Raw genomic sequence first — 144179 nt, forward strand, 5'->3', positions numbered from 1 at the left:
AAGGTCACAGCCACTTTGTGGTGTCCCACTTCCTTTGGCTCATGTTTCCCACAGATGGGAAATATATCTCATTTGAAAGAACTCTGGTCACAAGATACCAAAATTAATGACAAGAAGGTAATGATGCAGATTTACTGAAATGTCAGTTGCTGATGGTCCCAACTTTGAGGTTTCCAAGCCACTCATGGTTTTGCAGTAGGACTTTCCTCTGTTACACTTTCTCATTCCTCCTTGTCCTGAAGTTTGATAGCTACCATAGCATCTGCAGAATCTTGGTGAGGGAAGGGACCCTCAGATCACCTTCCCACCTCCCTTGGACTCAGAGGTTCTGTCCAGAGTCACCCTGACCCATCCTCAGGTAGCTGACATTTGATGAAAGAAGCCGACTATTCCTAATAAGATAGCATTGCTTGCCGGTAGTTAAATAAAGGAATCAAGTCTCCAAAAATGATAACTCCACGATGTTTTACCACACGAGCATTGTGCCTCCTTTCAAAGGTTTGCCAGAAGGATCTCTTTCAAGTAGCCTTTTTGAGGTTTGGTAACTAACACTATCAGTTCTCTTGATTTGCCTCCCTAAGTGTCATGAGTTCTTCTTTATCTTATTTGAGGGGCATGAGGCACCACACTCCGTGCTGATCACAAAGCAGTTCTCAGAAGTGGTGTAAGGTTGAAATTATGTTTAAAGAAAAGCCTGTCATTTCGATGTGTTAAAACAGGGGCGTGCTGGTCACCTAGTTACAATCTGGTGAGTACTCTTCTTCCTTCTTGCAATGCAGTTCTTATCAACAAGTATGGACCTAGCCTTTAATTCTAAGTGTGTGGCCTTTTTCTCTATAATAATTTGATGTGGTTTCAATAGGATCTGCAATAACACAGACACTGAGAAGGCAGAAGTAGTCAGCAAGAGAGGTGTGAGTGAGCAACAGTTAGACTTTGATCCCTTATTTTTCAATCCTCTTTATGATGTCTCCTCCTTAACTCCCTTCTGTGATGCACAGATGCCTAGGCTTTGTTGTTTTGGAAACAGACCATTAACTGAATTTGTCAATCTGCCTGTCTAGTCTTTAAGAGCCCTTTCCTGCTCTAAATATCTCTTACGTGACTGGTTGTCCCTAGACTAGATTAACTTACCTTGATTCACGTTCAGGAACTGGAAAGGAAGTACCTTACCTCTTCAACTAATCTTTAAACCATTTTGGACCCCGTTCTATATCAGTTCAGAACTGCACCAAATTAACCTTGGTAATCAGTTAATCCTGTTAATCAGTTGTAATCCCACTTTGTAGCTGAATACTGACAGAGCTGCCTTGTTGCCTAACTGCAGGGGTCGCCATTCAAACAAAATAAATGTGGGGCTCCCTGGCTTTGTGCAACGTGACGGTCCTAGACACAACCAGGAACTATAACCAGATGGAATCACAGTATCTGTAGGAAAGACAAATTCCTAATTGCCTTTTTAATAGATACCTAAGAGAGATTTCAAAATCATTAAATCCATGAAGGAAAAGAAAAGCGCTGGGGAACCCTCACAGGTACCTGTACAGCGCCACCAAGTGCAAAAGATGACATATTCAAAGACTTTTTTTGTGGGAAGATGGAACTGTTATCAAAGAGTAATGAGGCCCCAGCTGTTGGGGACATGAGTGCCTGAGTAAACCTCTACCTTATGAGGTCCCCATGAGCTACCATATATTCCTCCTCTCTGGGTGACAAGAAGTCTTCTGTAGGTTGTCTGGAAATAAGATGAAGTCCGTGAGCTGTGATCCCTACATCCCCATGGTTTAGAAGAGCACAGCCTAGCAGCAATGGGTTTGGGTCCACACCCAAAGAAGTGCAGCCCTGCAGTGTCCCACGCGAAATGGGACAAGGGGCTTCACCAGGAAAGTCTGTTCACTTCCACTGCCTGAACCTCACTTTCAGAGTCACAGGATGTATATAAAAATGAGCTAATTCTCCCCAGAGTACATATTTAAATATGTAAAATCATAACAACTCTGTGTGCATTAACAAAATAGAGAAACAAGAAACAGAAAAGCAAGACCAAAAAAAAAAAAAAACACCAACACTTGGCAGGCAACTGACATATTACACACTTCTAAAATTCAAAATGTAAAGTTCAGAGATCTTAGAATCTAAAGAATGAGTATCTTTTTGTGGGGAGGCAACAACAAGCAAACAATTAAAAAAAACATATACTTGATTGAAACTATGAAGATTTATTGGTTGGACTCATATATGAAGAATTTGTATTCAAATATTTTGCTTGAATAGCTTTTGTATATTAAGCTAAAAATAGGATGACAATATAAATGTATACATATATAGTTAAATATTACATGAATTAAGCTGCTTTAAACAAATACTTTTTTTTAACATCAGAGATTTAAGCTCAAAAAGAGAAATTTTACTTTTGCTAGTAAGAAAAAAATAAGGCCAAGGAAAAGATAGGAAGCTTGCACCTGAGTCTGAGAGGGGAAAAAAGTGACAGTTTTAAATCTGTCGTAAATAGCAAAAGTTCCAGCGCTAGAAAGACAGGGGTTGAAAAACAGCAACAACAAAAATTGATCTGTTGGTTTTTAAAATAATATTTATTGAAAAAATTGAGTAATTTTTAAAATTAAACACCTGTTACATTTCAAAGGAAAACCACAACTATATTATATAATGAAACGAGAAATTAAATGTGATTTTGTGTTTTTTCTCTATAAGGATAAGCGACTTAAAAACTGAAGTGAAAATATGCAATTACCTTATGTAAATGTACACAATATTTCTATTGAACTATCTCATTTGGATACTTTCTGCTTATTTTCTGATATTTTAAAGTAGTTTCTGGAAGATTGAATTCATAAAATTTTGAGTAATGGATATTTTTATTTATCAGAGACTCCTGACACTGGTGTTATCTATGAGTAAATTAAAGACATTTGTGTTTTTGATGAATGATATATTCAAAATATATGAATTTTTAGATCATGAGTCAAAGGAGAGACTTGCAGTCTAAACCTCAAAGCTCTGAGTTTACATGTAATGTAACTCGCACACGAAGTCTTTGATCTTCCTGCAGAAAATTAAATACTTTGAACTGGCCTGGTGCTGGATGAAAGTGGTACTAACTGGGAGAATCACTGGGGGTCACAATATGCAAATAAAATATTCCATGATACATCAGGTTGCTAAGGGAATGAGAAAATGTTTGATGATATATATAAGGACATGCTTTTGGCTTAGGAAAGGGAGCAGGATATATTTAAAGAGTTTTAAGATGAGGGCAAAATTTAGGAGAGCTGAAATTTAATTTCATTTAATTACTAGAAATTAAAGAGGAGTGGAAGAATCCATTTGCTCTGCATCCACTTGGATAAATGAAATTTTACTTTTAATTGTGCAGTAAGTCATAATGGACCACACAGGAAAATTCTTTCCATCCTCTCAGAGGGGACTGGACTAGCTCTTGGACTCTTCCAAAACTGAATATTAGAACCAAGAAAGGGGTAGTGACCCAAAGCCTCCACTTCGGAGAATGCAGAACTGGAAGCGATGAGGATGCCAAAACCTCAGGCTCAAAACCAACTGAAAAGAGTGAAAGAACCCATCTGTAACAAGCACCTACAGAGCCAGAGAATGAAGGATGAAGAAGGAACCTAGGACTGAGTAGCTGGATGCACATAATTTCTGGGATCCCTTTTCAAAAGAAAAGCAGCTACACAGAGATTATTGAGCTTTATTTGGTACATTATTATCTGTATTGTTATTGGGGTGGGTATCTTGGAACTCCTAGTTGAATAAGGGAAACAAGGAATTATTCTTGCTTGTGTAAGAGAAAAAGTGCTGCAATTCCTCAAATTAAGTAGGAACAATGTAATCTTAGAATAGAATTAGAAATGCCAGTGTAAACTTTAAAAGAAAACTTTTGCAGCTTTGATACTGAAATAACCTAGGAACAATGGTATCCATTCTTGCTCTCTGTATTTTTCACTAAAGGAAACTAAGGCTCCTTCAAGAAACATCTCAGTCTATGCTTGGCCTGGAAATAGAGCTTGGATCATGTGCCAAAAAGCAAGAAAGCTTTCAAAGATGAATAAAATCACACCAAAAAGACACAGGAACCTACCTAGAAAGCTACCAGTGACACTACCACTGGCCAAAGTTGTGACATTAAAAATTATAATAAATCTTCAAGTCAACTGAAATGCATTATTCTATTAAAAAGTATCGATATCCATTTTGTTCAACGATGAACAAAAAATTAAAAAAAATTACATAAAGTATTTGAAAAGAGATGAAGGGACTAGAATTTATTACTGCTGAGCCTTGTTATTTATTCGGCGTCCTTGGCTCATTTACTGTGTCTATAAAGAGTACAGAAATTAGCTAATGCTAAATATATGAGTTAGGAGGCAGTTTCTGACACAAAGTGGGACTGTCAGTAGAAAGACTCCATAAAGTGTGATTACAGATCAGACAAACAGCACAGGAAGTATCCAAAATTCATTTGTATCAGTTTTTAAATGATGCAAAGAACAGGAAAGAATGCATCGTGTGCAAATGTCATTACATGTAAGTGGAAAAGGCAAACATCTCTGTAAGGCACAATACAAGGTCAATTCAACAGAAGGGGCAGGAACAGAAGAGTTCAAGAGGTGACAGCAGGGCTGTCAGCCAAGCCTGCTCGTGCATGTTGAAACAAAGCCACAGAAGGCCCAGGACAGGACAAATCTTCAGACAAAAATAAATGCAGACAAAAGAGAAAAGGCTAAAGTTGCTAATCAAGAAACTAGAAGACTCCCCTGCAGAAACCAGCAAAACCCAAAAATGACGGGAATCTAGCCTCTGATGAAGCAAGTGAAAGAAAAGGCAAGTCCACTTAGTGTATCAGCCAAGTCTCACCAGTGATCCTCATTCATCTCTTCTTGTTAATCTCAAGGTATTTGTATCCATATGTTTATAAATGCAAATTTTTGGTGGCCCAAAATTATGGTGGACATTTTAAAGGGAGAAGTCTCACCTCTCATTCTATTTTTTTCATTTTTACATATTTAAGTAGGTGGGTCTTTTGTTGTTGTTGTTGTTGTTGTTGTTTTAGTGCAAATGTTTTTTTAAAAAGCTAACAGCGAAAAAAAATATGACAATGCATATATGTATGTTCATGCATAACTGAAAAATTGTGCTCTACACTAGAATTTGACACAACATTGTAAAATGACTATTACTCAATAAAAAAAGGTTAAAAAAAACGTGACTAGGGTCCTTTTTGTCAACTTAGCATTCCATAGGCTGTAGAAGTAGTTTTAATAGCCTATACTATGAAATGTAACTAAATAGCAATTTGAAGTCATAATCATGTATTCAACATGACAAATATTTTAAATGACTTACTGTTTTAACCCATTTTTTAAAATAGAATTGTTCTCAAAAATGCCTACTTTCTATCCTCAGCTCTTCCATTAGAACTGTGACACCTTTGGTAGTGGTAGTACAGTTTCCCTTACTACTTTAATACTGTTTTGTGGAAAACTGGAAATTTTTGAGCGTGTGGTATATATATGTATTAAATTATAAGTTGGAGGAAATTAAGCCTAATAGCTTATAAATATTCAAAAATATTGGTATTTGAGATCCTCTACTTAAGAACAATTTGCCTACAGATTTTAAGATGGAAAGTCATTGGAAAAATTCTTATAGATTAAAACTCATGAATTTAAAAATTTTCAATATTAAGAATTATTTACTAATAGTTTCATAATATCTGTGGTCTGATCATGGAACAAAAATTTCAATTATGAAAAAAGTTAAATGGAAAGGCATCTTTGTGTTTTATGATGTTATGAGTTTATAAGTGTTTAGAGTCAAAGACACATTTACATAGTTTAAAATCCCAAACACCAAATGCATCATCCTGCATAGCAGTTATAGATTCCTATAGGTAGATGAGAGAATTAGATATTATATATACTATGACTCCAGGAAGATGTGCTGGCTGATAACTTTGATCAGAGTTGTGGAATACTAACATAATAACTGTAAGTAGAGTTTTGCATGTATCCTTAGGTCTTGGGAAGGATCCAGGTCCTCCAACTGTCTCTAATAGTAAATAACCTCCATTAATTAGGAAGGGAATTATCTTCCTTAATAAGTATTCATCTTTTAATCCCCAGAAGATTTAGAGTAAGTATAGAAAACTTGAAAAAAAATAATTTATTAATATTAGAGTCAAGTAGGGAATGATAAGATCTACCTAGGAAAATATTCATAATTGTAGCATTTCACCAAGTTTCATTACAATCATCTGTTTACACATATCACCACTAGACTGTGAGTTCCTTGGGGACAAAGATGATATCTTTTATCTAAATGTTCTCAACACACTGGCCCAGAGTCAGTGCTCAGTGTATTTTTATGAATGAATAAATGAAGTCCTTAATGTTGTAGAGAGATTTGGTTCTTTCAGTATCTTTTTCCAAAGAGATCAGAGAAAAATATGTCTCATTCCAGTTCTACTTAGCTGGCCCCATTTTGAAGGCTCCTTCCTGTAGTCATTTCAGAATGAAGTAGAAATAGAGGGAAAGATTTCTCCGATGTTTTTGATGTTTCATCCAGGGCATGTTTACAGATGGGAAGGATCAAACTTCAGGGATGCTCCAGAGATGCAGCCTTGACATTCTTTGTAAAAGTATGTTCTGTGCAAGGATCTGCCTGCCAGCAACTATATTGGAATGCCACATGGTTGAGGCATGGAGACAGTTTTCCTGTCAGACCCTGACTAAACATTTGTTATCAGGAGTGATGGGTCATAAATTTCAAACAACTTCCTCCTGACATCCCTTCAAATGTTTGAAAGCCATACCCCTTTTATCCAGACATTTCGGCTTTCTTCCCTTGTTCCTCAAATGACACTGTCTCCAGATCCTTTCTTCCACCAGGTTTTCTCTCTTAGTCTGTCCATGTTTCTCCTACATTTTGTCTTGAAGATCCAGAAATGAACACTGCATGCTACATGTAGGTTATGGCCTGACCAAAGCAGACAGTACGGGGTCCCTGCTGCCCTTCTCTTGGGCACTGCACATCCACTGTAGCCCAGATGTCATCATCTGCTTGGCGGCCTTACCATGTTCTTCTCTCACCATACTTGCAGCCAACTCAAGTCCCAGTGTTTTGTTTTGGTTGTTTTTAATACAATATGTTTAAAATATGATGCTCCAATTCTGTACTTACGCATTTTGAACTAAATTGCTAATTTGAACATAAGGATTTAACTTGTATCTCTATTAAACTGATAAGTTTGGCTCATTATTACAACTTATTTTGACAGTTTGGAATGCTGATTCTACCATTAAATGTTTTGCATTCAAAGCTTTTGCCATCTCTACTTTTGATAAGCCTACTGCTATCTCTTCATTCAAGTTACTGATAAAAGTGCTGAATAAGACTGGTTGGGGGAAGAGCCCATAGCATGTGACTAGTGCTCAAAAAACATTTTACAAATTTAATCATGAGTATGACAGACATAAATGAATTAAATCATAAAATTTGACACAGGGAAAATGAGCCACACTCAGGCAAACTTGTGTCCTTTCAATTATCCTCATAAATGAGTGTAACATGCTTTTCCAAGGACTAGTTTTCTTGCCTCTCTAGAGTCTCCTGGAGAGTCTTATTATTCCCATTCATTCTTTTCATCTCCTATTCATTCTTGTGCAACACAAGTTTCAATGGTACTAACAAACAATATTTGTAGTACACTCTATGATATATTTAATGCTACATAAGAAACCTAGGGATCAAAACTGAGGGATCTAAAATGTTTTAAATATCGCTAAAACATTTTTCATAAATTGATTTTGTCCAGACATATATTTTAAGACAAATTTGCTCCCAAATAGACAGAACACTTAGGTCTGGGAAACAAGAGTAGAGGTAGAAGTGCCCATTGACACCTGAGCTCTGGTGCATTTAAGATTTTAGAATCCAAGTGAATAATGCTCCGACAGGGCTACAACAGTTCTATGAAAATTAAAAGTTGAGACTGATACCTGGCTACTTCGAGACCTAGATGCTACTGAACAGAGACAAATAGGGTGAAGGGGCCTGGTCATTGTTAGGAGAAGTTGTTTGGAGTCACTGATTTTGGCTATCAGGGGCATGTAAGGTTGTCGCTATGTAACGCTGACAGGGAGAAGTATGGGTGGAATCTAAGTTATACATCTGCTCAGCTGTTTTATCAATGAAGACCACTACATTGCTCTGTTGGAAGGACCAATCAAGATGCTGTCTGAGAGCAAATGGAAGATGAAGTAGGAGTGGAAGAGGGAAGTCATACATATCACCCAAACTTGTGAAAAGTTACGGATTTGACTACTGTAACCTTTAATTGTGTTTACTTCTTTGTTTTGCCATGTATTTCAAGGAATCTTTTCTCTTTTTCTTTTCTATTGCATTGTTGTGTATGGAATATGTTGGTGGTTTGCTTTATAAATTAGTCCATAGCTACATTATAGAAAGACGAGATTATATCATCACTAGAGGAAGAATGAATATCAATAAGAGATCTTTGATTTGCAGCTGAATGCAGCAGCTCTTGACACCTTGGGACACTTCCTTTTGGGAAAATGAGTACATTCTCTACTCTAGATGGTATTGGTAATGGTAGTCATTGTATTATACTAAGCAGGAAGATTTATTTTGACATGTAAATATTTGTTTTATCATGAAGGATGAGTGGTGCATATAGATATTAGAAAACTAAAGTGGTAGACAGCAGTGAATGCTTGCTATTTTGTTGGCTGCCTGACATCCAAATCTTCTGTCCATTTCAAAATCATTCACCAATAACTCATTGTTGGTAGGGGGCAGAGTTCTGCCAAACCCTGGTAAGGTAAACGGGACCATTTCCTACTCGACAGCTAGGAGTGAGCACATGACCCAAACTTGTCCAAACACACTCCCAACAGGAACTTTGAATCTAAGGAGTGATGCAGTGATGCAGGGAACAAAGATTATTTTCTGGGTAAGTGCCCAGGGGGTGGAGAGTTTCCAGTAGTCTCAGTACTGCTGTAAGGGGTCTTAGAGGCATAATCTTAATCAGACTATTCCTTTCTTTCTTTTTCTTCTTCTTCTTTTTTTTCTCTAGAGGGGAGATAATTAGGTTTGTTTTTTTACTTATTTTTAGAGAAGGTACTGGGGATTGAACCCAGGACCTCATGCATGTGAAGCATGTGCTCTACCACTGAACTATATACCCTCCCCACCAGAGTATTTCTGAGCTCAGTTTCCTCTGCTTAGATTTCCTTGATTTCTTATCATTTCCCAGACCTGGTTCCCATATTTCTTAGATTTAGTAGGCTAGCTGTAAATTTCTTTTTTGTTTAAACATGCCAGAATCAGTTTTTATTGTTTGCAGCAAGACCTTAGAACAGTACAATACACAAAGTACACATCACAGGGCTTTGCAGATGCACATTAAATGGTGATTTCTTTTCCTCCTTCGTTTCCTCCTTGTTCCCTTCCCAGTTGTATGATAAGCATTTTAGGGGTCTGTTTCTCTTCACTAACTCCCTCCAGAAAGGTGCTTACTCTGTTGCCTTGTACAAAGCAAGCAGTCAATACTGCTTCTTGCCCAAATTACACACTTAGTATATTTGAATTCCTCACTAATTCCTCAAAGTTTCTAAACAGCATGAGTGAAAATACAAAAATGCCCTGGCAAGCAGATTGAAAACAGAAGTGGTGTTACAGTTCTGGCTCGCTTCTTTGGTTACATTTATAATGCTTAGGAGGTAGGAAGTGATAAATGTTTGTTTTGTTCTGTTTGCTTTTGTGTTTTACCTCACAAACAATATGGGAATTCCTTCCTGAAATTTTGCTTGAAGCCATACGTTTCTAAGAACGACTCTGATAAAAAATGACTTTCCTCTGCACAAAAGAGGGGGAATATTTTTTAACTGTTGTCAATTTTTTTTTCCTTTGGTGATACATTTAAAAATAATTTCCTTTCCTTCCTTGAAGACTGTAACAATGAGAAGCCATCTTCAAGGCTGCCACTCACAGAATGGTTTAAGAAGTCCTTCTTCGTGGAGGACATCTGAGCTGAAACTCAAACGACCAGACAGAACGGGCCATGCCAAGCCCCAGGGCAGAGGGTGCAGGCAGAGGAAGGGTGTGCCCCTGGCACCCCTGTGCTGTGCTCCACCTTACTCTTTGCCTTCCTCACTCAGCCTTTTTTCTTGTCAGATGAGGGAAACTGACAAACAATTTGGAGTAAAAACATCCTCATTAGAGATATGCTACATCCCATTGGGGCAATCTTTAACGTTATTAAACAGAATACTCAGTGTCTCAGGTTGAAGCACTTGCATATGGGTTCCTCCAGCCAGGCCCAGAGAGATCGCTGAAGGGAACTGATTAGGTTCTTGACTTTGAAATGCTCATCAAAATGATATCCTCTTAAACGGAAGGTATCCATCCTAACCACACATTTCTATGCCCACAATTCAATTTCTCCCATGTAAATTTCTGGCTGTTTAAGTATTGCCATTCTGTCTCTCCTTCTAATTATAAAGCCTTCAGACTAAGCTTAGACCGCCTAGCTACTTAATGAAGAAGAGTTTTAATTATTAAAAGGGACATTTATGTGTCTCTTGGGGGTAAATTTTATTATCATTGCACTAGAAACTAAAATGCCATTCTGTTTCACTACCAGACATCCTCAAGTCTTTATTACCTTTGTTTATAAGTGTCACCAGCAAAGCCCATTAACAATTCCTAGGAAATAAAGATAGAATCTGGGTAATAAAAATAAAATCCAACCTTTTCCTCTCCCTTTGTGCTTAGTTTACTTTCACTTGCACACAGGGTGCTGTGTGCAGAGACCCTGCACCTGCACCTCAGACCAGTTCCTAGTGCAGAACCGCTGCTCCTGACGCCTCTGTTCAAGGACGCCGCTGTGGTGGCAGCGGGCCAAGTGTAGAGAGGCTGAGCAAAGCCCCCCTATCCCGGCCCCCTCCCCGGCCCCCGCGCCCCCCTCCCGCCACTGCGACGTAGAGGCGGGAGCAACACGCCTGCGCCCATCCCGCGAGAGCTCCGCCTCCTCCCAGCTGACGAGAACCCCACCCTATCCCGCGAGAGCTCCACCCTCTCGAGAACACTGTAAAGTGACCCTGTCCACCGTCGGCCCGGAGAGCGCGTTTTCTAGAACGTCCTAGGGCGTCTCCAGTCTCTGGCCGAAGAAGAAAGCTTTTCTTTTCTTCAGAACCAAACTCGTTCCATTAGCTCCAGCGACACTGGACAGGAGGACCCTTGTTGGGGCTCAACTCTGAAAGGTCAGAAACCTAAGTACTAATAAATATTAACCGATGGAACGGCGATTTAAATAACAGTTCATCTAGCGCTAAGGCAAGAACACAAGTTTTCCAGCCTCCAGAGGAGCTTGCCAGCCCTGTATTCTTTCAGCCTACCCGGCATCTTGTATCACTGGGAACACTGGTTGAGGACATGGCCCTACTGCTGTTTGAAACTTTGGACAGTCGAAGCTGAAGAAACTTAAATAAAAAGAGTAGCCAGCGTTTCTGCTTGCTGGAATAGAGACACAGCTTATCTCTGAGCCGTCTCTGGGTCTGTGGATCTGCCTGCCGAGGACATTGCTGCTAAATTCTCTGTGTGGTGACACAGTGTTTTCAAGCCCAGACCATGCCTCTGAGACTTTGTGGGTTTTAGCGGGTGTCCAGGGTTATGAATTTAGAGTATCCTGCGGACAGACCTCTTGCGTGACCTTGGGAAGCCGCAAATGGTCTTCCTCAAGTAATTTGTGGTAGTTAAGTTTTGTTTTTGCATGGGACACACTGAGCTGGTGAAAACGGAAGGAAGGACATCCTGACAGAATCTTGACATCATACTAGAGGAAAAACTGTCAAAGAGAACAGGACTGGGTTTGCTGCAGCTCCACCTGGACTAGACAGGTTGTGTTCTGTAAGTTATGTGAGTGAAGATGGACGCTGGCATGTCTTTCATTGCATTATCACGTTTTAGCCTCATTGTTCTGTTGGGATGGCAAGGCAAGATCACACTCCTGTGATTGAGGACTAGACTTTCTTGTGAAGGAGACATGTCTTCTTCAGCCATCATTGAGCAAGAGGAGATACTCTTACGACCTTAGACTTGAAGAAAGGTAAATATTTTTCTTTTTCAACTTGTCTTAAGTGATCTGGGATCTTAGACACAGTTATATGCAGAGCATTCCTAGGGTTAGAATAGCCTGACCCTTACTGTGTTCAGGCTGGCTGGGGGCACCGTATAAAAACCGTGAAGGCAAGTTGAGACTAAATTATAAGGATAGCCACATCTAGTAACGTTTATGAGATACCCAGCCACTGGGTACCTTGCATCAGAGAAACTACCATAGTTTTGTTAAAAGCTGCAGTCTGAGCTTAGCTGTATCATGGAGTATTAGGAAGGGTCTGTCTCGTAGGTCAGTTGGGTGTTGGCAAAGGCCATCGTCCGTGGAATGTAGCTGCTCCTGCATCATGGTGGTCTTACAACATGGATCAGGAGAAAAAAAAAGGCAAAGTGTGCCTTGACCAGGAGTTTGGGCCCAAAGATCCACATGCAAGATCTGTTGTGGAGTACATATTAGTGCTACTTTCAGAAGCAACCAAGGGCAGTTTGACATGGGGAAGTTCATGTTGGGAAGGTAAATTTTCAACAGAAACAGAACTCCAAAGTTTTTTTTTAAAGACATTTGTATGGCAGGCAGCTGCAGAATTCATTTATAAGAATTTTTTTCCTCTCAAAATGGAATTTGAAACTTTTCAACTTTATCTGGAGCAATGCTAAGTGGTTAAAAAAAAACTTATTACTGGCATGAAAGAGTAAATTTTGAGTAAAATTCACAATTTTACTTTGCATTCTTTGGATGAAGTCTGCATCCATGTAATTATTTGTTTGTCATACCTCTTACTGAGAATATTACTCATATGAATGAAATAATAAAGAAACAATTATTTGAATACATACTTCGCACAAGTAGAATATTTATAGCATCCCAGAAAAGTTTAAGTCTCAGATTCTCCTTAAGTAGAATATACTATAAAAAACTGAAAAGCAAGGATGGATATTCAGGCAAGGGCGATTGAAATTCCTTATGAAAATAAACAGAAGAAAAAGAATTTATACTGATATGAGTAGAATATTTGTGGGCCAGTTTTTTTTTAATCACAATTTCTTTCTTGTAACTTTAGAAATAAGCCATTTAACCAAGAGCATTACAATGGATACTATTTTAGATACAGAAAATATACAGAGAATTTGGATTATGAGATTAAGTTTACAGATTAAAAAGAAATAGAATGTATGAATGGTGTAAGCTTAAATAAATGGAAAGGAATAAATGAAAACTAAATTGTATAATTAATAATAATAGTAAAAAATCTCTTTTAGCTGAAATAATAAGTGAAAAATGACAGGGAGAAAATACGTTTAGTAAGAATATATAGAGAAGAATAAAAATCTTGTTAGAAAATTGTCTCTTCTATCTATGGCAAAAGTAGTTTATTTACTTATTTATTTTAAAATTATTATTGAAGTACAGTCAGTTATAATGTGTCAGTTTCTGATGTACAGCACAATATTCCAGTCACACATATACATACATATATTCATTTTCATATTCATTTTCATTAAAGGTTATTATAAGATATTGAATATCTTCCCTGTGCTATACAGAAGAAATTTTTAAAATCTGTTTTTGTGTATAGTGGCTAACATTTACAAATCTCAAACTCTCAAATTTATCCCTTCCCACCTCCTTTCCCCGGGAACCATAAGATTGTTTACTATATCTGCTAGTCTGTTTCTGTTTTGTAGATGAGTTCATAGTGTCCTTCCCCACCCCCCCTTTTTTAGATTCCACGTATGCATGATATCATATGGTATTTTTCTTTCTCTTTCTGGCTTACTTCACTTAGAATGAAGAAATCTAGGTCCATCCATGATGTTGCACATGACATTATTTTATTCTTTTTTATGGATGAGTAGTATTCCATTAGTATAAATATATCACAACTTCTTTATCCAGTCATCTGTTGATGGACATTTAGATTGCTTCCATGTCTGGGCTATTGTATACAGTGCTGCTATGAACATTGGGGTGCATGTATCTTTTTGAATTAGCATTGTCTCTGGATATATACCCAGAAGTGGAATTGCTGGATCATACGGTCTTTTTTTCAGTCTTTTGAGGAATCTCCATACTGTTTTCCATAATGGCTGCACTAAACTACAGTCCCACTGGCAGTGTAGGAGTGTTCCCTTTTTTCTATACCCTCTCCAACATTTATCGTTTATGGACTTTTGAATGATGGCCATTCTGACTGGTGTGAAGTGATACTTCATTGTAGTTTTGATTTGCGTTTCTCTGATAATTAGTGATATTGAGCATTTTTTCATGTGCCTCTTGGCCATTTATATGTCTTCACTGGAGAATTGCGTGTTTAGATCTTCTGCCCAGTTTTGGATTGGGCTGTTTGTTTTTTTTCTTATTAAGTTGTATGAGCTGTTTATATATTCTGGAAATAAAGTCTTTGTCAGTCACATCATTTGCAAATATTTTCTCCCATTCTGTAGGTTGTTGTTTTGTTTCACCTATGCTTTCCTTTGCTATGCAAAGCCTTGTAAATTTAATTAGGTCCCGTTTGTTTATTTTTGCTCTTATTTCTGTTAACTGGGTAACTGCCCTAGGAGAACATTGCTAAGATTTCTGTCAGAGAATGTTTTGCCTATGTTTTCTTCTAGGAGATTTATCATGTCTTGCTTATATTTAAGTCTTTAAGCCATTTTGAGTTTATTTTTGGGTATGGTGTGAGGGAGTGTTCTAACTTCATTGATTTACATGCAGCTATCCAGTTTTCCCACACCACTTGCTGAAGAGACTGTTTTTTCTCCTTGTATATTCTTGTCTCCTTTGTCAAAGATTAATTGACCATAGGTCTGTCAGTTTATTTCTGGGCTCTCTGTTCTGGTCCATTGATCCATATGTCTTTTTATGCCAATACCACACTGTTTTATTACTGTAGCTCTATAGTATTGTTTGAAGTCTGGGAGGGTTATTACTCTAGCTTCATTCTTTTTCTTCAATATTGCTTTGGCAATCTGGATCTTTTATGATTCCATATAAATTTTAAGATTGTTCTAGTTCTGTGAAATATGTCCTGGGTAATTTGATAGGGATTGCATTAAATCTGAAGGTTGCCTTGGGCAGTATGACCATTTTAACAATATTGATTCTTCCAGTCCAAGAGTGTGGGATATCTTTCCATTTCTTTAAGTCATCTTTAATTTCCTCAATCAGTGTTTTGTAGTTCTGCATGTATAATTCTTTCACCTCCTTTGTCAGATTTATTCCTAAGTATTTTATTGTTTTAAAAAATAAAAGAGATTGTTTCTTTACTTTCTTTTCCTGCTAATTCTTTGTTAGTGTAAAGAAATGCAACTGATTTTTGTATGTTAATCTTGTATCCTGCTACCTTGCTGAATTCATTTATCAGTTCTAGTAGCTTTTGTGTAGAGCTTTTAGGGTTTTTTACATATAGTATCATGTCATCCACATATATTGATAATTTTGCCTCTTCCCTTCCAGTCTGTATCCTTTTTGTTTCTTTTTCTTACCTGATTGCTGTGGCTAGGACTTCCAAGACTATATTGAATAGAAGTGGTGAGAGTGGACATCCTTGTCTTGTTCTAGATTTTTGTGGGGAGGCTTTCAGTTTTTCACCATTGAGTACTATGCTGGCTGTAGGTTTGTCATAAATAGCTTTTATTATGTTGAGATATGTTCCCTCTATACCCACTTTGGTAAGAGTTTTTGTCATAAATGGTTGTTGAATTTTATCAAATGCTTTTTCTGCATATATTGAGATGATCATGTGGCTTTGGCCTTTCTTTTGTTGATGTGGTGTATCACATTGATTCATTTGTATATGTTGAACCATCCTTGTGTCCCTGGGATGAATCCAACTTGATCATGGCGTATGTTTTTTATGTGCTATTAGATTCTGTTTGCTAATATTTTGTTGAGAATTTTTGCATCTATGTTCATTAGTGATATTGGCCTGTAATTTTCTTTTTTGGTAGTGTCTTTGTATGGTTTTGGTATCAGGGTGATGGTGGCTTCATAGAATGAGTTTGGGAGTATTCCCTCCTTTTCAGTCTTTTGGAAGGGTTTGAGACTGGTATGAGTTCTTCTTTGTATGTTTGGTAGAATTCCCCAGTAAAGCCATCTGGTTCTGGACTTCTGTTTGCAGGGAGGTTTTGTTTTTTGTTTTTTGTTTTTTTTTAATTGCTTGTTCTATTTCATGTCTAGTGATCAGTGTGTTTTTCGTCTTGATTCAGTCTTGGTGTTCTGTATGTTTCCAGAAACTTGTCCATTTCTTATAGGTTGTCCAATTTATTTCCCTATAGTTGTTCATAGTATTCTCTTATGGTTTCTTTGAATATCTGTGGTATTGGTTTTAATTTCTCCATTTTCCTTTCTTATTTTGTTTATTTGTATTCTCTCTTTGTTTCTTCTTTTTTTTAACATTTTTTATTGATTTATAACCATTTTACAATGTTGTGTCAAATTCCAGTGTTCAGCACAATTTTTCAGTCATTCATGGACATATACACACTCATTGTCACATTTTTTTCTCTGTGAGTTATCATAACATTTTGTGTCTATTTCCCTGTGCTCTCTTTTTTCTTCTTGGTAAGCCTGGCCAGAGGTTTGTTAATTGTGTTTACTCTTTCAAAAAACCAGCTCTTGGTTTTGTTTTTTTTTCTATTTTTTAAATCTCTTATTTTATTTCAAAAGTAGTTTATATCAGATCAACTCTCTTCCCTTGACAAGAACAATTTAAAAAAAGTAAAATTTGTTTAAAAAAACCACATCATTTGGACACATCAGAGAACAACTAACAACCTGTTGGAGTAACAGGATAAAACCCTGGAAATAAGGGCAATACATTGATGTACTACATGATGTTCTTTATTAATTATCCTCTGAAGCCATTTTCTAATAAGTATGTAGCACAGGTGTGAAGATAAGTAGAAAGAAAAGTCTTAGAACTTTTGGTAGGCTCACAAAGTTGGTAGTCAAAATTTGGAGTTCAGTATGATCAAAGTAGCTAAGATGTGAGGGGTCAAGATCCTGGAGTAAAGGGAATTGCAGATAAATAAGCTTAATATTCTGTAATTCTTTTCCCCATATAGATATTTGATATGCTGCACAGAGTGAGAATATATGCCCCAAAGCAGAAAATGGAAAGCCAAGTTTCTAACTAGGATTTTAGGCAGTTTCATAGTGTTTGAGAAATAGAAAAACTGGATTCAGATATTTCCAAAGAGCTGTTGGATTTTAATCATGTTATCTCTGATTGGATCAAAGTGATCTGTATCTCCTGTGTCTCCAGAAAAACAAAAAACAAGACAAACAGCAACAATGACAATAAAAACCCAGCAACCTCTCTAAAGAAAGATGTCATCCAGAGCCCTTATAATTCATCATACAGAATGCCTAGCATTCAATAAAAAAATTATGAGATATCCCACAAGACAGGACAAAATGGCCAAAAACAAAAGCAAAAATATTAAAAACAGACCTTAGGGTAATTTATGTATTGGAGTTATTAGACATATGCTTTTACATAGTTGTGATGAATGGATTTAATAAAATAAAAAGAATTTTGCCAAAGGACTGAAATCTATAAACATGGTCCATAGAAATTCAAGAGTTGATATACACAACCATCAAAAGATTTCATCCAATGAGTTTAACAGCAGATTAGACAGAGCAGAGTATTACTGAACTGCTAAGTAGAAAGTATGATATAAAAAAGATGAAAAGTACAAAAGAAAATGAAGTATATATGGCAAATGGCAAGAGAAGTTCTTGTGTATGTGTAATTGGAGCCCAGAAGGAGGAGAGGGAGGGAATCGGGGATAAGCAATAGTTGAAGAGATATTATCTGAGAATTTTCCAAAACTGATGCAAGACAGCAACCCAAAGATTCAAGAATTTCTAAAAACCCAAGCATACCTAGACACTGCTTAAAATTAAAGTTAGAGAAAACTGTAAAAGCATCAAGAGCATAAAACACATCACCTCTAAGGAGAAACAATCAAAATGATGAAAGCTGGATGACAATGGAATGATATTTTTAACATACTGTGAGAAAGAACTGCCAACTCAGAATTCTATAAGCAGTGAAAATATCCTTCAGGAATGAACGTTTGACATTTTTTCAAGCAAAATCTGATAGTATTTGTTGCCAGTAAACTCACATTAAAACTGACTAATGTAGAGATATCTTCAAATACTAATTTACATAAATGAACAGACTTAGCTGATGAATTCCAAAAAGGTAGTTAACTTTTTGGGGATGGTTTATGAAAGTGCAGCTTTGTTCATAATTTATTAGGTTACTTTTTAAAAACTTGTCTCCCTTTTTAAAGGAATGAGAACAAATACATCTGTTGGAAGAGTATTCACATTAACTAATGAATAACAATGTGGGCCAGTTTTTTAAAATTTGTAGAATTTGACAAACAATCATATCAGGAAATGATGGGCAAATTTAGGAGGACTCAGCAAAACATAATGTACTAAAATGGCAACTGGGTGAGTAAAAAGCCAAAAGATTATCAGTTAAAAATACATTTATTCTATTTTATAAATATTTTGTTTATGGCTGTAATTGAGAACTGAAGTATGTATAATTTGTGGTGGTTATTAAATATAGTGCTTTACATCTTTTGTCTTAAATTTTCTTAAAATCCCTAAAACCATAATGTGATATTTCATATTTATGACTCTTCCTTTAGGATTCAGCTCCCAAATAATTTCTGGAAAGCATAAAGAATATTTGCACAATGAAAGAGACAATCTCCTTTATTGCTAACGTTTTATGACCTGCCAGTTTCAGTCCTGGAGTTGTTTCCAGTGAACTCAGTTTGCTTCCATAACTTGCTCTGTCACCTAAAACCCAAATCCTTGGACCTGGGTTGGAGATAAGGCACTGAAAATCTGAGGAAAGTTTTTTCTCACGTTTCAGTTTTAGGAAGAATGCAAAAAAAGCCTAGTTCCAAATATTTCTACTTCTGAAAATCATATAGGGCAATAACGGAAGTGCAAAAACACCCTACATCTTACCATCATGGTTTTAAACTATAAAGAGAAATGTCACTACGGAGTCTGCAGATATTAAAATGATAAAAAGGGAACGCTACAAAAAGCTCTATGCACATGAATTTAACAATTAGATGAAATGAATGAATTCTTTGAGATTCAAAAACTGCCAAAACTCACCCAATATAAAACAGGTATCTTGAACCTTTCCTTAACTATTAAAGATACTGAATTTGAAGTTTGAAACCTTCAGAAAATGGAGTCTGAATTCTCAGATCATTTTGCTGGCAAATTCCAATGAATATTTAAAGGAATAGAATGAATACTACATAGTCTCTTCCAGAAAATCAAGGAGAGTATACCCTCCAATGCATTTTATGAGATCATCCTCATTACCCTGAAATCAACATCAAACTTAGTACCCAAAAAAGAAAAAGAAGAAGAAGAAAACTACAGACCAGTATCCCACGTGAATATAGATACAGAAATTCTCCAAAAAATATTAGCAAGTTGAATGCATTAACACACGAAAAGGATAATACATCACAACCAATGAGGCCTGGGGATGCAAGCATGGTTCAATATTTGGAAACCAATCAGTGTAATCCACAATATTAACAGCTAAAGGGAAAAAAAATGATTGTATCAATTTATACAGAAAAAAATATTTTACAAAATTCAACTCATTAAAAACCTGAATATGAATGTTTATAAAAAATTCTTCATAATGGCAAATACTGGAAATGACTCAACTGTCTTTCATTGATAAGCAGATAAACAACTTTTGGTACATCTGTATAATGGAATACTACTCAGCAATAAAAAGGAACCAACTGTTAAACATGCAGCAACTTAGATGAGTATCAGAGGTGTTATGCTGCATGAAAGAATTCAGTCTCAAAAGTTTACATATATTCCGATGATATGATAGTCTCTAAGTGACAAAACTATGGTGATAGAGAAAAGACTAGAAGTTAAAGGTAGGGGGATATGATTATAAAAAGAGAACACAGATTTTTAGGGTGATGGAACTGTTCTGTATATTGATTGTGGTGGTGGTTACACAAATATGTGTTAACATTTGTGGAATATAGAATTTTACACATTGGAATTTTACATATCCCCCAAGTTCAGTTTTATTGTGTAGCGATCTTTAAAATAATAATTGAAAAACGTGTTACAGCTACACATTCAGCAAGGAAATTGAATCTCCAAGAAACAGAGAAATCCTACAAACTCTGTATTATATGGAAGTTTGGTCAAAAGCAGTTGAGATCAGCAAAATCTTCATAGGAATCCTTGATGAATTATTGAGTTTATAGGGAAGAATGTGTAGTGTGAAGAGGGCCAGTTGCGGAAATTGCCATCAATATTCACTTTCAAAAGGGGAAAGCACTACCTTGAGTGAGTAGGACTGAGAATAAACAGGAATAATTACTGAGGGAGGTGGAGAATATGCTATGGAACAGGCAGAGATGGGGGGCAAAGGTGGCAGGTCTTGGAAGGCACCAGTTTCTAAAAAGGAAGACAGGAGTTTGTTTCTCTGGGTAACTGTAAACAGTGAAGGAATATCGCTTCTACCCACATTTCCTTGGCCAAAGCCAGTCACATGAGCCTAACTTCCAGGGGAAGTACAAATCCAACATGGGCATAAATGATCACCATATTTCTCCCTCTCTGCTAATTAAAGTCAGGCTAGTTTCCTTCCTGCATGTCAGACATAGCCAGCTCCTCTCTGTGGGTAACATCCCCAGATCCCACTGGTCATGGTATCAGACTCCAGTATCTCTGGGTGGTGTAGGACTGTCTTCATTGGGGGATGGTTCACAAGGGTCTCTATATCAAGTCCAAGTGTAGCTCTTCTTAGTCTGTAAACCTGTGAACTGATGATAGGGTATCTGCCTCCTACTCCAGAGTCCATTAGTGGATTCAAGACAGGGTAACGCAGAAGCACTCCAAGTAAGAATGGGAAAGGAAGGGAGATGCTCTGCAGATAGTGGCCCAAAGCTGTACATACTCTATGAGCGATGTAGATAGACTCTTTTTCTACTTTGCTCTTTCTATAGAGTGGAAAAGGGTTTAAATGGAGTATGGTTCCCTTCATAAAATGTTACCCATGAAAATTTATTAATAATACATTCCTAATGCATTAAGGAAAAATTAATCAAGGTTTCTGGAGGTCATAAGGCAAAGTGTAGCAAAGGCTTTACAGATATTCATTCCCCAATATTTAATATTTTTACTTTTAATAATTTATCCTGAGTAAATAATCAGAGGACGCAGATATGTACACACAAAAGAATATTTGTTGTGGATTTATGATACTAAAAATTGAAAGCAACTGAAATACCCACAAGATAAAAATAGAATTGTTACACATTTATGAATTAGGATATTTAATGACATGCAGACAAGCTCGTAATATAAAGTCATGGGGAAAGGTGAGTTAAAAATTGTCCTTGTAAAATGAAATTTGTATATGTGTGCGTGCTTGTGTGTATATATACACACACAGAGGAAAAAAATGTAAGGAAATATTGCCACTCTGCAACTAGTAGTCATTTCTTTACGGCTGGTGGGATTACAGATAATCTTAACTTTTTCTGTATATACTTCTGTTTATTAATATCTGCTCCCCTGTACGCCCAGCTCTTTATCTCCATTGTTTGCTTTGGTTTACTCTTTAGAACTCATCTAACATAATGTATATTTTACTTACTTGCTTAGGTTTTTTCTACATCTTCTCCTCTAGTCTGTGTGCTTCATGGGGGCAGGAAGTTTTGGCAGGTTTTTTCTTGCTGAATCCTCCATTAATATTTGCTCATTGAACAGTGAGTGTCCCAGGACAGAGACTCTTGGGGCAATCTTTTTTTGGTTTGTTTGTTTCCCTAATTCCCTTTATCTCCTCTGGACCTTTCCTTATTTTCAAATACTAATCCAGGATTTCTGTGAGAGATCAGGAATAATTTTCTATCAGAAGCTTCATTTTGGTCAGTGATTATGATTTTCCTTCACTCAGAGACACAGAAAATGATTTTCACGGTGTTGACCGTGGTGGTCAGCACAAGGTGAAGCAGGGATTTGGATCAGTGTGTGACTAGAGCATCTTTGTTTGCAAGGAAGCTTTAGAAATTATTAAAGTGATTCTGAGAAAAAGTGTTTACTTTCATACCTACTTATATAATAATAAGGACACATGTACACTTGAGCTGGGGCTGAACAGGAAAGTCACCTGGAATCATGAGGCACATTGTTTGTCTCTTACCATCGTCTCTCTGCACTTGTGCTCAGTTTTCCTCTCCAGGCTTGCTTACCAGCTTCCGCTGCTTACTCATAATTTCTGTTTCCTCTTCAGTTTGCAGGGGCCTTAGTCTGCCTCAGGGCTTCCTTTCAGTCTGCTCCCATCCCCCACTTCTGATTCATTCAGCCTCAGATTCTCAAAACTGTTCCAGCTCTGGTTTTCAACAGGGGACAGTGCATGGATTGCTCTGGGCAGTGCCCACCCCATGTCCAGTTTCCTTCCTTTAGGGTTTGGAAAGGGTCCCATCAACCAAAATATGTCCCCTGGAATATAGAAGGTGAACGGAATCCCTCCTCCGCTGTCATCTCCATACAAATGGTTTCTATTCAGGTTACTGTTCTTTTAACTCTTACAACTCCACTTTTAACCTTGCAAGGTGCTCTAGGACACTGACACTGATTTATAACCCCCATCTTTGATTGCCTTATCTAGCACCAAGTGTTAAACATGCAGCCTTAATGCTTGACATTTACTTTGGGTTTTGGAAACTCTGGCCCAAAGTTTTCAGTAGCTTGGCCTTCAGCTTCCTTCCAAGCTCAAGGAACAGAGAGTAACCTGTGTTTTGAGGAGTGTATTCAGTGCATTTTTATTTTGTACTGTGACTGGTTCAGGACTCCAGTTACAGAATTTGTGTATTATGGTGATGATGCTCAGAAAAAGCCACCCCAAGATGTGCCACTCTGGAATGCAGATTATTTTGAGCTGAAAACAAGCAAGGCCCAAAAGATTCGGGAAGAACCTTTGAACTTGCTCCTGACTGCCTGAAAGAATGTAAGATAGGAGACCTGTCCCAGGAAGGAGCTATGACCATAGGTAACTATAGTAAAGTATAGGTGTGGTGGACAAGGAGGAACTTAGCAGGGCCCATTTGATCCAAGTCCTCTCTGTGTCCTATTGTCTTTGGATGGCCCAGCAAACATTTATTTACCAAACACTAAATCTTTTTATCTTCCTGTGAATTATTGTACTTTGCCTTGAAGCCTCAGACCCTTACCTCCTTCTCCTTACTCTAGAGTATATATATATATTTGTATATACACACACACATATACCTCACCTTGCCTTGCTGCCTTTGGAATTCTTCATACTTACGTGGATTCTCTGTGCACATGTAGTAAATTTGATTTTCTCATGGCAGTCTGCCTTACGTCACTTTAATTGCCAGCCAAAAGTACTAAGAGGGAAAAGGAGAAATTTCCCCACCTCTGATGATTATTTCTAGAAAGAAAATTTCTACTAAAAGTACTTTAATTTGAATGTAAAACTTTTTTTTTTTTTTTAGATATTAGGGCTTCCTTTGAAAATAATTTCTGAGTTCAGTTAAAAAGTATGCCAGTACTTTCCAGAGTCAGGAAATATTAAGAGATGTTGTTCCAGAGAATATTCTGGAATATTAATATTCTCATCACATAGATGAACCATGGCTGGAGTGTTGTCTTCTGCTGACATAAAGAAACAGATCTACATAAATATGTGGATAAGAGAAGAGCCCCACACATTTGCTATCTGAATGTTGGTCACATGTCATTTTGATTCTGAACATCATCCGTGACTGGCAGATAAAATTAGTTCCTTTTTTCCCCATGCTTTTATGATACTGTGTTTGATTCCTAATGTTCTGAAAAGTGCTAATTTGTGTTTTTCACAGGGCAAACTAAAATAGATTTCCTTTAAGAAAACAACAGGCTGAACCCAACTGTAAAAATTGTTTACTTTGTAAATCAAATTTGTTGCCAGACTCTGCCTCTGTGGTCAGAGACCGAAACAATGTACTAACTGCAACAGTTAGTTCCTCATTCTCCTGGCGGTGTTCATTTTTATGCCTGCTTATAACCACAATTTCCCTCAAATGCAAACACACAGAGACAAATAATTTGACGTTTAATTATCAAATATTTTACCTTATGTTAAAAAACATAAATTTTTTTCTTAAAAAATAAAAAAACCTAAACTATAAGCTGCATGATTCTATAAGTCATTTGTATTTCCACTTGATGAGGGAAATAAAATGAAGCATGGGAATGATCTAGAACGGGGGAAGATTAGCTGTTGGCAATGCTGACGTGGTGACACCAAAACAGCCCCTCCCCCATACCTGTCAGTCTGAGTCTCTTGGCTGGGGAAAATTTCCTTGGTCCACTGGAGCCTTAGGCTCCTGTCCAGTCTTCACAACTGCTGCATCCACACATTCGTGTCCATGTTCACCACTGCTTTCTACTCTGCCTCCTTCATGGAACAGCCGTGCCCACCACTGCTGATCTATGAAAAAATCCCAGGTGTTTGCCTGCTTGTTTGTTTTTATCTTTCCTAGACTACAGGCTGCATGAAGTCAGGAGAGGTGTCCATCACATTCATCTTTGTACATCCAGCCCTAGAGTAGTAAATATTTGTTGGCTAATGAAAGAACTAACGTCAGCTAGCAGCAAGCCGTTGTGTACGTCTTGTCTCTTTCATTATAATCAGTGCCATATGCACATGTATTAATCTTAGTTCAACCAACTAACAGTGAGAGTCTGAGGACAATCTGTCACCGTGTCTATTGTTCTCTGCCCCATTGTTAGTGTTGTTTGACTGATCTCGTGGTTTAAACAGGTGTTCGTTTCTGTACCTTGTTTCTTCCACTGCTCCCCTCGCTCTTCTATCTGCAGCCATACAGGCCTTTCAGTTCCTCAAACGTACTGGGCATTTCCTTGCCTCTGGCCCTTCCGCACCCATTCTCCTCTGTTAGGAATGTTCTCCTTCCTGCTGGGCTGACACTAGCTGTTTTTTCAGCATCCAGCATAAATACCATTTCTTCAGGGTTATTTTCCCCAAATCCCCTGATATAAATAATCTCCCCATTTTTCTTCCTCCTCACACTTTGTTTTTGAATTCTGCATAACACTGATCATTTTGTAATGATTTGCTTATCTAATGGTTTTGTTTCATCAGTTTAATGTCTGTCTCCTCCATTGGGTTGTAGGTTCCACAAGAATAGGGTTGAAAATGTAATGCCCAGTATGTAGCTGGTGCTCAATAAATGTGTGTTGAAAGAATGAATAGATGACTAAATGGATGGAGTATCCTGTTTTGCTCTGACAGCTCCATGTATGTTAAATGGTTGAACTTCTCTGAGAGAGAAAGGGAAAATATATTTTTTCAGATGGCACTGTATATACAATAAAAATCAAGCAATGAATAGGTTAGAACAAAATTTAAAGTACCAATATCAAAAGACGTGGTGTTTTATTTCAGGTTACTTCACTTGCTGTTAATCACCACTTAATTGAAAATTGTGTTTTTCTGTTTTCAGGAAAAAAGCTTAAACTGATGCTTTATGGTTTATGAGCCTCCATAGTATTCTCTGTCTCCACAGTGCTTTTGGCTTTAGTATCAAAAAGTCCTTATACATAACTTTCCTTCAACTTTAATTTAACTTTATGTAAATTAGGAAGGTAACATATATTTTAAATATGTTACCTTACCCTTACTTCTAAATAAGATTTGAGGCCACTTTCGTTTTATTAGGGCACTTCCCAGACATCAGACAAAGAAATTAATATGTAGATTAAAAGAATGGTCAGAATTTTTTAAAAAGAAAAATGTATTACCACAGAAATCTAACATTGTATCATTAATGTAATATAATACATAAATATAATTTAACATAAATTTAGCAATATATATTTTTTGTTTCCTGGTAGACAAGACCAAAAAGGAAACATAATAGATTCTAGAGTTTCCTTTAGATATTATAAAAGAAACATATGTGTTCAGTCAGAAAAAAACAGAAGAAAACAAGACAGTATTCCTAACATTGTATTCCAGGCAGGAATTATGAACCAAGAAGAATTCCTTGCATGGACCCATACAGAGGGGCAATTGATAACACAGCGGGCAGTACCTTTAAAATATTATTTTGTAGAAGATGCAAAAAGGTCTAAGAATGACCATTTTTTTAAATCAACATTTGACAGATACTGAGATGTTAATAAACTTTTGTAAATGCTTTTAAATGAAAAGATAATATACGTTTGTTGCTTTTTGATGAACTAGTCTAAAAGAAAGACAAAATTTATTAAGAGACAAGGAGAAGTCAGTATGTCCTTCTCAAATATCACTTATGATACTAGAACCTTAAAATGAAGCAGAAAAAGTTACTCCCTTTTATGCCTCCTACCCAGGTTTCTATCCTGAGTTCTGGGGTTAGGTATGGCACTATTCTGAATGTGGTTTTGGTTAGAATTATGTTCTGAGAATGATTTGCAAAACATACCATTACCTACAGGATAAAATGACCTGTTATGTGGAGTTTCCTTCTTATTGTCTATGTGGATTTGAAAATGTCCCAAAGTATTTTAATACAGTTTATCCTAAGCTGAATCTTCTGACTGTAATTAGATAATAAGATTAACTGTTAACTGTCCTCATAGGTTTTTATACAACTATTCCAAAAATGAAGGAAAATTCTTGTCTTCTGTAATGAACATTTCATAGAAGATGGTTTTTTGTTTGTTTGTTTTGCTTTCTATCATTCATTTGCCATTTTGGTAACAGAAGTTTGTGGAGTGAATCTGAACATTACATTTCTTGATTGGCTCAGAGGTAGCCCAGCCACCCAATCAGGATCAAGGGAGTGCAATGGCATTTACTGATTTCTAGGAAGGAGTCTTCTTCCCAGATGGACAAGAAGCCTCATGGGATGAAGGTCCAATAGCCACTTCCCCTATCTTGCTACTGTGAAAATCCAAGACAAGAGGCCGCACATTGTAGGGCTGGATAGAGAAATGCCTTGGTGATAGCTTTTAAGCCCTGAATCCAGCCAAGTCTGGAGAAATATCCTATTTGTTTAGGTCAATTTGGGTCCAGTTTTCTGCTGTATGTAGCCAAGAACACCCAACTAAAACATCTTCTTATTCAGAAAGTTGAAATATTTTAGATTTAACTAAGATCTAAATAATATCATTTGTATGTACAAACACATTGAAAGGGCTAAAATATATTCAAGTTTGAAAGCATTAGAATTAAAACTCTATCGGAATACTGCTGTCCATTTTCATTCTGCCAGAATGTTGTGATACTTGCTGGAAAAGAATTCGAAAACTGATTTCTACACCAAGATCATACACATGGAAAGAAAACCAGTTAAAACTGTTAATGAATGCCAACATGATGCTGACACTAATTTGACTACTTCATGAGACTGGAAGGAAGGAAAATAAAGCAGCATTCTTTGGTCAGATTGTCAAGTTTTTTCCCCTTGCAAAAGATTGAAAAACCCAGACCTGATGCCTATACTACACTTTCAAAGGAAGAGAATATACTGAAGAATTTGTAACTTGGAATGATAACAGAATTACCTTCTGTATAGGAGGTTGATTCTACAGAGTCCATTCCGAGGAAGCCATACCGGAGATATTGATGAGAGTAAAGAACTGACAAGGAGTAAGACTTTTCACTCAGGATAGTTTCTAAAGGATTCTGTATACAAAGGATTGTCTTTTGAGTCTCCATTCCTTGTGGGTGACTGAAGAGGCACCATCATCCAGCTATAAATGTTTGTTGAAATACATTATTGACCAGGAAAAGTTCTTGGAGCTGTAGAATGAGGAGAAATTGTTACATGCCTGTAAAGCTGAGTGAAATAGCTTAGTTGCTCAGGATTAGAATTTGTGCTTTCAGGATGCTCTTGGGAAAGCCATAGCAGGGCTTAACTGTGTCCCTAAATCTACACTTATTATTGATCCTATTGGCTATATCCATGACCCTTCATTGTAGTTCTTTATAAGGAAAGTATAGATTAAATATTTGAATTTAATACATTGCAGTTTAACTATAAACTCGGTAGCTATATCCATGATTTATAAATTACATACATAGCTATTTATGCTGTTGTTTTGTTTTCTCTCAGATTAATGAAACTTCCCCTTGAAAACTTGTCTCTAATAATGATTTAATTAAGATACAAAATGCACATGTTGTTTCTCGAATAGTAGAGAAGCTCAAATGCCAGTTAGAATTCTTTTTATTTTTTTATTGCAAAGATTTGGGGATTGAACTCTGACTTAGCATTTGATGTTCCTTCTGATGAAATGGAGCAAATTTTAGGCTCTCCTTGATTCTACACTCAAACAATGCCACCAGGCTCTATTTCTAGGCTCTACTCCGTGGCTCACAACAGATTCAGATTTATATTACTTTACTTTAAAATGAGACAGAGAGAGAATTGCTTCCTGTACCTTCCTCATAATTCTAGGAACTCAAAGGCACTCTCTCTCTGGCCCATATTGGGTCACTGTGCCCATCCCATCCTTCAGACAATCACTGTCGCTTGGGTGTGGTTAGGGGTGGGGGTATGGGAGCAAAATTAGCAGCTTAGCTTAGGCCCCTTTCCTGAAGTAAAGTGGTGTGACTTTCCCCCACACACGTGGAGTGGGGATGGGATCGTTCACTCAAAGCAGAATTGGGATACAGTTATCACTGTATTTTGGGATGGATGCTCTGGTCAAAAGAACAAATACCCACGCTAAGTTAGAGCATGGTGTTCCCGTGGCAGGGCTGGCCAGAGTTTGAGGTCAATGAACTGGAAAGCCTCTTCATAAATCCCTTCTTCTAACCTAGGTCTTCAAGAATGAAGGGAATAAATACTCGTTGAGATATTAAGTACTGTTGTATCATGTTCAGGAAATAAATGATGCAAGGAACTTCTCTTACTAGCCCAAATATTCTTTGGAGGGCAGTTATTCTGGAAACGGTCATCCAGTGTTTCTTTGGTGAGAACTTTCCTGTGTAAACCTTCCTCCAACGGTTTAACATGTTTTTTTTTCACATATCATGTAACAATGGTCTTTTGCAACCCAGTCTGTAACTTGCGGACAACCACAAAGCATCTTGATTTAGAAATATATACACCACATATTTATATTGACAACACTAATCATTTAGGATTATATTTTATGAGGAAACTAAAGGTCTCATATTTCAGCCATTTTGTCAAGTCTCTGTCTCAAGCAGTTCACTGATGGGGGAGAGAGATTTATTTTTCAGTATCAAGTGTATGATGTAAAGTATTTGCTTCACAGACAAAACTTACCTGCCTTTCCCCCCGTTTTTAATTCTTGGATCCCAGATACCAAGGACAAAGTGAATAACACAGTTAAATTAGCTGATTCTTCAGAAAGCCAAAAAAAAAGAGTTCTATTTTAGAAGAATAATTGAATTCTTAATCCGTGTGTGTCTGAAGAAATGTCGTATACATGGTTGTAGCTGTGAAACTATTCTAAGAATATAGAGGTTTTCCCTATGGTTTTGACTGCGTTTGTCCTGAAAAGTTTCAATTTTATTGCAGAAAGGTTTGGGTCTTTTGAAAATAGCAAGAAAATCAATTATCGGGGTTTCAATTTTCTCTGAACAATTTTCGTCATTTCAGCATGCCCAAGAGGGAAGTGGCCTATAATTTTGTTATGCTGAAGAATTTGGCAAGCTGGCTAAAGTTCTTACTAAAAGTAAAGAAATCCCTTTGGTGGCATATGCAGGAAGTTATGTCTGAATCATTTGGAACCATTGTAGAGAAGCTTTTGTTCCTGAAGAGATCCGTGGGGGATTTTCTTGGGAAGAAAAGGTATCTGAATATTCTTAAGCCTTGGACAGATTTATCAAACTCGTTGTTTCACTTAAACCTTTGCCAAATGTGACTCATCTTCCATCAAACAGACCTCTCCCCAGGCATCTTCATCTTCAAAAAAATCAACACCCAAAATCATCTTATGTTTCTTTCACTGATGCGAGGGTGAAATCTGTGTCAAAAGAAGAATATTTGTATTGATTTTTGTAATCTTGGAGGATATAATATAAGAGTGAGGCTGTAATTTAGATTCATACTCCAAAAAAGGTTTTTTGAAAGGTTTTTATTTGTTTTGGTGACAGAGGTGTGGAGGGGAGGGAAGCTGGGTGGTAAAATGAAATGGCCTGAAAACATGAGTCAAAGTAAAACACGAGAATAAATCAAAGTGAAATCATTAAACACTGGTGAATATAAAAAAGAAATTAAATCAGGCTACAGAGGAAAATACATGAATTCAGATCCAGGAGAGTCATACGCTTCATGGGAAGTTCTATTAGTTTGTCTCCCAACAGAGGTCGGTGAAGTAATAATCTCTAAAAGGTGGGGCCATTAGTTCTGCAGGCATTTAGAACTGGTCTGAACAAAGCACCTGCATGCTTTATTTAGGTGGAGAGTAACACTGTAGACAGGAGCTGAAAAAGCAAATATAAATACTCTTCTGACGCCCTGTGACTTCCAGCTAATCGTGTACAGGCAGTTAGAAAATCCTGCTGCCTCTTTCCTGCCAATTTGGGTGTAAATTCTCCTTGGCCAGAAAACTGATCGTTAGGTTAAAAGTCTCTTTTTTTGTTGGCTCCTCGGGCTCTTCACATATCACCTGGCATTCTGCTGGATAAATAGTTATAATTTTAAACACAATGTGTAAGATCAGAGATTTACAGATGCTATCATACATATCACTACAACCTCCTCTTTTACATAAGAGACAATGATGCCCAGACGGCAAGCTGGTGAGGTGGATTTCAAACTCTGGGCTACCTCTTCAGATGGATAAAGAGAGCCTAGGTTTAGATGCAAATAAACTTAGGTGTGAATTCTGGCTTAAATTCCTGTTTCTGTCCCAAAGCCTTCAACCAACTTGTTCCATAATCTCCTTTATCCTTGCAGTGGAATTTATTTTAAGTTCTAATTTGAAACTGTCCAGGAGCTTGTACAACTCACTCTGTCACTGTCCAAGTGAGACCACCCAGAGCCTGGTTCCTCCTCCCAGAAGGAACTGATGCTTTTTTGGTGGATGCAAATGTATCAGTCTGTGACCTAACTGTGCATAAAATAGAACTTTAAAATTTTTTCTGTAACCAAATTTGCTTTCTATCACAAATGCTAATTTCCGTCTGTAATGAAAAATTTAATTTTGCTAATTCAGAATAAGCCTCATCAAATCAGGATTTAAAAAAAATTACTTCAGAGTAAACTCATTCAATTTAGACTTCTTCCCTTAAATGTCAATTTTGTTCAAGTGCATCTAACTTTAGGGAGGTGTTGTGGATTATGTCACCCCAAGTTGTGTGCTTGTCTCCATCTGAGAAATGAAGTAGCAAGGCATAAAGCGTTAGAATACTAGCTAGTAATTAACAAAGTTAATTACAAATAGTTTTACTATCTTACAGAATGTAAGCCAGCTTGCTGGAAATATTGTGTATTTTCAGTTAAGTGCCAAAATTGTATAGCATTACCTCCAAGAAAGACCCTGAAACTGTGCCAGCAGAAGGCACCATGAATTTGGCAGTGACTGCTACAGCCTTGAGGCAAGGTGGGTCTTTGCCACTAGATCAAAAGAGAGACTGAACTAAGCTGTGGGTTTTTGGTGCTTTCCTTATGATTAAAGCTGTTATAAAATCAGAATTTTGCTTAGAAGCTTCTCCATACCAATCAAAAGAAACAGTATATTTGACATTAAGAATTTGCCCATTTATTCTAAGATGACTTTAAGATGGGCAATTTTGGAAATACCTAGAGTTCATCTAAAGTGGCCACTGTGGTTCAAATCACCATTGGTGGAACAGTGCCATTTTGTGAGACTTGTACAAGAATTTGAGTAACGATGATACTACATGTAAGAAGCAGGTGTCTGACTTTGCAAAAGTGCAAGCTTGGACTGAGATTACCTCTGGAGAAATGATCGTGGTCAGTCTAACGTGTTCATTCTATAGCTTGTATCTTGAGCTCCTCGCCAGTGGTTGGTAATCTCTGACAACAGACTTGATAATTTGTGGGCTTCAGAAGATAGAATTTGTGAATATTTGTTTCCCAATTTAAACTCCCAGAGTTGTAAACATAGAAAAGAGGAAAAACAAGCCTTTTAAGATTTTTGGATGGATGACCCAAAGTAAATTTCATCTAGTGGGGAACCTTAGCTTGTGAGATTTGTTGAGTTATAGCTGGCATGAAATAAAATGCACATAGTTAAAGCATAACATTTGGTAAGTTTGATATGTATATACATTCATAAACGAATCCACAATCAAGATAATGAAAATATCCATCACTTCCAGAAGATTCCTCATGCCCTTTGGTAATACCTCCTTTCTGCTTTTTGGTTTCTCTCCACCCCTGTGTCTACAGGCAACCTTTGATCTGTTTCTTCTCACTATAGATTAGTTGATGTTTTCTAGAATGTAATATAAATGGAATATATGTATTCTTTTCTCTCTGGATTCTTTCTCTCAACATAAATATTGTGAGATTCAACCATGTTGTTGTGTGTGTCAAGAGTTCTTTTGTTTTTAATCGCTGATGTGTATTCTGTTACATGGGTATATACCACCAGTTGTCTATCCACTCACCTGTACGTCGACATTGGAGTGATTTTCAGATTTTGGCTGTTACAAATACAGCAACTGTGCACGTTCATATTCAAATCTTTGTGTGGATAAATGATTTGTTTTTCATTGAGTAAGTATCTAGGTGTGGAATAGCTGCATTGTATGGTATGTATATATTTAACTTTTTAAAGAAACTACTAAACTGTTTTCCAAAGTGTTTGTATCACTTTATATTTTCATCATCAGTGTATGAGAGTTCTGATCCTCTGTATACTCACCATCCCTTGTATGGCCAATGTTTTTAATTTTAGCCACTTTAATAGGTGTGTGGTAATACCTCATTGTTGTTTTAATTTGCATTTCCCTAATGACTAATGGCATTGAACAGCTTTTGTGTTTACTTATCATCTATGTATTTTTTTTCTTTTTTTTGGTGACATGTCTGTTGAATCAAGTCTTTCTGCCCATTTTTAAATTGGGTTGTTATGTGAGTTCTTTGTATAACCTAAATGCAAGCCCTTTATCAGATATATTATTTGCAAACATTTTTTTTTTCTCAGTCTGTGGCTTCTCATTCTCTTAGTGTCTTTCAAAAAGCAGAATTTCTTAAGTTTAAAACAAAATATTGTACTTTTGTGGTTATATCTAAGACATTCTTGCCTAACCTGAGGTTACAGATATTTTGCCCTATACTTTCTTCTAGAAGTGCGCAGGTGTTAAGATTTACATTTAGGCCTGTAATCCCATTTGAGTTAATTTTTGTGCATGTTGAGATATATGTGTCAAAATTCATATTTTTGCATATGGATTTACAATTATTTCAGGATATTTGTTGAAAAGACTATACTTTCTCCCTTGTTATCTGTGTTGAGAATCAGTTTCCCTTATATTTGCAAGTATATTTCTGGACTTTAATTCTTTTCCATTAATTTGTTTGTCTATCTATACACCATTAATGTAGTTGTCAATCTTTGTGCCAAACACATACCATCTTGATTAACTACAGCTTTATACTAGGTCTTAAAATATGGTTGTGAAAGCCCTCCAACTTTGTGCTATTTTTTCTACTTTATTTTGGCTTTTTTAGTTCCATTATACTTCCTTTAAACTTTGTATTTGAAATTTAAAATCAACTTGTCAATTTCCACACAAAAAAAATGCCTCCTGGGATTTTGATTGGAGTTGCATTGAATCTATAGATCAACTTGAGAAGAATTGGCAACTTAACAATATTGAGTCTTCCAACCCAAGAACATATTATCTTTTCATGTATTTAGAAGTTCTACTATTTCTCTCTCTCAGCAGTGTAGTTTTCATTGTGTTAGTCTTTCACACCTTTTGCTAGATTTATCCTTATTTCACATTTTTATGCTATTATAAAATTTCTAATTACTTGTCAGTAGTATATAGAACTTCAGTTGATTTTGTGTATTGATCTTGTGTCTTGAACCTTGCTAAACTCATTTACTTGTTCTAGTAGTTTTTTAATCAGTTCCATAGGGTTTTCTACATAGATAATCATGTTATCTGCAAATACAGTCTAATTTCTTCCTTTCTAATCTGAGTGTCTTTTACTTATTTATTTTTCCTTTTTACCTTTTGCACTGGCTAGAGCCTCTGGTAAAGTGGTGGCTAAAAGTGGTGAGGGTGGACATCCTTGTCTTGTTTCTAATCTTAGGGGAAAAGTATTCATTTTTCATTATTAAGAATGATGTTAGCTGTAGGTTTTTCACTGATGAACGTTTTCCCTTTCTCTGGATGAGAAAATTTTTTATCAGGAATGGAAGTTGGGTTTTTGTTAAATGCTTTTTCTGCACTTATTTAGATTATCATGTGTTTTTTCTTTTTAGTTTGTTGATAAGGTGAATTAAATTAATTCATTTTTTAAATGTTAAACCATTGTTGCATTAATGGGATAAACCCTCTCTCTTGGTTATGATGGCTTTAAAATACATTTCTGGATTCAATTTGCTAAAATATTTGTTCAAATGAGATATCACTTCACACCAGTCAGGATGGCCATTACTTAAAGTCTGCAAATAATAAATGGTGGAGAGGGTGTGGAGAAAAAGGGACTCTCCTACATTGTTGGTGGGAATGTAAATTGGTGAAGCCACTATGGAAGGCAGTATGGAGTTTCCTTAAAAAAGTAAAAATAGACTTACCCTATGATCCAGCAATCCCTCTTCTGGTGTACATCTGGAGAAAACTATAATTCGAGAAGACACATGCACCCCAATGTTCACAGCAGCACTATTTACAATAGCCAAGACATGTAAACAACCTAAATGTCCATCAACTGATGACTGGATAAAGAAGATGTGGTATATTTATACAATAGAATATTACTCAGCTATAAAAAAGAATGAAATAATGCCATTTACAACAGCATGGATGGACCTAGAGATTATCATATTAAGTGAAGTAAATCAGACAGAGAAAGACAAATATCATATGATATCACTTATATGTGGAATCTAAAAAAAATGATACAAATCTCATTTACAAACCAAAATAGACTTATGGATATAGAAAACAAACATTGTTTACCAAAAAGGAAAGGGCAAGGGAGGGATAAATTAGGAGTTTGGGATTAACAGATATACATTACTGTATATAAAATAGGTAAACAACAAGGACCTACTGTATAGCATGGGGAACTGTATTCAATTTCTTGTAATAACACATAGTGGAAAAGAACCTGAAATATATATATATATATAACTGAATTGCCTTGCTGTACACCTGAAACTAATATTATAAATCAACAACACTTCAATTAAAAAAAAAAAGAATGACATTGTCAGGTATTGTTGAGGACATAGAGAAATGGGAACCCTTATACAATACTGAAGGAAATGTAAAATGGTACAGTCTGTTTGGAATACAATATTCACTTGTATATAAGCCAGGAATTCCACCCCTGGGCATTTGCCCCAAAAATGACTTGAATGTGAATGTTCATAGTGTTGTTATTCCTGAAATCCACAACCTAGAAATAATCCAATGTCCATCAACTCGTGAATGGATAATTGACATGTAGTAAATTCATACAAAGGAATATAATACAACAATAGAAAGGAATGAATTACAAATATATCCAACATGGATGAATCTCAAAAACATTATGCTAAGTGAAAGAAGCCAGAAACAAGAGACTGTATATTATCTGTTTCCATTTATACAAAGTTTGTATTAAAGACAAAGCTGTAGAGACAAACAGGTCAGTGTTTCTCTGGAACCAGGGGTTTAGGAGTAGAGATTGACAGCAAACAGGCAAGGGGGAAATTTTGAGGTGATAGAAATGTTCTGAAATTGGATGGTGGTGATGGTATGAAAGTGTGCATTTACTAAATGTAGACTTGTATATTTCAAAGGAGTAAACAGTATGGTATTTATATCTCAAAGATGTTTTCTAAAAAAATTTTTTTTCTTCAGTTGTTTTACATCTATGTCATGAGAAGTGTTGATCTGTAGTATTCTTGTATTCTTGGTCTCATTTTGGTATAGGGTAATGCTTGTGTCATTGAATGGCTTGGGAAGTACTCCTTCAATTTGCTGCAATGTTTTGTATATAATTGGTATAATTTCTTTCTTAGACTTTTGGTAGATTTTACCAGTAATAATACCTGGGCCTGAAGTTTCCTCTGTGGGAAAGTTTTTAGCTCCAAATTCAGTTTCTTTGAGAGACATAGGACTATTCAGGTTGTCTATTCTTGAAGTTTGTGAGTTTCAAGGATTTTTTATATTTCATCTAAGTTGTCAAATTTATTGGCATAAAGTTTTTAATAATATTCCTTTATTATCCTTTTAATACCTGTTGAATTTAGACTGTTATCACTTCTCATTGTGGATATTAATCATTTGTGACTGCTTCCTTTTTTTAACTGATTAGTCTGACTAATTTTGCCAATCTTTTTTATTTTCTCGAAGAACCAGCTTTTGGCTTTATCGATTTTCTCTGTTGGTTTTCTTTCTATTTCGTTGCTTTCTGATCTGATCTTTATTATTTTCTTTCTCTGTTACCTGGATTTTAGTTTCTAATGCTATAAATTTCCTCTAAATACTTTTTAGAGTCATTCCACAAATTAGGAAATAGTTTCTTTTTACTTTTATTCAGTTTAAAATGCTTTGAAATTTCCCTATTAATTTATTATTTGATTCATGGGTTATTTAGAAATATGTCATTTAGTTTTGACATATTTTAAGCTTTTCTAGTGATCTTGCTGTCATTAATTTCTAATAACTCTATTATGGTCAGAGGTCATCCTTTGTATGAGTTAATTTTTTTTAATTTATTGAGACTTTTTATAACACAGAATGTGGCCTATCTTGGTAAATGTTTCATGCACTCTTAAAAAGAATGCATACTTTGCTTTTGTTAGGTGGAATGTTCTCTAAGTATCAATTAAGTTGGTTGATTATATTAATTCATATATGTCTTTATAGATTTTCTATTTGTTCTGTTGACTCTTGTAAGTGGAATATTTAAATCACCTGTTGTGGATTTGTCTACTTCTCCTGTAGTTCTAGCAGTTTTTGCTTCATGTATTTTGTTGTTGAGTACATAAATTTAGATATTTTGATGCCTTCTTGATGAATTAGCCCTTTTATCATTATGAGATAACCTTTAAAAAGTTTCTGATAATATTTTTTGCTTTGAAATTCATTGTGTCCGATACTAATATAGTCACTCCAACTTTCTTTTAATTAGGGTTAGCACAGCACAGCCTTTTCTATCCTTTTACTTCATATATAAATATAAATACACGCACACACATGCACTAGTATATACATAGGCCTTGCATCTAAAAAAAATCTGACTTGACAGTCTGCTTTTTCATTGGGATGTTTTAGCAGTTTACATTTAAGTGATTATTGATATAGTTAGGTGATATAGTTAAGTGATTCTTGATATACAGTTGTTTATCATTTTGCCATTTGTTTTCTATTTGTTCCATCTTTTTTTTTTTCCTCATGTGTTTCCACCTGAAGAACTTCCTTTAATATTTCTTAGACAGCAGGTCTGTTGGTGATGAATTTTTTCAGCCTTTGTATATCTGGGAGAGTCTTTATTTCGCCTTCATTCTTAAAATACATGTTGCTTGGTATAGAATTTAGGTTGGCAGGGTTTTTCAAGTTTAAGATATTGCATCTCTGTCTTCTCACTTGCATTGTTTCTTACAAGAAATCTACTGTCATCCTTATCTGTGTCTTCTGTGCTTAATATGATGCTTTTCCTCTGGCTAGTGAGAACAGGCGCTATTTCCAGTCCTGGATGAGCACCAACCACTGTTAGTGCTAACCCTTTTGGGTAATACTTTCCCAGTAGCAATTTCCAGTACTCTGTCCTGTGAACTCTAGCCTCCTTATTGTCCCCAGACTCTTTCTTAATTCTGTCTCCTCAACTCAGAGAGTCAGCCAAGCTCCTCCTTTCCTGTGCTGTGGCCAGAAACTCTCTCAAGGCTGTAAGCTGAGGCAATCAGGATTCACTTTACTTGTTTCCCATTTCTCAGTGATCAGTGTTCTTCATTGCCTGATACCCCGTATCTGGAAATCTCTTGTTTCATGTATTTTGTCCCTTTGTTTTGGTTGTTTCAGACAAGAGGGAGACACTAGCCCCTGTTGCTCCATCTTGGCCATAAGCAGAAGTCCTTGGAGCTGGTTTTTGTCATGGACTTACACTTACTGGAACTCTGTCTGTTGATCATTCAATGTCATTTCCCCTCCCCCCTTATTGACAAATGTTTATGAGAAGACAGAGTAATATGAAGTTGAGGTTAGATAGAGAACACAATATCATCAAGAAGTTTTAGTAAAACAAGTCTGATCAGAAAGTTCAATACATAAATAAGTAAAACATTTTCTCAGGGAAAAAAATTAAATTCAGTGTTGAAAACTTCAGGGAAATCGTATCTTAGACTCAGCGTATGATTCGTCTCTCCATCATAGGCCTAGAATCTCAAGCAAAAGAGACATACAGAGCTTGAGGATTGCACACAGAAGTTGTCTGGATCAGGGATCCTGGTTCATGGTAAGGAGGTCCAACCTGAATCTTAGTAGGTTCTCCAAACTGTGGAGAGCCTCCTCTTCAAATAAAGAAACATGTTATGATATAAACAAATGAGCATTGTAAACTTACAGAAGCAAAAGAAAATTTCAATTCTGAAATGACATCTCGTTAGGGGAAATGACTACATAGTTTTTATTGTTGATTATCTGGTTTGGGGAGATCACAAGTGGGAAGAATCTGTGAATTGTTGAGTTTGTAAACTGAGGGGTAGATGCAAGTGACATGAAGTTCTGAATGAAGAAGGAAATGTGTTGCGAATTCCGATATTGTAAAGTTGAAATTGGATGTAGTTCTTTCAGTTCTCAATTTTGTGTGATTGATGGGAGGTGCCTGTTCTGGTTCTAGCCTGTTAAATATGGTAAGCCTCATGTAATGTTGGCTATTGTTATATGTTCAGACAGTGAAGACTAGCTCAGCAAACTATAACCTGCAGTGCACTTTTCTGTAGCGTGCCCCAAGTGCTCCCCAGGGTGCCATTCTGAGCTGAGTTGACTATGTGTTATAGCATGGTAGTTTTCATTTCTGTGACTTCTCTTTATGTTGTTTATTTTGCACTTGGAAAATAGATTAGATGACAGAATTTGAGAAAAGTGAAGCAAAGAAACTTCAGGCTGGATATTAAAATGCAAGTTTTACATTGATTAGAGGTATCTTCAAAGAAAGAGTGTGGAACCAGTTAGTAAGTGGTTGGTGGCAGTCGTTTGTGAAGTATACTTCAAGCATAACTGCAACTGGGGAAGATCGACCAGAAATTAAACAAATGGGACTGGCAAAAACATGTTCCAGACATGTACTGTGGGGGAGATTTGAGAACTGGAGAGTGAGCACAACTTATAACGGTGGTGAATACTTCTCCATAGAGACCGTGTTATAATGATGTCAGCCACAGCGGATGTAATTAACACCTATTTCCACATGGACAACTCTTCTGCTAAACATGGTATACTTATTTGATTCAATCACACTTTTGACCTTCAAACTCCCTGTTTAAGACAGAATAGGTTGGGTTATACTAGAAATAAACAACCCCACGTTCTCTGCAACTGAACACAATAAAAATGTATTTCTTGTCAATGCAGTCTGCTGTGGGCCCTGGCAGCTCTCCAGGGCAACTGCTATCCGTGTGGTAGCTCAGTAATTGAGGTCCTGGGAACTGTACCCTCTAGAACACATGGCCTCCTCAGTTAAAGTTCAGGGAAGGAGAGACTGCTTTAGCCTGGAAGTGCTGATGCCCCTCCTGTGCATATTTTAGTGGACAGAATTAGTCACATGGCTTTGCCCAGTTGCAAGGGGACTGAAAAGTATAGTCCTCTGAGAAGGCAAGGGACGGCAAACTGGGTATTAGAGAGCGCCAGCTTCTCACTTTCTTGCCTCCAGAGCTGTTACAGATACTGCCTCGAGCCCAGCTCAGCCCTCATCTTGGTTTCACTAACACTCACTAATCTCTCGGGCTTCAGGTTAAATAATTATTTCCTTCACATTTACCTCTCCCATTAGACTGTAAACTCTGCATTACTTGTTTTATCTTGTCTCCCCAGCCCCTAACTCACACAGTACCTAGTATTTAGTTAGTCAGATATTTGTAAATAAATACTTTGGATAATAACAGGCATCTGGAAGTTTTTTCTTCATGTTGTCAGTAATTTCTGTTTTATTGGTTATAGAAACACTCAAAAGTTATAGACAGCCTGATTTCATAAGTGGCAGACAGGAAGCTGGAGACATTTACAAACCTGTAGGGTATAGATGATGTAGATTGTCAACAAATATTCTAGTTTCTGACATTGGGGTAGTGTCTCATTTATTCATGACAAGTCATTCCTGTGGACAATGTTGTTAATTTTTAGAGAAACATGATTTAAAACATTTTTTCTCTGACTGTAAATGTTTTATATATATATATATATATGTGTGTATATATACACATACACACACATATTCATATATACATACACACGTAAATGTTTTATACACACACACACACACACACAAAATAGAAAAACTGGAAATTACAAAAAATAAAAAGAACTCTTAATTCCAGTGTTCAAAAACCACTGTGTTATCATTTCAGCATATTTGTATTCAGACTTTTATGAACACACATCTTTACAAGGTTTAGATCAGACAGTAAAATGGATTTTTATTATGAATTTCCTAACATTTTGTCACAGCATTTCTACTTTTCATTAGTCTATTAATACATAGTTTCCAAAGACCACATCATTTTCCTTTCATATCTAAATCATGATTTATTGAATGATCCCCTTAAAAGTGGACATTTAGATTATTTCCGAAAGCTTTTCTCTACATGGAAAGCTGCAACAAATATTGTAATGCATAAACATTACTTCATATTTTGGACTTCTTTCTTAGGATAGAGTCATAGAAGGAAAACATATAAATTAAAAGCAGGAGCATTTATACAGTTATAGGTATGCCTTTAAAAATCAATAGTTTTAAGCAAACACAGGAAACATCCAATCTGCTTAATATTTTCCTATGTGCTCTAGGGGGTTTAAAATGCTTACTCTTTTTATATAGCATTAAAAATATTTGAAGGTAATTTTTTATGATCAACACTCATTGGATGGGACATAATAACGTGTCCAGCATTTCTACCACTGCCTTTTATAGCAGGCTCTTAACATTGAAGAGAGGTACATCTGAAGTCATCTGGAATCCTTCAAGTTACAAAACTCCTTTAACATATAGTTTTTCCCCACAGATTTCCACACTTACATTGGCTAAAGCACTTGCTAAAATAGTTTCTTCAATCTTTTTCTTCCTCCCATAGTGAGTAAGTATGACAGAATCATTTGCAAAATAGTTATTAATCACTGCTGAATATTCCACTCTTTGACATATTCAAAGCTTAATTTTTCTCACTAATAATTATCACTTCATAGCTGTCTTTACTTTCTCTTCAATTTTTCCAACATTTGCAGATGGCTTCCTTGAGTGAGTCCATGTTTGACAAAAAAAAAAAAAAAAACTCACAAGGTTTTATTGCTTAATGTGAATTTTTGTCAATGAGAAGGGAACCAAAAGGCCTGAAGAAGGTACAGTTATTGGACAGTCCAGAAGCTCAGGCACCAGCTGAGTGGCTACTTGAGGTGCTATCCTTGAACATGTACTAATTCAAGATGACAATCTACTGTATATGTCAGGAACTTTCAGGAATCACCTGTGAATGAATAACCATGAACATTAAATCCATATATTCCAAGGATCCCCTGTGATCTTTCAAAACCCATTAATAAGCAGGACAGTTATAATTATCCCTTTCTTCTAAAAGAGAAAGCTAAAGCCAACGAGGACATAACTGTCTTGGTCATACAGTCCGTAAGTGAGGCTGCTGGGGTAGGTCTCAGATTCAGGAATAGAACACTTTAGAAACTGAATTTTCGTTATATACATGAGCAAATACAAAGGAGCTGAGGAAGACATTATTCCTGAGAATCAATGAGATGTAGGTGGGAACAAGAGTAGACAAGAGAATAGGAAATCAAATCATCCTACAGGGTAATCCTTAGAGAATAATGACTGCACAAGAGATGACCTCAATTCACTCAAGAAGGGAAGAGAAAGTGAACTGATATTTTTGCCATACGCTGGCTGAAGACATGTGGGAAAAACAGCAAGCTGATAGGAGCTGAAGGTGCATTGCAGGAGCTGGCAGGACAATTTCTTTTCCCATCATTTTTCACCCCAGCCCCCACCTCCATCCCACAAAGGATCTGTCACAGTAGACATTCAAAATAAGTATGTCTCAGTTAAAAATAGAATGCTGTACTATACAGCTGAGTAGAAAAGGAAAGAGTTTTCTGGTAGAATCTAGTTTTTATCACTTGGGGGATTGTGTAATTATAAATAGTGTACTAAATAGGAGTTAAAGATATTTATTCTCTGGACTGTAATACACATTAACCTGTTCAAATACGGGTATAATTAATTGGACAAACTTCTCTGTGTTTCTAATTCAAGGCTTCTATTCAAATGCATTATTTCTGAATAATATATGCAATGACAAAAATTCTGCTTGGTTAAGCTTGACTGACTTTTTCTGGGTCCAAAACTAATTGTGCTGCTAGAACTAAAATAAATTCTCTTATTGCTAACATAAACCATATCTCCCACTTGGCAGAGCCCCATGAATAGGCTGTGTAAAATCTGAAAGTTTGTAGGGCTGCTGTGGGAGTCAGAAGACTTTAGTTAACCCCACCTCTAAGATGTAGGACCTCTGCACTTCAATTTCTCCATCTGTGAAAGATGGACACAATGATATTTACCTTTCCTACCTCCCAGGATGATGTGAGGATAAAATAAGGAAAAGCTGATGTCTGTAAAACGCTATAGTGATGTCAGAGATGGTCAATGTTGATTTGATCATTGCTGACTCCAGAAGAGCCCTCTTTCTCCACAGACCACTTATGAGGTGGGAATGGAGTTGGTCCACATTGGCCATTTAAAGTGTGTGAAAAATTAGATTCTGGAATATGGGAAAAGGACAAGCTTTTTTCCCTAAGAACTGTTCCAAACTGAAGCAAAGTTCCTAGCAGGATTTTGTATTTTGCTTTGGTTGATTCTTCTATAATTTGATGTGAAAAGTAGAAGATGGTAAAGTGGGTGGGCTAAGGAATAAAAAAAAAGTGACTGTTGTAAATGTGGCTGGGCCTCAAATACATTTCATGGTCTATCCCAGCTCACATGTATCTCTTCCTATTCGTTCACTCACTCTTTCACTCATTTATTCAATGAATATTTATGAATAATACCCTATATGCCAATTGTAGTCTTCTTCATTTAAGCACATTGCTGAGCGATATGAAGATGACTGCTTAAATTGCATGTCTCCAATGAGACTGTGAGTTCCTTAAGGGTAGGAGATATGCCTTATACTTTTATTCTGTCTTCTATTGTTCACAAAGTGCTAGGAAAATTTAAGAAGTCATTGAATAGTAACTGAATTTTTCTTACAACCACATAATGTTTTTATGGTTTGATAATTTTTGAAAAGCACCACCTTGCAGGGCAGGTTTCTTAGAGGGTGGCCTCTGAGATGGAGACTAACATCTCCATGCTGGGAGTTGATCAGGCAGTGCTGATGGAGACAATGCCTATGGAAGGAAGAGGCAGGAAGCAGACAGAGCAGAAGGAGAAGATGGGCTGTGATGCAGCCTGAATGAAGTCCTCATGCTCTGAAGCTAGGATGGCCTTTCAGAGTTGTTCTGAGTTGGAGTGAGAGAGCCAGGTCTTTTTCCCAGTCATTGGAGGCAGGCTGCCTGGGGAAAGGGACATGACCTTGGGCAAAGTGACCAGGAATTCTGAAAGAGGGTTGTCATTGGTGGGCTCTGCTGGCAGCATTCTGAGTAACTGAGGGAATAAGTTCTTCAGTCCTGAAGAACAATCTGGGCAGCACATCACACATCACACTGTCCATTGTTCATTGTAATGTTGGTGCAAGAGGATCCTAGAAACTGTATCTGAGGAGGGAAAAAAAGTGAATTTTAATATCGACACTTTATGTACCTCACATTCTTCATAGAAAAGATCATTTTTACATTACTCACTAGTGTAGGTGTATAATAAAGTTCCCCCAAACGTATTTCAATGAAACATTTGTTTTTTAGTGGTGATGAAACTTGTGTTAGTATGTATTAGTCAGGATGATTTTGTTTCATGTGATTGAACCCAACACAAATTAGTTCTGGAACAGGAAAATGAATTGTCTCATGTAATCAAACTTCAGGAAAGGCAAAGTTGCAATTAGACCTGAGGGACTCAGATAGTAGTAAATCACTTTTTTGTCTCTGCTTCTCTCTTCATGTTCTTTACTCTTCCAGATTAGCCCCTTCCACACAGCCAGAAGTAAAGCTAATGGCAGTTTCCAGGCTCATAGTTTCATCACTAGAGAAAAATTAAATTTTTATCTTTCTATTTTTATGTTAAAGACTCCCTGGGTAAGGTTTTTATTGAGTCAGGTGTATCCATGGACCAATCGGCTGCAGCCAGGTGGATAAGTTATGATGATTAGTCCAGCTGAATCTAACTGGGTCATCAAGTAAGATCTGGGAAGTTCTTATGTGGACAAATTGCTGGAATGGAAAAAGGGCACTTTGTGGAAGGGTAGGACAAGTAATGAGTGGATAGAACAAAGGATATCAGGTAGTAGATTTCTTTTATTCCCTATTTCAATCTTACTAGACTAATTTTTGTAAATTGAAGTATAGTCAGTTTACAATGGTGTGTCAATTTCTGGTGTACAGCATAATGCTTCAGCCACACATATAGATAAATATATTCCTTTTCATATTCTTTTTCATTAAAGGTTATTACAAGATATTGAATATAGTTCCCTGTGCTATACAGTATAAACTTGTTGTTTATCTATTTTATATATAGTAGAGTGTATCTGTAAATCTCGAACTTCCAATTTATCCCTTCCCACCCCCTTTCTCCCTGGAAACCATAAGTGTGTTTTCTATGTCTGAGTTTACCAGACTAATTTTGTATTCGTTTTTGGCTTTGGCATATGGAGAATGTGTTTTATCATGGAAAGAGACCACATAGCTATCAGCAATTTGTTCATAAATATTAGGTTCTCTTCATTTTGCACTGAGATTAATCACCTGCCAACATGTACATGATTTTCTTGGTTCATAGAAATTGTTGATTAATCATATTAACAAGGGAATTTCTGAAGGGCCAGAAATGAAGACATAATGATTATATATTTCTTTTTAAGAGGATATTTATTTATATTAACAAATGTCACTTTACAAAAGGCATTTCAAACTTTATCAAATAAACCTGTTCTGCATGATTTATAATATAATTTTGTTGGTTATACATCTTTATTATTTGATAAGACTTACTTGAAAATATAAAAACTTTAAAAGTAGTGCTCTTCAGATCCAGCAAAAAAATCCATGCCTTGAAACAAAAATTTTAGAAAGGGTCAGCTTAGCTTATAACTCTTCTAGTGATGAAGTTGCTCGTTCAGTATCTGCCTACTCCACCCCAGGTGTTCAGTTTAAGTCAGTTGTGCTAATTCCACTCCCTGGTAAAACCAGTCCCAACGGTTGGCTCAGAGAAGGGAGTGTGACACGATATATGAGGGAAGGAATACTTTTAAGAAGTTTTCTTTTCCCTTTAAGAAAAAAAAATGCCACAGAAAGAGACAGTCATTCTTTTGGACATTGTTGGGTCCATACGTCATGTAAGTTCTGCTAATGTCACCTGTCACCAGTCCAAGGTGAGGCCAACACTGAGGATAGCCCAATAAAGAGATGAAAGGAACCCAAAGCCCTTGTTGACATGATTAAATCAGAGAATTAACCAATCTTGGAGTCTTCTCTACCATTGTCTTAGGGTGGATAATACATCTCTATGGTTTTAACCTGTGTCAGGATTTCCATTGCCCAAGGCTGGGAATTTCTTAATAGATATAATTGCAAAGTATGAGAGAGGAGCTTATCACTAAACAATTGTAGTACTGTCTGATAAATACAAATAAATAGAGGTATCTGTCATGTATAGGGGTGCCATAGTGTAGGGAGTCATACAAGAAGGTCTCTCAGAGAGGAAGATACTTGAGGTAGATTTTGAAGGACACTTCAACAAGGGATGAAGATGAAAAGGGCCTTCCAGGCAGAGGGAATCACACATGCAAAAGCACAGAGTAATGGAATGGGTGTTCAGCTTAAAATCACTCAAGTTAGAGCAAATAAAGAAAAAGTTTGTGTATATTTCATACGAACTACATACAGCTGATAGCTGGGTGTGATGGGTGCTGAGTTGGGGAATGAAAAAGCTGCCAAGAACAGATGCACCGTCTCTTTCCATCTGTATTTGGGAGTCATATGGTCTCTTAGTATTGCTTTGTTCTGAGCAGGTGTTCCACTTTCCTGTTGACTTCTGCAAGCTTGTTTCTCTGGTCTTCAGTATGAGTATTTGGCCCCAAAAGGACATCTTAGGTTCAATTCGAGATAATTTCAGTTTAAGCACCACCATGATCTGACTATGATGTCCCTGTTTCTTGGCTGTAATTTTCCTGGCCAGCCAGTGTGCTAGCCTTCAGAGAACTATCTGGCCATGGTCCAATCTGCTGTGTCAGTGAGAGACAGGGTCATTCTGGTATAAACATGACTGTCTAAATTAACCATTTCAATTGGTCTAGTCAACAGGTTCAAATCTATATTTAAAAATACTCTTCCTGAAGCATGAAGCATGGATGGTAGGGAGTAAAATGGGAAGGAGTGAGACCAGATAGGAAGCTATTGCAGTCTAGGTAAGAAATAATGTCTGAACTAAGACAATAGGAAGGGATAGAGAGAAGAGTGATACAATAAAGATGAAATTAGTTCGTTCACTTCTTGACTCATTCACTTATTCAACAAGGATTGATTGAGCACCTACCATGTACCACTATTCTAGATACAAAAAACAAAGTAGACAAAAATTCCTATTCTCATGAAGCTTATAAAGTAGGGACAGAAGTCAAGAAATAGTTGGAATATGTGTGTATTGTGTGAGATGGTGATTAAGTGCTATTCAGTTACAACAGTTACCTATCAAATCACCTCAAAACTTACCATTTTTATGATGCTCCTGGATTCTGTGGGACTGGAATTCAGAAGGGATACCAGTAATGTGGTTTTTCTTTGCTCCATAATGTCTACTGTCTCAGCTAGAAGGGGCCTCAGCTGGAAGGACTCAACAGCTAAGGGCAATTCAATAGCTGGAGAATGGAAGCACATGGAGGCGTCTTCACTCACATTGGAGGCTGTTACTGGCTGTCCACTGGGAACCTCAGCAGGTGCTAATGGTGGAAGCACTTACTCATGGCCCTTCCATGTGGCCTGGCTTCCTTATAGCATGACAGCCTCAGGAGACTTGGCTTCTACTGCAGCTCAGGGCTCCCGAGGTGAACGTCCCAAGAGAACCAGGAGGAGGCTGCATGGTCTTTTCTGACTCAGTCTCCAAAGTCCTGCAGCAGATTCAAGGAGGAGACCTAGATGCCACCTTTTGATGGGATGAGTATCTAAGACTTTCTAGACACATATGAAAATCACCATGAGTGCTCTGGAGAAAAACTGAGTAACATTAAAGGAATTGGGAATGCCAGGGGGAACAGCAGGAGGTGGCTTTCCATTTTAACTAGTGCAGTCCTTGAAGAAGCAAGTTCTGACAAAGACCTACTGGAGATTTGAGAAGGAAAACTCATTTTAATCAGAGGGACAGCAGGGCAAACTTATTGAATGTATTGACCAATTAGATTTGTGAGGGCTGGTGATGAATAAGATTTCTGGCTTGAATGTTTGGATGAATGTTCTGTTAACCAGGGATGGGAACACAGAGGGTTGAGGAGACAGAAGACTGAATGCAGTTTTGGACATGCTGTTTTTTTTGTTGTTGTTTTTGTTGTTCTTTATTTCAGCTGTTTTACATACATATATATATATATATATATATATTTAAATTGAAGTATAGTCAGTTTACAATGTGTTGACTTCTGGTGTACAGCACAATAGTGCTGTCATACATATATGTAAATATATTTATTTTCATATTCTTTTTCATTGACATGCTGTGTTTAAATGCTTATCAGAAGTCAGTGTGTGTATATTTGTGTTAGTTCAGTAGCTGGCAGAGCTTGGGAAGGAGGTTGGGCCTGGGGATGTGGATTTTGGAATCCTTGGTATTTACATTGTATCAGAACTCTAAAGGGTTGATGGAATTGGCTAGCGAGGTGAGGGAAGAAGGCTGGCCAACACCAATGTTAAGGTAAGAGCAAAAGGCCTATGTCAGACATTGAACTGGACAGGCTTGAGAGGCAAGAGGAGAAACAGGAGAGGTGAATGATTTAAGGGTCTAAGAAACATAGAGAAAGGCTGGACAACCTTGCAATCTCTTTCTGATTGATGCACAAAATCCTACCATTCAAAATTGATTCCTTTAATTTAAATGCTGTACTCTCTGTAGGTTTTCCTTTTTAAGATATAAATGTCCCCAGCAGGGCAGAAAATTGAACCACTGGTACCTGAGTGAATGGAAAGCAGGATGAGAGCACTTTGAAAAGGGAAGACACTCTTCCTGAATTCAAAGACCCCCTTTTTGTCAATTTCCAATTTTTGTTTGCGCATAGTGAGCAATGGTGCCTGGGCAGAGTGTTGGAGAAGTGCCTCAGCTTGTCTTTAATTTTGAGGGTTATATAATAGGTCACATGAGGTATTTTTATGTGTCAATAAATTGAACAACAGTGGCAGAGGGCAATTTCTTTAGGCATGTGACACTATGGTCTTTTCAGGAGTTGCTCAGGAGGGAAAAATGCAAATATGGACTTAAAGACCTTCAGCTACATCTAGTGGCCAACTAGTGAAAGGAACAAATATTTTATTGTAATAATATCATGGTTCTTTAGCTACATTACTTTTACAGTCAGTTAAGAATTATTTCTTGGTTGGTTACATATTATGCTGTATGGTTTCCTCTGTATAAGTTTTTTTTTGTTTTTTTTAACTAATCTATTAGTTTGTCATCTGGCTAAATATCTGATTCCCCATACTGGAGGAATGTGGTGGTGTAAAACAAAGAGACTGTGTGTTGGGAAGTTGAGGAAAGAGAAATAAATGGGCATAGACTTGTGCCTCTTCCCTCCTTGACAGCTCTTCAGGACCAATTTCCAATATTTAAGGCCTGCTAGGTTCCTCTACTTTAGCATTGTGTATAGGATTGTCTCTTTGAGAAAGTAAACAATGATTATGATGATTGTGGTTCAGGAAGGGTTGTGAAGGAAAGAGCTCAAATATTTGAGTGTCTTATTTATGAGGTTGGAAAAATAAAATTAATCTGTAAGAAATAGAACCGAATCTGAAATATAGACCTGATCAAATTATTTTCAGTAAGATATATGTGTGTATTTTAAACCATTGCATCAGCAAAGAATGTTACATAGTCTCCCGTATCCTTGCAAATACATGTACTAGAAATATTTTGTGGGTGGTAATTTTTTTGGCATTTGCTTACAGATAGGGAAATCTCAGTAGCCAACACTTATAGGCATTTTGACAATGAAGGGGAACGTTTACAAACATGATTTCAGTCCTAGGAGAGTTGACCCAACTGGGTCAGGTCGGTGGCACACCCCCAGGCTCACAGTTAGCTTGAAAAAAGAATGGCAAGACATGATATAAAGGTTTTAAAGGAGTTTTATTATATTTTACTCCAGCTTGCCAAAGGAGGAAAATGATAGGCATGAGTTTGTTTCCTTCGTGAGAACTTGAATACAGGATGTATTAATTAAACATACACTTTCGTTTTATTGATGGAGAAACTTGAGCCAATGTGCTTAAATTACCCAGCTATTTGGTTGCAGAGCGAAGGCTACAACTCACGGTTTTCACTCCTGATCTACTATTCTTTTTACTCCAACTCTTAATGAAAGGGTTCTCCGTTTCAGCAGAAGATCAAAGCAAGAGAAAGTGGGCTTACACCTACATCAAGAAAGTTTAGATAGATTGAGGAAGATTATTTAAGTGTAAAGTAACTAAATACTGTTTTTTTTTATTCTAAGATGTTCATTTTTTCACATACTAATATTCTGAAATCAGCCTGAATCTTATAATCAATGCTAAATCATAGTTGCTTCCAGACAGTGTTTCAGGTTGTGATGTGGTCGTCTTTACATGGGAGACATAAGCTACTGACATTTCATTTAATAGATTATAGAATTGACAAATCAAAGCTGTTGGCTTAATTTCTGAAAGAAAATATTTGCTATCCAGCAATATGTAATTCAAAGAAGAAAAAAAATCAAAATTGCAATTTAAATCACTGGTGTTCTTTGATTTGACTTGAAGAGCTAAAGCAGTGAAGGTGTTAAGAAGGGGTCAGGTAGATTCAGCACTGATGCTACTCTTGCACCCTCAGGGGCCACCCTTAAGAATCTGTAGAATGGGTTTGAAAAAGCGCAGACCCAAATCTTGTGAATGCCAAAAGGAAGCGGTATCTAATTACATGGATATATACATGTCATAGTTATATTAGTATACTTTATAATTTGTATGTGTTAGTGTAGTGGGTTTTTCCCTTGAAGCACTCTTATTAAATTGTCTGGTCATCTTACAACAATTGATTTAGAACAACAGTGTTATGTATTAGAAAGAACATTGTCTTGGGAACTAGATCTGTAAAGCCACTCAGTCTCCTACTGGCTGTTTTGCCCTTGAGCAATTTACTTCCTCTCTGTGTATCAGTTTCCTTATCTGTAATTGAAATAATGACATGTACCTTGCAAGAATATTGTGAGGATTAAATAAGATTATGTATTTGAAGTGCTTACCACAATGCCTGCCATGTCGCAGGTGCTTAGCAAAACCAGCCCAGCCACAGGAAACTGGAATCAACAAAATGATTTTTTTAAGTAATGCTGGCTGACAGGTACATTTATCTGATTTGGTCCCAGGTAGACTAAACAGTGTTTCTCACCATTTTAAAATCCATGCCCCATTAGTTTAGATTAAAAAAAGAAGTCTTCTACATTATGTTCTACTGAGCTTACAATGCATTTAAGCACTTTCCCTAAGTATATAATAATATGGAGTATTTTTTTTTCAAGGTACTGCCCTCTTCTGCCCTCTCTCCATTCTGATCTGCCTTCTAGTTGGGTAGCCTCACCCAGCTAAGCATCATTGCTCTAAAACGTGGTGTCAGACTAAGGGGCCTAAGAAAGTTTACATATTTTGCTAAACACATTGGGTAAAGAGAAGAAATATGGAACAAGCCGTCATCCTGCTTGTCCTCCTTCAAAGAATCATCCCAAATAAATGTAATGGGGCAATATTTACAAGATGACCTATGGATTTTTATGCACAATTTAAGTACTATGAGTTTGTCAGCATGGAGATATTAACTGTCAGGAAGGCAAGGACAATTTTTTCCTTGGTTGGTTACCAGAAGTTTAAAAAAAAAAGCTCTATGGCCAAGCTGCTTAAAAGAAACAAGGCGAAATTTTATACCAGTCCCTTGGGAGACACAAAGAGGAAAGACTTCAATAGGCTTGATCACATTTCCTTCACTCTGGCCTGCTATCTCCTACAAGTGTTCACAAAATAATATTACAAGCTGGAGCTGGCTGTCCTCTGACAACTTTTTCTGATTTATACTAGTTTGACTTTCACTCAAGCCTAAAGCTTGGTCCCTACCCTACATTCAGAATGGATTGGTAGGATTCTTGCAGCACTATTAACTTTTCAGAAGCCACTCGCCTATTTGCATATCTCCTGCAAGGACAGCCACACCTACCTGGTCTTGCTACAGGCTGCTCTGGAGCCAGAATTCCTTGTCTGCTTTGTCCAGCAACCCAAAATGTAATCAAGGGACTGGAGAGAAGAAAGGGAAGGATTTCAAGGCAGAGCACAATGGTGATGCCATGGGAAAATTCCAGGAATCCTGTGAGCCACTATCCTCACCCCACGTTGTGCCCTGCCTCACTAATCTTTCAGATTAGTTCAGCTAATGAAAATCCACTACTGTAAAGCAAGTAATGATACTCATCGTTTGTCTTTTGTCTGCTCTAGTTCATTCTGTATGTCTTGGTTGAGCCAAGCAGAATTCTCGAAACTCCACCAACCTGCTCCTGGGGCTGATAACTTGAGAGCTCATCTTGGGGAAAGGAGCAACTGATAAAGATCAGCCACTAGAAAAGTCATTATCTGTTCTCTTTCCCAATGACCATGGATTCAGTTCCTCAAAACAGTAGACCACTATTTCTCTTAGCTTTTCTCTTATTACATTCATAAATAGCAATATACTATAGAAATTCACACCAACAGCTCAGAATATTTTCAGTTCATTATTTAGCTTTACTTAAGAATTTAAGTCTTCCTGAGAGGGGAAAAAATTCTTTATTTCATGTGTCATTCTTTTGATAAATAAAGGTGGGTCTTATTTACTGTAAAGCAAACTAAAACTATGAACAGTACACTATTTAATAAAAAAAGTCCTTATATTTCTTTTTCCAATTTAAATTATATGTATGGCTACCAGGAAAAAAAAATCATTTTTCCCTGTGCTGGATGAAAATAGGTCAAGTAATTTAAGCCAGTCCATTGCAATTAAAATTCTGACATTCCCATTGTTCCTTCTATTCTGAGGGGAAAAGACAAACAGAACACATGATAATAGGGGTTCACTGGCTAAGTTACTGGATGTACTACCTATCGGTCTCTTGCTTCAACCTGCCTGGGAGCTCTGATTCTGATGATGTAAGTGGTATAAGCACCAAAATGATGAACACCATCTCTGAGGCTGTGTATACCAACTCTTTTGTGCTACCAAAACAATAGTTGGAGAGGAGAAAATTGCCAATGGCTCGGGTCCTAAATTCCTGAAATTCTAAATTTATTTTTGGGGGGAGACAATGTTATCTGCCAAGTTCATTTTAAAGTAAATTTTACTGAATCAATTAGACAACAATGCTCAATCTCATTAAACATCCTGTGGCCCTTTTCACAAGATTAGGACCTGTGGCTTGGTCACATTCCAATGTAGATAATTGGATTCTGCATTCCTGGAGACTTCCCTCCACCTTTCCAACCCCTTCCCATCAAATACATTGTGATTTGCACTGATCCCAAATCAACAGTTCTGTTGTGAGAGTGAAGAGTAACAGGCTAAAGCATTGCTCATTATCCTTTTATAAAGAAAATTCCTTAGCCAATGCCTGTTTTGAAGTATGAGGCAAATTTCAAGTATGTGCATTTAATCATAAGTTAAGGTCTTTGGCAAGTAAAATAGTCCTATTTTCATAAAGGGTGTTTATTTTGGAATCTTCTTTGATAGCAAATTTGTTTCTCAAATATATGCTGCTTGCTTCAAGAAAGAAAATGAAGTCTTCAGAAATGATAAAAAACAAACAATAAAACAAACATAAAAAGCCTCTTGAGCAAACAGCTTTCCTTTGACCTTCTAAATAAATTCCACAAGGGGGCGAAAACACCTAATGGTCCAGGCCTGCAAAGTTTATATTTCAAAGCCGGCCACCCATAGTAGATTAGTGGATTAATATTTTGCTGTAAAGGATCTGGCCTTTAATGTTGACATCAATTTATAGTTATCCCAGTTTACAGTAGTAAAAGTCACGGAGACCATAAACTTCACAATAGATGTCAGCCTTCTGGTACTAGTGCTCTAGCCTAGCACCCCATAAACAGTGGTGATTAGGTAACTGTTCTTCAAAGACCCATCCATAGCTGTAATGTCTTTATCAGCTCCAGCGAAGATACTGCCAGCAGGATTTTAGCAGCCACAATGGAGGTACACATTTTTTTTTATTAATGTGTTCTTATTTTTCTGATACGTTTCTATGATATTTTGCTCTTGCTTATCAATGATCTCTTCTTGAAAATCAAGCGTGGAGTGTCTGTTTGTAGGCAAAGCTTAAAGAACAGAAGCTCTCTTGTACCATATTAGAACTTTTTGAAAAACAGCCAAGGTACAGAGGTCAAATTTCCCCACATGCTATAAGCAACTTAGTAGGAAGCAAGACCACAAAAGGTTTTGCAAATGTCTGCCAGTAGCCTGGTGATCTAGGTCACTGTACAGGTTTCATTAATCAGGTTGTTCAAACAAGGAGTTATTTTTCTCTGCTTAAGAGACCTGCAGATATCACATAGAATCTGCTCAATTCTTGATCATGGAAAGAATTTTAATGAAATAGAGATCATTTAAATGAAGGAGACAGGGGAGTTTGTATTTGTACTGAAGAGAAATTGTGCTTTTAACCCAGCTCCTGTTTGAGTCCTCTGTTCTAGCAGAGATAGGCTCAGGATCTAATAATAGTTCCTTGGGCTCTGCATCTCCACATACGTGTTCCGCCGTTAGGGCAGCAGGAGGAATTTAGTGACAGAGCAGGTGTTGTGGCTTATTCCCTGGCAGAATAAATGGTGAAGGGTGGTGGCAAAGCAATTCTTTTGCTTCTTTATGCAAAAAAACCCAATGCCTCCAATAGCCTTCTTCTTTTATTTTTTTTCCTGGCACAAGTGAAAAAGAACTAGAATTGCTTTATTAATATGTATGCAAACATATTTTTTCACTTGAGCCTCTGGGAAAAAAAAAAAGAAAAAGGAAAAAGGAAAACTTAATGTGAAAATGCTTAGCCAGGAAGATTTACTGCTGATTGCAGATTTAGTATTGACATGTCTTAGCTGAAGAAAACTTCAGCTTTAACTATTAATGTGGGAAATATGGATCTGCTTTTAAAATGGGGTGAAGAATTTTGAATGATGGTGTATTTTCAGATAAATTTACCTAGAATATAATTTTTAATAAGAAAGTGTCAATTATAGAGGTAGGAAAAAACCCAGTGGAGTGTGCATCTTAATTTTAATGACCTGCCTTGGAAATAGAATTATAGAATGTAGGTGATCTGAATTATACTGAAATCAGCCTTGATGCCAGACTCACTGTAATTTAACACTTCTGTATGCCCTCCTCTCCTGATTTTTTTATTATGAAATATGGGATTTAAGATTAGAATCTTAAGAGTCTAAATGAAATGCTCTTTTAAAGGATTATTTGTGAGATTTTCTTCAACCTACATTTCTGTACTCCTCCAGTATGTTACATACAAAAGGCTATTTTTTCATGGATATAGGTATGTTGCTCTTATAAGATAAGCTAGGAAAACATGACAGGGAAAGCAAAATTTCTTCTTCCAACTGGGATCATTTGAGATTTTAACAACATTACTTTTTCTTTTGCTTGATTATATAAGGCAAAACTTGACACCTACTTAACTGTGGTTGCCTTCTTGATAATGCATTTGAGTGAAATTAGAAAAGGATCTTAACGTTTATGTCCTTTGCACCCAATACCTGTAACAGGAAAAGCTCAGAATTCTGGAAAACCGGGCATGCTTGAGAGGGAGTATTTTGTGAAGATTGTAATTTGACCTTTGAATCAACCTTGCTGAGTAAAATTTAAGTAGTATAGGAGAACAAAATAGAAAGCCTTACAGTGGGATTCTACCCCATTTTCCTCTTAGAACTATAAACTAGGCAGAAGATTTTTCAGAGATTAAGCTATTAAATGTGTGCTTCTCCTTAGTACTTTTGCTGAGAAATAAAAGTCGTCACTAGAGATAAAGGTAGATTTATATTTAATGCCATCTTCATCAATCTTCCAGTATATTATTCCAATCTACCTCCATTTAAAAATCAGGTATAACCAGAAACACTTGATTTTTCCCCTCCCACCTTATGAAAAAATATAACATTTAATATTACAAACCTTTCTAACTCTGGAGTACACTTGAATATGATGGCAACTAAGAAAAAAATGCTCTTTGACAAGTTTGCAGCTTTTGATTAAACCACACCAAGAGGCATGTTACAGTGATAACAATGAAGCATTATGCCAATTATGTTAAATCCTACTCTCCGCTTTAAGCTCATCATGACCTGTTTTAGTGTCCTGTAATTTATCCCTTGGAATGCTTACTCTCATTAATAAAGTGTTCAACTTCAAGAGAAAAAAAGAAAGCCACCAAAGGGAATAACCACCCCCAAATGACTTCTAGAAAACAAGTATTTCTTAACTTTTTATTGACATTGGCAAATTAAAATAGAATAAATTAACAAGTATTTTTTCAAAAAAATGTTTTGTACAAAAATACTGTCAAAATTTCCTAAAAAGCTTTCAACACAGTAGTATCTTTTCATGTACTGAATATAACTATTAGCACAGTGTCAAAAATGTTGAAGACAGAAACAAAATAAAAATTTGTGAAATGTTTGCCACTGACGACATTCCACACCCTATTATTGTCTGTACATATGGGGGAGGGGGGCAGCCACCTTGAAAGTGAACAGTATGACTTTTCCTGATCCAGAACAGTTTGGCCCACATCTGTTTTAATCTTCCAGTTAGCATATTTTAAAAATTAGTCTGTACTCAAATGCATAGTTAAAAAAATGAAGCGGAGATGGCAGAGTTTGTGCAGTAATATCTGCCCTTCAAAGTTCATGCAACCAACTAATGCAATTTTTCCTTTCCCTCGTAAATCTGAATGCAGTTCAGTCATTTGAAACCATCTACAAAATCCACAAGATTAAGCAGTTTGCCAAGATTAATATCTAACAGTTGAGCACTGGAGAAAGTGAGGAAATAAGGAGTAAAAACAAACAACAAAAAGGACCAAGTTAGCTAGATATTTCAACTACATAAGGGAGGTGAATGTCAAGGCTACAAAAACGAAACAAAAACAGAAAAAAAAAGTGGCAGCAATTTTTTAAACCAATTTGTACAAGTTTATAGTTTACTTTGTTTCCAAGTTCTCAAACCTTTCACGATCTGAAAAGTGAGATACTGTGTCTAAGGGAATGTTTTTTTTAATTCACACCGAAGAAGTTGGGGGATTTGATTTCTTTCGCCAGGGTTTCGATCGAGTCAACAGCTTACTCTGCTGGGCTGCTGTTTGCACACGAAGTCCGTCATAAAATCAAACTCGTTTTGCCCCAGCCAGAGTTCGGGCAGCTCCTTGATGCGGTCCAAACCCATTTCTATCACTAAGGACATAAGCACTTCCTCGTCGATGAAATCAGTGTCTATGACATTGGGCGGCAGCATTGCAGCAGGGACGTGGGCCACGGAGGCGGGCATGTTGCTGCTGCTGCTGCCGCCGCCGCTGCCGCCACCGCTATTGCTGCTGCCCGCGCCGCCGCCCGAGGTGCCGCTGGAGCCGCCAGGGGTGCTGCTGCCGCCAGAGCCGCCGGGGGTGCTGCTGCCGCCGCTGTGCTTGGGGTTGCAATCTCGGAAGTGCTGGTTTGTCCCGTTCATCTGGTGGCCTGCAGCAGGGTGCAAATCCGGCATGTAGTGGTTGTGGGGGTAGGGGTGATGGTTGAAATACTGGTTGTTGAGCTTCTGCAGCTGCATGCTGGCCGGCAGGGAGCCCCCCTGGCTGGCCACCGGGGGTCCCATGAACTGGGAGTTGTTAAATCTGGCCGCGGGGGCCAGCGCGCTTGGGGGGTGCCCTCCGTTCACAGTCCCGGGCCCCATCGCGTGCCTGATGCCGCTCGTGGCGTTCATGTTGCCCGCGCCGTAGTGTATGTGATCGCCCATGAGGGCGTTGAAGGCGTGTTGGGGCTGCTGCTGCTGGTGATGATGGGGGCTCGGGAACTGCCCCATACCCATGCGGTGGGCAGGGTGGTGGTGCAGCCCGTTGGTGCCGTCGGGGAAGCGCCCGTGGTTCATGGCCATCATATGGTCTGCCATTTCCAGTCCTGAAAGTGAAAAAGGGCAGACGGTAAGACCCGCGCCACACATGACTCCCACCGCGACGCACCCCACTTTTTCTCGCCTCTGTCCCCCAGGGGCGCCGGACGCACTTCGGCTGCGAATCATCACCCCGAGGATCCCACTAGGAGCCTGTGCACTCGAGCTCGCCACCAAGGCGGACCTGCCACCTACAACAGAGCCGCGCGCTGCACAAACAGCCCTTTCCCCTGCGATCGGGCGGTGGGACCTAAGCCCACACCCCCGTCTGCTCCCCGAAGTCGCCTAATAAAGGAAGTGCCCCATAGCTCTGCCGCGAACTTCAGGCATTAAACCAGCCCTCCTCATCCTGTTGTTGCACATCCTGTTGTTATTCCCCAGCTCCGCCTCAAGCTCTTCCTCCGGGCAAACCCAGCCCTCGGAGGACTGGGCTGGCAGAAGCCCCAGCCAGTTTCGCCCGCCGCGCTTACCTTCCGTCCTTGCAATTTCTGCTCCGAAGACTGAGGGCGGGATCGTCGGGTCCAGGACCAGCTCAGCAGCACATAGAGGGGGCCTTCCTCGCGTGCAGGGCGCTCGCTGTCGCGATGTCGGCGCCGAGGTCTTGCAGCAGCCGCTGGGGCAGAATCGGAGCCGTTCCCTTTTATTTCCCCTCTGCTGCCCTCACAGCTCGGCAAGACCGCCCGGCAGCTGCCAACAATGAGCTGTGTTTCTTCGGGCTTTGGCCACAGTTAATATAAGGGATTTCAGGAAGGGCGGAGCCAGAGCCTCCTGGGCGAGCAGCGAGAAAACGCGGATTCCGGAACAGTAGGCATACCGGACCGGGTCGGGCAACCGCGTCCCCGCGGCCGGAGGCACGTGCGCAGACGTTTCAGGCCCAGGCGCCGCCCGGCTGCCCCCGGATTCTGGTTTCCTCCTGGCCCACAAACCCGGGGCCAGTTCGGCCGCCCCCTTTGCAGGGAGAAAACCCTCCCTGGACTCTCAGCCCGAAGGTAGCGCCTGCCCGGAGAGAAGCGAGGAAAATTCACCGCCCCCCTCTGGCCGGGTTCTTCACCCCCAGCTCACCTAGCGATCTGGGCTTTCTACGGAAAAGGGGCTTCACTCAGCGCCGCCTCCCTCCGTGGTGCCCTTCTACCTTTGCGGCTCTGCAAAGGGCTACCCAGGTTGCAAAGAATGACTGTGTTTACCCGAGTGGGTTTGTAAGCCCAGGGCAAATAATGCCCCCTCCTCTGCGCGCGCTTTCCAGGGCTGTGCCTTTGTGTTTTTATAGGGGCAGTAGGTAAACCTGATCTAGATAGTCTGCATGTAGTTGCATTATTTTCCACTCCTTTCAAGGACAGGAGCTGGGGGCGGGGAGAGGCAGCGGCTGCAGGTGGACTTAGCGCGCTCGCGGGCTCGGCCGCCTCCGCTCCAGCGCCTAGGAATCCGGTCCGCGTTTTCGGGCCCACTCGCCGCTCCCGGGGTACGTGTGCTTCTGCTAAGTTTGCGTTTGCAGCTCTTGGTAGCTTTGGCATCCGAGCTGAGGCGTCTCTGCTCTGTAAACAAACTCAGCGATCCTCGTCCCCAGATCCACCTTTTTGCACATACACAGTTTCTTGCTTCTGCTGTTGCCCTTGATCCGAGAGGTGGGAGTGTGTGCAAACTTGCATAGCCTCCCTCCGGGCTCTGCCTGACGGTTTCGGGTTGATTTAGAAGCGAACGGGTTTGTAATTAAGAAATTCGAGGGCTGAGTAAGGCTGCTGTTGCTGGAAAAGGAAAACAAATAGATAACATGGTAATCGCTTTGTAAATAAAGTCGTTCTGGAGGTGGGCACGTAGCTGCACGTCCTGTATGGAACCGTGCGCAAACACTGCTGGGACTCTTCCTTTTCAGTGAAATTGTTCAGTGGGGTAATAGGCGATAATAATAACCTTGCTTCCCTGAACGCGGCACAACTAGCCTGGTCGTCTTTTTGGCTCATTGACTTGCAAATAAAAGCTCTAAGACCGGTCTGGGCTACTACCAAGTCTCTTGCTTTCTCAAATGGGGAAGCAGAGTTGTTTCCCCAGCACCATGATGGGGCTGCTCTGAGCTTTTATGTTGCTCTTTATGTGGTAAAAGCGAGTTTAGCGCTCCGAATAAGGACTTCTGTTCACAGTTGTTTCTTCAAAACTAGATAGCCATTCCTCTTCCTGCTGCAAAGAGCGAGTCCCTCCGCGCGCCCCCCCCCCGCCCCCACCTTTTTTCTCTCCCTTCTTGCTCACACTTTTTTTAGGCCCTATTTCTTGAGGGCTGGAAATTCTGATACATTTCCCCTTTCAGGAGTTTGCAAATCCTGATTATTTAAATTTATTACTCCTCAGTCTTCCTCCAGCTATGTATGTATGTATATAATATTAAATATATGTATTTACATTGTTACTATCTTTCTCTCTTCCTCTCTTTCCTTTTCCAAGCTCTCCAGCATTTATAACCGTGCATGCAATAATTTTAAACGTCAAAAACATTACTTTTTGGAGACTTGTGTACAGAATACATTGCATTTTTGGTTGCAACAATCTCCTAATCTGGTTGCAACAATCGCCTAATCTGATCACCCACCACTTTTACCTGTAGATCATGGACTTGCAGTTATAGAATCAGAGCCTTGGAAGAGACCTAAAGGTGCCACTTCCTATCAAAAACTAGACTTGAAAATATTGGTCAACTCCAGACTCAAAATTGCTAGATAGATTGTTTACTTCCCTCCCTTATACTGCAGTGTCTTGCGACACAAGGACCAGCTCTTGAATGTCTAATCTAAATTCCTCTTGCAACCATTAAGGAAAGGTGCAGCTCCATCCTGCTCCAGTGGTTCCACATACTATTGGGAAATCCCTTGAAAGGTCACTTCCCCATCCCCCACCCCTTAGAGGGGGTCAGAAAATTCATTCTGGGATCAGCTGGTTAGAACATGGTATGCTTTGTTCATTTATTCATTCATCCAGTGAATATTTACCAAGTGTCAGGCACTTTTCTTAGCTCCTAGAGATACAACCAAGACAGGAACTCATGGTCAAAAGGTGGAGCAGGACAAACAAGCTTTAGACACACTAGGATAAGTGTCACAACAACATTAAACACAAGGACTTCTGGCAGCATATAGGAGAGACACCTAAGCTAGTCTTTGGGACTTGGGAAGGCTTCCTAGTGGAGGTGGTGGTAAGTTGAGGCCTGAGGATGAGGAGAAGTTAGGCCGTCTTAGGAGGGGGCAGAGGTGAGAGAAACAAGGTTGGACTGGTAAACAGGCTGAATCCCATGGGTTTTGGTTCCCCAAGCTGAGAAATTTGGATTATGTCCTGAAGATAATGAGAAGTGGACAAATGCTTGCGAACCAGTGAGATGGTCAAATTTTCATTTTAAAGAGATCAGGACAATACCATGGAGAATGGATTGAGAAAGTAAGACTAGAAACAGGGAGTTCAGTTGAGGAGCTGTTACAGTCATCCAGAGGTACACAAATAATCAGTGTGATCACGGGTTTGTCCTGGGAAGCTGGGCAAGGCAGTGTTCCCTCTGTGGTCCTAATGGTGCTAGATGGCTGTGTTAGTTTCCTAAGGCTGCCACAACAGAGTACCACAAACTTTGCTTACACCACACTTAAACAACAGAAAATGATTGTCTCACAGTTCTGGAGGCTAGAAGTCCAAGATCAAGGTGTGGCAAGTTTGGTTCTGAGGACTGTGAGGGAAAATCCTGTCCATGACTCTTTTCTAGATCTGGTGGTTTGCTGGCCATCTTTGGTGTTTCCTGGCTTGTACATGCATCACCTCAATCTCTATCTTAATCCTTACATTGTGTTTTTCCCTGTGTGTGTGTCTCTGTGTCCAAATTTCCCTCTTTCTGTAAGGATACCAGTCTTATTGGACTAGGGCTTGTGCTACTGACCTTATTTTAACTTGCTTATCTCTGTAAAGACACTTTCTCTAAATAAAGTCAAATTCTGAGGTACTGGGGGTTAGTATTCCAATATTTTTGGAGGGACACAATTCAACCCATAATAGTGGTGGAGAAACTGAATAACACAAGACTCTTGCCTTGTTGGAAGTAAGGCAATGCCTGGAACTCTCTTCCCAGATCTCTTGCTGGCCCACACTTTCATTTCTTCATGTTTATGCTCAGACACCACCTCAATTAGGCTTTCCTGACTGTCTTACCAACTAGCAATATTCCCTCTTTGTCTTCTTGCACTGTTTTATTTTTCCTCTTAGTGTTTTTCCCCACCTGACATGTTACATATTGGAGTTTTACTGTCTTCCCCCTAGTGTGGCAGCTCCTGGAGAGCAGGGACCTTGCTTGTTTGTTTATTCAGTGTCTAAAACAAGTCTTTACTGATTAAAGAGTGAATGAACGAACGGAATAGAGCAGAAGTACCAAGGGATCCCAAATAAAGGGCTTATAAGGGGGTGGTCAGGAAAGATTTTCTGGAGAAGGTTACTTTCAAAAATGGCGGCAGAAAACTCTAGTGGGAAGGTTCACAACAGTTTACCACTATCCACATTGTGGCCTGTCATGGACTTGAGCAAACTGATCTGTTTGGGAGGATGGCTCCCCCGGGGTCATTGGCTGCTGAGTATGGAGGAAGTCCCCATTGGTGTGAACGTTTGATTGAAACAGGGCTTTTAGAAGTAAGCCTCAGGCTTCAGCTGAACTGTGAGTTGAGGAAAGGCTAACTGAAGGACCTAGCTTCAGAAATATTCAAAAGAGTTCATAGCTGTGTGGTGGGGTGAGGGTGAGGCTGGAGAGCAGCATGGGGTCGAATACTGTTTTTTTTTATACTTTACCTAAATGAGCTCACCTAATTGTCACTTTAACAACTAGGGATTACTTTCATCATTTCAGAGAGGAGGATTTTGAATCTCAGAGATTTAAAAACAAACAAACCCCCAAACCCATGACCATCTTCTCAGAGGGTTTAGGGAAAAGGGGAGAGAATCAGTCAAAGGCAGACTCTGGACCTTTCTCCTCTTCTCCTCCTCCCGAGATCTTGCCTCTAGGTCTTAGCTGGTGAGAAAAACACTGCTGCTACTTTGTTCCACCGTCCATCCCACCACCATGAAGAGTCAGGAGCCTCTATTTGAGAATGAGGTGTGATGGCAATCCCTATTTCTGCCTTTCTCCTTCTCTCTCCTATTCTGATGGAAAATTCTGATATTTTACTGGTCTGTGGTATAATTTGGGGTAGGAACTGTCAGTGGATCCAGATCCAGAAACTGTTGGTGGACTTCAGTGTCAGGGTGAGCACACATGGTTAAAAAAAGAGATGGAAGCCCTATATGCAACCTTACATTATCTGCAAGTTGAATAAATAATGTCTTATGTGTATGTGTATATGTCAAAATAATATATTCATATAATTTTTAAACCTGTGGATTTTATTCTAATTAATAAAGTATAAATTCACTTAAAATCATCACCAAACTCAGAATATTTTTTTCTGTCTTTAAATATTTTCACATTTGACAGGAATACAGTTATTACCATGGGGGGAGGCAGTGAAATGTTTTTATTAAAAAGGGGTCTTTAAACTTGTTGAAGTTGATACCATCTCATCTGAGAAGATGGTTAAAATAAAGATTCAGGACATCATCTCTGATTCGGCGGATTGAGAGCAGGGCCTGAGGCTCTAAATGATTTTTTTTAAAAACTTCCAGTTAGTTCTGATGTTTAATCAGGCTTGCAAAGGACCAATCTTGTCTACAGGTGAATGACAGCTGAGGTTGTTCTAAAAGGGATCATGGGTATAGAGTAAGCCTGGTTTATGCTCATAAAGTCCTATTCCCCTGGATTGCTCTCATCCCCACCCCTCCCACCCGCAATGATCGGAATCTTGCCCATCTTTGAAGGTCCAGCTCAAATGAGATCTCCTCTTTTAAGCCTTCCCTGATCCCCCAGATGGAAAGAATTCTGGCTCCTTTGGTGCTCCCAGGGCATTTTGCTCGGATCTTCTTCTGTGACTTATTCTGGCTTGAGTTATGGGCATTTTCTGCCCTCCTGTAGCCTTCTCTATAGTAGTAGAGGTTCCTCGGTGAGCCCCAGGGGCTGTGCCCTGCCGTGCAGAGTGTGGCCTGTATTAGTCTGCCAGGGATGCCTTAACAAAATTCCACAGATGGGGTGGCTCAGACAATAGAGTTTATTTTCTCACAATTCAGAGGCTGGAAGTCCAATATCAAGGTATTGGCAGGGGTAGTCTCTTCTGAGGCCTCTCTTCTTGGCTTGCAGGTGGCCGATTTCTTGCTGTGTTTTCACACCGTCTCTTCTCTGTTTCCTCTGTGCTGAAATTCTGGGTGTCTCTTTGTGTGTCACCCAGTCAGACTGGATTAGGAGTCACTCAGATGGCCTCATTTTTATTTAATCATCTCTTTAAAGACCTTATAACCACATACAGTTACCTTCTGAGATGCTGGGGGTTAGGAATTCAACATATGAATTTTGGGGGATGCAGTTCAGCCTGTAACACCTCATATATAGATTCTTTTCAAGTAATTGACATTTTATTAGTCTACAACTTTAACAATAAACTAGACAACACTCACATTGGTTATAAAGTTGAGATATGTTGGAAGGCAGAAGAGAAATGGAGTGACCTTAACTATAGAAATATGCCATGAAAAACGGGACTATATTCAATAGAAAAAAAAACTTCAAAGTCCCCATGAGGACAATAACAAATGACATGGGTATTGGATGGGAAATTATTGTCTAGATATAACAAATCAGCTCCCTGCCACACCCCCCTCCCTAAAAAATTGTGAGTCAAACTAAGCTATTGGTTGAAGACGAGGCAGCAATGGAATGGCTGTTATTAAAAAGGAAGCAACTTGGAGTGTGTTAGGAGTGAGAATATCAAATGATAGAGCTGGAAGTAATCCTTTTGCTACACTTGGCTCTGCTCAGACATTGTGGTTGCTTTGTAACTTTACATTTTAATAAAGAGTTACAGAAACTAAAGAAGGTTCATTAAAAAAAAGGAAATCTATTTTAAAAGGATGGGAAATGGGACTTATAATGGCTGTTTAATCTGGAGAAGAAAAAGCTGACAGGTGACTTAATCCATATGTTTTGGTGTACGCATAGGGAAACTAATATGGTGGATCCTTTCCAGATGTTTTTCTTTTCCACTGAGACAAAGAAAAAAGGAAAGCATTTTTTAAAAGAGAGCTTTAGATCAGTGGTTTTCAAATTGTGCTCTCCAGACCTTGAGTGTTCTCAGCTTCACTTTTACGTGCTTTATATATTCAGAATTTCTTGTTCAAATTTGTTTTAAAACATTGTTCTGATGTTAAACAGTTATGAAAACTAAAGCTTTGGATAATACAAAAATCACAGAATTCTAATTTGGGGTGAGACTTTAAAAAGAATCTTATACAAACTCCCTTATTTTCTAGATGAGAAATCTGAGGTCCTGAGAGGTTAAGTGACTTGCTCATAAAGGACTTCCTAAACATCAGGGTTTTAAAACACCAGAGCAGATTATCAGGGGGAACCAAGTCTTTATGAAGACTTCAGTGAAATAGGATAGAGACGTGTTGAATGGTTTAGATCACTGGCATCCTGTGTTATAGGTGAGAGGGTTGTAACAGGCAGTAACAGAATCTGTATCAATTTCTACTTTTTAAAAAGTGAGAAGCAAAATAATTTGAAAGTATGTTTGCAGTTCAAAATGGAAGATTGAGGGTCTCTAAAGTGTGCTGAGCCTGCTAAGCCAGTGATAGACATTGAACATCTGACCAACATGCACTTAACTCAGTTACTCTCTTGCTACATAGCCCTGTCAGGGGGGTGGTTTTTACTGTTTTGCTACTTGAAGTTGTTTTAATTCTCATTCACATATGAATTTTTTTAAGATAGAAGACAAATGGTCCTGAATAAAATAAATCAATGAAAAATGTCATTGTGATAATTATTTTGCAAGTGACTTAAGATGGTGTTCACACCATGCTGGGGTTACCTTCATATAATGAAAATTCTTATATAGCACAAATATGTAACTCTAGGACTCAAAACTCAGGGCTAGAAAGAGAAAGTATAGTGATGACTATACCTAAATTGGCCTTCAATTTATTGGAAATAAAAGTTCAGCTGCCACATTTAATAATAGTGGAGTTATGCTTACAAATAATAACCTGAAACTATTTCTTTTATCTCATTAGTTATAAACAACACAAAAATTAGTTTTTAAAACCTAGTTGGTTTTTAAGTATAAAATGATAGAACTAAGAGGATCAAGGAATGAAAGTATTTTGTTAATTTCTGATATTTCAATTTAATTTAAATATACATTTAATACAAAATCCAAAGAGAATATATTGTCAATTTTGTATTTGTCAACAGGTTATGCTTTACTGTAATAATTGATTCAGAAGAAATCATAGAAGTCCACTACATAAGAAAAAATATGTTTTTATATTTTTCTGTAGTAAATATTATTGAAGATCAGGTTAAAATAAACTCCACAAAAGAAACTTCAATAATATATTTATCTAAAATATAATATTTTATGTGAACTCTCTTCTTTCTGTGCGCCTTACAAAAGTTTAAAAATGACTTAAAAATGCTTAAGTGGTTCATGAAATAATAGCAAAGAGGATTCACAGGATAGAAATATTGAAAAATTCTGGTTTGAATCAGTATTTCTGAAGAGTAATATATGGACCTCTTTCTAAAGATGAACATCTCTTAGGCCTCAAATGCTTACTTACATTATTTTTATTATATTTCTTAACTATGGAAAAATAGAAAACACTGTGTGACATACTTAACATTTATAGCTCCTATACAACTAGGAACACATTATAAATACTAGAACACATTTGCATGCTAAATAAAAAATAAAACTAGAGGACCAATAAGAATCAAAATTAACAGCATTTAGATGGCAGATTTTGACAAGATTAAGTCATCCTTTGCAGTGTGAATCTAGAAACAAAAATTACAGCATACTTTTTTTTTTCCCTATCAAGTTTGGCCAGCTGGTGCTATGACTTGCCATGCAGTGAAATTCTGTATTTGAACCACTGCAAAACCTTGTATACAGTGCACCATGACTTCACTGAGTTTTCATATGATGTGAAGATATCACTTACATATTAAAGCCACATCTATTCTTTTCTTATTAGTATTTAACATTTAAAGGAGTATGGTTTGGCACCTCCACGATTATAATCACACATCCAAATATTGAAAGATGGTTATTTGGATGATCCACAATATGCTCGTAATAATTTACTGAAAATTACCAACAAAATGAAAACATGAAATTAAAGAGTACCTGAAGAGAACAAGAGACCCTTCCCCTCTAATTCTTTAAGGACTATGAAGGGTCCATGAACTCCAGTTGAAAAAAACTGATATTGGTGGTGTCCAGTATTTATCATTATAAATACTTTGGATCATATAATTACTTATTATAATAAATAATTTGGATTGACGGTCAGGGGAGGGAATGGAGAGTCTAAGCTACTGGGAAGTATGAATGTTAACAAGTTCCTTTTAAAAATATAGGTTTCTTTCTAATATCAAATAAATATATGATTCCAAAGTTGTGGGTTCAGTCTTCTTTCACTTGGTGGTTCATCATTTTCTTACATTCATTCACATGCCTGTGTAGTAACTAGATGAGAATGATTTGTATTAGTGTTTGAATTATTTGTATTTTAAATGATATTTTCTGGAACGCTTGTAGGTGCTTCAGTTCTTTTAAGTATTTTAAACAATCTTGTTTATACCATCAGTTTGTAGGGAGCAAGGGATTTCTAAACTAATTTGATGTGCAGCCTAGCTTCTGAAATCAGTATGTAGGGGCATCAAAGAAGCACCCTCAGGATGACTTTGAGATAAGATTATCTTCTGGGAGTGAAATAAAGGAGCATAAACATGTACAGGATAAGATCAACATTCTTAGCAGGAAAGCCCCAGCTTCTTAGGCCTCCTGAGTACCTTGAGAATTAGTAGCCACAAGAATTCCAGACACTAGAAGGGCATACCTCCTGTGGTAAATTAATAATCTGCTCTTCATCAGTCTCTTGTGGTCTAATGAATGTGGGAGCCAGTTCAGCTCTGGATGGATGGACTAGCCCAGCTGAAGACCAGGCTTTGGTCTGTGGTGTCTTCACCAAAGGAAAGACATAAGTACAATGGCTGATCCTTCAGCCCCTCTCCTCTCCTGTTATCTCTAAGCTACAACTACAGTGGGTCTGTTGAAATAATTTGAAATTCAGAATCATCAGAATCCTACTTACTGGTGTCTTATAATACCTTGCCATCCTGTGAAGCTTTACTGCGGTTTTGCTCCAGATGGATTAGGCCCTCCATTATGGCCCTTGTTATACATGATGCCTTGTGATTTTCCTTCACAGTCTTTCTTGCAATATGTATTTACACATTTATTTTGTGACTATGTAATTACTGTCCTCATGATGGCAGGGACCACACTTCTATCTTATCCCAGTGTCACAGTGTCATATGCCCAATGCAAAATACCCAACTCAGAGGTGGTGATCATAAAGCTAAAAATTCTAATTCCTCTAACCCTTACAGTTAAGCAATTGAGATATAATTTAAAACTTTCTCTTAAAAAAATTAAAATCTTTTCCAATATTCTAGTTTGCTTCTCTGTGGATTCTCTAAAAAATTTCTCCATAAATACTATGCTAAATAATTTAGAAAGAGTGTTTTTGTAATTATTGTTTATATTTTCAAAACTTCTTCAGTCCTTCTTGCATTTACCACCTTCTCAAGATTCCAAGTTCTCCCCAGTAATGTATGTTCTTCTCTGAGCCACTGGCCTGTATTTTTTAGTTTGATGGATCCTTCATAGTGTGTTATCAGGAGGAAGAGAATTCTAAGAAAGAATCGGTTCTTTGCCTGGGGGTAGGAGCTCCTCATCCCTCTTTCTTTCTACGTTTAAGAGGACAATACAGAAGTAGATCCAGCAGAAGGTGAACCCACATGCAATGTGTTTATGTGTTCCCATATTACCTGGTGCAGTGGTGGAGCATAAGCTTGCTTTTTATGGAATCGTAATTTAGACATAAGTTCCAGAGCATGATAATACCAACGAGTAGTCCTTTCTATGGTCTTTGTTGCTTCACAGGGAAATCTCCTTACAAAGGAAATAGGAGAAGCTAATGCAGATATAAAGAAAAAAGTCCAGAGTTCATGAGACTAGATGACTCTGTTATCTGAGATCTCAGGTGATTAGATAAAAGATGCAAGATTGGAACCCACAAAGTGAAACTCATCCAGCTAGCTCTGACAGAGCACAGTTTTCCTACATGTCACCTCCTTTCTGTCACTGCCACCATCACAAACATTTCCAGGCTGGGGATCATAACTTATTTTTCTTTGTGCCCTAATACCTGGTACTGTGTGAATTCATAACATGGTTTGCATGATACCCCAGCTTATTCCCTTTTCACTTTACTTGGCTGATAGAAGGATATTAATTCAGGGGGAAGAGATTTTAATAAGTAAAATTATTCTCAGGAAATAAAACAGGCTCAAAAATAGATCAGAAACTCTTATCTATTCAAATATAGACTTAAAATTAAATGGAGAACAGAAACTATGTTCTGATATATATTAATTTGGTAAACAACAAACTTCATTGATTGGCTTTACAAAACTCTTAAGAGTTTTGTGTGGTTTCTTTTTAAATGTTTGTTTATTTATTTTTTTGGTAGGAGGTGGCTCTCACAGTTACTAAGTATGCTTAGGTACTACAAGAGTTCACTGAGGTTTGATACCCTGATCTGCTGCTCTTTGATCATCAACATTAGTGGTTCTCTTTTGGAGACCCCCTACCTCCTTTACCACCAAGAGTGTACAACTGAATCATGATGGTAGTGATTCAACATGTTGTAGCTGTGCTTCTAAAAGTGAAAGGGCCTGGGCAGCTAAAGCAAGAAAGTTTTCAGTTTTCTTTAAATTCATGAAGTTACCAAGATCATCAAAATCTTAAAGTGTTCATCGATGGGCAAATGGATAAAAAAACAAGGAAATTTTGCCATTTGTGACACATGGATAGACCTTGAGGGCATTATGCTAAATGAAATAAGTCAGATGGAGAAAGACAAATACTGTATGATTCGCACTATGTGGAATCTAAAAACAAAGAAAGAAACCAAAAACCCTCCAACTCACTGAACAGATTGGTGGTTGAGGGGGTGTTGGGGGGGTAGGAGTGGGGAAGGAGTGCTGGAAGTGAAAATGGATGAAGATGATCAAAAGGTACAAACTTCCAATTTTAAAATAAAATAAATCCTGGGGATGTAATATATAGCATGGTGACTCTAGTTACTAATACTGTATTTGGAAGTTTCTAAAAGAGTAGATCTTGGAAGTTCTCATTATAAGAAAAAAAATTGTAAATGTGTGGTGATGGATGTTAACTAGATCTATTGTAGTGATCATTTCACAATATATACAAATATCGAATCATTATGTTGTACACCTGAAACTAATATAATGATATATTTCAATTATTTCTCAATTAAAAAAATCTTTAAGGAGTTTATCTTGTTGTTGGTACACAAACTGTGACTATAAAATATGCAAAAATGTGCCTGATTCTTGACACACCTTGAATGCTGGTAATGGAATTTTTGAAATAAACTCATAAGAATCGTGAAATAATAATAAGTTACAGATGGGAGGGCCCATAAAACCATCCAGTCCAAACTATTTCATTTGGAGATTACAGAAATTCAGACTAAAGGAGGTGAAATGACTTGCCCAAGGACACAAAAGGAATCAAGAGCAAGCCAGAAAGAGTTGCACAAGATTGTCTGAACTGTTCTGCGGAGTTCATGCCCTGTTGCCTATGCCTTGCCAATAAACCTGAAGGGATCAACTGTGTACCAGCTGGCACTACAGAAAGCTACAGGTAGCTGAAGGCTTCCCTCACAGTACAGCCCAAAGACTGCTACCATGAGACTGCTAGCATTCTTCTTAGCTCTCTGGAAGCTCTAGAAAGGCAAGCCCCTATCGGAACTCGAGCCGGGGTGTACACGTAGGTTGTGCTGATGGCCAGGAGTTTCCTCTGAAGCAGATGAAAGATAAAGGCCCCCTGTTCAGACAAAAGGTGCAGAACCAGTTCTCTGATAATATCTTGTGTTCTGCTTTTAGATTATTTCATGAGAACTACTTAACGATAGGCAGAACATTGGTTTGAAGAGTACCAGAGGCAAATGTGGTAGAAATTAGGGTCCATAACTGGGATTCTGGAACACCTGGAAGCAACATCACAGTTCTGGCTTGGGTGGGAAGACTGCTCAGTGGGCAAATAGAATCTGAAAAAGGTAAGTGCCTAATACGGATTTTACTGACAAGTTAATTATGTTCCTTTATCAGTGTCAGAGAGACCACTTGATCACCTTTCTTCCCAAACACCCTTGTTTATTACAAATTTCTTTTAATTCTCAGAACATAAAGGTGAGGTAAGGCTTCACTGGAATTTTGAAGTGTAAATAGACATGATGTTTGTCCTCTGAAAGTGAGAGGAACTAGAAAGGAGCACACACAATGATTGAGATTAGCTATCTAGAGAAATAACTTGTAAGACTGTCTACACCCGTTTGGGGAGAACAGGGATCACCTGTATCTAACCAAGATGACCGGGCTGTGAGTCTCAGGGAGGCACTCTTAAGTCAAAGAAACCACTTTGAAAAAGCCACAAAACACAAATGATTAGAATCAACTGTGAAAGCCTGTCTAATGAATTGTCTGAAGGAAGAGGTGTTAACTGAAGGCAGATGATCAGCACTGCATCTAGATGAAGTGGGATCTAAAGAGTAAGACTTTGCTGCGTTTATCTGCCCTGGACACAAAAGACACAGGTTTTGGTTCCATGAGAAGTGACCTCTGCTCTGTGTGGGGGGGGGGTGCTTACTGGCTTTACTGTGGCCTTTGTCAGCACTCTTCCATGATCATTCTTCTTGCCCTGATTCCGTGTCTACCAAGGAATTTCTGATAAATAATTCATCTTGTAAGAACCAGAAGAAAGTATAGGGAATATTGTTAAGATTTTTCAGTAGGAAAAAAACTTCTTAAGCAATATACAAGAAAAGCATAAATTGTAGAGGAAAAGGCTGCTTCTGAATGACGAATGAGATCGTAATGTTAAAAGACAAATAGCAGACTAGAACAATATATTTGTAACATAGAGGATAGGCAAAGGATTATTCCCAAAAATATGTAAAACATGTAAAATATATTTTAAAATGCTATCAATTTAATTAAAAAAAAGGCAAAACCATCCAATAGGAAAGTAGACAAAAAATGAACAAGCAATTCACAGTAAGTCACAGGGAATCAAATGATTAATGAATATATGAGGTGGTGCTCAAGTTCAACAGTAATCAGGGAAATTCAAAATAAAATACCAGTGGAATTTAATTTCACTTTCATAAGGTGGGAGAGATTAAAAAGTCTGATACTAATTTGTTGCTCAGTATAGGGAGAAGCAAACCAATATTGCTGCTAGGGAGTAAACTGGTACAATCATATCAGAAGGCCCGTACCCTAAAAGTCAGCAGTTCTCCCTCCAGGTGTATACTTTGGAGAATCTCTTGTATGTGTGTACAAGAAGGGAATGGATAAAATACACTACAGCCATGCTATAGAACACTATACAGCAGTTGAAAGAAATAAGCTAGCTAGGTCTATGTAGATTTACATAAATGCCTCTCAAAGCTTTTTCTTTCAGCTTTATTGAGATATAATTGAGAAATAAAATTGTAAGATATTAAAAAAAAAAAGAGTCCAGATAGGGTGATAAATGCAAGAAGACACTCTATTTGGTGGGCAGGAGTATTTCAGCCACTGGAAAAGCATGTTCCTTTCCCATTAACAATTAATAAATCTAGGGATGAATATATATTATATCCTAACTTTGGTTAGGTCATATCAGAGTCCACTAAGCACTTAAAAAATAGTGTTTCTGTGCCTGAAAGCTAAGAATCAGGCTGCAGTAGGGTGACTCCCACCTGGGTATCGCCACCTGATGACTAAGCGGAGCCCATCTAGGGCGTGGGGAGACAGTTCATTCTCTGTGAAGACCACATCTTTTGACTGGGATGCCCTTGATGTTAGTTTATCTCAAGACTAGTAGATTTCATCAGACATAGCTGCGACATCAGCCACAGTACGAGTGGTGTCCAGACTCCTACAAGTCAGCCAGGTAGTGAGATAAACATTCCAGTGCCTTTCGGTACTTCTGAAGCCTGTGGGCCTCAGGCTGCTCAGACTACTTAAAATGCTTAGTAGGTTTTGCTTTTGACTTAAATTATTTCAAATAATATAGGTAACAGTAAGTACCTCAAGTTGATCAGGAACTCTGATTAGCAGTTACATATTATTATATTTAACTTATTCAGTTGCCTAGGGATCCCTCTTGCCTCCTCCCCCTCCAAAAAAAAAAAAGGCTTTAAAGGAGAAAAACAATAAAAGAAGTCTTTGGTGATGGCTTTTGGCTGTCATCAACTGCCACACTGAATTCTCCTCCTTAGGCAGCATTGTGTCTAATGTTTTAGAAATAGAAAAAGACTGTGCCCTTGGGGAAAATAAAAGAAAAAAAGAAAGACAGGAGAGAGACTACACTTGCTGAGTGCCTGCCGTGTGCCATATAAGATGGCATTTGCTTCCATATACATCATTTTATTTAATTTCAACATCAACGCTGCTAAAAAGATATTATCATTTGAGGCCTAGAGAGTAAAGTGATGTGACCCAAGTCACTCTGCTGCCAAGTGACAGAGCTGGGGTTTCGGATGAAGTCTGCCTGACTCCACAGTTGAAAGGCTTTCTATTATTGTCTGTAATCTTTAAAAGACAGTGAGGTGGAACATGACTCCAGAACAAGTTAAGTTTTGCAAAGCAAAGGTTGTGTTTATTGTTTCTCCAAATCCAGAAAAACAACTTCAAAATACTTTGACCTTTCATCCCTACTTTCTCCACTTTGAGCAAAGGGCATTATTCTAGATGGAGAGGAAGAAAATATTCATTCCCCTTCCTCCTTCTACTCCTCACGTCCCAATTTTGAATGAGATAACAGCTTTCAAAAGATACAATAAGATAGAAGAAAGTAATGCAAGAATAAAACAGCAAAAGATAAACATCAAAGGAATAAGAACAATAGATAATGTGGGGGGTGGCAAGTTTTCTCAGAGCTTCCTGGTAGCCAAGGCAAAGGGAGAAATATGTTGTGTAACATGGTTTCATTGTCAAATAAAAAAAGGACTACCTGTTCATTAGGAAAGATAATTTTTTTTTTGTAATTACTCTCAGCTATGATAGGAATTTATCATGTGAGTTATCCTAAAAGGGATATTAAATGACATAAGAACAAACACCAGAGAATAGTTTTATTAAAAAAAATGAAACTAAGATGATTTTTTTGTCCACTAGTGTGTCTTTGACAGACAGCTCTGGCAAAGAGGTGAACTTCTATGTTCTAGCTGTGTATTCAACAGCCACAGTAACTTTTGATAGGATGATCATAGGAAGTCTTCCTCTGAGAAATCTTCGACAGCCTCCTTCCATAATATCACTTAGAATATTTCTCCCATAAGTTTTTTACTGTCAGTCTCTTAATTTCTATCCTGCCACATTTTAAACTTAAACTCCTGTGAAGAAGGACCATGTCTGCTCCTTGTCCTTTATAAAACACACACACATACACAGAGTACACGGCATACAAAGGATCTTTCCTTTCATGGGGACCAGATTTTCATGTTTTATACTTTAAAAAAATCTACTATCAACATCTACTTGGGAAACATAGCAATCATGCAGGACATCTGAGTTTTATTCATTAAACCGTATCTCTTACATCTGACCTATGACCCTCTGATGTGTTTGTTTCTCTCTCCTTGATAAAGCTCCTATTTATACTTCCAGATTGAACCATTCATGAGTATTTCTCCCTCTCTCTGCTTTGTTTCTTGTTGCACATGTCAGAAATAAAAACTGTCTACAGAGTATAGTGGATCATTTTGGACTTGAATAATCCAGTTCTTCTTTCCTATCTTTATTAGAAGGATAACCACTTTTAGCTATTTTTCCAACTTTCTCTTATTTGTAACTGTTCTTCAGTTACATTTCTATGCATTCTTCTTCGAGGACAGATTCTGCATCCATAGATTTTGTGTGCCTTTGACATTATATAGGTGTATAACTCTTTCTTTCTTTTGCATGTAGAGTAAGCTTTACTGAAGTTTGAGGAAGACCAAGGGGGAGATTATAGGGTACAATGAATTTGCAGCTGATTTCTATTAAATTTTATATGATTGTAATGAAAGCAACTGATGCAAATACATTCTAGAGGAGTAAAATCATAGAAAAATTAATTTTTCCATTGTAGAAAAATAACCTTCATGGAAAAATAAAGATTTTTTTTAAAAATGACACAAAAATTGCCAGCTTTCCTAAAGTTAGCACTTTAGGATTTTATTTTTTTTTCTCACAGTACTTTTCAGAAGGACTTTCCAAGGACTCCAGAGGGGGTTGGGATGACGGTACAAGGCTGTCTCTGGCAGCACTGCTCGCAGAGCTGTGTACCTTGACCTTACATGTGACTGGAATTGCTCTGTGGGTTGCTTCTAACTCCATAGCTAGCTGCCTTTATAAATGCCAGTAAGATGAATCCAAAGCCAGGTTACCACGTCTTGGTGATCTTGGGTATGGGAAAGCATCTCAGTTATTTGTTCACAGGCTGTGAAGAAACCATTTGGGCAAAACACACTACCTTCAAAGTTGACACTTTGCTTTCAGCACTAAGGTCCTTTCCTTCTCTCTAAGTACTCTCTCATTTCCCCACCCCCTTGCCTAAGAGCTTTTATTTAAAGCTGTTGGGTTTTCCCTTTCTACATATCTATCCAGAACAATTCTTTTTTAGCAGTACACCCTCTTATAGGAAGGGGAACACGACACTGATGGTAGAGTTGTAATCCTAGTGGGCACAATTTCTTTTGCATCATTTCCTCAAGATCCCCTAGCTTTGGTGGGCTGCTTTTTCTGGCTTATAGCTCTCAAACTCCCCATCTCCCTTTGTGGCCTGGTGTTAGCCTGGAGTTTGAGATTTCTGGCAAAGGGTGGTTTGCAATATGTACTCTTCTCAAAGCCCAGCTGCCAGAGGGTGGAGACCAAGCTGTGAAGACCCCTCTCTGCTGGTGTTCTTGCCTGGCTTGCAGTGTTGTCTTCCACCAAGTGGGGACTAGGAGAAAGAAACTATTTTTCAAGATGCTTATGCATATCAAATGCGACTTCCCAGAGTCTCCTTCTAAGCTTGTTCTGCATTTCAAAGAGGGTTTATTTATCCCATTAGTTAAGCCATCACGTTTAAGGCAAAGAGGCTTTTTACAGGTGTGGGGCTCTTTAGAAAGGACTTCCTATACATTCCCCTTTGTTGAGCTGACAAGGCGGTCCCAATACGGGTTGCTATGCCAATTCAAAAGATGCTTTGAGTCTAAGGAGAAAAGCAAACACTTCAGGAAGAGACATTTTCTCAGAATATTGTAGATCTGGTGTAAGTGAGTGAAACTAAAGTTTTTCTTCCTGTAGCAGATCCATCTTGTCAATCACGGTTATAACTATTACCATTTAGTGACACTAAGCTTATTTGGTGCCATTGTGATAAATTTCCAATTAGCCCTCTGCTTCCAAGTCTCCCATTTCTCCCGTCCATCCTACACACTATAGCCAAAGTGATCTTTCTAACATAAAAATTACATCATGTTACTCCTTAATCTCCACTTAAAATTCCTCACAGACCAGCAGAAGGCAATGCTAACTTTTTAGTATGGTTGTGAAATCCTTCAGGCCCTGGCCCCTGCCATCCTGCCCAAGTGTACTCTCCCACAATCAATATGTTTTCTTAGAGCAATATGTTTTCTTAGAGCAATGGGGAACCAGCATGCATAAGCACTAGTTATTGAGTACCAAGTATGAAGCTAAATGCTTTGCATGCACTTTGATCCTCTTAATGACTCCAAAACTCAGATGTCCCTATTTTCCAGAGGAAACGGAGGCTTAGAGGGGTTAAGTAACTTGTGGGAGTCACCAGCTTCTAAATGGTGGAGGGTAGTCCCTCCCAGGCAACCTGACGTCAGTCTATCGCTGTGTGTGTTACTATGTGTGTACAATACTGTTCCTCCTGCTGACTGCCTAGTTCTGGCTGTTCCCATTTCCTGGAAAGGCCTATCCCATTTGTTCAACTGGCTGGTTTCTTCTCCACCGTAACATCTCATCTCAGTTGCTAACTCCTCTGGAAGCCTTCCTGGCTCCCTGAGGCAGAGTTGGGAAGTGATGCCTCTATAGTCATAGCACCAAATTAGTGTGCACAGACACTTATTCAGTTGTATTGGGTTTATTTATATCTCTGTTTCCCTGACTAGATTGTGAGTTTTTTGAAGGCAAGGAATTTTGTCTTTGTATCTGCAGTGTCTGCTTCAGTGCCTAATATATGACTAGTTGGTGATCAATAAATTCTTGTCAAACAGAATGAGTGTATAGGTGATGGGGGAGTATGATGTATACTAGATTTGTTTATTCTCAATCACTCTTTGAAACTCTGTTCTGTGATGCACAAGTTCCCTGTCAAAAGGTTTCTACATCACTCAGAGTTCTTGAAGATTTTAATGGACTCCTTGAGGTATTTTCAATATTTCAAAAATGCTAACAGAAAGCATTTCATTAACCTGAGATAAGTCCCTCCAGGCCAAATAAAATGTCAAGTTTCTTTGCTTTTGGCTAAAATCATATCAACTTGGTGTGGTAACAGAGATTTTCTCCTAGTGATCAGAAACTCTGATTGGCAGGAAAGTCTCTGTGTGATTAATAAAACAGTAGGAAAATAAGTTATCTGTGACTTAAAAACTGCTTGTTTAGTGGAAGAAATTTCTCAAAAATTGGAATCATAAGGGGAGGAATTCAAATAAAAAGTGATTCCTTTTGGTGATCCTTTGTGATCCTTCACAAATAGGAGGAAGTCTCTGCTTAGTTAATGGACTCATGTAGCCCATGATCTTCTGGTCTGCACAGAATTCCCTTTTCAGAAAGCTGAGGAAATTACCTTATGATTGAGCTAATATGGCTTCTCTAGTGAACATTTTTTAAACCTCTCCGTTGACAGTTGAATGTGAGAGTGATCTGGTTTCTTTAATTGCTGTTCATTGATCATCGGATTTAATACTGAATTGAATTGGTGTTCTTTTCAAAGATTGTATCATTACTGTCTTCCCAGAGAGAGAGAGAATAAAAAATAGGAGAGCAAAAGAGAGAAATGAGTTTGTCTCTCTTTCTTATGGCTTCTGGCCAGCCTATTTTGGTTATAAAAACTGCCAGCAGGCTACTTTATTGAAATAAAATCCAAATCTTCAATTTGTTAGACTTCTCACTGACTTGGTCTGGAATACACCATTATTATAAATTATTCATTCTTGTCAGTGAAGGCAAAAGTTCCTTCATTAGTAGTTCTGACTCTGTCACAAACCTTTCCATGGACTCATTTGGTCTTATGATTTATTATAAAATTTATAGTGTATAAACATTGCCATAACCTTTGGAGTAGTAAACTCATCAAACCTTTTGTAATATCTCCTCAATCCCTTGTACTGTTTGGCTGACACATCTTCCTAGGGTTGTAAATATTCTTCCATTCCTTGAATGTCATCCATAGATACATTTACTCTCTTCTTTATTTCTGGACGCCCAGAGTGATAGTAATCAAGCTTCATATAAGATGGCAGTCATGCTCTGTTATCTGCAGCCATGAATTCTGTTCCATTTGAAGTGCAGCCATCATCTATCTCCTTGCTCCAGTTCATCGTCCATAGAGAAGCTGGGGTTTTCAGTTCAAAAGCCAAGTTGGATCCTGTGGGTCCTCTGATAGGAATCTTTGAAGGCTCCTCATTGCTGACATTTTCAGCTCCAAATTCCTTGATGTGATATTCTAGGCCCTGGACAATTGGTGTTCAAGGCTAACATTTCAGCTTCAACAGCCACCAGAGCCACTGAGGTTTCTTCCCACCCAACCTCCTTGAATGCTCGCCTTTTTCCAGCATGGTGTGATCTTTCATGCTTAGAACGGTTTTGCCTTCCTGTTCACTTTGCACTCATCCCCCAAAGCTCTGTTCCAATGTCATCACTTCTGAGTATGTATACTCATTCTTATATTATAGCATATGTTACCTTTTGATTTGTACTATAACTAGCTCTTTCTCTGTCTGCCTCTTCCATTTTCATGGACCCTTTGAGAGCAGGAGTCAGGTTTTATTTATATTTGAATCCCTAGGGTCACTGGCTTCCAATCACTAGGAAGACCATAAAACTTACCAATCAATTTGGGACACCTTTGAGAGTGCAAGGGGCACTATTAATAATTACACTGGGGCCACAGGTATAAACCAGATTTACCTGGGAAATACAGTATGTATTGTTACCCTACCAATCACTTCAAGCCTTTCAAGGTCCTTACCTTCACCTACTTTCTAGTTTTATCTTTACTCAGTCTCCTTTCCTGCCACTGCCCAACGTAGACACTTCACACTAGCCTCACCAAAATGTCATGTGTTCCATGATGGTCTCTGCCATCATTATTCCTCTGCCATGTCCACCTGGAAAATTACTCTCCACCTTTCAGGATTCTTTTGGGCATACTTCTTCAGAGAAGCTTCCCTTGATTCTCCCTGAATTGGACTAGGGCCTCATTCTGGGACTCTTGCCAGCAATAAGCATGCACGACTTTGTATTGCACCAACTTGCTTCTTTATTGTCTTGTGCAGCTAGGGTAGGTTGGAGTTTCGTGAGGCAATGATTGCATCTTCTCTTTGTTTTCTATTTAGTCTGTACTGTTTTAATAAATGTCAATTGAATTAAGCATAACTTTGGAATTGCTATAGTTTTAAGGTAGCAAATCTATTAAATCTTTTGTAACATCCTTTACTATTTATTTACCATATATATCTGGGATTGAAATTGTTTTTACATTGTAATAAATTATAATAAATGTTACCTTACTGTTTGTTGATATTAATATGCCTGATACTAAATACCAAATCCTGGACCTATAATCCTCTAACTAGCATTTTGGCTTTAGACATTTTTGAAGGGATGTCCAGGACTGATTTTTTTTTGAAGAGTGATATTTGTTAATTTCACATGAAATATCTCGAGAATCTGAAGGAAAATTCTGTGTTCACATGTGACTGAATTAGAAAACAAAATGAAGTTTCTCCGTACCTCATAACTATTCTGTATCTCTTCTTGGCTTAATTTCAGCCAGCCTTCCTAAATCCTGAGCACCTGAGTAACTGAGATTTCAGAAAGAGTGCCTGAAGGAAGGTGAAAAGTGGAGCAACCAGTGTCGCACGTGAAGAGCTTTGGAGTCCTATCCATACACCTTTTCCTGGGAAAAGACACTCAAATCATCTATTTCCATGGCCAGGAAGTGGTACTGTTGGTATAGAGACACAGTAAAAACAAGTCTGAGGTGTTACCAGGCCCAGAAAAAGGGTACTTTGTTGGTTGATGGCTTGTCCCATTTTGTCCTCATGGCCTGTGTTTTCTCTCATCCTATGGAAACATTTTGGTTGGATGAACAAGAAGAATGACCAAAATCAGTTACAATCTTTGAACACCTGGCACTGCGTTCATCACACTCTGACCTGCCCACAAATATTGAAAGAAAAGGAATGAAAGCATATTCGGCAGTTTTTGTAATGAATTATATCTGGTTGAGGTTTTTGGAGTTCACAAATCTTGACCAAAAGAAGAGGAGAGTAGAAGAGAGAAGAAAAACTGAGTCAGGATAATGTATCCAAAGGGAATGCATATTGGCTTTAAAAGAAATTTCCAGAATTTTAGTTTATAATTGCTTTAATACAGTCCCTTAGATTCTTCAAGATGTTGCTTCTGCCCCAGACTCTTGCACCGTCCTGTTCTTCTGTTCAGTTTATTGGGAAATGCTTGAAAAATGCCCACTGTGCCCGAGGCATCCCTAGAGGCTCTGGGAAAACAGACAAAAAATAGGCTCCTTGCTGCTTGGAGCCTATGTTCTGTTTATCCAGATACCTGGTTAGTGATCTCTTCCATTACAGGTCTTGCCTCAGAGTAAGTTATTCCAGGGCAGGTTATCTTGGCTGCCTTGGATACTTTATGAGCAACTTTATCCCAAGTAATAGTGATAATCCCACAGCTGGTATATCCTAGGTATTGTCCTAAATGTAGTACAAACTTTCTTTCGTTTAATCCTCATATCAACCTGAGGTGAAGACTATTTTTAGATGAAAAAGTTGAAGTTGAGAGAAGCTAGCTGGCCCGTGCAGTTGCTAGCAAGCTAGTAAGAGTGCCGAGGGCAGACCTGGGACTGGCAGGTCTCTGAAGCCCGTTTCCCAGCCATGACTCTGTTCAGCTTGCTGCTTCTCCTGCCTGCCTCTGGCAGAAAGTATTTAAAACTGCCCCTACCACCCTGCCCCTGAACTTACAACTTGCCCCTGACTGAGCATCTCAAATGAGGACTCAAGAGAGAGAAGACCCTTTTTCTGAACACTCTTGAGTAGGTGATGTGCCAACAACCAAAGGCTTTGAGAATTGCTGTTACTCACTGGCCTGCTTTCTTCCCAGGTCTGTAGATACTCCCTTCTTCTGTGTGGCTGTTGTTGGCTTGATGCAGGCGTTCCATTGTACCCCACTGCCTGCTCTGCTCACTGTCCTGGAGAGAGTCTGAAACGGTTTCCTCCAGGGCAACTGGACAAATATATGTGACTGAATTATGAAGGGTGGTAGCCAGTCTTCAAAGGAAATCCCGTAAGAGTTAATACAGACACAGATTTCCATTATACAGCCTCAGATGGAAACAAGGTAATGTAGATTTTGGCAGGATATGATTAGTTTTGACTAATTCCCAAACCCACAGTTGAGGCCAAAATTCATTTCCCCACTCCCAATCTATTCCATTTGCTTTTTTTTTTTCTTCTTAAATTGAAGTTTAGTTGATTTACAATGTTGGGTTAGCTTCTAGTAATATAGCACAGTAATTCAGTTATTCATATTCTTTTTCATTATAGATTATTACAAGCTATTGAATATAGTTCCCTGTGCTATAGATTAGGGCTCTGTTGTTTATCTATGTAGTTTATGTTGTTTATATATGTAGTACTTTGTATCTGCAAATCCTAAACTCCTAATTTATCTCTCCCCCACCCCTTTCCTTTTAGTAACCATAGGTTTGTTTTCTATGTCTATGAGTCTGTTTTGTGAGTAATTTCATTTGTATTACATTTTATAGGTTACACGTGTAAGTATATCATATGGTATTTCTCTGACTTACTTCACTTAGTATGATAATCTCTAGGTCCATCCGCTTTGCTGTAAATGGTATTATTTCATTCTTTTTTATGGGTGAGTAGTATTGTTTAATTCTTTAAGACATTTTGAGGCTATTTTTGTGTATAGTGTGAGGGAGTGTTCTAACTTCATTGGTTTACCATGTGGCTGTCCAACTTTCCCAACAGTACTTGCTAAAGAGACGACTGTCTTTTCTCCATTGTATATTCTTGCTTCCCTTGTCATAGGCTAACTGACCATAGATGTGTGGGTTTATTTCTGAGCTCTCTATTCTGTTCCATTGATCCATATGTCTGTTTTTGTGCCAATACCATGCTGTTTTGATTACAGTAGCTTTGTCATATTGTCTGAAGTCTGGAAGGGTTATGCCTCCAGGTTTGTTCTTTTTCCTAAGCACTGCTTTGGCAGTTCTGGGTCTTTTGTGATTCCATATAAATTTCAGGGTTATTTGTTCTAGCTCTGTGAAAAATGTCACAGGTGACTTGACAGGGATCACATTAAATCTCTAGATTGCTTTGGGTTTTATGTCCATTTTAACAATATTAATTCTTCCAGTCCAAGAGCATGGGATGTCTTTCTCTTTCCTTAAATTGTCCTTAATTTCCTTAATCAATGTTTTATAGTTCTCTGCATATAAGTCTTTCACCTCCTTGGTCAGGTTTATTCCTAAGTATTTTGTTTTTATTTTTTGATGTGATTTTACTTTTCTGTTTTTTTTTTTTGATTATATTTCATTATTAGTGTAAAGAAATGAAACAGATTTCTGTATGTTAAATCTTGTATCCTGCTACCTTGCTGAATTCATGTATCACTTTTAGTAGTTTTTATGTGGCGTCTTTAGGGTTTTTCAATATAGTATCATGTCATCTGCATATAGTGACAATTTTACTTCTTCTCTTCCAGTTGGATCCCTTTTATCTCTTTTTCTTGTCTGATTGCTGTGGCTATGACTTCCAATATTGTGCTGAATAGAAGTGGTAAAAGTGGGCATCCTTGTCTTTTTCCAGATTTTAGTGGGAAGACTTTCAGCTTTTCACTATTGAGTATTTTGTTGCTGCGGGTTTGTACTCCACTAGCTTTATATATATATATTTTTTTTTTCAGAGTATTTTCCATTACAGCTCATTATAGGAAATTGAATTATAGTTTCCTGTGCTATACTGTAGGTTTTTATTGTTTATCTATTTTATATATAGTAATGTGTATCTATTAATCCCAAAGCTTTTATAAGAACTTTGGACACCATGAATTATTTTGGAAATTTGAGAGATATTTTGTGTTACTATGTGCAGTGGGTAGGAAATGACTCCAAAGTGTAACTCAAGCAAAGAACAAGTTTTACTTGGATGTCAGTCAACCTTCTCAACCAGTGCACATCATAATCCTTCCTTGCTATCTGAAAATCTCACCAGTTACAATATTGAGATTATAAACAATTGGCCACCACTTACAATAGCTGTACCTGCTCATTCCTAGACAATGCTTTGTGCTGATATTTTTGAAAACATGCTATAAGATATGGTGCTTTTAAGTTGCAGGACACAGGTTCAAATGCAACCTAGATTAGTGGCTGTCACGGAACATTTATCTCTGCAAAATGAACCAGTGTTCTAACTCAAAATCTAAGATGTGGAGAAACACATGTTAAATACAGCCACCACCTCTGATACCTTATTGGCAGTCATAGCAGAAAGACCAATCTTAGTGAGCAGAGGTAGAATGAACATAAAATATTAATCTTAAAATAGTAAAAGAGAAGTATTTAAATTTTATTAGACTAAATTATTTCAAATGGTGCACACATACACAAGATGGGTTTTTTTTGTGGCTTTCATAATTGCATGTGCTGATAAGAAATGTTCTATTCAGATGAAAAATATCAACAATTGCATGATTTTTATCATCTACACCATTTTAAAGACTCTAGGATATATTTTCTATAAATAAGGGCATTGTTTTAGTGGGTTTTATAATTTTTCCTACTAAGAATTTATAAAATGTAAAGTTTTTTCCTTTAATTGGCTTTTATTTTCTCATAAAATGGTCTCTTCTCAGAAATAGTTTTCCCAGGTAGAAAGCAACTTTTCTAGGTAAAGACCAAATTTACTTTAAAGCTTCTCCTTAATCATTCCTTCATTCATCAAGCAAATTTTAACTTAGTCCCTACTATGAATGTAGTGCTTGCTGAACTAGGTGCTAAAGGAAGATACAAAACAATTTAACACATAATCCTCACCTTCAAAGAGCATATGGTCTAGGTGGGAATATACTGCAGACACACAGTAAATGTTAAATGGTGATTCATCAGAACCTGAGCTGTCACAAGGCTGTGTGACTACGTATCCAATGAATGCCATTGACAGCACACGAATGCTCTGAGTTCATGGGAAGGAGAAGCCGCTGTGTAAGGAGGGGTTAGACCAGCTCCATGAGAGGTGGGATAGTATTGGCTCCAAAAGGTAGGAGGTTCCTAGGAAGTTGATGAAAGAACATATCACGCATCCCAGAGCAAAACCCAAGCTTTGAGTAAAAACCCAGTGATGGGAAATGAGCAAAGTGTAATTTTAGGGAATGAGGCTACATCCCGCTAGAGGCGGGAAATAGCTGGGCTTCCTAGTTTCTTCAAAACTTAATATTACCTGCAAAGACCGACCCTGAAACAGCATAGCAAAGAGTCTAAGCAATGCGGTGTTCAGACCAGAGATGCATAGGTGGGAGGTGGGACTTGAGTTGCCGTACGGTCTCAAATGGAGAAGTAAGGGTCCTGAGACATAGTGGACATTCCTTCCCCTTCCTTCTCTCCCACACTTTCCTTTTAAATTAAAGGTGCGGGGAGAGGGGCAGATAAACAGGAAATACAAAATTTTGCTTTTGGTTTTACTTTTACCTGCACGGACTCTTTTGTTTATACATAAAGCTGTTCCTAAATTTGGGGACAGGCCCATGTTTTGAAGTTTTCAGAGAAGGACATCTGATTCCATTGCAGTGCACTCTGGTTTTCCACAGATTAATTTTTTATTTTTTTTGAAGATTTTTCTAATATCTTTGAAACTGGTATCATTCCATCTTTCTAGGCTTGGAAATAGTTTGGTCCCTTCCTCAACATTTTTCTAAGCCAAATACCTTTATAATTTTAGTTGTTTCTCTAAGGGCCGCTTCTCTAACTTGTAGTCAGTAAGAAAATTTGATTTCCTCTTAGATGCCCCCACACTCTCCATATCCTACTTTAAAATGTGGGACTAAAGACATTACGGAGTATTCTAGGATAGGCTGTATCTGTACTGAACTTCAGGGAAAGGTCTCCTGGTTTTCTTTTACTAAATCAATCATGCTTTTAAGAATAAAGCACTAACACCAATAGTTTGTGTTGACTATGACCTCCAGATTGTTTTTTTTTTAATAATATCACAGAATAAATCCTGCAATTGTGTGGTTTGTTTTTCTTCCCATGTGAGTTACACTACAGAACCTCAGTCTGTTTACATCCACCCACTTCTCCAACTCATCAGGATGACTTCTATCTAGTTTTTTTGCACTTCTATCTAGTTTTCCAAACAGGAATGTACCACACCCAGTTTGATGTCATCCTGAACTTAATAACCATATTCTCTACCATCCTCTAAGTCACTACTAAAAATAGCACCAGGTTAAGACCAACCTCTTTGGAATCCCATGAGGTATGCATCTCGGGGCTGACACTGAACCATTAATAATTACCTACCAAGAAAGGCCTTCTAACCACTTATGAGTCTGCCTGATGAGAAGATGACTTCAGGATGTAATACTTTAATTGCCTGATGTCAAGCAAGACAAAACTTAATACTGTATAATAGTCAAAACTATTTCGTATCTTTGCCTTCTGCTTGGTTTTACCAGACTGATGCTTCTGAGGAATAGCATTTGACTAATGTAATAGGATTTCTTTTTTATACAAAACTACCTTGATTTTATCTAGCATGGTATACTCTGTGTGTGTGTGTTATGTTTATTTATAAGATTGTAATATATTTCTGGATCTAAATATTAAGGTGTTGAATATAATTTTTTGAGTTTTCCTATTTCTCTTTTTCAAACACAAGTATACATTTCTCTCCTTCAGCCCATAGACACCTCACCTTAAATCTGCAAAGATAATTGCTAGTGATTCTGTGATGACTTCATTGAAATGCCATACCATGGTGTTTGCCAGTAATTGTTTATTCATTCTGCCATCTGAGCTTGCTGGTCACTCATTACCATATGCATTTGTGTATAATAATGATTTTCAACTTACTGAGTAGACTTATCATCTGAAGCACTGTAAAAACACAAGGATGAAAGCAATTCCTACCTCAGATGTTCGTCACTTCACTGGGATAGACATGACAATTAAGAAATAAAAACATGGAGGAAGGGAAGGTCTCTCGTACTGCTGAGACATTGCTGGCAGATAGCTGAATTTTTCTTTGGCACAACCTTTGGACTGTAGCCATTTTGATTTAGAAGAGACCTATTGTAGGAGAAGCCTTCCTGGAATGTGAGAATTTTGACAAGAGGTCTGAAAAAGAAAAGGGAACTAGCTCAGATAATTGGAGGCAGAGCATAGGTTCCTAGAAAAACAAACGGATTGTTCTCATCCCTCTGTTCTGTGAAAGGGATTTTCAGTGGCTTCAAAAGGAATTCTGTGTATGAAGGGTATGTAGGGGAAGGGAGATTGTTTAAAGGAATCAACCCTTGTTTTACCTGGCTGCCAAACAAAAGAACCTTCCAGCCATATGAAATTGGTTGCACAACTCAGAACATCTTGGTTATGATAAGGGTTGTTGCTAGAGACTGATGTTTCTGGTGCTTGAATTCTAAAAGGTTGTTTTCTACAAGTTGTTTACTTTGTTGGGTGTTGTGATTCAAATGGTGATTGTGGTTAATCTGCATAAAGGTGGGAATGGAAACGTCCCTTGGATTTCTGCTCAGCTACCTGCATACTGTTAAGGAACATGCACACTGATACAGACAGGTCTGGCCATGTGATTTCACCACATCTGTCCCTCACTTCAGCCATCTCCATACAGTGGCCAAAGTTAAGCTTGACATGGTTTTATATTTTCTTTTAGCCTGGGCTGAAATCCTCACCCCTGGGATCACTCTTGGGGTGAGTCAATAAAAGAGTAGCCATTACCTCCGGGAGACCCCAGGGAGCAGTTTGAATGTACCAGTGGAAGGCAGGAGGATAGGTGGTGTCATCCGCTTTACTCTTTCCCCATTAGTTTATAGAACTAGTTTTATCATATTTCCTAACAACTGAAAGCCTAGTGCTGAGGACATGAGATTCCGGACGGCTGGCCTGCGAAGTGGAGCATGAGGGGAGTGGAGGGAAGATGAAGAGAGCACGGCAGGGGCAGGGCTGAGTAGAATGCTGCGATGCCCAGGAAGGCAGTTCTAGCTGTCACTGGGCCATCCGCAGAGGATGGATGTGGTTGCCAGTAGGGTGGGCTGTGGAAAGGGGAGGCTGGAGGGTACCCAAACTCGGCCCATTGCTGCTTTCTTCTTGTCTTTTCTCCCCTTATTCCCCTACATGTCTATTACTAAGCCTGTAATAATGCCAATATTAAACGTCAAAGCATTCTGCTTTTCATCGGAGGTCTCTGAATGAGCTACTGTTGATTGTATTCTTTGTTGGGTGAAAGGTTAAAAAAAAGTTCATTTTTTTTTCAGTTCATTCAGGTTTTAATATAGAGCAAGCAGATCAAAACACAATGAAGAGTATTGTACATTCGTCGTCTCAGTTTCATGAAGATACTGAGAGAATATAGCTCTGTGTTGTTACCACAAGTTAAAAGTAGACCTTCCAAAGCCTTGGCTGATATCTTTCTTAGTTTTTTTTTTTGTAGTATTGAAGAATTGTGGACATTGGTATGTGCTGAGGCTGGAGACTTGGCTGGTGTAGAGATAATTACCAAAGCTTGGATGCTGAATTATATAAATCCTACTTACCTAACAGGCACACAATAGCAGCTTCCATAATGGAGTAATATATTCCACAGTGGGTGCCAGGAAGGGCAAAGGGAATGTGTTATCCTGTGGTAGATCAACCCACCTCTTTGATTCTGGCTGGAAACAGAAGTTGAAACTTGCCACTGATTGCATAAGTGATTCCTTCCATACAATTTGTCTAATTACAAATTTTAAAGTATAGTGATCTTTAGCTTCTGGGAGGAGAATTTGGTGTTTAATCTGAATAGAGTCCTAGTAATGTTCAGTCCCAAGATATACTTACTCTTTTTCCAAAGGGTATGGTTAGGAGCTACCTTGGCTTTTGATGCACAGTGCAAGTAGGGGGCATATTGTCATAATATACGCCGAAATGGAATTTCCTGCAGTTTGCCACAAGGCTGCTTGTTAAGGTGTGTTGATGTGCTGACTTTGCATGTGTGCATGCATGAACTGGGGGCATGTGGAGCTGGGATGGAGAGAGTCCCGTGCCCAGCCGTGGCAGGGGTTGGTCTTGGCAGCAACTACCACTGAATGCGAAGCTAGAAAGGATTCTCTCTAGATTACTTGGAGCCACTTTCTACACCTCTTCAGATGCTAGGAAGATTTGTTTGCAAAATTCTTGCTTAGCTTTGGGCTTATCACTGGACAGGCCCCTGTCCATTTGTCTCCGGTGAAGCTGCAGCTAGCCTATTTTGATTCTAAATACCTGTGCATTAACCTCACCTGCCCGTGGATGTCAAGGCCTGTGGTGTTCCTGATGAGTAAACTTTCAAAATAACGATTACTCTCCTTCAGCAGTGCCTTTTAACCCAATTTAAAATTTGTTTTTGATTAACTTTTAAAAATGAGAGATCAGTTTAGTGTACTAGGAAGAACAGACTTTGAAAAGACCAGAATGGCACTTCCTAGCTGTGTCTCCCTGGCAAGTTTATAAAACCTTTCTGAGCCTCAGTTTACTTTGGGGAGGGACACTTTTTTCTTCTTAAAGATTGTTGAAAGCAGTAAATGAGGTTATAATGTATATAAAGAGACTAACATGGTGCCTAATTTATATCAGCCACACATCAAACCATGCTGTGTCCAAGCCAACTACTGGCTTGTGAGATGATTATTAAAATTTCAGGAAGTTCTTATGCTGGTTGGTAGCTTGAAGTCAATTATGGTGGATGTACAAATCAGACCTTTCCTTCTCCCTGGAGAGTTGGTTGTTAAGGATTTAAGAGCACACAGTTGATGGCAAGTATTAATTCCCCTTCGCCACAGCTCCAAAATATGTTATAAACCTGCTAGCCTTTGTAAATAGTCCATATAGAATTAAAAATGAGCCTATAAAGAGAATTTAAGGTAATCACAGTAAATTTCAGTCATTTTTTTCATATTGTAATGGAGAAATTCGGTTGGGACTCATTGAAACTGTCATCTCCGTCCTGTACAATTGGAGAATGTTCTCTGCTTTTTGAGATTTTAGGTTTGCTTTTTAAAAATAGTTTTTCTTCTCTTGTTATATCATGTTAGCTAGCTCTAATAGCTCCTTTCAACTTATTTATTATTTCTCAATATTTCTTAGCTGAAATATTAGCTATTAAAATAACATGAAATGTAAAAGTAAGCTGGCTCCGCATTTAAAAATGGGGACTCCTTACAAAGGATAGGAATTGATATTTCTCCTAGGAAGATACAAAAATGGCCAATGAGCATATGAAAAAATGCTTGACGTCATTAATCCTCAGGGAAATGCAAATCAAAACCATAATGAGATATTACTTCATATGCATCAGAATGGCTACAATCCAAACATCCAATAGTAACAAGTGTTGACAAGGACATGGAGAAATTGGGACCCTCATACACTTGGTAGGAATGCAAAGTGCTGCAGCTACTTCAGAAAGCAGTCTGGCAGTTTGTCAAATGATTAAAAAGAGACCCACAGACCTCTACCATATGACCCAGCAAGTCCACTCTAGTTATATATCCAAGAGAAATGAAAACATATGTCCACACAGAAGCTTGTATGAGAATGTTTACAGTAACATTAATTCATTATAGTCCCAAAGTGGAGATAACCTAAATGTTCATCAACTGACAGGTGGCTAAGTAAAATATGGTATATCCATACAAAGAAATATTATTTGATCATAAAAAGGAATGAAGTATTGATACATGCTACAATATGAATAAACCTTGAAAATATTATGCTTAGTGAAAGAAGCTAGTCACAAAGACCATATATTCTATGATCCATTCATATGAAAGCCCAGAGCAGCTAAATCAATAAAGACAGAAAGTAAATTAGTGATCACTTAGGGCTAGGGTAGGGACAGGCACAAGGGAATACAGGAGTGATGGCTAAATGTTATAGGGTCTCTTTCTGAGGTGACAAAAATGTTCTAAAATAGATCGTGGTGATGGTTGTGCATATCTGTGACTGTACTAAAAATATTGAATGGTGTACTTTAAATGAATGAATTGCATGCTATGTAAATTATATCTCAACAAAGCTGTTAAAATTATTTAAAACACATTTTCATGAAGTAAGTTTTAATCCATAGATTGCAAGCATGATCTAAACCTAAGAAAATATTCTTATGTAATTCAGACATTAATTAACTTAAAAGAAAAAAAAGCAAACTGGCTTTGAAGGACAACCTAAGGGGCTCATCTAAAAGGGAAGTGCGTTTATTTTTGACATCTGTTTTGGCTGTTAAGAAACTTTGCTTTTGGGGCTGTATTCTGGAGAGTTGCTGTCTTAGATAAGTAATGCCCATCTATTTGAAAGAGTTGTTTACCTTACAAGCATTTTAATTGCCCTTTTAGTTGACAGATACTGAGGGGACTGAATAAATCTCTCTCTCTCTCTGTTTGTATGTGTGTGTATAAGTTTAGTATTTTTGGATGACAGTAGAAATATCACTGTTCGCAAACGATAGTTGATCTCTGGGGACTTGGGGAGAGTGACATGTAGAGTGGTCATGGCAACATTGATATCAACCAGTATCATGGTAGAATGAAGAGAAATGATGAGTAGATGTAGCCTGAAAATAGCAAATTATTCAACAGCTGTGTGTGTGTGTGTTTCTTCTGAAAAGAAGCTTGTAAAATACTTTGGTGCAAAGAGTGTAAAGGTGAAGATACTTATGTAAACACTGAGCCATGCCAGTAACTTTCCACTTGATATAATGCTCCTGCATTATGCCAACACTCAGCAAAATGCTCTGTCTTTTATACTTTGCAGTATTGCTGTGAAAATGTTACCTTATGCTTTTTTTTAGAAAGAGTCTACATATTTGAAGGGAAAAACATCTATGTGACTTGAAATGTTTTATTAAACATTCAAATGCCTGTAGGAAAAAATATATCATTTCTTAAGGGTTAGCTGATCCCTTACAGAATACTTACACTCCACTTGCAAGATTGAAAAAAACATGCTATGTTGTGACTCTTCTGTGGTGAGATTCAATTTTCAGCTTCTATTAATGCTATTTTTACATTAATATTTGGTTTGTTCTTGCTCATGTTTTATTGCTAGTCATTCTTAGTTTATTTTTGTTTACCACAGTGCTCAGGGATTGGATTTCAGAAAGAAAAACAAACAAGGAAAAGTACTTTTGAAGTCCCATACCACATCAATTGCCTCCACGCAGTAAATATAGGCTAAGAAACACCAAGACTCCAATAGCTCAGCCTCAATCTTCCGGTGAAGTCTAAATGCTTCAGGAAGGGAATCAGCCAGTAACCATCCCCCACATCGTCCCCTGCCCTCCATGCACCTGCCCAGTTGTGCAATCCTTAGCTTGAGTGTGAGGATGTCATTTTCTCAACAAGCACTGCGTCAATTATAAAGTACTTGGACCTTGTGGGAGAGCATTTCTTTCTGACCTCCGTCAGCAGACACTTGATCTCTGGAAGCCTGGGGATTGATTACCTCCTGGTAACCACAGTTGCCAATCTCAGTTAAACACTTGGAGAGAGGGAGAGGGCAGAGGGTGGACAGTCTTACTGCTCCTGGTGGGCAGATCCAGGGGTAAACTGCGTCCTGGGGAAGAGGGAAAAAGGAGTGGGCAGTGATTTGTGTATCCAGGAACTTTACAAGGTCAGCTGAACACAATGATTTAACTGTTGGCTTTTCCCTGTGCTTGCCTTTATTTACTTGGGAGTTGATACACAATATCAGTATGAAGTCTTGGTGCATTTTTCTGGGCTTGAAAGAAGAGATGTACCATTTGCAAGTGATATTTGAAACAGTATTTATGAAACTTTATAATACATACATTTTCTTATTTCCTATCTTAGAACAAATGAAAAAAGGTGATTAATGGGTTGGTCCCCTGAGGCAGAACTGAGGCCCTGCTCAGCTCACAGTATCTCACATCAGAAGAAAAGTCTGTTTACTTTTGATGCCATTTACAATTTCAGATCTGCCTACTATCTAAGTTTGAAAAATATTAGTATAGGCTTTTACCCTTATGGAAAACCTCGATGCCCCTTATGTCCACCTTTCCTTCATTCAAATTATTAACTAATTACTAACTTTAAAAACTTCCCACCTGAAATTGTGCCTGTCTTTTCTGACTACTTATAATGAGTTTCCTGGGTGTTATCAGATGTTTCTTTCTGTTTTTTACCATCTTCCTTTGGAAATGAGATGATTTTAACTGAATGTAGAACAAGAGTGCACCACTGATTTCTGTAATGGCACTGGAATATATTCTCTTTCACTCTTACAGCAATTTAACAGTGTATTTGCTTTCTCTCTCTCTCTTTTTAAAACTCTGCTGAGCATCATGTGTACATCTTCATTAAGATGTCTTCCATGAGCCTAAATCTTCTCCCTGTAAGTTTAGAGCTAATTCAGAACTCACCCGAGTGGATGAGTAATTTAAATTGCTACTTCCAACATGCATTACTTTGCACTTGTCTGCTCTGAGTTTCATCTGCCACTGTTTTGCCCAATTACTGAGTTTGGATTCTGTGTTTCTCACATCCATCTGTATAGACTTAGGGAACCAAAATAGTTTTATTTAGTCAGCAGATTTCAGCACCTCATTATTTAGTCCATTTTCAAGGGTGTTAATAAACATCCTGGGGGACACCACTCATGTACCAACGGCTGACACCCCACTATTAACTCTCTTCCATGCTGAGAGCTGGTTATTTATCCTTTCGTTCTCCCTCTCTCTTCACTCACTTTTAACCAGTGATTGACAGCTGTTTGCCTCTTGCCCAGTGGTTAGAAAGTTTCCTTTACAGTCTTGTGTGTAGGACTTCATCAAAAGCCCTTTGAGAGCCTAAATAAATTACATCCTCTAGTTTTCCTTTGTCCACCATTTTGTTGCCTCCATAAAATTCTGCATTAAACATACCAAAGGCACATAAGCAAATAACAACTTCCAAATGCTGTAGAAACCTCTTTCCCTCTTTTGGGATATGTCCCTTTATCATATCATCTAGTGCTGCTTTTTTTCTTTCCCTTAATAATAACTTTTTCTTTGTATCATCCCTACTGAATCTCTGAAAACCAAAGACATATTCCCAACTCATGTTAATGCTGTGACACAACCAATGAGATTTAGAGCCACTTTACAAAGTGAATACATCCCACTGCTTGACCCCTTCAGAACTGTAAGAATCATACCTTGCTAATTCACACATTCACAAGCTTGTCAGAAATTTCAAGAAAGCAAGTATTCTCTTCGGTAGTTAACTTTTCAATATTTTGGTTTTAGGGGCATGCCCACTTGTCAGGACTTTATTCTGTAAATATATTTATTTGGGCTATAGTGACCCTACTCCAATAATTCCTTGCCTTACATGAAACATTTTTTTTTGGAATTATAAAAAGGAATTTGGAAAGTGTGCAAGAAGTAATCAATCAAAAGTTCTCCTTTTTTATAGATTTAAATCTGACACTGACAATGTTTGCCAGCAGTGGTTGTTCCTCACCTTTTTTTTTTAATATAGAAGTATAGTTGATTTACAGTATTGTGTTAGTTTCAGGTATAAGCAAAATGATTCAGTTATAGATACATATATTTTTTCATACTGTTTTCCACTATAGGTTATCATAAGATATTGAATATAGTTCCCTGTGCTATACAGTAAATCCTTGTTTCTTATCTATTTTACATACAGTAGGGTGTATCTGTTAATCCCATACTCGTAATTTATCACCCTTCTTTCCTCTTTGATAAACATAAGTCTGTTTCTATTTTGTAAGTAAATTCTTTGTATTATTTTTCTAGACTTCACATATGTGATATTGCATATTTGTCTTTCCTTGTCTGACCTACTTCACTTAATATGACAATCTCTAGATCCATCTATGCTGCTGCAAATGGCATTTTCATTCTTTTTCATGGCCGAGTAGTATTCCCCCATATATATACACACATACATACATACATACACAACGCACTGCATCTTCTTTATCCATTCATCTGTTGATGGACACTTAGGTTGCTTCCATGTATTAGCTGTTGTAAATAGTACTGCTGTGAATATTGGGGTGTGCATGTCTTCTTGAATTTACAGTTTTTGTCTTTTCTGGACACATGCACAGAAGAGTTATAGTGATGACACTGTGTGGAAAATAGTGGGGAGGCTACATGCTGACATTTGCATTTACATATCTTTTGAGCCTCATAACAACCTTATGAGTTCTCTAAGGCAAGTATTATTATTATTATTATTATTTAATTATAGAGTAAATTAATATACAGGAGTACACTATTTACCCAAGGTTGTGGGCCACGGTAATAACCCTGGACCAGAACCCAAGTTTTCAGGTCCTTTATCCAAAGTCCTTTCTATGCTGCCATTGTGAGCTTTTCTATTCCTTTGAGTTGAACATATAAAAGATTTAAGCCATTTTAAAAATTACTTGTAGCTTCTTATACACTATTTATTTCAAAGTCTTTTCAGGAGTCACGCAATTCTAAATGTGGAGGGGACATATCCTTGCCCCCTTATATCTTATACCTGCCAAATCTTACCCTTTTGAAATGAAGGACATTTTCATTTTGGATTAATATTAAGATGACATAAAAAAGCATTTCTTTCTCTGAGGTAAGCTTTTCTTCAGTGTTTCAACAAACCATTTATACTTTTATCATTTTTTCCCTATAAAAAAAGTCTCCCTCATTTAAATTGTCACAGCTTGGGAGCCCTGCCTGGAATACATAATAACTGCTTGTAACACTTAAAATGAAAACAAATTTACCAAGGATGGTGGAACGACAACAAAGAGCAAGAAAAATATAAGTACATGGAAAATAGTCTCTCCTACGCATATACTTTCAGCACTAAGTATTTTTATTTAAATTGTTGCTTCCTGTTCTTCTGCCTCCTCATCTGTTTTTTTGTGGGGGGGGGCGGGTGGAAAGGGGCTGTAAAAATCTAAAGATCTGAAGAGAGAGAGGGATGAGTCCTTAGAACTGTTACTTGATTTCTTGGGTTTAGAAGGGAGCATGTGGTGAAGTAACACTGAACCTGAGCAGAACACTCGTTGACAGGTACCAGGAGAGTAAGCCTTCTGGGCCTTGGTACTACTGACCTTTGAGGCCCGATACTTTTTTGTAGGATGGAGAGACGTTTCACAGCACCCCTGGCCTCTATGCACTAGACGCCAAAAGAACCCCCACCCCTCCCCAGTTGTGAAAACAAAAATATCTTCACTGACCAAAGTCTCCGTGTTTAGAACCCTGACTTAGAGGCAAGGCTGTCAGGAACGTACTTCAGGACTCTGGTAGGGGATTTGGCAAACCTCCCACTCAGTCCCGTGGGCAGTCTCTCCCTGTCCAGGCACCGGCTGGTCTCAATCCCTGGAAATCAATTTGCCTCCAGTGAGGCCTGCTTGCTCACCCAGACTCTGCTTATACTTTGTGCCCCGTGATCCTAAAAGATCCATTTACTCTTTTGCCAGAACTGTCTAGAGTTGACAGAAACATTTTGAGAGAGCTTCTCTACTGGTTGAGTGGGACTCATGATACTTCCTGAAGATTCCATGCTCCTCTCTGGTCTGACCCTATTATTCCTTTCTTTTTTTTACACCCAGTGTGTGAAAACTGGTAAAATGAGAATCTGACTAGGAAGCAGCAGACATCACTGACCTTGGGCAAGATAGTCCCTGTTCTGGGCTCTTGATTTCTTAAGCACATTTTGAAATAGTTGGGCTAGATAACACATCTTCATGGCCTTTCAGCTCTAGAATATTATTGTCTGAACATTCTGAATTTTTTTTTCTCGGTTTCTTGAATCTGCCAATTCAGACTTTATAAGCAACTCCTATTCCGTCAACAACACCAACTTGTAAAACCTATTTTTGCAAAAATGTTTCTTTGGAGTTGTTTATCTCCTTGCTTTATTTCAGCTATACTTCCTCCCCCCAACAACCTCCCCACTCAGAGCCTAACTTTATTAACCCATTATGGGAATTTTAGAAAACTTAGTCACATCTCTTGAAGTAGACATTCATTCGTTATAATGATTACATCAAGAAGCTTTGAGTTCAGTTACATCTTACACAACTATATTGTGCACTGAGCTTATAGCAGCAAAGTGTGGAAATGAAAACCACATTTCACGTACATTAGGGAGAACAGGTTATTTAAAGCAAACTGCTGGGAAAGCCTGTTGAAAAAAAGAGTCCTTTAAAAAATAAATCAAGTATCTACTACTGGATTTATCTGGATACAAGCATTTCAAAAATTATGAAAATCTGATTCATTTCTATAAATGCATGCAACCTTTTGCTGGTGCTTTCACTGTGAATCTGCTAGTGTTTACTCTTAGGAAGTAAGTGTGTCTGACTTTCCCCAGACACTCCTGCACTGCAGGGAAGCTGTGGTTGAGGTGGGAAAGGCCTCCCTGCCTCCCCCTTTGGCATGTCAGGTTTCCCTCTCTGGGCTTCAGTTTCTTCATTTCTAAAATGAGGGGACTGAATTTGTTTTCTAAGGTCTCTTATAGCTTAAAATCCTATGAGTTAAATCAGAAACGTTGGTTAGGAGCAGGGCTTTGGAACACAAATTTCTTCAGCAGGGCTGGGGAGCTGGATCCCAGAGAGATTGGTTCCTCCTGCATGGCAAACCCTGAGCTTCTCTTCCCACCCTTAAAAGAGAGGTGGGCAGCAGCTCCCTCCCTTCATTGAGCTGTCAGGAGGGCTGCACCCAGCAACCAGCTCCCTACCCCCCAGTTCAGTGGCTGTTGATAAAAGGCAGCAGTTCTAGGAAAATGGGTGGGAGCCTGCTGAGAAAAATGCATCAACAGGCCCAGGGGAAGAAAGAGGAAGACCTGTGGGGGTGTTGGGTGTTCCTCTAATTAAGGAGCAAAGAGGAGGTTGTTATCAGCACAGTTAGCTTGCCCTCCCCAAGGGGGAGGAGGAGCAGATGGGGTGAAAAAGGGGTGACTGAACTGCTCACCCTGCAAAGATTCACAATGAAACGTGATGTGGCCACCATTCAGAAAGCAAAACCCAGCTCCTGAAGATCTGCCCAAGCCCAGAGCAATCCCAAATTCCTCGTGATCACAAAGCCCTGACTGAAGGAATGCAGTCGCCCGGTTTCCCTCGGAATGTTTGTTAAGGAAATGGCCCAAAGAAATTTGTTCCATCGGTCTTTCTTGAATGGTACACTGGGCACCTTGCATCATTATCACATGATACATTCACTTGTCAGAGAATATTTACTGAGTCATTATGACATGCCAGGAACTGTGCTACGTGCTTGGGGTGCATCAGTGAGTGAAGTACCTAACATCCCCGCACTCAGGGAGTGTTCAGTCTAGCAGAGGAGACAGACAACACATGATAAAGACAATAAGTAAGTTTAAAGTGTTAAGCAAGGTGATGGCAGCAAGGAGTAAAAAACAAAAGAATATTTCATCTTCCTCCTTTGCTTTTTCCTCTACTTCCAGCATTCAGAATACTCCCCGATATTTCCCCTCATTACAATTTCTTATTCTTTAGTTTTTTCTTTCCTATTACCAGCATCACTGGAGTATTCTTTGAGGCTAATTTCATCCTATAGTTTAACATTGTTATAAGTTCATGTTAAAATGCCTTGTAGCTGCTCTATGACACAGTTCCTAAATTTTCCTTTCAATACTTCTCTGAAGTGGACATTGAGGGTATTTTTATCCCCATTTTACAGATGAGAAAACCGAGGTTAAAAGATTCTTTACAAAGCTTGGTGTGTTGACTTTTTCTCAGTATTCTTTTACAGACTTTTATTGGAAGTATTTTCATCATTTTTCTCTGTAGGAAAAAGTGTTAGAAATTTCAAACAATTGACTTCAAACCAAATATTTAAAACAAACCTGGCTATTTATTGGGAACTTCCTATATGGTGATTTGTTTAGGTAGAGAGAACAGATGTGTTTGATGGTCACCACTGTCGTTCCTGATACCAGGGTTATCCTTAGAGGCCACAAGATTTCCTTACAGAGGTTGTGAACTGCCCTGCCCATAGTGGTGTAGGGATTTTTTCCCACAGCCTAAAATTGGTGAAGTGCACAATCTTTTTTTTTTTTTTATTCCCTAGGCTCTAATGATATCGGTGAATATTATCAAACTCTGCTCCAATCTCTTGTTGCCTACCTTCTGAGATTTAACATCAACTGCATCTTCTGGAAATGGGTCACATCCTTGGGTGTAACATAGGTAAGTCTTCTTCAGTGGACAAATGGGACACACACACACACACACACACACAGGATTTCCTGCACTCCCTGGGGAATTTAGTTGTGTGCATGTTCAGAGTATATTATTTGACAGGCTGTACAGGTGAAAGTTTTATCTCTGAATTATTTTGCATTGTTCCCCCCCGGCCCCAGCACAGGGCATTTTTCTTCCTGCTCTAGGAATTTATGGTGAAGCTTTGTTCCCAGATTGGTTCTCTAGGAAAGTTCTTGGGTACCTTTTCATCAATTGCTACGTGCTCAACGCACATAGTCTAATTTCAGTATTAGTACAACCAGAACATACTAAACATATTAAGGTAGGTAAGTGTCCTCCTTCTGCTGTTGTAAAGATACGATTGTGTACTGTGTCCTAACACACCAAATATAAATGATGTTTCTTTTATTCCCTATCCTCAGTAATCTGGAACACTGCTCTTATCAGTAACGTGAAAAACTGGGAGATTTCTAGCTTCATGTCTTTACCACCCTCTTCTCTTTTTTAGAATATACATCTAATATATTTAATTAAATACAACAGATTAAACTTAGGCAGTGTGGTTCCTTGGAGGGAAGATGGGCTTTCAAACAAGAGAGTCTTGGGTTTGGACCCTGACATGATGTTTTATTAGCTGTGTGACTTTGGCCTATTTAGTTTACTTTTATGAAACTTAAATTCTTTTTTTCTGTAAAATGGAGGAAAAGTTCCTCTTACAATTTTTTAGGGATTTAAAAGGGTGATGGAGAAAGTGCCTGACATTTAGATAGAACATAATCAGAAAAATGTCAGTTTCTATCTTTTTTTCCCCTACCTTTTTATCCTAAGTTCGGTAATAAAGCTTTCTTGGGAATGAAATTTATATGTGACAGGTTTATTTGCCCATTGGGACTTCATACAGTATGAACAGCTTGCGGTGCGTCATGAAGGTGTCGGCTCTTCACGTGTGGTGTGTTGGGAAACACATTCTCTTTACCACTGTTCATTTCAAGACAGGCTCATTTGAACTGGTGGCTGAAAGTGACATAGCCTGCCTTGAGGCTGATCTCTTTCAGTGTTGTGGTGTGACTGTTTGCCCTTTAAAAGTCTACTGGTTTGGGAATTAGATGATCAACCATGCTCACCTGACATGCAAGTGTGCTGGAGAAACAGTGAATACTCTTTGAGCTTCATCTCTCATAAATTTCTCCTTCACTCTGGACTGCTGTGCCAGAACTTTCTTTGCCATCACCACCACAGAGATAGTTTCCGGCCAATGGCCCATCTGATAGTCAACTGCTTCCCTCTTAATTTGATGGCTAGTAAGAGCACACTGAAGTCCACACTGAGGAGACAAAGTCAGTTTGGAAAACAGGGGCGCTTTGAGCAAGTATAAAGGTCCCATCAAGATCCCATGTCTTTGTTCTGCATCAGAGGGAAAGGACAGTACTTGATATCCCTAGACAAGAGCTTCTCCAGGCAACAAGTACAAATTACTCTTCTTATTCTTGTAATCTGAGTGATTAGCACTTGCTCCAGGACAAGGGTTTCGGCATTAGAGAACATTCACAATCCACATCTAACCCTCCCCATGTTGCCTCCCTAATGAAATGAAGAACGGCTCTGCAAAAGAAATAAAACAGAGGCGAGGAAAGCTTACAAATAACTAGGGAAAGTAAGTCGGGAGTCAGATTCGACATGCTGTGCTATCAAAAACATAGTAAGAAACAGCTCCATTAATTCTGTGTGAATAGCTAGGTAAATGTACTCTTAAGACTTAAATCATGAGCAAAGTGGAAATTGCCCAAAGAAGTAAATAATTTCTTGATAGAGCCTTTTATAAATAATCATGATTTGTCTCTGCTGGATATTTCATGTTTAAATTGTCATCAAAATAGTTTCCATTTTAGCAACAAGGCATGGGATTGCGATTTTATGACATTAAAAAAAAAAAGCTAAGTACTTAATAACATCCCCATAGAATTATTCCTTAAATTTTACTTGCATCAAAAACACATGGAGGAAACCCAGTAAACCAAACAAAAACCGAACAGAAACAAAATAAAAAATAATTATGAGGACTTGTGCACTGGCAGTGATAATAATGACCCTTTTGCACTGAAGGTTAGTCTTCCATGTGTCATGAACACATGAGAGAAAATCTGTAAGACAAAAGCTGATCTGGTCTGATAGGGCCCTACAAAGCAGTAGGTTTTTTGTTTTCATTACCTTCATCACATCACCTTTTTTCATCACATCAAAGACCTCCCTCTACTTCACACTCAGTGAGCTGGGTACAGCGAAGGGCGTGAGCCTCCTTGGACTGGAGGAGAGTGAACTCCATAGGGTTGTCAGGGTGCCCTTGGACACAGAGGTGCCACCTTTGGCCTCTCAGTCTAATGGAATGTGTCCAGCAGGGATGGAAGGATCCCCTACAGTGGAGAGTTGCTGCTGTGGAGTGTAAATATATGCTCAAAAATAAGTGCTGGCTGGATACATTACTGGCCAATTGTCAATTTGCATGTGTGATTATTTCTTCAAGTGGCAAAAAAGAAAAAAAATACATATGCAAAGATACACATTTCAGTTCTCTCCCTGACTCCAGTTTCATTCTTGACACCCATTGGAGAGCCTTTCCTTGTAGAAGCAGAACTGCAATGATTGAAAGGCCCAAGGAATCAAGGCCAGTCTTCCTGGATGTTCAGACCATCCCCAGCCCCCCACCCCCGCTCAGCTCAGCTGCTGCCCCGGCCAGGCTGAGCCCGGTTCCTTGCCACACCCTGTTCTTCCCTTTCTGAGCTGCCTCTGTTTACGCTCGGCCTGGACAGCCCTCCTCCTCTCAAAGTCCTGCTGTCTTTCCAGGACCCAGATGGGGTGACCCCGCTCCTGGGAGGAAGCTCATGGCAGCCCTGGAGATTAGAGCTATCTGCGCCTGCTGCTCCTTGCTTGTGTTCAGCTTTTGGCACTTCTCGTACTAAGGCTTATATTTTAGTTACCTGCCAGCCTCCCCTACCAGGTACAAACTCCTCAAGGGCCAGGACTTGTCTTATTCATCTTTGTGAGAGAGTGCCGCAGGCACCAGGAGAGTTTTTCAGTGCAGGCTCGGCAAGGTAAATGCTGGCTGATACACCTTTTCCTCTTTATTTAGATTTTGGTGATTCACAGTGTGAAAACTGGAGTTAGTCTTTCAATGTTCAAACCCCTTGCTACTCTTGAGCTTCTGCTGAGGTATCACATTGTGTCCTGGTCTCAACTTCCAAAAAGGGTTTATGCTTCTGCCCTGTAAAGGTTTAGGCCCTGGAAGCTTGGGCAGTATTGTGTCTTTCATTTCAAATCCTGTCCATCAGATTATATTTTCCACATTGGCTTTTCCCTTACAGCCAAAACTAATGCCTCAGTGCGTTCAGACTCAGTGCTGAGCTAGTAAGAAGGGCCCCCTTTGTGCAGTAGGCCCTGGCCTGGAGTCTGCCAGAGGATTCCAGATTTGTCACCGCTCCGGACCGGCCTTTTGGTTGGTGCCTAGAGAGGGTGGCTGCTCCTCCCAGCCAAGGACCCTGCTGGAGAACTTGCCAGGGGAAGTGTTTGCTCTTCTTAGGATTTTTACGAATGGATTTTTATATAGCTCGGAGTGGATCAGTAATTTTCCACAGTCAGAGTGCCCCTGCCAGATGAGTAGTTTCCCTCAGGTTGGTAAGATGCCTTCCGATAAGATTTAGGAGCAAATAAAATGTTTGTTTATTGTGGACCTTTGAATATCAGCCATAGAAGAGGGGAGGGGACCTAGGGTGCAGCAGAGACCTTGAGAGAGCTGAAGACCCAGACAGATGTATGAAATCAGGGTTCCAGTCAACAGGGAGCCTAAGCAACACCAAGGGACCTTTGGTGACTACACACTCTAATGTTCTAATTCATAGCATGAAGGAACAAAGATTCGATGAAAACCTAGCTGTCTACCTACTGAGGTAAGGGTGATCTTGTTGGTGTACTTCCTGGCTAAGCAATACGTCTTAAAGATAACAAATATACATGCGTGCATAATTACAGCTCATGGTTTTTGAGCTCTTTCGAGGTAATATGCTTTGTGCTTTACATTAGCTGTGTCATTCAATCTTCACAACAGTTCTAAGAGAGAAATATAATTATCGCCACTTTATAAATACCCACAGTGAGGAGGTCACCTATCTTACTTGCATACCAAATTTTAACTGATGATTTTTCCAAGTTGTTTGTTTTCCTTTGATTTCCCCAAAGACTGGGAGAAATCTAGCAGCTCAACAGTTTTTGTCTTCACTGTTGTCCAAGGACAAGGGTGTTTAAGAAGTTTGCTAGAAAAACACGTATCAGTTAGGAGGGTGCTGTGCGAGGGTGACCAACAAAGATTTTTCTCTTAAGTAGGAGCTGATATTTTAGGATGTGATAGATACAAATTGGGTTGACCATAATTCTCCCAATGTCCCTATCTATGTTAACTCTTTGCTCTTGATCGTTAGCTGACTGGTCCAGAAATACTCTATCCAAGTAAGCTCTCTTACAGGTGCTGTGTTAAGAGATTAAAGACCTGTAAGTCCTGGGTGCTGAATAAACTCATAGCACGAAAGAGGGCTGGTTTTCAACTGCTTGCTCCTGTGACTTTAATAGGTATCTATCTCTCTACCCATGTTGATGCCTTGTACTTCTTGTATTTATAGATCCTTTGCTGGGCTGGGAGTACACTCACAGGTATCCATATGTCATCTGGGCAAAGCATGTGCAGCTCTGCTATTTTGATCTTCTGCCTTGAACTCAAAGTCTGCAGGAAGAAGCAGAAATTCATTCCATCTTTGTGGGTTGTGGGGTGGGCACAGAGGCACAGCCCCCTAAACTTGTCCTTGTTACTGTGATGCTTGCTTAGCAATCAGCAGCTCCCCTTCTCCTGTCTGCTGTCATCCAGGCCCGAGGTTGAAAACGGGTGGATAGTGATTTTGAAAGCAGTAGATGGCTCAGACCAAAGGTTGCAGGGTGAGGCTGGTCTCTTTACTGCTCCTCGCAGGGTATGAAAGGAGGAAGAGGAAGGCCGGGATAATGCAGGAGAGAGTATGTACTTAAGGAGTATGGTAGGGGGAGGGCGGAAGCGCTCTGTATGGGAAAAGCTCATCTCAGCCTAGGAAAAAACGATAAGCACCTGAAAATAAAGAATAGATGACTAGTTAGAAACACCTTGTAAAAATACCTGCTCATAAAAATTAGGACTCTGAAATGTAAATGCCCTGAAAATCTGCAAGTCTGGAAGATAAACTTCCTGAGTTTATTATCTTTAAAAATGTACGTTGGAGCTAGAAGCAGATTCAGGAAAAAGTTTGCAAAAGCTGGTAATAGAGTAGACATGACCTCCTGGTAAATTAGATATGATGATTTTACAAGAGGCTGTAAGAAAAATTGACAGAAACATCAATAGTACAAAACACGGAAACACGGAAAACAATAGCCAAAACATGGAAACAACCTAAATGTCCATCAACAGGTGACTGGATAAAGAAGATGTGGTATATTTATACAATGGAGTACTACTCAGCCATAAAAACCGACAACATAATGCCATTTGCAGCAACATGGATGCTCCTAGAGAATGTCATTCTAAGTGAAGTAAGCCAGAAAGAGAAAGAAAAATACCATATGAGATCGCTCATATGTGGAATCTAAAAAACAAAAACAAACAAACAAACAAAAACAAAGCATAAATACAGGACAGAAATAGACTCATGGACAGAGAATACAGACTTGTGGTTACCGGGGGGGGGGGGGAGGTAGAGGGTGGGAAGGGATAGAATGGGATTTCAAAATTGTAGAATAGATAAACAAGATTACACTGTATAGCACAGGGAAATATACACAAAATGTTATGATAAATCACAGAGAAAAAAATGTGACAATGAGTGTGTATATGTCCATGAATGACTGAAAAATTGTGCTGAACACTGGAATTTGACACAACACTGTAAAATGATTATGAATCAATAAAAAATGTAAAAAAAATTGACAGAAACATCAATAGTACAAAACACCAGTGATAATGTAATCAAGGACTATAAATTATATAAATTTTGAAATGATAAATTTCAATTTGACAAGTCAAATTGGTAGATTTGAGGAGACTTATAAGACTAGGAATTCAGTCCAGCCAAGCAGATGTTAAATGTTTAGAATTTAGGAAAGCACTTAGGGTGAGCTCTCAAAACATTTCACTTGCAAAATTAGTTCAGATTGATTTGGATATGAACATGCTGGAAATCAGGCCACAAACATGAGCTCTGAAGAGATACGAGGAGGTGCCCAGCAGCAGAAAGGGAGACAGGAGGAAAAGGAAAACAATTTTTGATGTATCTTCTTTTTCTATAGGAAGTGATTTTTTTTTATATAGGAAATAATTATGTATATATCTTTTCCCATAACTGTTAAGGAGCTGATTAGTTTTTTAAACTGTGAGGTCATAAAATAAAATAGAAATAAGAATATGCCAAGAAAAAGGAATAAGCACATTGGATTCTATTAAAAAAAGAATCTGGATTTGGATCTTTTCTGTGTTGAAGACAGTCATGGGATGCAGTAACTGCTCATTCATCCCGTAAGCACGTGTTTCCTTCCTTCTTGGTGTTGAGGGAACCCAGGAGGGTGGCCTAGAGGGTCCAGGGAGAGACTCCTAGAGTCCGTGGGAACTGAATTCTTGAGTTATTAAAATAAAAACTGCTCATGTTGTATAATATTTTGTATTTTAGAAGGCACCTACACCTACAGGACCTTATTTGGTCTTTGTCGTAGCTCTGTGTGCAGAGCAGAGAGGGTTAACACTTTTGGGGTCTCTTTCACATCACCTCTCTACAGGATTAGCCATGTCCTCCTCTTCGACATCCTCTCCTCTCCTGGCTTTTGTAAGACTTTACGCTAATAATTTTCTTTCCATCTTCCTGGATGTTCCTCAGGATCTATTGCCACTCTTTTCTTTCAGCCATCTCTTAAATGTCATGCCCTTAAGAGGTGTTGTCTCCTGCTCTCCTCTGCTTCATTTCGTACACTAGTGGTAATGATTTACTTGACTCATGGCTGACACGCTCAAGCATTGGAGTGGAGTGCAGGTGGGGTGGGGAGGAAAGGCACTGGAGAATTTCAAGGGAGTAGAATGTGCAGTTGGAAAAAGCTCCCTGGGTCATTCTGACAGCCCTTTTGTCTTTCTGTTTTGAGTACCACTTATCTATACGTGCTGATGATTATAGTCCCAGCCAAACTCTGTTGAACTCTGGATCTACTGTCCAGTTTTCTACAGGAACTTGATGCTTGCCTGTTTAACCAGAATCTTACTCAGTGTCCCAAATCGAACCTACTAGTGCCTGGTCCCCCCACCCAAGTGAGGAGGAATGTGACTGCATCCTCTATTCCTCCCTCTCCCCTCACATCCCTCACTCCCCACAGCCTATGATCAATATCCAAGCCCTTCAAATGATATCTTTCAAAATTGTTTGTGATACGCCCACTTCTCTCTGGTCCCATTGCCGCTGCCAACATCACTGTCCTAAATTACTGCAGCAGCTCCTAACTGGTTTTCTTGCTTCCAGTCTTAAGCTCTTGGTACACATTCTCCATGTCGCTGTTACAGTAATTGTTCTAAAATAAAAACCTGGCTGTGTAACTCATGACCAATAGGTAAACATAGAGGATGGTACATGAAGTTGTTAGCAGGACTCTGTTTACTTGCCAGTCTCATCTCTTGACATTCCCACCCTGTCTTCCCCTTGAACACTGTACTTCAATCATACTACACATCTTCTCCGCGTGCCCTCCTTCATCTGCCTGTCCAGCCTTAGTCCCTACTTGGCTAATGCCTCCTATACCTGTGCCTTCGAATTTCATGTGTCCATTTGGCAAGTTTTTCCTGACTCCCTTCCAGGGCATGAGTTCATTGTCCCCTTCCTCATTTGCCTCCATATCCCTCGGGTGTAATTCTCTTACATTCCCCTGCTAGAGTATAAAAGCTCTTTGAGGAACAAGACAATTGTTCAACATCATTTTATACTCAGAGCCTGGAACATAGCAGACATCCAGTTAATGTTCGTTAGATAAATGATGAGTGCATAATAAATTGCTATTTCTCAGGGGAAGAAATAGAGGTTAATTCACATGTTGAGGAGTGACACAGTGAGTCTTCTAATCTAGGATTATTTCTAATAAATCATCTATCTCTGGTTAGAGAGAACTATAGATTATATACAAATTGGGATTGAATCTTTATAGCATGAGATGGTGTTTTATAGGCTTTTCAATTTTTCTGTTTTGCTACAGAATGGTCGCACTCAGTGACAGCAGGAGAACGAAGGGTCAGTGTGGCTCACATCCAGGGATGATACCGGGTGAAGTGGACTAGAAATCGGGGCCCCATCGCCAGTTCTTCCTGTGCTTTTCTTTCAGTACTTAGCTCCTCTCGGGCTCAGCCTCCCTCTCCATAGCATATGTGGGTAGCTTAGATGGTGTTTAAAGTTCTGTCGAACTCTGTAACTCTGTTAAACTGAGTGTGTCACAGTGCCCTTTAAGCTCCTTCCTCCTTAAAAAGCTCAGTGAGTAGCCAGTGAAATGTATCAGGAAGTATGGTGTGTCTTGAGGCTTGGCACAAAAATCTCTTGGCATAGGTCTCCTGGGTGGCATGCAACTGAGGGGCACGACTGGCTGGTCTCAGGTCCAGAGGTTTCCTCCAATTCCTGGCCTTTCATGGGGAGGGAGGGCTCCTATTGCTGAAATCCCTATCTAAACACACGTTCGCCTGATGGTGTAGAGGACCCAATAGAAGGTGGGCCGAGTTCGAAGTGTGGAAAGTTGCACTGGTGTCTCCCACAGCCAGCCTGTCCCAAGGGTCTGTACTAATAGTTTCTCACTGTACCTGTCTACAGGGAATTCCCCAACCACATCTTCTAACAAGGAAAGCATGCCCAGGTAGGGACATGTTTGTTTCCAGAGGAGTCGCCTATCCTCTTTGCTACCACCAGCAGCTGATTGGATCGGGTGGCATCTGTCACAAGCACAGCCAAACTGTAGGCTGGTTAAAAACCTGTGGCATGACCTCATGCAAAAAAAACATTAACTGCAATCAGGCTCTTGAACTGGGAAACACTGAAAGAATGGGGCAACCAATCCCGTTCATTCCAGTGGTAGAAAGAGTAGCTGAAAACACACAAGAGAGGAGCCCTGAGTTATGGTTAGAACCAGGATGGTCATGGCCACCTGAAGTGATGAGGAGGCAGAAAGTGGAGTTTGTAAAAACTTTTAAAAATTATACTTACACATAGGAATCCCTGAGGGATAAGATACACGATCTGATCTGGAGTAAAGAGTAAAAAGTCAGGAAGAAGAGAACAGAGTGGACAAGGAGAGAAAGCCCATGGGGGTCAAGCCCACGTGTTCCTGCTGCTGCGATCCGGACGGCTGTCTCAGATCTGCACAATCTTCTGGTCCAAGTTCATGCTCAGAGAGGTCTGGCCCAACCATGCTTCCTGATCTTATTTCTGAGAGCTTTTTTCTCCAGGGTGTATCCTTACAACAACCACCCCTTCTTTATTTCTTTTCGGTAACTGGAGGAACCTAACACAGACACCCTTAGGGTAGGACTCCTGCACTCTGACTCATTGCTCTGGCTGTTGGTAGGGCATTTTGGTGTTCAAGTATTCAGATCACTCTTTCTCCACATTCACGGATGCTTCAATTTGCACAGCACGGCTCCTCAAACAGACAATAAGCAAATTCCCATATGTTGATCTTTAAGGAAATATTTAAATTGGAGCTTCATAATTTGGGGCTTATGGACCCCAAGGAAACTCTGGGTGGTCTTCAAGGAGGTCTACAGACCCTCTGAAGTTGTATGTAGTGAAAGAGTGTATGTGTGGGGTACATCTGAGGAGGATTTCTATAACTTTAATCAGATTCTCAGAGTGATCCATAACCTCCTACAAGCTAAGGATCACTAGTTTATCACTAGCATAGCTGGGCTGCCAAGAGCTCAGATCTAGAATCAGAAATGGAGCCAAAATCCCAGCCGTACCACTGCCCATCGGGATGGGCTTCAGTGTTTGCTTTACTTCTACATCTTATGTTATTTATGCATGAAATGGGTCTAATACCAAGAGTACTTACATACAGGAGTGTTATAACAATTAAAAGAGGTGACAGAGATAATGTGCTTAGCACAGCCCCTGGCATATAGCAAATTCTTAGTGACGGTATTATTACATTTTTATTATATTTAAGAGGTATAAATGCAGTCATTTGTTCATTGTCATATGTTTTCAAATTCTGAATATGTATGTTTTATTATTGAGGGCAATTGTTTTGTTTTGTCAGAGAATTTTGAGGCCAGAGGACAGGGCCAATAAACAAAAACAATTTTTCAAAAATGGAATTTTTATTCTCTAGTGAAGCACAGCAGAAAATGCTATTCAGTGGGTACTCACATTTTAGAAAATTTATAAATGTATAAAGTACTGGTTAACTAAATGGATCTATTTTATAATGATCAATTTAATTTTATATATCACCATAATAACTAACAAAAATTAGATGAACTTAAAAGTCTGCTGCTTGTAGGTGAATGAAATATTGAAATGGCTGGAGTTTTCGCTTAACTTGAAGAATTGTTACCACTTAACTTACATGCATTTAATGCCCATTGGTTTGCCCTGGAAGAATAATGAAGAAACCGAATGTGCTGACCAGAGTTTACATGAATGTTTCAAAACAGCTGAAATACACTTGATTGCGTTTCTTCAGTGCCTACTAGAAACCCATTGTCAGGCACGTTTTGGGTGTTACCAGTTAACCTGTGTAGGACAGTGTGTGATCTCCAGCAGGTCAAGCTTAAGCAGATGGAGGGGAGGGTACAGCTCAGTGGTAGAGTGCCTGCTTAGCATGCACAAGGTCTTGAGTTCAATCCCCAGTGCCTCTGTTAAAAAAAGAAAAGCAACACACACATACAACAAATCTAGAACAGAAGCAGGTGCGAACACTCCGACTGAAGGTAAGAGGGCAGATGTTGCTGTGACACTCTGCACCCGGATAGGAGCTGGATGACACCATTTTTCCAACTTACCTCAACTAAATATTCCACAGTGGAGTCGGACCTCCTAGGTACCTGCTTGGACCTTTAGAAGTGGTGAAAAGGACTGTGGGGCAACTGTGAGCATGCAGTCAGCTGTGGCGATACAGCTGGTTCCAGCAGGAACTGTCGATGAGGCCTCTGTGGTGGAGAAAACAAATCCTCAAAATTCCTGACGGGAGGCCCTTGACTTTTAATTGGACAGGTGGTTAATCAGGTGTATGTGAATAATCATTATACAGGAAACAACCCCAGGAAAACAAAACCCAACCCAACTCATGAATGTAAAAAATGTCATGTTTCCAAAATACTGCTGTTCAGCTTGCCTTTTGGAAAGGGAAGAGGCACAACAGTGGTCTTTACCAGTGTGGCACAGTGTTCTTAATTCTACCAGGTGGGAGAAACAAAAGCAGAGAATTTTCTGGCCCTGATCCACTCAGCCCCTTTGCAGAGGTCTGTGACCTGCAGTTGCTCTAGCTCACGCAGGTATTTGGCTGGACTCCATGTCTCCATAGAAGGACAAAAGTCCTGCTGTTTGCGGAGTATGTAGGTAGCAGTAGTCACGGCAACGATGATGACAGTGATGATGATGATGATGATGTTGATGCTTGTCACTGGCTGCTCTAAAACTCTGATGGATATTTGCACATAATTTTCAGCCTAGAGGTCTAGGTGCACTCTGGTAAGTGGGGCTTGTGTAGGGGCGGTCTTATCTCTGAGAGAAGGCTCCTTGGGTCAGCTGCCTGCGCCTGACCTTGGCCATGCCCAGTCTCAGGGCCAGTGGCCAGCATTTTGCTTAGGTGTGAGGCTGTTGCCTAGCAGCTCTCTATTCAAACACGTTGAGAACTGATTTGACCTTTGTCCCTTAAGACTCCCTGTGTAGGACGCTGCATCAGTGCAGTGTCTAGCCCAGGAGAGAAACTAGTTAGATACTCTGTAAATGTTTGGCTGCGGCTCCTTGTAATGAATATACAAATGGCTTCTTCTCTCAGAAAGCAACTTGCTCCTCTCCCCTTGATTCTCTGTGGGTTGTTCTATATTTTTTATTTTTGGCAGGGGGAGGTGGGGGTGTGGAACAGGCATTTGGAAAATTCCTTAGTACATTACTGGTAGTTGCTTTTTATGGGGTAGAAGACATGACCTTTAGTATAATTTTCAATAGTTCCCACTTTGAATCCTTGATCTCTGTTCCTTTTCTATAAGGATCTCCCTTGGTGTTGAGCTCTCCATTCCTAACTTGGGCGTAAGTATGAGACCTTTAAGAAAATCTTCTGGAAATTCAGGGCCTTGAGTTTGGGTGCCAAGCCTAGGATTAAACTGAATTTAGACTTATTATAGCAGTTGTTTCTACAAACTCATTTAGGAGGGAAGTGGAGAGGTCTGTTGTGTGGCTTTGTTCAATTCACTCAGCTGGAACAATGTTTCTCCTAGTCTCTTTCCCTGTATGGCTGCAGGTTACTACTGAGCATGAGATGAAATTTAAACAAGAAGTGAAAGGTAAAAGTGAAGCAGCAGCCCTCATTTACCCACCGAAGGTGGGTGTGGAACTCCAGGCACAATGGTGGGTCGTGCCTTGTGACGCTGATCTGCTAGTTCACCTTGTGGATCACCTGATCCTTCTTCAGCTTCTCTGAGTCCTGAGCCAGATGACTATGCAGCTCCATAATAAATTGCATTGGCTTTACCACGCAGATTATCTCGTCCTTGAGGCTGTGGGTGATGAAAAACAGATGCGAGTTCCAATTTGTCCTCATGGATTCCAGCCTCAGGCAGTAGTTTGTCCTCGATCTCCCCTCCTTCCCACCCAGCTCTTCTTCCTGACTACTGGCCCAGGTCAGTAGCAACTTCATGCCTAATGCCAGTCATGGATGCAACGTCCATAGACTTGCTTTTCCACCGACTCCCATATTTGTGTAGAGTTTACCCTGGATGATATATCCCTGTTCTACATCACTCATAGTAGTTCTGCTTCTCTGTTGAACCTTGATTGATACACTCTTCTTATCCTAAATGAATACCAGCATAAAAGAAATAAAAAACAGCCCACCAAGAAACAGTGGCCCTGGAGTTCAGATGTTCTTTGTACTGTCTTGGGGAACACTAACCCTAGAGGGGAGGGGGAAGGCATGATTATTTTTTTCTATAATTCATCTGGTATGTTGGCTGAACTTGTAAACTTGAACTTGTTTTATGTAACTCAAGAATTACACTATCCGTGGGAGGGGATTAGCATAGGTTCACAGAAAAAAAATAGACAGTCCTTTGCATCATAGAGCCTGATTGGATATGTCAAGCAGATACACCCAAGGCACAGATATTAAAGGACTTAAACATCTGAGGATGTAAGAGAAGTGAAGAAAAGATGAGGGTGGGGTGGAGTGAATTAAGGTAAACACGAATCATGTGCACGTTAAGTGGTTGCTGAAGGACTGTATGGGAGGTGTTTTGACATTTATAGTTTAAAAAATATCAACAAGAATATAAAATTATTTTTCAATCTCCTACTTTAACAATACCTCAAAACAAACTATTTTCATCTTCAGATACTATTTTTCATATTTATATACATTTGTTACATAGTTGGAATCACAGTGCAATAGCTTTTTGTATTTTCTTTGTTTTTCCCCTGCTTATTTTTCATATATATGTTTTTTCATTGACCTGAGTCTCAAGGGAGGCTATGAGTACTTTTAAGGAGATTTTAAACCTGTGTTCAAAAATGTGTTATGTTTTCTCCTTCATCTCATGCTTAGAATGTTTGGTTCTGAGAGGGGTATGAGCTGTTTTGGAAATCAGTCTGACAGATGATTGCTAAAGCCATGTGTAGCCAAGGTGAGTCCTAAAAAGTCAAAGCTGTTGCTAAGGAAACGGCTCGAGAGTCGTTTAGAGTATAAACTTTGCTATCGTATTTTAATTTCTTGTTACAGTCCTTGCTTACTGGACTTGATCATTTAAACAGCTCCAGTGGAGACAGAAGTGTTGTTGGGGTGATGGGTGTGGTCAGGTGGAGGGCACATCAGAAGAGGCTTCGGGGAGCAAGGAAAGTTATGGCTCAGGCCTGCTGACCTAGGAGAGCACTTTCTGTGCTTGGGGATCTGTGAATTTGAGCGAGAATTAGCTTACTATTGGGAAGGACCATCCCTGTGCCTCTGCCAACGTCTCCATCTATTGGGGCAAAGGTTCTGTAAGCTGAGGACAACCTATATATGTATGCATATTTATGCACACACACACAGGTAAAGTGAAAACTTACCTTGAACTCCAGTGCATTCAGTTGATAAAAATGGAACTGCTTGGGTTGAGTTTCAAAATAGGTGACTGAGGATTTCTTCACCCCACTTCTACCTCTACCTTTACTTCTTTTTTATTGCAGAAAGAAAAATAGCTTGAAAAATGCTAGATTAGACCCACTTTAGTTCACTCTTAATCTTATCAGGAAATTTGAAGTCTTAACATTTGAATCAGATATTTTGCATTTTTTAATTTTCATTAATTTCTTTGTGATAATAATGATCCTATAATAGCAAAATCTATAATTGCAAAATCATAGCTCCTACAATGTCAGGCCCTGTTCTAAGCACTTTACATGTATCAGCTCATTTAATCTTTTCAACAACCCTATGAGGAAGGCACAACCATAATTTTTTGATTCTAAAACATGTTTTTCTGTGAAAAATTTTAGCGCCTGTGAAAGTGGAATGCATTTTACTGTCGATGGCATGTCATAGTTTAATTGGCAGCGTTTTAAAATTTCTTAATGGAACATAAAATAATGGTATGTTTTACAATAGAGGATAGCTTAGATTCCATGAAATACAATATTACTGTCCTCATTTTACAAATGAGGATCTAGGGCACAGAGGAGTCAGGTTCTTGCCTAATATCACAAACCTTGGCATTCAAGTTTCGGAGTTCATGCTCTTAGCTACCTCGTGCCCTCACTGGATATCAGCGTGGCTTACCCTGTCCCTCCTTTCACTGCCACCAAGGGGTGCACCCTTAGCCTGGAGGCCCCCACCATTGCTGACAGTGGATTTCACACACTAAGTTGAGGTCCCTTTCCAGGAGCCCCCATGATGAGGTAGATGCCACTGCCAGGGTTTACATATGGGGTCTTTTTCATTCAGCCATTAACATTCTGCTGAGATTTACTTACTTTATTACTTTTCCAAATGAAAAGCAGTTCCAAAACAGTCTCTTGGAGATGAGGTGCAGAATAAGTTTTGATAAGAGAAGAGACTGGAAGGATATGAAATATGCTAGAACTGGTTCTGACTGACTTACAAGAGCTCTTGCTGTCTGGTTGTTAAATCATTGGTGGAAGTGTTTACATCACAGAAGTCAGCAAACACTGTGAATCAGGGCTTTCTGTTTGGTTGGCAGTCCTTTTCAGAGAGTCAGTTTATGATCCCATCACTAGATAGATGCTAAATTTTTGGATTCTAGGAAAAGCCCTCATCAGTCAAAATACAATCGTAGGCTGAGTAGTATCCCACTGCAGCAACATGGAAGATCCTAGAGATGATCTTACTAAGTGAAGTAAGTCAGACAGAGGAAGACAGTTATCACTCATGATTATGTGATTATGATATCACTTGTACGTAGAATCCAGAAGAAATGACACAAATGAACTTATTTACAAAACAGCAACAAACTCACAGACATAGAAAACAAACTTACGATTACCAAAGGGACTTTGGGATTAGATTAGCAGATACAAACTATTATATAAAATAGATAAACAGCAAGGTCCTACTGTATAGCACAGGGAACTATATTCAATAGCTTGTAATAACCTATAATGGAAAAGAATATGAAAGAGAATATATATGTATATAACTGAATCACTATGCTGTATATTAGAAACTAACACAACATTGTAAATCAACTGTACTTCAATTTAAAAAAAGATACAAAAGTAGGAGGGGAACAGGCAGGGTAAGTATGAGAAAATGAGCAGATATTCTGAAGTTTTCGTAGGAGTTTCAACACCAAAAAAATTCCTCTGTTAGTATAATTATGTCTTGTGTGTATGTATATTTTAGCTTAATTGATTTTATGATCTTAATGTCTATGACCAATGACACATATGCTATCCAGCTGAAGAGCTGTAGAGAAATCTAATTACTCAAGGAGTGAGCACTGTCCACTTTTTATTTTGCCCTCCTTGTTGAGAAGAGTGGGTAGTCAGCTGTTTGCCCAGGGAAGTGAGTGGACAACAGAGCTTCCAAGATCATCCCAGGGACAATAACTATCAGATCCTAGAAGGCAGTCCTCACGACAGAGGACATGATCAATAAAAGGTTATTGTTGAATTAAGCACTTGTGTAAGAGTTCTTACACAGTCATCTCTCTTCCACATGGGCTCTTTGGTTATTTTCTCTTTTTCTCCTTGGTGATTCTCAGTAAAACCCACAGAACAAAAATGGCTTGTGGGCTTATCATTAGGAGGAGGAAGGAGGTGAGCTGCTGTGTAGACCGTGCCTCAGCCTGAAGAGAGAAAACTCCAGGAAATACAGTAGATTGCAGCAAGGTTAAAGAGAAACCCAGAGCTGGCCAAGACCTCGGCTGCCAGCTGTGGAGCTATCATGAATTCAGCTCAGGGAATGTACCTTCATGGATTGTAGGATGGAAGTTTTAGCAGTTGGATTCTTGGCTAACTCAGAGAGATTTTGGGCTTCACAGGGGCATGATATGAAGGCTGAAAAGCAAATTCTAGATTGATCTTCCTGATACCTTCCCCCACTCACAGAAAAGGGCTGCACACAGTCTATTAACAAATTTGGCGCTCATTAATATTTCTTTGAACTGGCAGAGCAATCCTCGCTGATTGAAAATAATTATCAACCTCTCCAAATGATTAAACGACATGCTTGGATTTTCATTTATATCATCATTTTGATTGAATGATGTGTATGTGTGTGGGACTGTGTATTAACAAGGTATCTCTTCAAAGTTACAATAAATACTTGATGAGAAAAGAGTTGCCTGTTACTCAGCATAAAAGGAAAAGCAAGAAGTTTAGGATGGGTGAGCCAAATAACAAAATTAGGACCTAAAAAAAGTTATGAAAGACAGACTGTGGCAGAGATAAAGTTTCATGGGATGTAAGTGATAAACACATAGAAAAATACTAATGACGTTCCTAGCATAGCATCAGAAGATTGAAAATTCTGGTCAGCGTCAGCAAACAGGCAATGTAATTAATTTGGAACAGAAAGAATACCACAGATGTTTAAAATTATTTTTTTTCCTACTGACTCAGTCTCCTGCATATTTACAAATTGAAGGTTGTAGATTAATAGCCCCTGAGATTCACACCCAGTGGGCCCTGCTCCAGGTTTGTGTTTGCACTCACTGACACCCTTTTGGGTTCACACCATTTCCCCCAATTAGAATATACGAAAAATTAAAGCCTAAACCTGCTTTGTCTCACATTGGTCCCCTATGTGTATTCTGTTAAGGAGTCATTCAACAAGAGTAACAGACAACAGTTCCCACCAGAAACCAGAGCGTCTCACAGAGGTGGTGCTGGCTGCTCTGTCTGTGCTGAGATAACTCAGTTTGGTGCAGCCTCATCCATAACGCAATAATAGTAACTTGCTTCCACCTGCTTCATTTGAATTCTGATTTTGCTGCCTGTCCCCATCTGGATTAGCTCCACAAACTTTAAATGCTAGAGAAAAGATTATGCAAACGTGGAAGTTTGTCACACTCTGAGGACATTTTCTTTCGCAACTCCAAGCAGTAGGCAAATGTTTCACAGAGAGGTAAACTGAGTCACTGAGATGTTTTGCTGGTGGTTTACGATATCCTGGCCAGTCAGAGGCAAAAACAAACACCGGAATGTTGGCCAGAGTATAAAATTCTGCAGGTTAGTGTTAGAGCATGATCCTCTTCTAGGTTGGTATTTTTGGTTTTTTTTTCAGTGCTTGTTAACTGTGAAATTTTTCTGAAAGGGCAGTCAAAGACAGAGTAGCCCGCATGGTCTGGAAAGAGCCAGCTCTACAGAGGAAGGTCCCGTCTTAGACCCACCTGGAAGCCTCTCCTTCAGAGAGTGCTTGCTGGCTGATAGGATGCCAAGAGAGCTTCAGTCATGGATTGTGGTGAGCATCTCAGGTGGTTTAAAGGGCAGCAGAAACGTGGCAAAACCTGCCAGACCCTTTTTAACCTGCAGGATTCATCCCGCTCCTCTGGCTTGAGACACCAAGTTTCATGTGGCGTCTATGCATGTATCAGCCATTCCATAAACACTGAAATCAGATATAATTTGCCAAATCGTGAGTTCCTAGATAAAACCTTCTACTTCTTTGCTTTGAAAGCCAGTCCTTCGTTCTTTTTCTATGAAATAAGTTAGCAAAATGGAATATGGTGAGAATAGACTAAAATGTACTAAAAATAAAATGCTCTCATCTCTAAAAATTATGTATTCACAATTTAAATGTTATCTTGACTTAGATATGAGTTTTGTCCACATTTACTTCAAGATGCAGAAGGCATTCTGACACATAGATTCAAAGAAGAAGGTACTCAAAGAGACTCTGAGAAATCATCCATCCACTTAGTCACCAGAATAGAAATAGATACAGAAACCAGGTATAAAAATAATGTCTGGGAGTCTCTGGCCTACAGCAAATACATTTGGTTGTTGCATGTAAACTGGTCCTTCCCCCATTGCTTCTATGACCCCTGTTAACAGTTCCCGTCTCCTTTTATTCTCCCCCAAGTCACAAGTTTAGGAGAATATTAGCAATTATCTTTGACAGACCCACTAACTTAGGTTATGTTTACATAACAACTAGAAATTGTTTCGGGAAGGAATTCACAAATTGGAGTGGAGGCATTAATTTCTTCTTGTAAGAGCCACTTCTTCTTTACAGAATGTTTCATCAGAATGTTTATTTCAAACCAGTGGGCTCAGCCTAGTTAAGGGGTGTTTTCCACATAAAAGCCTCATGGTTGGATAAGAACTGGACTCACCCAGGATGTCCTAAAACTGTCTTATCTTTTAACACATTTCCTAACTCCCTTTAGACAAAAAGAGGAAGCCAAAACAAAATTGGGGCTAGCAATATGGTTAGGAACATAGGGCATCGGCATTGTGCTGGGGACACGCATTCCTGTGAAAACGAAGGAAATGCAAAGGAGAGAATCATGACATTTCATATTATTCAGAGCTGCAGGGACTGAAAACTAATCTAATCTTTGTTCTTCTACAGGTGTGGGAACTGGGACCCACAGAACAAAGCAACTGATCGCATTTTCTAAAAACACTTGGCCTATGATCCAAGAGCTGATTGAAACATTTCAAGGCAGATTTTTCTATATATTCCAGGAAAACACACACACACACACACACACACACACACACACACACACACACACACACACACACACACACACACACACACACGAAATATCCAATATTCTTTTTCATTCCAAAAGCCAATCATTCATATTGCTGGAAATCTTTTCCTATATTTCTCTCAAGTTTCTCATGCTTGCTTATTTATGACAAAAAGGTTTACTTTTTGGCAAACTGTCTTGGGTAGCTGCATATTCTGAGACAGGACGTGGAATCTGGCTCTGGTTAAAGAGACCCTAATTCTGGCTAGAGACAAATCTGTCACTGCCGTTGTGAACCTTCACATTTAGCCATTTGCCCGTGACTCAGAACTGAGGACTCTAGCACACTGGAGTTAGAATCCTAACTGGGACCACGTTCTCTAACACTCCTATGTCCCTGACTCAGTCTGACGGGTAGAGAGGCGTGCTTTTTGGTTTTGATTAGTGTCTTTGGTGGCAGTTTAAGCTTGCCTCTTGCTCTTTCAGCAGATCCACAAGATTGTGCTTACTCTCCCCTTTTTCCTTTTTTTGGAATCTAAATTTCCTAGTCATGTAAAATTGTCTGTTTTTCAGCTTTCTGTCCCACCCCCACCTTTACTCTAATCCCCTAATCCCATTTAAGCAAAGTATTGAATTCTTTTTTCTTTTATTTTCTCCCTGTAGTTTTCCAGCTGTCTTGGGAAGTTTACCCGTTTTACCAAGAGTTAAGTTGCTTATTTGGGCTTTGAAAGGTTAACATCTTCTATGAGACTGGTTTCTCTCACTGTTAAATACTAGACTCCTTGAAAGAGGTCTCTCCGTAGTCAGTGCTTAGTGTCTTCACATCTCATTAATTCCTCAACCCATCAGTCTGGCTTCCACCAACGCCGTGCAATTAAAAATGCTCTCTCACCAGCATCCTCCCAATCAGCCAGTTCAATGGCCCCACTTTTCCTTGTCACCCTCCTTGACATTTATGCAACATTTGATACAGTTGACCAGCCACTCCTTATTGAAACTCTTTCTCTTCTCAGGCTCTTTTATTTCATCAGCTCTTGCCTCTCTAAGCTTTCTCCTTTGGCCTCCTTTGCTGGTTCCTCCTCCCTTTTGATGTTGTTTTTCTAGGGGATCTATTTATGGCTGGCTTACACTGCACACCCTCTCTCTGCTCTATTGGTCTCAATAATCCCATGTGCCTTAAAGAAGTTCTCTGGCTTATCGTGTCTCAGCTGAACTCCAGCTCATGTTTTCTAGAGCCTATAAGACATCTTCGCTCATTTTCTCTGAATGTGCTGGATGATGATGAGGGTTATTCTCATTATTGCCATTATTAAATTCTCTATGCCTTCGCTCACGCTGTTTTCTTGGCCTGCCATGTCCCGCCTTCACCTTCCCTGCTTGAGCACTCCTGCTAATTATTCAAGACCAGCCCCCTGCTGCCACCTCCTCTTCAGAACATCCTCTGTTACCCTGAGGAAGGGTTTGTTGTCATTTCCTTTTTTCTTCTGAAGCGTTTTGATAGTGATAATGACTAACATTAATTGAATTCTTAGGGGCCAGTCTCTGATCTAAGTTCTTCTCATGGTTGATTTCATTCAATCTGTGCAGAAGCCTCTGATGGGGGGGGGTGTGTGTAGCTCAAGTGGTAGAGCCGCATGCTTAGCATGCACAAGGTCCTGGGTTCAATCCCCAGTACCTCCTCTAAAAAACAATCAATCAGTCTAATTACCTCGCCCTGCAAAAGAAGCTTCTGATGCAGGTACCATTATCCACTGATTTTGGATGAGAAACAGACTCAATGTAATAACTTGCAGGTCCCCACAGTAGGGTTTCAGACCCAGGCAGTCTGAGTCCCGAGTCCTTATCCTGGCTCCCTGAGTAACAGTAGCTAACTTGGGTTGGCTGCTTGCTTCATGCATGGATTTCTGTGTATCATCCTCATTTAGTCCCCAGAACACTGTTGCGAAGTTGTACTGTCATTATCTGTTTTATGAAAGAGGAGACGGAGGCACAAATAAATTAAGCAACTTGCTCAAAATGTCACAGCCTCCAGCGTGGCGGAGTCGGGCTGCACTTGTGTTTACCTCTGTTATAGAACTTCCCAGATCATTCTGTAATTAACTGTCTAGGCTGACTTTCACTCTCTGTCAGCTCCTTGAGGTCTCCAGTGATGTTCTTTCCAACTCTTTATCCCTTATATCTAGTCACAAAGTAGAAGTTCAATAAATGTGGAGAGAAAGAGAGACCGATGAACAGATTGGCTATTGTTGCCTTTGCGTTGTTTTTTTCTAGGACAATTGATATGCAACCACTTTGTTCTATGTTTTCCATAGCCAATCATTTTTGTGTGTAGAGCATTGTGAAGCCAAATGTGAAAATGCTGTCTCTGCAAACTTTCTTCTTGAGTAAAAATAGTTTCAGTTCCCAAAGGTAAAATAATTGCCGCCCTGACAGCCTGTATCTGCTTCCCTCTCCCTTTAGCAGTTTTTAGCTGTTATGTCCAGATGGAAGGTTCAGTTGAAGAGACCCTTAATCTATTCAGAGATAAAGACCATATTTCACAGAGTATAAGCCTATGACAGATTTAAGTCGCATCAGGGTTTGAAAGAGGCCATTTTCTTTGATTGAGGCAGTATCTGCTCTTCTCAGGTACTTGCTAGCTCTGTTAGCCACCCCCCTTTCCTTCCGTCCCTCCTTCTTTCCTCCCTCTCTCCCTCCCTCCCTCCAATAGCTGGATCTTACTGCATGCTGATGATGGTACATAAACTCACCATCTTTCCACTCTCTCCAAACAACTTGGTTTTGTAATTTTTATACTGTAAAATACAATACTTTGCATCAGTAAAGTACAGTGTATATATTCACTTTTCTTGTTTTGTTTCTTTATAAAATTACAGAAGTACATGCAGACCTTGTTTTATTGCACATCTCTTTATTGCCCTTCACAGATATTGCATTTTTTTTTTTTACAAATTGAAGTGTTGTGGCAGCCCTGCATCAAGCACTATTAAATAATCAGCACTATTTTTTGCTCGCTTTGTGTCTCTGTATCACAGTTTGGTAATTCTCGCAATATTTTAAACTTTTATTATTATTATTATTATATTTATTATGTGATCTGTGATCAGTGATCTTTGATGTTACTCCTATGACTTGCTGGTTAGCATTTTTTAGATGATGGTTAGCATTTTTTAGCAAGAAAGTAACTTTTAGTTAAGTTATGTACTTTTCTTAGACATAATGGTATTGGACACTTAATAAACTACAGTAGAGTGTAAACATAACTTTTTTACGCACTGGGAAACCAAAAAGTTAGTTTGACTTGCTTTACTGAGATATTTGCTACATTGCAGTGGTCTGGAACCAAGCTTGCATTATCTCCAAGGTATGCTTGTAGTACATGTTTATTGTAGAAAATATCCAGAATATAAAGTTATGTGTAGTGAAATGTAAATATCCTTCTTTGCCTTGTATTTCCAATTCTACTCCTCTACTTTTGCTCGCAACACTTTCTGTGCATAATAAACTTAAATGTGCAAAAATACACACACATTGAGTTTTCAAGTTTCGTAAACTGAGATCACATCATACATATCATCTTCAGCACATTTTTCGTGTAATAATATATCTTTTCATGTCTGTGTTAATAAATTTACTTCAGTCTTTTTAATGGCAACATAGTAATCCATGCTAAGGAGTATGTATCTTATAAACCAATTCCCCTTAGAAGAATGTGTGGATTGGATTCCCCCATGCTAAATACATACATATCTTTTTGCCCACGTGCAAGAATTCTGTAGCTAAGTCCCTAGAAACAGAGTTGCTGAGTCAGGGAGCACATATTATTATTTTGATAAATTCTCCTTGTGGTGTACAATCTCCAACAATGGCTTTCAGAGAACCACACCTCCCATATTCACATTCTTTGGGGGAAACTCACATTAAATCTGGGCTACCTATCCTTACAGTTTTAACAAACATAGTTAAATCTATACATTTCAACTAAAAATGAGAAATAATCTGAATCTATAACTTCTTCTTCCCCCTGAAAATGACAAGACTGTTAGCATGCTTTTACTTTCTCTTTCCTCCCCTACTCTGTTTATTTTAATTAAGTCATTTGGAATTTTCTAGACTTTCTGATTTTTTAAAATGCTATTCCTCTGTTTCTTTTAACATTTCCTAATAACTACATTGAACTTCACAGCCACTTTATCGAAAATAATTTAGACTTAACTATAAGTGCTAGTGTATTCTTCTCATCTTCTTGTAACATGTTATACTTTTTGAAAATTCTTCCTTTGTATTAAATTCCCTTTTTGTAGTTTTTCCTGAAAGAGATGCCTAGATGGTAAGATTTATATCTTATTACATGTATAGCAATATCTTTACTTTTTCCCTCATACTGGATTGATATTTTATCTGGTTATAAAATTCTAGGATCAAGATAATTTTTTCTTAGCCTTTTGAAAGCATCTCCCTATTATCTTTTAGTACTCCATCATTAATATAAAAAAGAACTGATTTTTGTTCTTTAGGTAACTTTTTTCTTTTAAATTTGCTGGAAGAGTTTTCGATTTTCTCTTTGTCCTTGGAATTTAATAATCTCACTAGGATTTGTTTGTGTTTTTGTTTGTTTGCTTTTCAAAATTTTCTTACTCAATACTTTGCCATTTCAGAAAGAACATTTAGATTCTTGGATCCTAAAGCTCTCATAAGCAAGAAGATTTTGAATTTTCTTTTATCATTATTTCTTGCTTGATATCTTAAAAACAAAAAGAACTAACAGGCTGTGAGAAAAATCAAAACAATAGAAAGAGAAGGAGAAATACCATTTTCAGGTCCATAATTAAAAAAAATCTTCTCAACAACAATTGGTCATAGTTTACCATGTTTACCGTTATATTTTTTCCTACTAAATAGATTTGAATATCTAGAAATAATGATCTCATTCTTTCTGTTCATGAAGGCTATTTAGTTATTTATAGCCCGACCCAAGAAACTTAGATTATAGAATTGATGTATTCCTGGGGGGAAAAATCTGCTCTCTATGCCCCCAAAGCCACACAGTCTTGTCTCACTCATTTTCTTAATACAATTGGAGATGGGTTTGTCCTGAATAATAATTTTGCCTCATTCATTATAAAATCGTTTTCAACAGTTTAACAAATGAATTTTGATTACACATTTAGATTATATGGATTTTGGAAAAATGTATTAGTAATATGTAACATAACATGCAAAATTTCAACAAGAAATCCCTAGCTTAAATAAATAGCTTCAAAGTACTAATGAAAAAACAGTGGATCTGGCTGAACAGGCATGAGCTAATCAGTGTCGAATGTGGCTCTGTGCCAGGCTCCTCTCTCCTATTTTTATAAGCATCCTTCTTTTAATTCTCACATCAGTCCAATGAGGCAGGCACTGTCTTTACTCCAACTTTACATGGTAGGAAACTAAAATTGGGAGAGCTTGCACAGGGCCACACAATTAGCAAATGTTCAAATTAACAAAGCCAGGACTTAAATCCAAGTTGCCTGATTCCTTGGGAATGTTTGCTGAAGGAGCACCGTGGTAAGGAAAGTGTCAGGGAGCTTGATCTCTGTACCTCATAATCAGAAAAAACATTCTGGAGGCTGCGATTCCTGAAGGGATTAGCCAGGTGAGGAGGAGAAAGACTGTTCAGGAATGGACAATGACATGTTCAGGAATTACAATGTTCAGGAATTACAATGACACTGAAGAGTGAAGAATGTGACCCACTGGGGAAAACTGTATGTAGTTGGGTATGGATATAAGTATCTTTCTGTGGCCATCAAATTTTCTGAAGCACAGTTGACTTGAATCTTTGGGTTTCATCAACATAATATAGTTGTCCATTCAGCAATTCACATCAATGGTGAAGGAGGCTGAAATAACAGAGCTGATGGAGATATGGTTATTTAAATCCTATAAAGATAGCATTAAAATTTGGCTTCATCTATTTAGAATAGGGGCTTATATTACCATTGGATTTTGGATGGAATTTATCACAAAAGCACGCTGTGCTCCAATCATGTTTGCTCGTCAAAATAACTGACATCAAGTTCAGGACAACAGTATTAGATCTGCATGATTCTGGCCCGTGAGCATTTCAAATGGGCTGTCCATTTACGAGTAAGCCCATATCAAGGGAGAGTGAGAATGAACACCAAGAGGAAAAATGTTGGTAGGCAGAGTACTTTCAATTTTAAGCTTTCAGAGCATTTCTTTGCACATAAATGAATCAAGAGCCAGTTGAATAGTTAAGAAAATGCTTTTCACAGAACTCTTTAAAATTTAACAGGTGTCAAAGAAATTCTACCATAGAAGCTGAAGTGTACTTTGAGTGTGTTTTATGTTCAGTGTTACCACCTGATGCAAGGACAGAATGTGAGACCAAGTGTCTTTATCCAGTGAATGCTTACATTCCAACCCCAAGTTAAATTTCACCATGTGCTAGAAATATCCTGGATGATTGAATTAATTCCCTGTAAAAGAGTGCACCAGTTTCCATAGATCTCGTTCCCATATGTTATAATAATAATAATAATAATAATAATAATAATAATAAAAACTTGCTATGATGGGTTGTATTGTGATTTTATTAAGTCAATCTATTGTGATTGCCCTGTGTCATGTTTACCTGCGGGAGCCAAGGCAATTATGTGTGTTAGGTTAACTTCCTTCTGTAATTTGAACCCCTCTCCACTGGAGTGATCTCGGATCACTTTAAGGCCTTGGTATTCCTTCGCAAACAAAGGTGTTATCTCTTCTGATCTAACCCTGAATTCCATTTGCCTCTGAATTCCAATCAAAGAAAACCGAATAACCCAATTCCCTTTGAAATTTTTGATGCAATCTGATGTTGAAGTGGATCTCCAGAGTAGTCTATGTGAAAGGCATGCTCTCCTGCTGGATCATTGCCCAAACCAGTTTTTTTGTATCTGATCCAAAGGAGTTTAAAACAAGGTTTCACTAAAGTCTCTTACATTATCACAGCTTGGATAAATTGACTTTAGTGGAAAACATCTTGACATATCAGCTTCATGAATTTAGAAAACCTAAGGGTTTTGTCAGAGAAAAGTGGTATGATTAAGCCTTGATATGGTTAAAAAAATGTGATTTGAAAAAAAGCAGTTATTTATGAGGTGGGTGAAATGTCTGAGGACTGACTTACAGTCTGAGGCTGGCTGGCCTGTAGGACTTGGGATTCTCATGCAACATCAAAGAGGGGATGGAGGATGCAAGGATAAACTTACAAGTCACAACATGTTTTCTGGGGCATGAACATTCTCCTTTCTACTCTGGCCCCTACATTTTATCCTTCAGTGGCCTTCTATTGCACCAGTTCTCCAAATCTCTCATATGGACACTTATGTATTTATTCTTTTGTCTTGTTTTCAACTTGTTCATGTGTCATCTTGCCTCCACAACCAGATTGAAAAGTCCTGGAGATGAAGGGCCATGTTTTACACTGCTTTTGTGATTATCACAGCATCTAACAGTGCGCTGAGTTCACAAGAACTTTCAATCCCTGTAGAGTAGAACCAAATTGAGTAAGTTACCTTGGAAATCTTGATTCAGGGCCAGGCAGAATCCACAAAATCTGCTTGTCCTCCTTGGTAACCACATCACATCTCATTTCTCTGCCCAAGTAATCTTCTGCCTCAACTATCCACATACAATCTTCTCCTCAAAAGGCACCTTCATTTGCAGAAAATTTCTAGGTTTTCTTCATCTGTAGTCCCTTTTCTTCTTGAATGCCAAATCTAGGTATATGGCATTAAATGTGTTTTTTTGGTTAATAATTAACAAATTTATAAATTATACCTGTGTGGTTGCCCAGCCTTACAGGATTTAATAATAAGTATATGCTTGCAGTCTTTGTAAGTGGCTTCTCAGTGTATCAATTTTGTTTTCATTGAGTGTGGCAAAATTATTATATCTGTTGGAGTTCATCTTTGCTTCCAAAGCCCAAGCTATTTCTTTATTTTTTGTTTTCTCTTTCCTCTTAAAAATATGCATTTCCTCTGACTGTAAAATCAATAAGTAGTTATTATAAGGATTTTGGCAAATACAGAGGGACAACAAGAAAGTGAAATCCACCCACAATCCCATCACCCAGAGATAACATTTTTAAGATAATTTCCTTCCATACTTTTCTCATGTGTTTGTATGTGCCTGACCCTCATTCCATAAGCTTGGATGTATTTTCTTATATTCTTAAATCCAGATGAAGTTGGACCTTATCCTTCAGCCATCCTTCCACAGGATATTTTAATCACCTTGCCAACTTTGAGGAAATTTCACTGATATTTTTATTACAGTTGACTGTAAATTATAATCAATCCATAAAAGTAAGTATTTTTATAATGTTCAGTGTCTCATCTAAGAATATGGTATATAACCTTTATTCAAGTTTTCTTTTGTCTCCAGGTAAATTGTCTCAGGATTGTTTTTTCCTTCGGGGGAAGGGTGTGCAGAAGTCCTGCTCTTTCCTAAGTTATTTCTAGGTGTTTAACTTTTTTTAATTGCAATTGTGGAAAGAATCTTTTTATCCTTACATTTACTATTATCAATGGTATTATTTAAGAAAGTTGCTGATTTTTTGTATTTACTTTTTCTTCAACTATATAGTAAATTTTCTTACTAGTTATATTAATTTTCAGTTTATTCCTGGGACATTTTTAGCCCATCACAGTACTGTTGGCAAATGGTAATAGCTGTATCTCTTATTTCCATTTCATGTCTTATTACTTTGAGTAGAATATTAAGAAGAAGATAACAATACTGATGTCTCTATTTTAAAGAAATTATGTCCAGTGTTTCATAGACATATTACCTCCTGTTTTGAGATAGATGCTCCTTTTTATGTTGAGTTGCTTTTAAAAAAATTCTTTGAATGAGACTTTCTAAAGAATTTTGTAGCCACCTGTTTAAAAAACTATTGTGTCAAGAGTGAAATTGTCAACGTGGGCATAATTTACTAATTTATTAATCGTAAGTGGATAGTGATACAGTAATAATAATATTAATTAGCATTTGTAACATTTGTCTATATTATCTCACTTAACCTAGTGAGATTTTATTATCCATTTATATTTTTCTTTTTATCACCTGTATTTGTGTTTATCCTTCTCCTACTGCATCGTATTTTCTTAAGGAATCATATCCCTTTGCAACATCTCAGTGTCTTCTGAAGTGTTCACCTTGCATGGATACTTGTTGATGATCTACTAACCCAGAACTGATCATAATAACAACAATAATAGTGACCCAATATTTAGTGACTACTTACTGTACCCAGGCAGTTCCAAGAACCATATATGCTAACTTTTTAATCCAGACAACAATCCTTTAAGGTGATGTTATTATTATACCCTTTTTTTTGGTATGAGGAAATTGAGGGACTGAGAGAGATTAAGCAGGTTGCCTCAGGTATACATCTAGGAAATGACAGAGCCTGGAACTGGATCCAGGCATCCTAATCCAAGAGCTGTGTTCCCTTCTACGGATGGTCATGTTCTTGAATATGCCCTGCTGGTAAACTTCCTTAAAGAAAATATTAATCCTACTTTATGACTGTGAGACTTGGTGCAACCAATAGAATGGGGTAAGACTTGAAATGTGTTCTTTTGGAATAGCAATTTTTGGTTTTGTTTTTATTTCTCAAGATAGAACTTTGTATTCTTCTATGCGAATTGGCCCTAGGACTGTTTTATTCAGTAATCATTATATTTTTTTCCTAATCAGCATAACATTGGTTAGCTCTTAAATCTTCGTTTTGCAAAATTCTTTATTTTTGTTGAAAGATTATTTTATCACTTGTGGCAGAATAAATATTCACCATTAGTAAAGTTATAATAATGATCATATATACTTTTAATAGTTCATCCTCAGATAGTTTTCCTATGGCTTGTTGGCTAACTAGTTAAACCTGTATTCTGTTGGGTGCAGGGTGGTTGATTCACAAGAGCCTGGATGGAGAGTGAGGAGGTGGGGCTCTGGTCCAGCTTGCCACCAACCTATGTGAGGCCACTGGAAAACCAGAGAAGTGTTTTTATCTATGAAAAGAGTATGTAAAACTAAGAAAAATATGATTAAGTTTTCTTCTAGGGCTAGACGTTTATTATCAATGCGAAGTTTATTATCAATATCAATTCAGAAATTGCAAGAATATATATATATATATTGTATTGGTATATATGTTTTTATTGAAGTATAGTCAGTTTACAATGTGTCATTTTCTGGTGTATAGCATAATGCTTCAGTCATATGTGAACATACATATATTCATTTTCATATTCTTTATCACCATAAGTTACTACAGGGTATTGAATATAGTTCCATGTGATATACAGCATAAACTTATTATTTATCTGTTTTGTATATGTTAGTTAGTATCTGCAAGAATATATTTTTGATAAACCACAACATCAAACTTATTTTGTCACTTGAAAACTCTCAACATTTTATTTAACTAACATAAAATACATTATTTGAAAATCTTAAAATTACCAACTCAACATATAAATTAAATATCTTTAATTTTGAGTGATAGAATTATAATTTTTATGATCCTTTAGAAAATAAATTTATTGACTCTTGTTGATATACTTTAACTGCAGTCACTTTTATGTTCCCTCTCTTTACCCCATATGTTCACAATAATTAAAATAATAACAAAATGATAGTCGCCTCCCAATTCTACTATAAAAATAGTGCTTTAGAAAGAGCATATTTCAGGTTCTCAAGCACTGTATTTATTTCCACAGTTTCAGGTCTACCAATAAAAGCTGTCTTTCCATAATTTTATTTTCTACTAGCTTAGATTATAAATAGCTCTTGGAGTTGATATTTTTCAAAATCATCGTGGTTCTTCATTGAAAAAGAACTCTTTCACACATTTGTTTTGTATCTCCCAGTTGTGTCTACCTTTAGTGTTTTAATTACAGTTTATTTTGGGCTATCTGCATAAAAATGAATTAGTTTGGCAGCCAAATTTCATTACTCCTACTGCAAAGATAGGTCCAATAACAGATGCAACAAATTTTAACTATCATTTCCATGGGGATCACAGATGGTATTGATATGGAAGACATCTGTGGCACAGGCCAGAGGAGAGACGGTTGGCTTCCTCTTAAAGTCAGGGCAAAGGATGTGGCCAATAAGAGATCTAAGGATGCCATGAGGAATTCCAGCACTACTCTTGTGTGCACTCGGGTCATGGTAGATCAGTTATAACAGATGCAGAGGCCATCGATGGGGAACCCAGGTGCACACTGGGTACTGGGTGATCTAGGGTTTTCCTACTCTGTTTCTGGCAGAATCCAGAATGAAGAATAGACGACAGAAATTGTTTACGCTTAAAGAATAGATAGAAAAGACTTGTAAGTGGGAGAAATGCTTTGTCAAGTAGGAATATGGTCATAGCAAGTTTGAATCCCCTTGCACTATTGCTGAGGAAACTTAATTCTCAGATAAATGAAGTAGCAAGGTGAATAGATAAAATCTATATTGGAAAGATAAAAAGGGAAAAATGGGGCCGCGCTGTTATTAATTGAATGTATTGACAATAGGATACAAACATGGCTTAGATGATCCATTTATTACTTTAACAAATATTATCAAGTACCTATTATGTGCTAGAAATTGTGGCAGTTGCCGAGAGACAATGATAATGAAATTTAAATATGTCTCTGACTTACAGTCATGTGTGGGAGCCTTTGTGCATAGTAAGACACTAGCACACATGTAAAAGATAAATATATAATTGAAACAATGTTTTTTTCTCTTTACCATTCTCAGTGTTTGTATTTGTATAGTCCATCTTTTCAACTATCATAAGCTATAAATGCTGGTGTAGCAGTAAGCTTATTGCACATTTATTTACTCCTCACGCCACTGTCTCAGGTGTCCCCATTTTACTAATGAGCATGCTTAGGTGTAGAAAGGTGGTAGTAATTTACCCTGGGTGAGAACACTTCTAAGCAGGGCAGCTGGGGCCTGAACCCTGGCAGTGTAGATCCTATGTTCTTCATCATGACTACATCTATTGCAATGATGCAGTATGTTTGTGGGCTAAACTTCCTGTAAACCTTTGTCCAGAGCATTAATACTTAAATGTTTCCCTTTCATTGGGTCATAATATCCCTGTGGGCCATGTCATTGATGTTTTCCAGAGTGCTCTACATATAATGAAACTTTGGAATGTGTTATTGTTAACTGACTTCAGTAGTCAGGCAGAGAAGCTCATCTTGTTGCATAAATGATATTGGCAAACTTCCTTAAACACAGTTTTAATCCTGCTTTAATCCTGATAGCTATTATCAGGTGACGTCAGTTAACAGGGTTTTAAGGAAGAATAAATCCTGGGGAAGTAATGAGGACCCAAGACTATCTTAGCTCACACATAGGCCAGAAAATCCCAGGCATCTGGGATACAGTGATGCTCCAGGGAGGCTGGCAGGACACCTGGTGACCCAGCAGCATCCCTTGTCCTTGGGACGGCACTCCTCTGTCTGCTTTTTCTGCATAGTTCAATTTCCTCTCCACGTTTATTCTCGATGGCACACACCTTCTTATTATGCTCTGCTTCCACTGCTTTCTGACATCTACTGCACACTTATTTCCATAGTGCTCTATGTTTGCTGACATAGTCACAAGCCTCGGATTTACATTCCCCATGAGACAGTATCCGAAGGGATCTGGTTTAAGGCACCTGGTGAGGGCAGATGTTTGGTGTTGGTCTCGCATGAGCTGATGGCCAGTCTGGAGCCAGCTGCCCTTGGCTCAGGAGCTGACCCCTGTCCACAAATTTATGGCCAGGTTGTGATGACACTTAGCATTTGATATATCAGAAGCTTTCTGCAGGAAGTTCTGGGCGTGTCAGGCACTCTGAGAATCTGAGAAGGGTGTAGTGAAACTGTCAGACAAGTTGCATAGCTTTCCCAGTGTAAACATGTTATTGATTTATTTCTACATTGAATGCCCATGTGACCCAAGTCAGTAATTTGTGAGGCTGGCGGGCTGAGGAACAGAAAGAATCTGTTTGTTAGAATGGAAAGAGAATAAGGGGCTAAGGACCATGAAACTGTTAGGATTTTATGAATATTAAAATTTGAACAAATTTCTAAAAATAGAGTTGTTAATTATGTGGTTAATTGTGCAGTTGTTGGTAGCAAAATGATAGGACGGAAAGAAACCTCAAGAGATTATCTAGATCATTTTCCTACTATGAAAGATTAAAAGAGGTGGTTGTCAATCATTTAAACATTTGTATCTAAAGGAAAACCCCCTAAAATTTGTAGAACAACAGACTCTTGAGAAGGCACTAAAATAGAAAGCCTGCTCCTTCTCTTTTCCCCGTAGTCTCTGCCCATTACTCTGCTCTATTTTCCTTCTTAGCTTCTGTTACTCCCTGAATACTACGGATTTATGTTTATTTGTCATGGTCTCCCCATTAGAATATAAACTTCATGTAACAGTCTGTGGTAGATACTTATAAATATTTGTTGAATAAGTGAAACGATTAATACATGTATTGAAAAGTGTCTGGATAAACAGACACCAGATTGTAAATAATATCCACCTCTGGGGAATACAATTAGCAAAGCTGAAAGAGAATTGAAGGAGGAAAGAAATAGAACAGTGGACTTTTATTTTATAAACCTCAATATTGTTTCCATTCTGCATTACTTAACAGAATGATATTTGACTAGATTTACATTTAACTTTTCAGGAATGCACCTATTGCACAAGCAAGTGAAGGCATATGTAGATATTATATTGTAATGCAAACATATGTTTACTAATGTCCTATAGCCTTTTGCAGTGAGTATGTACCATGTTCTGTAGCAAGGTGGAAAGTTTCTTTTCAGAGAGGGCTCATATTTTTAAAATCTACTCTTTAGTATTCCACATGTGGGAAGAAATTAATATGTAATTATTGACCAACCCTCTGGGCAAAATAGAACAACATTGATGCCAATTTTTAAAACAAAAGTCTCTTCCAGATGTCTGGGAACAGCCTTTCATCAGTACTCGGCAAAATCATAGAATTGCTGGTAGGAATACCTGCGGCCATTTAAGAAGCAATTGGTCATAAATAGAATCATTTTATAAGGGTAAAAATTATGCCAACATATATAATGTCTTTTTTAAAAAGACTATAAAATTGCAGAATTAAAGATGAAAAGTATGTTAGGCAGGCCAATCAGGAAAACAGTTTGTACAACATATGTTTCAATGAACACATTTATTATGGGGAAATAACTGCAAAATATGTTAGGAGTGCTTAGAAGTCAGACAGGGGAAGGAAGGTAGCCAGACGTTAGCAATAGCAGGAATCCTCTCTCACCTTTAGAGCTGGAGGAACCAAGGCAGAAAGTCGTGTTACCTGGGTTCCAAGGCCAGCACTACTGGGTAGGAACTGGAACAGCATCACTTAGAGGAGTGGGAGGGGCTATCTTTTAGGGATTAGAACCACAGAGGGAGAAGCTCTCTGATGGAAACTGGTCTACGTAGGAGATACAGTCACTACCCAAAGGAGAAAGAGGAGAAAAAAATACTCTGGCTTCTTCCTTCTCCCTACCGTCAAATCACCCACAAATGCCTCCCATTGGCCAAACCTAACAGGAAGTCAGTCTGAAAGGGATCCTGGGAAATGTAGTTTACAGACTTTGTTCCTTGAAATACGGTGCAGATCAGGGAAAAATGAGGAATGGTTCTGAAAAGAAACAGGCAAGTAACCTGAGCAAATGGTATAATAAAGGAAAAAATATATTCTATTCATGCAATAGTCAAATTATTTCAGATATATTTTTAGATATATTTAATTATGTGCATTACTTTATAAAACATTTATTCAGACATATTTGGGTAAGAATATCAATGTGGATTGAAGAACAGCATTAATTATTTCTCAGCCTTTTTACTCAGGAATCCTTTTCACAGCAATGGGTAATACTGCCAATCACCTTATTGATTCTTTATTCCTATATGATTTTTAATGGTGTATTATGGCATCAAAAATAAACACACATTTCTTTCTCACTTGATGTTAGGAATTTTCGTCATTGTGCCAATTTTTCCAATGTTTTAAAAAAACTTTTTTTATTCAATTTATTTCTAACTGGCAAACACAGAGAGAGACTTGGAGACTCTATTTATAAGCATATCTCATGAAAAATCTTTTTCCCACCAATAAATTAAAAGCCAAATTAGACATAACTGCCATTATATTTTCTCCTTTTAACTTTGGTTTTTGAAATATTGGAGACATTTCAGTGTGCTCTGTAGGAATTTAAATTAAATGAATGCACCTTATGGATCTTTTGAGGATCATCTTGAGGTGAATTTGCAGAATTATTATCATTTATTGCTTTTCATCAACTATATAATTGAGAAGATTCTCCCAGTGATTTATGCCACCATAAAATACTTGGGTCTTATTTCTATTAATTATGATTTGGAAGATGTAGTAAGTATAATGTTAATGAATGTGTTGAATGATGTTGGATTAATTGGAATGACAAAAACGCCTTAAGCAAAGAGTGATAGTTTCAGACTATTGGCAAATCCAAAGATAAAACTGTTACTTACTTTGTGTCCTGCCCTGTCCTTAGAAATCTGATTTGTCCAGAGCAAGATGTTAGGTCAAATATGACTGGTTCAGAGCAAGAAGTTCAGTCTTCAGTTATCATTCCTGGTATTTAAAGCAAACAAACAAGCAAACATTTTATCATAGAAATTTGAAACATACACGAGAATAACTCCAAGTACAATTCATGCAGCTCTGACAATTACCAACTCATGACCAGTCTTGGTCTACATGTTCCCTTTCCTCTCTCCTTGAATGCCACTGGATTATTTTAAAGACAACCCCAGACATCATATCACTTCATCCCTGGTTTTAACAAGACTTTTCTTGGGTGGAACGAGGCAGAGCAGTGACTGGTTGCTTTCCATTTAGTAGTGTAGGAGGAGGATCAACACAAAACTCATCTGTTTTCTAAGAATGCCTGTTATTGGTGTGCCATGGTGTTGGAAATTGCCAAGGAATTATGTATCCTTGGGTGTATTCTAAATTTAGGCACTAGATAAACATTCTTGTAAAATCCACATGTACTTCTTGGGATGGGAAACATGTTAATTTTCAGAAACTATTAGTATGCATTTTAAAATCAGATTCATGCACAACCATCCCATCCAAGGTAGAACCATAATGAAGTAGGATTTTGGCAGAAATATTTTAGAGATAATTAGGGGTGGAATTTTCACAAAAAAGTACAGAATAATATCTCTATTCATGGTGTCCGCTACTCCCTGTGTTGATGACTTCCAGGTCTGTGTGTCTGTACCTCCTTAGCACAGGTTCAAACTCGTAGTAGACCGTTCTACGTACGGCTTGTGTGCAAAACTCCTCTTAGTCAACACATCCGAAAGAAATTGTTCTGACCCCCCAAACTTACATTTCCTCTCGTTCTTAAAATCTGTATGAATGGGACCCTTATCCAATTGCGTAACCAAGTCAGAAACTTGGGAAGCATGCTCCTCAGACTTATCAATCATCAGTTCTTGTCCTGTCTGCCTCTGAAATGTCTCTGTCTCTCTCTTTCCACTCCGCTGCCTTATTTTAGACTTTTTTTTTTTGGCAGAGCTAGTGGACTTATCTTAGATCCAATCCATTCTCTATCCTTCTATTAGAGACATACTGAATATGCAAATCTAACCTCTCTCCAATCAAAAGTTCTTAAAGTTGCCCTTGTGCATGGCAGATATGATCCTTTGTGAGCTAGCCCTGCATCACTTGTTAGGCTCATCTCCTCCTATTCCTTACTGACTTACCATCTAACCAGTGGAAGTACATGCCCTTCTCCAAACATGCCAAAATGCAGCGTCTGACTTAGAAACCCTGATTCAGATGGGGCCTGAGAGTGTGTATTTCCGGTAAGATTCCAGCTGATGCTGCTGATCCACAGACTAGACTTTAGTAGCAAGGCTACAGGATCTATTCTTACTTTTTTCCTCAGTTACCAACAATCCTAGTTGTTTCTTCCCCTTACTGTTCTTGCGGTGTTAACTGCTACAGCTTCAGCTATTTTACTTTGCAGATCCAGTCAGATTCTCTCCCTAAACACCTACTTGACCAGATGGCTTTTCACCTTTCTAGTCTCAATGCAAATGCGGCTCTCCTTTACAAAACTTTCCTGAAGCCCCCAGAAAGATTTGGGCACCTCTTCTCCTGTGCACACTGCATTTCTGACCTTCTTCAGTTATGATCCTAACACATTACATTGTAGATTCTAATTTGTCTGTTTCCCTGATTCAAAGTGCTCCCAGCATTACTCAGTGCCAGGCACTGGGAGAAACAGAAACTATTTGTTGAAAAAGAGAGATGAACTTGACAACGTTATGGTTGTCTTTTGATATCCCCATAGCATTCCCGGAACTGTATGAGGAACAAATAGTTCTAAGGAGTTTTAAAAGTTTACGGACTACAGACCTTAGAGATTAATTATAATCCCATGTTAATAATAACGTAGTCACCAGAGGCAAAGGGCCCAGGGCTGTCTCTGGACAGGCTTACTAAAGCAGCCATTTGGGTTTTGACTAAGTTATCATGATCTGTCTAGCCCCTGGGATTTTACATCCAGAAAGACTGTTTGTGGGGATCTTGACTGGATGTCCCTTTCTCATGGGGAGACTCACATTAACCCAGGTGTTAAGACTGATGTATAACTTAGAAAGTCAGCCCATTCATTCACTGTGAAAAGTTAATGGCATTAAGAACCAGGATAGTGGAATCCACATGATTAGTCCTTTCCTTGCTGTAATAAAACTTTAAGGAAAATCAAATATTAATTTAATTTTTTTGTAGGGCACAACCTGAAAAGTAGGATTTAGAGAAATTGGATGACTAGCAATATCAGGTTAAGTTAGTTTGAAACATCCAAGCCATACTAAGAATGGCCTTTTGAATGGAACCAGAAATAGTCTGTGGTCATACGTTTTGTATCCATCTCTACCATAAGGATGAAGTTTCAGTGGGACTGGAAAAGCTTACACTCGAAATCTGATGACAGAGAGTGCCCTTCCCAGAGTGCTTGGATGGGCCCTCCCACTCTCTGCCTCTGGGACTCTCCTTTACTATGCTTCTATGGCAGTGAACCCCTTTTCAGATTGATTCATATTTCCATAGAGTAATTCTCTCTCTTTTTTTTTTTTTTTTTTGACATGACTTTGCGTAACTCTGCCCTGGTTCTTCACTTGTTTTTTTCCATTGCTTCCAAGTTCTAGAACGCACTTTCCAACACAACCCCAAGTGATTCCACCCTCCTCCTTCCCCTCTGTAGTGAGGGCAGGACTGGTCTTATGAAGAGGGCGGACGCTTATCAGCTGTGATGTAGGTGTTCCTGGACATCCTCTAGCACAACTATTTAGCATAAAAAGGAAAAAACAAATTTTCATGTCCTTTACCAAATACTGTATATTCAGTAATTTCTTTTGAGTTGAATGAAAATGACTCTGGGAGGCGTAATACTCTTCTCCCCCTTCTCCCCCTCTGTGAGCAGATTTCACCGGGAGTCAGGGGTCGGGGGCCCATCACAGGACTAAATATCTGGGCAGAGGGTTTGGGAGTCTTAGGTTCTGTTCCAAAGCCTACATTTTAGACTGTAGTTTTCTTGCATTGAGATGAAGTTGTTGGAAGAGGGGAGATCTGCATGTAAAGCAAAGAAAATCCTAGTAAATTATGAGAAGGGTAGTAAATGAAAGGGTGAGGAGGAGTGTAACTGCATCTTGATTACTAAGGCTAATAGTTCCTGAAATATGTTATCAAGGGAAGTTATAATTTTTCCCCTGTTGGATACAAATGTTTGAATTATTGGCCAATTTCTTTAGGATTCTGGTGGAAGGAGACGATACAGGGAAGTGTTTCTCTATCCTTAATGCCCCTGAATCATCACAGGGTCCTGTTAAAATGCAGCTTCAGGTTCAGTAGGTCTGAATCCAAGTGAGCCCTGAGTTTCTGCATTTCTGACAAGAGCCCAGCTGATGTTGTTGGTCCACATGTCACAGGGTGAGTAGAAGGTGCTGGAGGCCTGCCCACCTCCTCACTTAATTATCAGCCAAGTCAAAGGGCTTCCTTTTCCTTACCATTTGCTCTGTTTTACCTGCTCTCTGGCTGCAGCCGTTTCGTTTGCAGAATCAACCGTGTCACGTGGTAGGAAACCTTTTTCAGTCCTGTGGGTTTGCATGGCCTTGGAAACATTCAGTCATTGGGAAGTGTAAAACAACAAGGAAAAATGAGTGGAGAGAGAGGGTACTGTGTGGGTGGAGGAAGAGGAGAGTTTGTGTGTGTGGGGGGGGGGTAGGGAGGAAAAGGATATAATAGGTCTCACTGGAATGTGGAAATGTGTGTATGTAAGAGACCTGTTAACTCATGTCTGAAATAGCATTACACCCCAGCATGGTTGGGCAAGTACAGCAGCAAAATGGAAAAAGCAAAAAATCTAGGGAATGTCCAGGAATATTTTGGAATAACATCCCACACTCAGGGTTTCTCCCCTCTTTTCTGTTGTAAGTCGGATATACTTCTCTTCTGTTCTCTCTGTTCACTGTCCTGTCTTGCAGAGGTGAGGTAGAAGGCGCTGCAGAGGGAGAAATTTCTACTCTGTGGACAAACAGTATTCAGGATGTCATTATTCCAGTTTCACCTAAATCTTCTTTCCAAAGTGTTATTATGTAATTTCTCTGCAGAAATCCACTTAACACCTCGACCTTCCTGACTTTGCTCTTTCACTCTTTTTAAACCTTGTCTTTGTAAAAATTACCTATCCGTGGTGGAGAATTATTTTTTTCCCTTAAAAAAATAAAATTGCACCAAATTTCAGTTGTCAGTTTTTCATTTTAACCATCCCTTCCCCGTTTCAGTCCTCCTCAGTCAGGCATTCCATATGTATTTCACATTATTATTTGTTAGTTTTCTGTTATGTATCAAAAGAGTCTCCTACAATAATACTTATTATTATCAGGCTTTAGAGAATGAAGACATTTTAAAGTAATGCAAATAATCAAAATCTCTAGTTACCCAATGGCAAAACAAACAAACAAACAAAAACCCTTCAAAGAGTTTTCCCTTGGAGAAGTTTTTTGAAGACCTAATTTTTCACCAAAAGACTCAGGAATTATTTGGAGGGTCTGTCTGTAAAATAGTCTCCTGATTTTTTTTTTCCCTCATGACGGTAAGAAAAACAAAATACAATATGTAGTAACTGACAAAAGAAGAAGACTGAAAAAAAAAATAAAGGAAGATTGCTCGATATATTATGATAGTGATAAAATTCCAGCTTTCAAATTCAGATTTAATTATGCTGCTTTGTTTTTCTGTCACGTTTACATTTCCCATCTATCTGTGCAGTACTGAGGTTTGTCATCTCTGTGGAAAATTTGTACTAGTTCAGAAGAAACTGGCTTTCATGGAGATGTCACGGGGGAAATGTTACTTTTTATTGCTTGGACTATTTAGGATTTTATGTGTGTGAAGTGCCATACAATCCCATCAGTGGTTATTCCCATAAATAATTTCATGACTTGGTTTATTATTGCTATATCCATTTTATAGATGGTAATACAGAGGAATGGATTACAGGGGAGTTGAAATTAGATCCCACAATTGCAAAAGTTTCCCAGACTGTTGTTTAAACTACAGACTGCAAATGTGTCTCTGTGTGTCAAGAATCTAATAAAAAAAATGAACTATGTGGGGACTTGGCATCTCTGGGACTGTGTCTGGGTTTGCTAAAGGAAAAATGAGGAGATGTGAGTCAATTACACAATACTATGGAGAGAAAAGTCCCTTGTAGTAAAGGAAACCATGGGTTCTGTTAGCCCAATGGTCTTCCCTGGCAGGGTAAATTCCACTGGACCATTACTCAACTTGAGTTTGTTTTCATAAACATCACCTCCTGCCTATTACGGTGCCAGGAATAGCTAGCTGCCTTGCACATTCTTCTTGTAATTATAATTCCAATCCTGAAAATGTGTCCCTCAGATTCTTAAAGGTCATCTTAAGATCATATTGCTGTGGCCTCAGCAAACCAGGTTTGGAACAAGAGATAATCTAGTGATCTCTAGAAAACTTCCAATGAACTGAGTGGAGGTATCTTGACCATCCTGTTCCATTTGCCTGTGGCCATGGGCATTGGCTTTAGAAGGTTTATTCTACAGTGAATGAGCTGGTGGGCTCAGTGTATATTCATGAGCAGAAGGTGGGAGGGATTCTCACACCCCTCCATCAGATGGTGTAGTACCAGAGGTTCCCAATAAGACCTAGCCTCTAACTTCAATAGGGCTCTTGCCAACCCTATTATGATGTAGGGCCCTTGATTCCTCCTCTCTATGAGGAACAAACGTACATGTTTCTAGACTTATGAAACCCATTTTGGACTTTTGACCACCAAAACTGTACGATAATGACACCAAGTTTGTCCTAACTTGTTACAGCAGCAACAAGTTAGGCTCTTTCCTCCATTAAAAAAAATTAAAAAATATCTTTTATGATCATATTGATACAAAAATGAATGTGTTAACATTATATATTGAAACATTCTTTGACTTAAAAGTCCCCTTTCTCCTGATTTTAAAAGACATTAGAACAGGGGATGGGGGGTTTAGCTCAGGGGTAGAGTGCATGCTTAGCATGCGCCAAGTCCCTTGTCCAATCTCCAGTACCTCCATTAACTAAAATAAATAAATAGATAAGTTAAAAAATAAATAAAAGACATCAGAACATGTTCATAGGTAACTAAAAGCATCATGGACTCAGCATGGGGCCTGGTGTGCCTATTGGACACGTAGGCTCTGCCTATGGGCATCTCTATCCAAATCTTCCTCATCATTCGCCACTTTGGATTCAGCAGAGCCAAGTGGATGCCAGCTGAGCATTTCAGGGATACTGGCTTCTTGTTTTGTTTTCTAACCTCTTGGTGTTTGGGTGAGAGGAGATTTTACATTGTTGAGGAGTATGTTATTCAAGATGCTTCTCAAGTCATATAACATCAGTATGCACAATAAACATGCAATAAATACTAATGGAGTGAAGAACTGTGACAAGACTGTTGTATTTTAGTCCTGTTTCCTGGAATATTTTGCCTGATCAACATACATTTCTTTACCTGTGCTGCAAATAAAGGATAGATTATGATTAAAATTAGAAGACAGATGTAATAATCGGAATATTCCTTATGTTTAAATGACATCCACAATTTGCAAGACACTTTCACGTACATCATCTCTTTTGATGAACTGTAAAGAAAGTTATGATCTTAGGAGGAAAATATGTTCTCACAAACTTTTAAAAAATATTAATAGTGAAAGTGGTTTTAATTTTTATGTAAGTTGTTTGTCACTTATAATACCAAGAAAGAGTAGTTATATATCTGACTTTGGTCACTTTATAATTTGGCCCACGTGCTCATAGTGGGGCAAAAATGCATAACAAAATTTGTACTCCTTAGTCATATATTACTTTCCACACTTTGCCTCTGTGAAAAATGATACATTTCAGACTTATGAGTATAAGCGTTAATGCTGTGAATTGGAAATTACAACATACTTCATCAACTGTTTTCACTTCTCTGACAATTAGGAGGCAGAAAGACATAATTTCTAGCTTAAAAGCAAAGCTGGGTTGAGAGAAGTTCAGACACGTGTTGAAGGAGCCTGTGGCTATCAGGCCTTGATGCTTACGGAGCTCAGTGGGGTAAAAATAACCATGTTCCTGAATTATGATCCCAATTCAGGATTTGCAGAATGTACACTAATTTGGCACTGTTCTGGATAAGGCTATGTGGAAAAAGATTTGTTTCTAGAGATTTTCAGGGAAGTAGCCAATTTGAACTGCTCAGCGCCATGACATCATTCCTGTCTGGCAGCGAGTTCTTTCCATCATCCTGGAGCTTGCTTGAGAATGAAGAAGAACATCTTCACACCTACTGCTTCTGAAGTCATATATGTGACCCCTGCATACGTGTGTGTATATTCACACAGAGATACCAGCACCCAGGTCTTTCCACCTGCCTTTCACACAAAGTGTGTGAACTTATTCACAAGCCTTCAAGTGTCCTGGTCAGACCTGTTTAGTCCAGCTCTGGAGAAACAGGTAAGATAGACAGGTACATTCCTTCAAATTAATTCCTCATTTCACAATGGAATTTTTGAGAGGATGTCTAGCCTCCAAATGCAAGTTCTTGTCCTCTGTTCAAGGGCAAATGGAGGAAGCTGCTGACTCCATCACTGAGAAAAGTGACTAGCTCTTCAGAGATCCTCCCTTCCATTGTCTTCCCATCTTCAGTCCTTCCCCAACCTGCCTACAGTAATGTGCCTTTTAGAAAGTTGTCCTCATTCAGGTTACACCCTGCCACACCTCCGGGCCCCAGGATGCTTGTGTCTCAGTTCCCAGCAATCTTAAAGCCTTGCCAACAGCAGACAGAGGCATCCCGCGGATCCCTGGGTGGAGAGAAAGCCTGGAGTTGTACAACAGTGACCCACTTGGCACAGGGGCTGAACGGTCCTGATGGGCCCCAGGGACTCTCCTCCACGTCCCCTGGGATTGTCCCTTGGCGAACTCTCACAGTCACCCAGCCACAGTTGGGGGTCATGAACAGAAACCCATGGAAACAGAGCCCTGCCCCATGGCATTCTGAGTCAGTCCTATAGCGTGATTTAACTAGCTGCTTGAAAAAAGAAAATTCTGCTAGGATCTGGGATGGGACCATGGGGTGTAAAAGCGTTGAGCTGAAAAAACAGAGGTGGATCTGAATCTCCACCCAACCCCCACTTCCCTCCCTGAGAAAATTATTCCAGCGTAAACAGCTCTCTTTAAATTTAGGATGTCTATGTGCAAGAAAAACTACTTTATTACTCAACATTGTGACACTCACTTTGAACCTTAATTCTGAAAACCACAGAATTTAAAAAATGCTGTGAATAGCTGACATGGGTGTTCTTCCCCTGCTTTCAAAGGAATTGTTTTTGTAATTACTGAGCAGGGTGAAGCTGAATTATCCCAACCCCCCCCCCCCCCAGTAAACAGGAGAGTGTAAAGAGATATCTCAACTAAAGACATTCATCATATTCAGATGAGTTAATAATGGAAAAGTTTCAGTGCATTCCTAACGCTTTTTGTTTTTTAAAAGCTTTATTTTTTAAGTTGTTAAGTCTCTATTCTAGTTCTGAGTACAAATAAATGCCTGACATAGGGTTGAAGCCAAATTCCAAAACGTAGCAAAAACAGTGCCTGCATATTTGGCAGGAATTTAAACCAGTTCAGGTCAGTGTCTGTTTCTGCCCAAAGAAGAGTTTCTGCATTTACACTGGGCTAGAAAAACAACACAGGAAAACATGGGGAACAACAAGTAATATTGTAAGCTCCAGCGCCTGGCTGGCCAAAGGATAATGTTTAGAGCAAGTCCAGAATTACTGCTCAAGCTCCAGTTTGGGTTGGCGTAAGGTTTTGGGCGGCAGTGAGCAGGAGAAAGAGGGTATAGATTGCATTGTTGTAGCAAAATTGCCTTCTCCCATCTCAGGCTCTCACCTTGCAAATCACCCTCTCTTAGCAAAAGCACATCTTACTTGTTAACTCCTCCCCTGCTCGCTAACCTTTTCAATCATCCCCCTTCTTCATTTCAGAATGGCCTTCGGAACAAAGCAGCGTTTTAAAGCCTTTCCCACTAAAAGTTCGCCCCTCCCCCCACTTTAAAGAGGCAGTGTGGGGTGATTTTTTTTTTTTTTAATTTGTTTTTCTGCAGTCTTCTCTTGTGAAGCTGTCATTGTTTGGGGGTTGATGGATATTTCTTCAGAGATACCATCATATCGCTTGTTATTGTAACACTTATTGGTGATAAAGTTCAGACTAAAAATTAAGCAGCTGCAATGTAGCAGCACAAATTAGTTTAATGTAAGCAGTCAGGAGCAGCTGGCTGGCTCAGGACTCGAATTTAGCTGTGGGGGGAAGGGTTCTGTGACGCTGACAGTGTTTTTTTCCTCTACATAAACATTTTTGGCTGTTGCAGCTTTTGTGCTGATCATGTGACAGTGTCCCTAGGCAGATCATTTATTTCTGTGGCTTTCATGAGCAATCATTAACCTTCAGACATCGAGTTTGTTTTTTGCTTTGTGGCATTCGTTATTATTATTATTATTATTTTTTGTATACTAACTAGTTTAATTCAGAAAGTGTCAGGAGAAAATTACAACCAATTTATAATAGCCTGCAATGCATAATACTTATGTTTCTATTAAAGCAGACCTTGCTTACAAGACCATTCTCATAGCTTAGCTGGTATTCATGGATTGGAATAATTATTTTCAGCATGGCTGGTGTATGGATGCTCCCTCAGTGTCTCCTTCTGATTGTAAGGCCACTGCAAGCTGGCCTTGCAGAAATTCAATTCGGAGATCAACCTTTGGCGGTCTTTACTTACTCCCCAGGAGGCTGGAACCCCAAGAGCCTCCAGGGGGCTGGGATTTGGGCTTTCGGAGGTGGGCCTGCTCTGGTCCAACTGACACTCCAG

The 144179-nt window shown here is 38.5% G+C and overlaps 1 protein-coding gene, 2 long non-coding RNA genes and 1 other non-coding gene across 6 annotated transcripts; 2 read left to right on the plus strand and 2 right to left on the minus strand.

Moving 5' to 3' along the window:
• Positions 1 to 9172: 9172 nt before the first annotated feature.
• TRNAV-CAC (transfer RNA valine (anticodon CAC)) lies at positions 9173 to 9246 on the minus strand. Its single transcript has one exon. It is a non-coding gene; the product is annotated as a tRNA-Val (tRNA).
• A 1936-nt stretch (positions 9247 to 11182) lies between these two features.
• On the plus strand, positions 11183 to 109397 carry LOC116281482 (uncharacterized). 2 transcript variants are annotated; one of them, XR_012075052.1, is made up of 4 exons: positions 11183 to 12166; positions 38778 to 38859; positions 99037 to 99155; positions 107460 to 109397. It is a non-coding gene; the product is annotated as an uncharacterized lncRNA (long non-coding RNA). The 2 variants fall into 2 exon arrangements; XR_012075051.1 differs by lacking the exon at positions 38778 to 38859.
• CITED2 (Cbp/p300 interacting transactivator with Glu/Asp rich carboxy-terminal domain 2) lies at positions 56488 to 58895 on the minus strand. Its single transcript, XM_006197771.3, has 2 exons — positions 58644 to 58895; positions 56488 to 58181 (listed from the first exon to the last, which is right to left on the minus strand). The coding sequence occupies exon 2, from the start codon at positions 58171 to 58173 to the stop codon at positions 57349 to 57351; it is 825 nt and encodes a 274-aa protein (XP_006197833.1). The 5' UTR covers positions 58174 to 58181; positions 58644 to 58895; the 3' UTR covers positions 56488 to 57348.
• Positions 109398 to 110872: 1475 nt separating the features above from the next.
• On the plus strand, positions 110873 to 112312 carry LOC140697741 (uncharacterized). Of its 2 annotated transcripts, none has more exons than XR_012075049.1 (3): positions 110873 to 110938; positions 111460 to 111499; positions 111688 to 112312. It is a non-coding gene; the product is annotated as an uncharacterized lncRNA (long non-coding RNA). The 2 variants fall into 2 exon arrangements; XR_012075050.1 differs by having other exon boundaries at positions 111711 to 112312.
• Positions 112313 to 144179: the final 31867 nt, after the last annotated feature.

This window comes from Vicugna pacos, chromosome 8, assembly GCF_048564905.1.
Source record: "Vicugna pacos chromosome 8, VicPac4, whole genome shotgun sequence".
Classification (NCBI taxonomy): domain Eukaryota; kingdom Metazoa; phylum Chordata; class Mammalia; order Artiodactyla; family Camelidae; genus Vicugna; species Vicugna pacos.

Excerpts from the sequence above, each read along its gene's own strand:
- CITED2 (XM_006197771.3), bottom strand. The coding sequence starts at position 58,173 with ATGGCAGACCATATGATGGCCATGAACCACGGGCGCTTCCCCGACGGC.